Source organism: Nyctibius grandis, chromosome Z, assembly GCF_013368605.1.
Source record: "Nyctibius grandis isolate bNycGra1 chromosome Z, bNycGra1.pri, whole genome shotgun sequence".
Lineage (NCBI taxonomy): Eukaryota > Metazoa > Chordata > Aves > Nyctibiiformes > Nyctibiidae > Nyctibius > Nyctibius grandis.
In genome coordinates this window covers 48,388,725-48,532,903 of record NC_090695.1, presented here as the reverse complement: position 1 = coordinate 48,532,903, position 144,179 = coordinate 48,388,725, and positions in this window count along the sequence as shown.

Sequence of the window (144,179 nt, the reverse complement as noted above, 5' to 3'; positions counted from 1 at the left end):
TGGGGGAAGTGATTAGGAGAAGGAGGCTTCCAGATATGACAGATAAATATACTATAATTTGAAAGCTGCAATGAGAAATTAATTTTACTCTTATAGTGAATTGCCAGTTGACATGTACAGTAAAATTAGAAATCTTACTTATTTCTATTGACAAGTTACAGAGAAAAAAGCTTACATACATTTTACCCATCTAGTTCATAGTTTTCTTACTTTTTTCCATAAGAACAAAAACCATATATGCTGTACAGGAAATAAAAATAATATATTTATATCTCTATTCCTACATTATTACAAAGTCATGGAATATCTGGGAAGTGTTGAGTCATCCACAAGACACTGTCAGATTTGTTATTGCACTTTATTTCTATTGTTTTATTGTTATGTCAGTGGAGAAGCCACCTTCGCTCTTCCCCAAACTGAATCTCTCTGCCTGTCCTTTTTCCAAATATACCCCTGCTTATATCATATCGTCTTTCTTCTGTTTGGGTTTGTCTTTCCAGAAACAGGTCCAAAGAAAAGAAGATTAAATTATAAGTCTAGTGTTGTAATTTATTGGGAAAAAAATAAAGACACTGGATTATTTTTTGAGAATTAGAAATTATAAATTAAATCTATCAAGTAATGGTGAAATATGGCTTTTTGCTTTTGACTTTATTTCAGATGCCATTGGTCCATCACTAAATCCAAACGCATGAAGAAGAACCAGGCCTAGACACACTTCAGACTGAACCTGTTGTTATGAATGCCCAGAAGCAATGATATCACATTGTATTTCCTGCTTAGTATCAAGAGAAAATAACACAAAATGATTTTCATTTCTTTACTTTGATGTGGACAGTAAAGTTGGCTTCTGTACTTTTCTACGGCATCTCAACTAGCTGCTCTAGTTTGATCAAAACCAATAAAACTATTTGAATAATTTTTTTGCTGAGTTATATTTGACTTTACATGTTTTACTTATATGTATATATTTTAGGTTCTTCTTCCAAAAATACCAGACACTTTCCCTATAGAGCCAAATCCTGATTTTAGGAAAAAGAAACGCTATAGAACATTTTAAATATAACCCTACTAGTATTACAACATAAGAATTTGCTATTAGCATGTCTAATCCAACTGATTCTAAATGCCTGCTACATACTTTTTTCCACAGTCGAAGGGTCATCACTATTATAAAGACAGACTCTGCATACCTGTCATAGAATAAAAAAGTAATTAATCTTTAGTGTTTATTTGATAATTCCTGGTAAATTTGGTGTATGTTTTGACTTTTTTTTCCTTAAATATTAGTTACCTTTGAATATATTTTCCCGTGGTTTGGCAACATGATGTTCCTTTCCATGAAGAGACTGTACATTTCTAAATGGAACTTCAGTAAAATCTGCCTATCAACTTCATAGTGTTCTGAGTTCTGATTATCAAAGCTATAGATGAAGCCACTTTTCCTTCGATGTAGTAAAATTATGACAACATAACACATAAGAATTCATTTTGAATATTCTCATGGGGGAAATAACATTATTGTTGAACATCTGGTTCAGGGTTTTAGCAGTTCTGTTCAAATCCAGTTTTGATAATGGGGCAACATTAATTTTTCTTTTAAATGAAGGGGAAAGTTACAGTTGATAAAATAAGTAAACATAATTTTTAGTTCTAGAAAAACCTGTGTGCTTTCAGAAAGCAATCCTCAGTAGGACTGGTGAATGTAGTTTTCAGTGGTTTCCTCTTTTGTTTCCATTGATAAATTGTGAAGACAGCCAGTATATTGAAAGCTGGAGATTAAACTGTTTCTGAGAACCCTGCTATCCAGGATTTAATATCTTACCCTTTACAAATTATATTATTCCAAGACATAGATGATTGAGGTAGAGAAGTCCTATTAGAAAACTGATTCTATCAAAGTACAGGATACACTCTTTACAGAAAATATACTAAGTATTAAACTGTTACTGAATGTGATCTGAGTCTAGAAGGCAAAAAGTACTTCAAACAGGAGTTGTTAGCAGTGGAGAAAATTGTTACACATAAAGTATGTCCAATGAAGATTTCACCTCTCTTGCAGCCAGCAGCTGAAGTTTAAGAATTTGGTGAGTGACATGAAGGGTTTGGTTCTGCATCAGTTTTGTTCTGTGATGTGTTATACTTGAGATGTTACTTCAGATGTGCTTGCAAGGTAGGTGTGTTTGATACATTCCCCACCTTTTGGCACCTTGTGCATTTATAGTACCACTTAAGCAGGGAAATAATGTAATTACATATTTCTGTTATTTCTCTGTAATGATGTACTCACCATACTTTTAGCAATACGTAAAAAATACTTTTAATAAAAGTAAAAAAACTGTTAATTTCATAATTTAAGGAATGTTCTAATATAAAGCAAATAATATAAAATACAGTCGCATGGTAATAATTCTGAGTATGAAAAATTATCAAGATGCAAGATTTTTATATATTCAATACTTAGGTCACATTTTTCCTATCAGTATTTATTATTTGTGTAGTGGAGAGCCATTCAGATTAGAAGTTCATTGCCCAACAGCACCTTTGCTGACACTTTTATTCTCAACTTCTACTCCACATGTTTCAGAAAGGAGTTCAGAAGCTGAGTGATGCCACAGCTATCATTGCATCTTCTGTCTTTCTGCAATGACTTGTAAGGAAATAATCTGAAATGCTGCTGTAGGCTCATCACTACATGAAGAGTAAAAATAGAGAATAAGAGAAGAATTAGGACCGGCTCTTCCGGATACAAATACTTTCTTTCATTAAGTCTTGCATTTAAATTTTTAAGTTGACCTGATATACCACAGGGAACAAAAATATATTTGGGAACTATAAAGGAAAGAGATAAGCAAATGGACTAAATGGATTGCAGACAGGATAGTTGTGTCAAATCCCTGAGTACGTGTTGGCCTCTGTTCACTGGAATGAGAACTTCGGGTTTAGGTTGGATAAACTTAATCCTGCCTTTGATGTGGTTGTGCTGCAGTATTTAGAGATATTAGCTAAGCTAACAGACAAAAGGAGTATATGGGTCAATGTTGTACTTCAATTCCTCTAAAGAAAAAAAATATTTTGAAAAAGTGACCTTTTTGTTCAGAAGAAAACATTTCATAATGTCAGTCGTAGCTAACAAACATGTTGCAAACAAGGGGTGAGAGAGTGATTTCAACTTGACTGCAAAAGCTATGAACATTTTAATGCAGTTCCCTTACACAGGCTTTACTGCTGACATTTTCATTCCGCTTTGTTATTGCAGAATGGTTCTAGAACAATGACAAGTCTATTACCTATAGAATAAGTGACAAATTAAAATCACAAAGGTAAACAGTTATATGTAGAATATAATTCTTATGTGTGCGTATTTGTAATAAAGAACTGTATGTGATCAGCAGACAGAATGAAATTGTTTGGCATGTGTCTAATGACAAGGTAGAGTTTTTTGTAGCAAAAGAAAGAAAAACGTTGCCTATATTCTGTTTTGGTGCAGAGCTGTTTCCTCCAACTGGTTAAATTGCCTGCAGCTTAGGGGAGTTCACTGGAAATTTTGTATTGTTTGGGGTTACTTGTATACAGCACAGTTGTCTTAATCAAAATGTAAATATTTGTTATTTAAACATACTCTTCACTGTTTCCAAGGTGCTGCCATCATTTTCTTAATGACTTATAGCAACAAGTGACTAGGCAAGTTTATGTTAAGTCATCTTTGTTGTATTCATTTAATCAGGAAGGGTTTACAGGGTTGATTTCAGGTTAGAAAGTGCTAAACTCTAATTCTAATTTAGCTTGTGCTAAATTCTAGAGCCAGCATTTGATCTTGAACATGTGAATATAGTGTTTTTGCTGTGCTGAGACTGTGTATTTCAGAGGCTGCTGTTCACCCACTGTGATGACATTACATATGGTATCATAAACTATAATCTAGTAGTTTATTGGTTTTACGTTTTTCTTCAGGCACATTCAATCTATTGCTGAATATATGAAATTTAATCCCTTTGGATATTCAATAGCAAATAGTGCCACAGATCATTTGATTTGTCTGACTTTATATAAAAGCTGATGCTAATCAAGGGAAGTAGGAAAAAGAACATTAGAAGACTCTTCCCTCTGCCTTTGGCAATTGAAAAGTTCAGGGCTTATATTTGAATATTGCACAAAATGCCATTTTGGCAGTCTGTCATAACACTATTTTGTGTTCTTCATAAGAACTTGTTAAAAGTGATATTCCTATAAGATTTAAATTTTGTTTTTCACACAGCAGTAAATATCACTTTGAATAATGTGAGCAGTTATATCTTTCTTTAAAATTATTAGATTATAATTAATTATTATTAGATACTTTGTTGGTATTATAGTTTAGGAGAAGAGTTACTAACTAAACTGTTCTAATAAGGTATTTAATTTCTGATGTTATTTCTTTGCAGATAACTTGGATTTAGATAAAGGACGAATTTTACATGGTAGTATTTTTGGAACTGAGACAAACAGACAATAAGAATTTGCCATGCTGGAGGTTTTGTACCTGGTAATTTGCCATTGAAGTATACATAGACCTATATGTATGTGTAAGTAGATGTATAAATATAAAAATAATTTTACATTAATTGAAGAAATGTAAAAATGTATACATTTTAAACAATATTGTCTTAACTCTTCCATTTCTTCTGTATTCAGTAGTCTTCTACTTCATTTTGTGGCCACATACATTTTCAAACAATGTAAAATGTCGTAAGATAGATGCTTGAGATTTTTCTTTCTAGGTATATATTGCATCATTATTTAGTCTGTATTCTTTCTTTGTATTAATTTTCCTATTGTATTGCTTCAGCCTAGATTTTCTTTTGTTTGTTTGGAAAAAATGAAATCTGTGTCATGTAAGGCAGAAGACCATTTCTTTATGGAATCTCCAGGTTTTGAGCTGTCCCTATGCAGCTGGCCAGGTCCCATGATTACAGACCTCCAACAGCTCTGCCTTGGCACTGCTCTGCCATGCTCAGGTCCAAAGGGCTCTGCAGGGTCACCCTCTAATGTGCACCACATTTTTTTAGACTTGCTTCCCCAAGGGACTGATCTAGTAAAATTTACAAATAATGCTTGGGAGTTTTTGCAATTTAAACTGCTTCCATGAGATCATGATCACCTGGGAAGGTAGGAAAGACTAGAAGGCTGTCCTGAACTTCCCTGTGGCAGACAGCAGACAGTTGTGATGATGGAGCATTAAAGACATTGATGGAAAGGGACTTTTCTCTGTTGTTCTCAGTTCCAACATGGTGCCACGGAAATAGGATCTCTCACTGATGACTCCTTCGGGGACTTTGTGAGAGTATAGGAGGCATTAACTAGATCTCTGGCTTGCATGCCAAGATATTTAACTGGGACAACAGAAAACACTTAACAGGTGTCAAGAAGACATATAATATGTAATCTTTATATGATTAACAAAAAAAGCCTTATATAAAAAGGACAAAGACTTCTAGGAGAGTATTCAGCTTCAATGGAGTTGATAGAAGATGCAGGAGAAGTAATTGAAGTCCGTGAGGAGTAACAGTGAGTGAATTAATTTGTCACAGAAACTACCACAGTCAGGAAGGAAGAAAGCAGTAAATGAAAAATCACAACTCCCTTTGGTTGGCTGTTTATTACTGTTTATTACACATTTACTGCTGTAGAAAAGTAAGAGGCCCCTTGATACACACTCTGTTGTTTTATGTCCGGATGCAAGAGAACGTGTCTGTGTTTGGCATCTCCACACTGAATAAGAATAAATACTTATTTATTTATTACTTATTTCTTCAAAAAATGTGTCCAAAATGAAGGACATTTTCCAAGGAAAACAGCAGTCACGGAGCTGTAAATTAAGCTTTTCCTAAGACTGTGTCACAGTTAAGTTGGATGTGCATTTACCTTATTTATCATACAGGAGAGTTAACCAGAGCAATAATAGAGCTTTTACTAAGTCATTCAATCTTACTGTTCTGCATAGCTCTCCTAACACTATCTTTAAATTACAGCTACCTTCTGAAATTTTTTTAAAGAATAGGGAACAAACTATTTAAAACACATTTGAACTGTTATCTTTAGAAATTATTGCCAAAGTTATATCAGCCATCTGAGACCAGCAACTTTTAACCATATTCTCAGTGTTTATAGTGACTTCAATGAAATTTATTTGATTTATGCTCCTTTCTTTTTAAGAGAATGGCTTTTTAACTACATAACTATTTTTATAATTTTAAAAAACCCACCATTTTTGAGGAAAAAGTCTGCTGAAGGCAAGCAAAAAAAATTTTATTTTGTCAACATGTTTGATATTTACACTGAATGAAGATCATTCTCCAAATACCAACCTGAGTTATCTCACTGAAGGATAATTGCGTTTCTTGATTCTCAACTAAGGGAAAACTGATGAACTTATCCTGAAATCACTGGTCACACCCTAAAATACAACATCTACATTAACATTACAAGAGAGCCAAATTAAACACACAGTAATAATAAAAAAGAAATCATAGAATACACTAAGGCAACTACCCAGAAAAGTTTCTGTTATCCCTCTGCACTTCCACCCTTCCTAAAACCCTTGCTGTTGCCAGTAACTGTTTTCCTTAGTGGTTATGGGCAGCCAAGGCCATCAGCTCCAATAATCTCTTCCCAAAGAAGCCAAGTCATGGATTTTGTCCTGATGCAAAGGGAATAAGAACAAGAATCCCAAAACTAAGCAAACGAAAACCCAGACTGACTATAGGTCAGACTTACTTTAAAAAAAAAAAAAAAATCCAGGAAAGAGAAAAAGGGCAGATCTGTAAGGATAAAAAGAAAATTTACATGGGTTGGTCTTATTAAGGGTTGGTTGATCCAGACCTGAATAATGGCAATAATGTTTCAGTCTCTATTAATATTAAGCCAATTTGTTCCAGAAGACTATATAAAGGAAATTACTCTGATAATGCTGAGATGTGACAAATTTGGAAGAATCTTCACATCACTCTATGAAAAATCACCTAAAATTCTTATATTAAAGTTTTGATGCTCTCCCTCTCTTGTCCATGTCTGTTGTCAGTAAAAGTACCATATCTATACACCAATGTATTGCTTTATTTTCCTCTATTCTAGAGGATGCTGTATTTTATGAGTAAGAAGGAACTCACTTCTCTCGCATGCCTATGTCTTTGCCTTAAAGAAGTTTCTTACTCAGCAAGCCTCAAAAGGAAAGGAAAAAAAAAAGGAAAAAATCCCTGTCTCTCTTTAACGTCCTTTTTTAGCAGCTCAGCTACTGAGTCGTTTCCATTTACTGTTTCACCTGATGACTTCCTGAGTTTGAGTCCATTTTTACCAGGACTGGTGTGGACTTTCTCCCTCCAGCAGTGCTACCAGCTCTTAGTCTACAAAAGGCAGACATTACACTTTCATCTGTTCAGAAGGTAATCCAATGACTAAGTTTTTATGTATAAAACGTGCCTCTTACCACAGTAAGTCAGATCATAGCCACAGTACACAAGTCTATGAGGGCAGACAGGAAGACAGGACATATTTTATCTTTGTTTTCACTAAAAATCTAGTACTTTAAGTATAGTAGTGACATAATGCTATACATCATTACTTATCAGAGTAATAGGAGATGACTTATATTCAGCATCATGCCAGGGCCTTGCACTTAACTCTACTCCACTTTATACTGCCAACCAATCAATGCCAAAACAGTCGGTAAATGTTGGTCAACCAGCTACAATTACAGGTATGTAAGCTAAGTTCTTACTGCCATATTTAAGCATGAGAAAATTATCAATTGCACATAGGCAATAAGTGGCAGAGATGCCTTTAAAGGCATCTATACTTAGGAAGAGTTTGCTCTCTGATGCTTTGTCCACTCCTTCTTCCCTTGACAACCCAGACCAGGACCTATTGAAATGATCTACAGTTCCTTCCCAGCTCCTTGCCTGCACATGAAAGTTTCCTTCAAAAGGGAAAGAAATGCAACAGGACCTGACCATGATAAGGATGCACACCTAGGGCCAGGGTTTCTGACTGTCCTACAAGTGACTTACAGATTGGTAAAAGAAACACAGAAATTCTGAATAGTGTGAAACATGAAGAAATGTAAGAGTCTAAGCTGAAGTCTTCTGACATACTGGATCAGTTACCTGGAAGAAATGAGATTTGCCTCTGGGCTTCATTCTGCTATTAAAACAAAGACATTTAATTTCTTGGTGAAACTTAATGCTAACATTGATTTCAAATGACAGACAAAGACTCCAGCTAACTTTTTTTTAATCTTTGCTTACTTTGCATTTCAATACTTCTGGCAATTCTAAATATCTGAAATTTATAAGACGCGATAAATTATCTAATACTTTTTGAAGCTTTTTCTTCATATCTAAATTTAAAAATTATTTCATTTTTAAAGCATTTACTTGAAAGTGGACAAAATATATCTTACAGTAAAATCATAATGAGTGAAAAATGCATATGCTTAGTGTGACTGCTTATGTTTCTACTCCTTGTCCTGAAATGACATATGCAGATTTGTGAAAAGTATGAAAAAGTTTTACTAACCAAAGCATTGAAAGCTATATTAATATCCAGAATATGGCAGCTCATTTCCATTTTGGTAATGTAGACAGAAGCTAAGTAATGAGTCAACTGATGACCGCAGCTCAGCTCCCAAAAGCTTCCTCAACGTGAGAAGAACACAACTGTGAGCCAAATGTGGTGTTTCAATTCACCTGAAAAAATTTTCACGTTTCTGCAATGGAAACTTGCCATGGCTTTATGACCAGTGCTGTTAATGTCTTTGCAGCCCTGCAATATGCAAGGATCAGACATATCACATCTGTTCAATTTGACTCTTAATTCTGAAATCTTTGCATAAAGTTAATTGCTCTGATAAGCTGAATCTCTCATGAAACACACAATCAAGAAAAGAATATTCAGAGATAAGTCTATATGACGAGACTTTGGAGGTCTTTTCATCTTAAGGTAAAGGCTTGATGCAAGGAGGTGACCTCAGACATACCTTCCTTTACCCAGTGAACTGAGACCAGAACTGTAGCACACGCTATGGAAGCAGTTTGACCCACAGTATAGACTTAGCCTCTGCAATCTTACCAAACCTGTGCCATCCCTACCCTATCAGCATCTCCACATTGTTTTCTATCATTTCTAGCTACATCATGTTTAAAATGGGTTGCACAATATATAGTCTATTTCTTTTTATTTGTTATGTAATATATACAACATGTTTGTCAATGCTGAGCAAATAATAATATGGAATTATCTACTATAAGACTTTGTTAAACAATACCATATAATTTTTAAACTCCTAGAAACAAGTACAGGAAAGGAAAAATGCACTGATTCCTTTGTTAACTAGTTCAGCAGGAGTTTCCCAGATCTGCACATGTTGTATGTTACTGCCTTTTCCAAAACAGCAATCTCATTCTCATTTTCTGGCTGGGCGTTTTTTCCTGAGAATAGTTGGGAGTCATTTTTTTGCACCACAGTTCAGCTGGTTTTCAACATCAAGGGGGAATTTGCTTTTTTTTAATATTTATTTTTTCTTTCCAGTTAATAGCCATTTTTCTGTTTCCTCTTGCACTGATTTCTCAACAGTTCCCTTGCTATTTTCTCTCATCATGAGCAGAACACAAGGGATCTGTCTGAAATAAGTCTTAGCTGACAAGCCTTCCGGAGAGGCTCACAGGTGACCAGCAGTGATAGCAGAAAAGCAAAAGTAAAGAGTATGCCTATCTTATATATATGTATATATACACACACGAGTTCAAATATATTGCAGTTGCAGAGTTACATTCTTATGGGGATCATGGAAACGTGGTGGGATGGTTCAGATGACTGGAGTGTTGCAATGGAGGGATACAGGCTCCTTAGGTAAGACAGGAAGGGAAGATGAGGAGGGGGAGTTGCCTTTTAAGTGAAAGAGCATCGGGAGGACATGGAACTCTGCCTGGTGATGGTTGAGGAGCCGATGGAGAGTTTATGGGTTATGATTAAAGAGAGGGCAGGAAAAGGTAACGTTATAGTGGATGCCTGCTAAAGGCCACCTGACCAGGAAGGACAAATGGATCAGACCCCCTACAGACAGATAGGAGTAGCCTCAAGTTTGCAGAACCTGATCCTCATGGGTGTCTTCAACCACCCCAATATCTACTGGAGGGACAACACAGTGGGACACAGGCAGTCCAGGAGGTTTCTGGAGTACACTGATGGTAACGACCTTCTACAAGTGATAGAGAAGCCAACAAAGATGGATGCTCTGCGGGACTTCATACTCACACCAACAAGGACTATGTAAAGATCAAAGGCAGCCTTGGCTGTGGTGATCATGAGATGGTGGAACGCAGGAACTCAAGGGCAGGGAGGAGGGAGACAAGAAAGCTCACTACCCTGGAATTCAGGAGAGCAGAGTTTGGCCTCTTCAAATATCTGCTTGGAAAAGTCCTGTGGGATAGTGCTCTGAAGGGAAGGGGTGCCAAGGAAAGCTGGTTAGTATTCAAGGATCACCTCCTCCAGGCTCAAGTGCAGTCCATCCCAATGAGCAGGGAGTCAGGCAAAAACAATAGGAGGCCTGTATGCATGAACAAAGTGCTCCTACTCAAACTCAATGCCCAAACATCCAAGGATGGCATTACGAAAGCTAAGACCCAAATGAAATTTAATCTGGCCAGGGATGTCAAAGACAACGAGAAGGGCTTTTATAAGTACATATGTGACAAAAAGACGACTAGGGAAAATGTGGGCATATGACTCAACAAGATAGGGGACCTGGGTACACATGACACGGAAAAGGCTGAGGTACTGAATGTCTTCTTCACCTCAGTCTTTACTAGCAAGACCGAGCTTCAGGAATCCTAGGTCCCAGAGACCAGGGGGAAAGGCTGTAACAAGAAAGATATACACTTGGTGGAAGAGGATCAGGTCAGGGAATACTTAGACAAGTTGGATATACATAAATCCATAGGCCCTAATGTAATGCAACCACATGTGCTGAGGGAGATAGCACATGTCGTTGCAAGGCCACTCTTGATAATCTTTGACTGATCATGGTGAATCCTGTCTTCAGGAAGGGCAAGGAGGACGACCCAAGGAACTACAGGCTGGTCAGCCTCACCTTCATCCTTGGGAAGGTGTTGGAGCAGCTAATGCTGGAAATCATTTCCAGGCACATGAAGGATAAGGAAGTCATCAGGAGTAGTCAGCATAGCTTCAGCAAAGGGAAGCCATGCTTGACCAACTTGATAAACTTCTATGATGATACTAGCAGTGTACCCCAGGGGTCGGTACTTGTTCCAGTCTTGTTCAACATCATTGTTAATGATCTGGATGATGGGGAAGAATGTTCCCTCAGCAAGTCTGCAGATGACACAAAACTGGGAGGAGTAGCTGATATGCCAGAGGATTGTATTGCCACCAAGTGGGACCTCGACAGGCTGGAGAAGTGGGAGGACGGGAAAATCATGAAGTTCAATAAGGAGAAGTGCAAAGTCCTGCAGCTGTGGAGGAATAACCTCAGGCACAAGTATATGCTGGGGGTTATCCATCTGGAAAGCAACTTGGCAGAAGAGAATCTGAGGGTCCTAGTGGACACCAAGTTGAACATGAGCCAGCAATGTGCCCTTATCGCAAAGAAGGCTAATGACTTCTTGGGCTACATTTGATGAAATATTGCCAGCACTTTGAAGGAGATGATCCCTCACCTCTACTCAGCACTGGTGAGGCTACACTAGTCTATGACCAGTTCTGGGCTTCTCAATGCGAGAGAGACATGGACATACTGAACAGAGTTCAATGGACAGTTACCAAGACGATGAAGGGCCTGAAGCATCTCTCCTATAAGGAAGGGCTGAGAGATCTGGGACTGTTTCACCTAGAGAAGAGGTAGCTCAGGGGTAGACATTAATGTATATAATTACCTGAAGGGGCGGTGCAAAGAAGACGTAGCCAGGCTCTTTCTGACGGTGCCCAGGGACAGGACCAGAGGCAATGTCCACAAACTGAAACACAGGAGGCTCCCTCTGAACATCAGGAAACACTTTTTCACTGTGAGGGTGACTGAGCTTTGGCATAGGCTGTCCAGAGAGGTTGTGGAGTCTCCAGCCCTGAAGACATTCAAAAGCTGTGTGGACACAGTCCTGGGTAACTGGCTCTAGGTGGCTCTGCTGGAGTAGGGGTGATGGACCAGATTACTTCTGGAGGTCCCTCCTAACATCAACCATTCTGTGATTCTGTGACATTCAACAGAAATTTAAGCCATGCTAATATGCTTGTGTATATTAAAAATTAATTGCTTATGCAATATGGGGGTGGTGGTGTGACAGCTTCCACTTTTAAGGTACTTAACTCTTCTAGCTGCACAACTACTTTTAATTTGAATTCTGATAGTGATGATAAAGGTAGGTTTAGGCCACTCGTTGGAAAAGTTATTGAATTAGATAGATGTGAATTTAAGATATACCATATTGGAACAGCTATGGTGTTTCTAATCTATTTATGCAAGTTTTTAAGCTATCAAGAAAAGGCCGGCAAGACACAGGAGGGGGTTTTGTATTTTGTCAACACACTTTTCTCTGAACTTCTTAAGAACACAGTAACTTTTATTGTGTTAGCTACATCATCTTGACAACTCCTTTACATGAATTTGAGACAACGTGTTATAGAGGTAACCCCTGACCCAATCTAGTTCACCTTGAAGAGATATCACTCTTTATAATCCTCATCAGGCAAAATATATTGAACAATGATACAGTCCACAGGTGTGATGGACATGTGCTGTCCATCATAAAAAATTAAACAAAGCCGACCAGAGAGTTGGATCAGAAAAAAACTGATTCACTTAGACCTAAAGATAATAGTGTTATTATAGGGACGTTGCCAGGTCGTGTAGGGAGTAGATTAGAAGGGCCAAAGCTCAATTAGAGCTTGATTTGTCTGCGACGGTCAAAGATAACAAAAAAAGCTTCTACAAATGCATTAACACCAAAAAGAGGGTCAAGGACAGCCTCCAGCACTTGCTGAATGAGGAGGGTAGTGTAGTGTCAGGGGATGAGGAAAAGGCAGAGGTGCTCAGTGCCTTCTTTGCCTCGGTCTTTAATGTCAAGACCGGTTGTCCTCAGGAGACTCGGCCCCCAGAGCCTGAAGTTAGGGGCGGGGGGCTTTGTGAACCCCCTGTAATCTAGGAGGAGATGGTTAGTGACCTGCTGTGCCAGTTGGACACACACAAGGCTATGGGCCCAGATGGGATTCACCCCAGAGTAATGAAGGAACTGGCAGATGAACTTGCCAAATCACTCTCGATTATCTACCGGCAGTCCTGGTTAACTGGAGAAGTTCCAGATGACTGGAAATTAGCAAATGTAACGCCCATCTACAAGAAGGGTCAGAAGGATGATCCAGGGAACTATAGGCCTGTCAGCCTGACCTCGGTGCCAGGCAAGGTGATGGAACAGATCAGCCTGAGTGCCATTACATGGCACATGCAGGACAATCGGGGCATCGGGGCCAGCCAGCATGGATTCATGAAAGGCAGGTCCTGCTTGACCAACCTGATCTCCTTCTATGACCAAGTGACCCGCTTAGTAGATGAGGGCAGGGCTGTGGATGTAGTCTATCTAGACTTCAGTAAGGCATTCGACACTGCCTCCCACAGCATCCTCCTAAACAAACTAGCTGCCCAGGGCTTGGATGGGTGGACTCTTCGATGGGTTAAAAACTGTGTGGATGGCTGAGCCCAGAGAATGGTGGTGAATGGGGCAAAGTCCAACTGGCGGCCGGTCACTAGCGGTGTTCCCCAGGGCTCAGTTCTGGGGCTGGTGCTGTTCAATATCTTTATAGATGATAAAGATAGACGTAGGGATTGAGTGCACCCTCAGTAAATTTGCAGATGACACCAAGCTGGGTGGGAGTGTAGATCTGCTGGAGGGTAGGAAGGCCCTACAGAGGGATTTGGACAGGTTAGATAGATGGGCTGAGACCAACGGCATGAGGTTCAACAAGAACAAGTGCCGGGTCTTACACTTTGGCCACAACAACCCCATGCAGTGCTACAGGCTGGGGGAAGAGTGGTTAGAAATCGGCCCAGCAGAAAGAGAACTGGGGGTGCTGATCAACAGCCAGCTAAACATGAGCCAGCAGCATGGCCAGGTGGCCAAGAAGGCCAATGGCATCCTGGCCTCTATTAGGAATAGTGTAGCCAGCCGGTCTAGGGAAGTGATCGTCCCTCTGTACTCGGCACTGGTGAGGCCGCACCTTGAATCCTGTGTCCAGTTCTGGGCCCCGCACTTCAAGAAAGATGTTGAGGTGTTGGAGCGAGTCCAGAGGAGGGCGACCAAGCTGGTGAAGGGTCTGGAGGGTCTGACATATGAGGAACGGCTGAGGGAGCTGGGGTTGTTTAGCCTGGAGAAGAGGAGGCTCCGAGGTGACCTTATTGCAGCCTACAACTACCTGAAGGGAGGTTGCAATGAAGTGGGAGTCGGCCTCTTCTCCCAGGCAACTAGAGATAGGATAAGAGGACTCAGCCTCAAGCTTCGCCAGGGGAGGTTCAGGTTGGGCATTAGGAAGAATTTCTTTTCAGAAAGGGTTATTAGACATTGGAATGGACTACCCAGGAAGGTGGTGGAGTCACCATCTCTGGATGTGTCTAGGAAAAGACTGGACATGGCACTTCGTGCCATGGTCTAGTTGACAGGGTGGTGTCAGGGCAACGGTTGGACTCGATGATCCCAGAGTTCTCTTCCAACCTGGTTGATTCTGTATTTCTGTGAAGTACCCATTTTGGCCAATAGCTTGCATGCCTGTAGCTTTGGTGTGGGTGTTTACACTGCATGGCTCAACTGTGCTAGCAATTATTAATTTGGTTGGTTTTAACAGCTACAGTACTTGCAGAAGAACAGAGAGACAAATAGGACCAATAAAAAAAAAAAGTGCATTACAATAAGGTTTGTAAAGAAGCCGTGAAATAACAGAGTTGGGACTAACAGAAAGAGATAGATGGAAATAATGTAATTGCAGAAAATCTTGATAACACGCTAAGTCATGGAAACTCTGGTAAAAACATTTCTTCAGTCTTTCCATTTGTTCAAGTTGAACATCATTGTTTGTAACCCTGCAGCTCAGTGTTTAACCCCAGAATGTTGAGTGAAGCATCAACTTTCTGTAGAATGTTATGAGAGGATCCTTTTATTTTTCTCTTTGCCTCTTGGTAAGAAATAATGAATAGTTGAACTAGATGTCATTATTGGATGATCTACTGCTTAACCCTGTTAATTCCTTTCTCTCCACCTTGTAAGAGGTGTTTAACAAAATCATTATAGGAGCACATTTCTTACATGACTTTCTTCAGGTATCTTCCTTCTGTTCGCCGTAGCCATAGGCTTAGAATGTGTGCTCATAGATGGGAAATCCATTATATGGATTTTTTCCTATACCAGTCTTCATACGGCAATAGTACCCTTGCTATTTCTTGAGCCTTGTCCCCTTCCCAACAAACTGATAAAATATAAAGGCCGTTTGCAGGCTGTTTCAACTGTGATATGTTAACATGAAGCTAATAAACCTTATTTAGTTGTCTTACAATAAATATTGAGAGTCATATTGACAGTCTTCAAAGGAGCCATGATTTGATTTGTCTTTATACTTTCCGCATAATTTCTGCGCCTCTCTGCCAAGTCTCACTGCAGGAATGTTGAATGCTAAGGAGATGTTTTTTTTCCTATTAACCATGTCAAAAATAGCTTGTTTGAATTCTAGATACTTTTTCTGAGTATTGGTTAATATTGTAGAGCTGGAACACCTAAAATTGTCAATTATCTGATAATTATATCTCATAAATTACAGAATTTTCTTTCAGGATTTCAACTTAGAGTTTGTTTAGGAATGATAATGTGATAGAGTTCACTTGTTAGTGAGATGGTGGACAGTGAGGCCTTAGCAATCTGTGACTCCCTGCTTCTGTCCTCAGCTTGCTTCAGCAATTTTTTTAAATTCCAAACCACTGGCTCTTTATTTATTTCCTTCTATCAGAAGTCTAAGAGTAAAATATTGAAAGTATGATGTCACTGAGGTGTTGGCTTATGTAATTAGTTTTCTACTTCATACTCTTCACAAGTCTGAATCTAAAGACTCATGGCTGCAATTCGTCTTCCAAGTCTTCTAAAATACAGTTATAAGACTTACTAAAACATGCTCAAGAGCTTATAAGGACTGACAATGACACATTTGTTTGCTACTGGTCAGAGTATTCTTTTATGATCTGGTTCTTAACTGAATTTTTAACAATAATTAAAATAAATAGAAATGTAACTTCTTTCCTACCATAAAAGTCTATATTTCTAAATTTCCTCTGCCTGTTGTAAGACACATGTGCCAGGTACAAATACAGATTCTCTCTCCTATTTCACTTGCCTCAATACTCCACATCACATGGTCCTTATATTTTCAAGTGTTTTTCCTTATTAGTGAAAGTTTTCACTACACCTTTCTTACTCATGTTAGTGCTTGGACATTATTCATATGTTTGTATATCTTTTACATCTCAGTCAGCCCTTAATTTGTTTCACAAGATGCTGTGGCAAATCTGTAGATCATAAACTTGGGACAAGCCTGGAAGTGTGTCTGTATTCACTGCTCTGTTCTTACCCCACTGTAATACTCTCGTGGTCAAATGCCACTGTAATTTACGTGTAATCTTGATGTGGAGGAAGTACCATATACCAACAATTGTTTAACTTTGAATCCAATTAAAGCTTCGTCTTCTTAAATCTAAGGCAAGATTTATATAATCTTGCACTTTACATTAAGTACACATCTTATTTGTTGAGTAACAGGAACTATGTATCAATGTATTGTTCACAAATGCTGCACAAATGTGGCGTATTAGCATAATACATCAAATTGATGAAAAAGCTTTATACAAACAATTTTGGGGACTTTTTTTGGTAAAATTTAATGTTCCTTTGAAGAGACACAGAAAATACACCCTGCAGCCTGACTTATGTACTTATTTGCACATAGAAGTATTAGCTTGTTTGAGAGTAAAAAGCTTATTTATGAAAAATAGTCCAAAAGTTACTATAGTTCCCATATATTTTTTGTCTGTTCTTAAAATTCTTATATTGTCCACTTTACTACAGAACCTCGGTACCTTTGAATCAAGCTAAATAATGTATTTATTTCTATATGTGGAAACTACTAAATATTTGCTGTACTACTGAAGGCAGGATCAGAGAAGTGTGTTTCATCCAGAGAATGTATGTGATTTTTGGCAGTGACGTGATGATGTTGTTTCCATAATTTGGGCCTGGCTGCTGAGAAAGATCTCTTTGATTATTGCATGTACTTCCTATAGTTTTCACTTATCTTAATCGGTAGTAATTATGTCATTCCTAAACTACATAGGTGATTGAGGGCTCTGTTTTATTTTACTCTAATCATGTGTTCATTTAGTAGAAATTAAGTATAAGATCTTGCCTACAGCAAGGAAGAGTTTTTTTTGTCCTGCAAATGTCATTTTGAACTGCCACGTGTATTCTCGGCCCATCTTTTTAGTCTTTGGCTATACCGAAGCCAAGCAGGTAGACATTTATACCTCACTGACCATCAATGTTGTAATGTGGGTAGATGCTGAGAAGAGGCTATCTTTTCTTCACTTCAGAACAGATACAACCTTTTTTTACAGAGGGAAGTTACTAACCAGCTAGCTCCTGTTGATCTTAGTTTGATTCTGACAGATAAAGACTTAGAGAGCTAGTTTTTTAAAGAATTATATTGTACAACCCTGATGCTTATTTGTGAAGGTTGCAGAATTCGTGTCGAGTACTGAGAGACTAGAAAACTCTAGGTATATAGCTGCCTAGACATCTTTTTAAGTGCTTATATTATACATTTAATTGCAAATACCATTCTATAGCAATTCCAATTTATTTGCTCAATAGAAATATTCAGCATATTTCAGCTTTAAGCACAGCATTTTCCCAAAGGCTGGAAATGTTTTCTAGCTTATGATGTACTTGTATGTATTTAAGCTGACTGCTGTGCAAAGTCAACTTTCTTTTAAGTCTTTAGAATGAAATGATAAGATACAAAATAGGAGACTGATCTGAAATTTTAACCTACAGTCAGCTGAAAATTATATTGGAATAGAAAGGGAAGCTATTATGAGTATTTTTTTGCTTATGATATTTGTATATTTCTAATGTCAGTGTTTTTTGCTGAAGATGGGAAGTGCTGAGTGGTGCTTTCCTTGTAGCTGAGAGTGTCACTTGTCATTACATTATTTTCTGTTGTGCTGCACTCCCAAACTCTCAATCCTCAATGAGGATGGGCTCCATACCTTTATGGATAATGTGACGTGGCTGGCAATCACAGTTCTTAGTTCCTAGACAGTGTTTCAAGACAGGACACCAGAACTGCGGGTTTTGAGAAGAGAAATACAGACCTCTTTCTTTTTTTTCCAGTCAACACATTACCACTGTTCCACTTTACTTCTCTGCATTGTCTATTCATTGCACATCTGTTGTGTTGTGTCCAAGTAGTCAAGGAACAGATTTACTAGGCTTGCTGGTCTTTTAACCCCATGAATACATTTCATTGTTTCACATGCAATAGGGAGAAGTGTGTTTATTGTGTGTACATTAACAGAAAATTCCAGGGAGATCAGTTTGAAGTTAGAAAACATCAGTTGGAACACTTCTTGCTTTCTGAGCAGCATCAAATGGCATCTAGCTAGCAAGTACAAGCTCTTTCACCTCTCTGGCTATTTTCCACTTAGTCACAGAGGATCACAGATGTCAGTGAATCATTCTTTGCTTTATGTTTGATGAGTCTTTTCAGAATGTAACTTACAATGTAAGATGTCAGCCTATCTTCTACAGTGCTCAGTCACAGTTCTCTTACCTTCCCCAGAGATATCAAACAAGGTTTGACTGTGCCAGGGATCACAGGCATCAGTCCTCTTAGCATTTTTATTCACTTTCCAGGACGCAAACTTGTCTAAAGCATATTGTGCCTAATTTATTAACAGATATATATATCAAAAATGTAAAATGAAACACACCCTTACCGAAAGGTACAACTGATGTTAAGCCATCTTGTCAAACTCAGTGAACCTTTTGCTGCTTTTCCACTGATGTTTATTCTGTTGTCTCAAAAGTGGTTCCATAGTGTGTCTAAGAGAAAGTCTTTTCCACATGGTTTCATGAGAAATATGGACATAAGATATCATCAAAGATATTGTTAATCTAGAATATTCTGTTGTATATTTTCATCATTTATGCAAAAAATTTGACTGTTTATTATGAAATGCTGTGGGAAAAGGCAATAATTGTGCTAATATAGGTCAGTTAAGAAGGGGGTAAAGATGTAGCAGGGACTTTTGAGAGTACTAAAAAAAAAACCAGAGTAGGAAATTCAGCAAATTACTATCAACTTTTCTTTAGAGCCAAAGGTAGAAAATTAATATTGCAATAGATCCATATATGATCACCTGAAGTTTGTGTCTTCATCTGGCTTTGGGATCTTCATGTATTGCAGGGAAATATCCTGTCCTTAACTCTCAATCCTCTTCAACTCACAGTTAGAAATTTGTTTGAATTTACTGAGTTTTGAAGGTGCTGCAGCAGGGCAGGCAGTGGGATGGTCCAGCATCAGGTAAGCCCCATTTTTTTTAACCCACAAGGGTAAAATTGTGTGAAATTTTAAATTTCTGATGTCAATGGTGGCAGGTGGAAAAACATGCCTGTAACAAGAGAGAGGAACATGTGAATAAGGAAGACTTGTTGTTCGTCCTTGCTTTCTCCTCTTTATATACCTTTCAGGTTTAACTCTTTTTAGTTTATGGCCTTTTATTTCTTCTTTAATGTTCTCAGAACAGAAACTTTGTTTTATCTTTTTCAGTGAAAACTGTGCATATTTTTACTGTCATATGAAAATTATGTATTTACATTTACCTATACACTACTGTATACTGGGTTTATATTTCTACTTGTGATAACAGAAACATACTGTGGAGAAACATAGCTTAGAAACTGTAATTACCTATACTTCGTTATCGAGGATCTTTAGATCTCCTTAGATCTCCTTAGATCTCAAAATGAAGACAAAATATCTGTGCAATATGTGAAACTAATCAGAATTACAGTATGTACCAGCCATTCTGGAATAGCATATACTGCTACTGAGGGCATTATTATACCACTCTGGATAATATTACCTTTGCAAAGAAACAATTGGTATTTATCTATTTCAGAATTAACACAGTATTGCAAACATTTAAGCAATCTTGTTTTGATCAAGCTTTGTGTTCACATCAAGCAGTTATGTGAGGAGGTTGACAGAGATTGTAGAGTCAGTAGCAGACATGAAGAAAGGGGGAAATAAGGAAAAAATTCTTCTCTCTACCATTTCAGTACTATTTGCTTTCCACAAGCAGACCTGATATTATGAATCAATGATAAAAAATTATTCTGTGTAGCATTTTGTCTAGGAAATCTATGTGTGAACTTACTTTTGAAACAGCCACATAAGACTGTACTTCCATTTTCAGACTTGATGTTGCTAATACTATATCTGAAGTTACATGGAGCCAAATAAAATTTCCACCTTCTGGGGAAGGTTTTACAACCTTTACTGCTATATCTATGTAGCTGTATGTACTCAGGTTACTGAGGTTAAAGCTAACTCAGAGCTTATGTAACCTTCATTGTAAAAATGTAATAATGTCTCAGACTAGGAGGATTTTTAGTCCTACACACACACGATAAAAATCAAATATCTGTATGCTGTGAACAGATGTAACAAATACATGTTGTCTGTGATGCAGATACCAGTTCTAGCATGTAAATAGCATGTGTATTTCCAAAAAACACTTGTGAAATACTTCTGGTGTTGAAATGTTTTTCTGGATATAAATCATCAATGATTAATAATACCCTACAGAACAGTGATAGATTAATTTTCGTATTTTGTGTTATCTTTTATTGTACAATTGTATAGCCAGTGCCAAGAAAGTAGATTTAATTGTTAAATTTTTGTCTGATCATAAAAGCTGTAAATTTACTAACTAATCTTAAAGGGGAAAAAAATCTGTCTGTCATATAGTCTGACTGATGTCCTTCTGCTTTTGTATGATACTAAAGACATGTAAATATTCAAGTGTAGACTAAGCTTCTGTTGGCTGCAGAAACTTCTTTAACTCTATTTGTGTTTTGTCCAATAACTGACAGATGACTAATGAAACTTACATGCTTTAATTCCTTTAAGAAATATCATTCTTATAAAATATATGTTTCATGAATGTTTTGCAAAGCAGGAATTGTTTTAAAATGTACAGCAGATTATAGATGTATGCAAAAAGTGAGCTCAAATATGGAAAACTCCATTTACTTTATAATGGGAAAAATGCCTGTTGCCTTCCCCCCACACCCCCACCCCGCAGTACTATCAGGGAGGTTTGATTAATATTCAATAATGTGAAAAAATATAAATAACCCCATAAGCATGTTACGGTCTTTTGAATTTTTAAACGGCTATTTTTTCGAGGCATAAGACTGAACATTAATTTTCCTATTTCCTGCCACGTTTTTTCCTTCTTTGCATGATTTGTGTGGAGTAAGTGGTGTCAAAAACTTTCAGCTACAGTTTCATGTCAGTGTGCTGGTTTATGCCTGTGTTTTAGTCTAGGTCTTTTATAACTTCATCTTGTGATTTGTGAATGGATGAGAACTATTACGAATATTGTGTGACCTGGTCTATGGAAACCGAGAAACTTGTTTTTCTTCTCAACAGAAAGAGACCATTGGTCAAGTTCTCTATTAATATTACTTGAGAACTAAATCAACGTGATCCTGCCTTGTCTATATTACGATAGTCAGAGTCCCCATATAAATAACTGATGACTGGACTGCACAACTTCACCTCCCATTGACCTCTATTTGAATAGAAAGAAAACGTTTTCTTCCAGGTTGGAATACTTCACAAAAAAATCATGTAATTGATATCATACAGTGTGACAAGACCTTCTGCTATTTCCTTGTAGCTGACCACCTGGAAACTGTCTATTACTGTAGTACATACAGGTTAGGTTTTAAGCATAATGAATGGATCACAGATAAGAACAACCCAAGTTTTTCTTTTTATGGAGCAATCTTTATATCAAAAATGCTTTCCTAGGCAAGAAACATTCCTTAGAAAATCACAAACTGCAGAAAGATTTGCTTGTGTTTTTATTATTTGTTCAATGATATCTTGTATTACAGAATTTTCTTCACTGCAGCGCTTTTTTAGGGAGATGAGAAAAGTCTTTATTTCAATAACATTTGATTTGTATTCAGACATGTTTACTCCTACACGTTGAGTCTGTGTTTTGCATTCATAAAACTTATTAATCCTTAAGGTTAGTTATAGCGCCATCATCTGAGCTTGAGTGGGAACGTATTTTTCTTGAAAGCAGATGAATTCCTATAAATTTAAAGGAACAAATCCTATAAAATCTAGAGAATTTAATTTATTCTATGGAAAAACACATTTAAAATGTTGAAGGTTCTTCTCATGAAAACTCTAAGGACCTAAACACAGAGAAAGTGGTCAGAAAATTTCACAGTGCAAATGCAAATAACACTAACCGTGGTTTTTGTCGTAGCATTCTGTTCATCTATCACTGTCTTAACATTGAAGCACTGATCTGACAGATTTTTTCAAGGAAATACATAATTAGATAATATTCCTATGAAAACTACTTCACATTACATTCCTGAGGTAGAAAATAATATGAACATATTTCGTCAATTCATTTCAATATATGCATATAAGGCAGATTTCTTTACAGCTCAAGAATTTAATAGAGAAAAATAAAATATTTTTTTTTACAGTTACATGAATGAAATTGGTTCCTATAGCTTCACTGTCTTAAATCCACAAAATTGATGTTGTTATTGAGGAGTTGGTTGACTCTTCTGACTCTTGCTTTTCTTCTTCTCTGCAGACATGGTCTTTGCTCAGAAGCCATGCAATCCAGTCCTACAAAATGCGTTCTGTTCCTGTCAGGGGTGGGAGAAGATGTAATGGATCAGAAATGTCCCTACATTTTACTCCATTGCACCTGTAAATCTAAATGAAGTGTATATACTGATTTGTAATTATATTGTAGGAATATGAGGTTCATGATCTGCTCAAATGTAAGCTTCACTGAAAAACACAAAAAAATATCTCAATTCACTAAATGTGGTGGAGAGATGCATGGAAGGAAGCTGTTGTGTTTACTTACATCTTGAACAGTAGTAGTGTTATTTGAACACTTATAATTTAAATGAGAGGAAACTTTCATGGATAATTAGGTCTTGTCCTCCTCCCATTACGGTGAAACATGTAGCTTTCATGGAATAGTGGGAAGAAGGGCCACCTGAGTAACAGGGGAAGATCTCCACAGAGAAGCTCCTTGCAGCTTCATAAGGTTGTTGGTTTGGTTTTTTTTTCATCACCAGTTCTTGCTTTAGTGTAGTGTAAGCATTTTTACAGCTCTTGTAACATATGTCTGCTGCTAATAATTTCTTGGGGATTGCCGGAGCTTAGCGCACTCTGTCTGTCTTTTTCAAACTCTAATGTACTTCCCCCAAAAAGACCTTTTCTAGCCTGGGGTCCCACAACTTCAGTGTTCTACCAGTTGGAGACCACACAAGAGAGAGAATTTTTTTCCTTTTACTGGAAAACCACAGTTTCTCTGGTTTATGTGAGAGAGGAGTTGCCCATCTTAAAGAATAACAGAGAAAGGAGACAACAGCTTCTTCTGAGACTCAGATATTCTAGATGAAAAAAAAATTGATGCACTAATAAAAAACCCACCTGCAAAATAATCTTGCATCAGTTAGCTTCTGAATATATCATATTCATGGGAAACTATAATTTATGGAAGTTTTGTACCCCGTTGTAAATGTGGCTTACACAGTGTATGAAAATCTGTGTTTTGTTGAAAAGGATAAGTTTACCATGCTTACTTCAACTGACTTTCATGCTGTGCCTAAATATTAATTAAATCTGTGGTTTGTGGCTAAATCTTTACTGCTTTTGCTCTATACTGAATACTGTAAGTAGAAAACCCAAGGGATTTCTGTTTAAAATTTCTCTGCTTTCTACCAAACCCCTGCCCCAAATAAAATGTATTGTCAGAGCTTTTTGAGTCTTGCAGGTGCATTCTGTTGCAACTTTCGTATTCCATCTCATTTTGGGTGCATTATTTTTCTGTCATTTTATGTGGTTATTATCTAGTTTATTTGTGTTATATTTTTCAGCACCTAGGACACAAAACTGAAAAAGTAAAACTACTGTTTTAAAAAGCAGAAGGAAAGCAATAATTTTAGTTGCAAATTATGACTATAATAAATAAAAATGGTCATTCAGCTAAATCCTTCGTTTACAGCATGCAGGGTAAAGTGAGACTGATTTAATGGCATGGAATGAGGGAACAATTTTTGTGGCAGAATTTTGATTTGATTACTGTGTATTTTCTGTAATTCTTCAAGATGCTGTTAAAAAATCTATCCTTTGTGTCTGTTTGAGCAAAAACAATTTAGAATTTTTGCTGAGTTGAGAAGTGGTGAGAGAATATTTTTCAGGGTGTGTATGTAACATTTATTTAATTTCCATTTCCTTTGGAGATACAATATCTTTTTTTGCAAATCCTTATTCAGACAAAACTGCTTATACTGAAAAATAAAATCTGTCAAGGAAATAGCAATTAATGATGAACCATGTATTGCACTGCTGTGAGGAATTTTGATTTGACTTAATTATTTAATTGAAAATCTACATCTTAAGTGGATACATGAGAATTCTGCTGAATTTTCAAGAAGGGCATAGCTACATGACTAAATAAAAAAGAAAACTTGAAGGGCTAAACTCTTGAAACAATATAAAGTACATGGAGAAACACATAGGGTAAATTGCTGAATTAATTGGTAGTATAGTTAAGAATATTCTATAAAATCATAAAATATTGTGCCACAGTTAAACTGCCACTACAATGTGAAAGGAGGAGTCCTTGCAATCTTTAGAGACTAAAATTTCTTTTTCTCTCTGGCTTATGAAATGGCACCCTGCCTGACATGTTCAATGTGCTTGGGCTACTACGGCTCATTGTAAGAGGACTCGCCCACGCAGAGTGGGACTTGCTAGCTTGCTATAGCTAAAATGGTGGCTGTCTTTCTCCTGAGTACTTCTTGTTCTCACCAGGCCTGGTTATCAGTCCTGCAAACGCACCAAATAATGATCGTTGCTTCCATCAAGCACAAGCACAGAGACTGTGCCTTTCTTCTACTTGCTCTTCTTTGCATAACACACACAGGCTTAAAACAATTCAACACATAAAAACCTAAGCATTTTTTGAAAACCCAGCAAAATTATGTGATCATAAAAACCTGGACTGTGAAAAGCAATTGTGTTTGTCAATGTTAAGTTTTGTATTCTCCATGGCTGGGATTCTGAGAAACAACATTATGAATATCTGTGAAGGTATTCTATTCTACGATATCATAAATCTTCAGACAAGTACCTTTTTCTGCCATATGAAACTTCCCAAAGTCATGTTATCACTTGCTAACAATGACATGACTATCTTTAAAGAAAGGCATTCTCAGTACAGTAAAACTCGCTTGAAAGTCTTTGAGCTTGAAATGTGCTGAACATGGAGTCCTCATTGATAGAAAGTCTTCTGAATAGGAGGTGGAAAATTACATTAAAAGAAAATTAAGGATATATAAGACACAGATAATAGAAAGAATCTTGTTCAAAGGCAATGATTTGGATCCAGGTTTTCCCTGAGAGGAAAGTCTATTTAACCTGTTTCCAATGTCACAAACATTATGGGTTCAGAGCTCTGACTCAATAATGAGTAAAGTGTTTAGGAGATAGAACCATACCCCTTTAGGATTAGATTTTGCTGTACTCCAGCTTGATGTCATAGGAGCAGTAAGGGAGCAAAGATATGCCCATCCTTGTCCTCCTGTATCCTGAGTGGCTCAAATTAAAGCTTGGTTTTCTGTGAAGAGAAGGAGTGGGGAAAAGTCTGCCCACAGAAATGGACAAGGAACAGGAGAAGCCTTAGAGCAGTGGTTTTCCTAATGTACTTTCTGGAGTGACATTCTTAAACAGCATATCTGTCTGATCTTCAGTGTCACAGTCTGGTCCCTTTAAATCTACTTGGTTTATATCAAAACAGAGCACATCATCTTTACTTTTCAAGCCTACAGGTTATACAGTAATGTGCTCTCCTACCACAGCTTTGTAAAATGGGCTGTGTTCATTATGTTTTGGATTTCTGTTTTCTTTCCTTCTTTGTCTTTCTCTGTAGCATCAAAGCTGTCTGTGACTAGGAGTATATCCCCTCTGTATTATTACATAGGTTATAACTCATAATATGCAAGATGTTTTCTGAATGTAAAATACGATGTCCTATGTATTTAAGAATTGAGGAGGATAAATGGTTCATTCTGGTACAGCAAATACCATTTCATATTCTTCTGCTTTTAAGTGTGAAAAGAAAACTTGTATCTCAGAAAAAGCATACATTCACATTTTTTTGAATCTTCACTTTTTCTTTTTTTTTTTTTAAACTAAATGAAAAGCTGTGTTTCACAGTGATTATGGAAAATTTACAGTCCTGACCATTTCACAATCTTTTGCATATTCATCGCAAGTGAAATTTGCTTTTGTGTAGAGAACTGGCACAAGATCCAAGTACTCCTTAAATGTTCCTTGAAAGCATGAGTGTTCTTGACTGGTTATTGCCTACTACAATCTATTACGCCTTTAGCTCATTGCAGAAAACATTAGGGGCCCTACTACTGTTCTTGTCCCAGTGTTTATGTCAGATCAGGACTGGAGGTAGAGGAGCTTATGCAGCTGCTGTTGCAGTGTGATGCTTCAGTCAAAATCAGTGCTCAGCTGGTTCAGGCGCCATGAAGATTTTGTCAGCTGTGGCAAAGGGATTAGCATCCATCTAGGGCTCTTAAGACCTAGTGTTGTGAAATATTGCAGGAACATTTTGTCTTCTGGTATGCTGGATAAAAGATAAAGGGAAAGGCAGGTGGAAAGGCTTTTCCGAAAAAAATAGGGGTTGGAGAGCTACAAGATGGCATGAGACAGGCAGGCTACAAGGAACAAGTGGTGACACTGTATGGAACAGGAGCACATCACATTTTATTTGTCTTTTACAATACCATCTTTGTAAACAGTGAATCCACCTGCCCACTTCACTGACATGACAGAAACAATCTAAGCTCATCTGTACTCTCTGGTTCACAGTGAAAACACAAATTGGTGTTGAATATACAAAGACATTATTGTATCAAATAGAGAGTTATTTTAATATACTTATTCTTAGTTGTTTTCCTACAGTGCTCAGTCCTCGTTTCAGCCTGAGATTTTGCAATGATTTTGAAGGGCTTTACTTATGCAGCAAAAGGTAATATGGTGAACTTTTTTTTATACAAACAGAATAATGACTTTATAGGAAGATTTATTCTAAATAATGAAATGTGATGTATTGACACCAATGAAATCAGGAACTGATGTAAACTAAAGCCCTTCCTCCCTAAAGTTCAATGTACAGATAGCTATAGTACTGGTCTTGCAGAGGCTCAATAACGTGAATATAATGAGTCTTTCTTTAAAAACATTTCAGATTTCAGGACAATGTAGCATTTGTTGTTATGAAGAGATTCAACTCTTTACAGTAAAGGGAAACAAAATTACTGGAGACAGTAGGACCCAAATGTAAGCCTATTCTGATGTTCTCCTCTCCATCCCATCCCCCCCTTTTTTTCTTTCTTAGCAATCTGGTTCGTCAATGGCTTCTGCTTTTCCTGATGTTCAGCTCATACTAATGCGTTCTGTAATAACCTTATGGCTTAGTGTTCTTCTGGGTGTTCAGGAGAGCTTTAGCTGCTAGCTGTCTCTTTTCTCCAATAATTTTCCAACGGACTGGAAAGAATAGTGAATGCATAATTGCTCTAAATACTTGCCTTGATGGGGCATATGTGCTCCATAGATTGTAGATTGACAGTATATTTGCATGCATTAGACATGCACAGACTGAAACATGTTATGAGTCACTTTTCTACAGGTTTATATATGAAGTCAGTACATGATCTCCCAAAGTCTAATACGTAAATGGTTCTATAGTATTTGAGTAGTGAATTTATCATGTCTGCTAATCTGGATGCATATAATCTTCCAGATCATAGGTTAGAATAAAGAGTCTCTGTTTACCTCATTTTACCAGAAGAAGTTACGTCAGAGTAGGAACAGAGGGAACTCTACCGCCACCAATTCTTCAGCACCATGTGAAATGCATTCTGTGCATTACTCTGCTAGGTGTCTGACTCAGGAACTGTTAACCACTTCATGTACCCGCCCTTCTCCTGTATAACATGTTCTGAAACCATGTCTCACTTGCAAAGTGTACTCAGAATTGATATAGGTTCTTTCAAAGACAAAGCTAATTTTGGCTGTTGGCAAAGAAATGCTGGTTTAAATCCTAATTCAGTTTGTAGGCTTAATTATTTTTTCCTTTGTCGATCCTGATCTCGTTGTCTTGCACTATGGGAAATTCTACTTTAAACTTGGCTACCAGGGCCAAGGAGTTTCAGCCTGGTATGACATTAGTTGGTCAAGTACTTAACTGTTACTCTTGCTTTTGTTTGCCTGACTCTTCCTTGACCTTCTCGTACCTAAACGTTTTACTCCAGTAAGTTCCCAGGCAGCTACATTTCTGGAATTTTGCTGGTCTGAGCAACACAGCTTGACTTAATGCATAAAAACTGTTGCACAGCAGTCCTTTGATCCAATGGTTTATTCAGCTGCGCATCCACTCTGTTACCTGTAGACTTGTTTCTGTTGCTGCCAAAATTATGCTGATACCTGTTTCAGTTGGTTCAGACCAAAGAGAAGCACGCCATCAAAACAAAGTATACTGGTCTCATAGACATTTCCACATTGGTGAATTGGTTAGGTTAAATTTTGCCATTTCCTCGCAGATAGTTAATTTCTTGGGTTTAGCTTTATCATTTTCTCATATTGCTCCTTAACTGTAACCATTTCACTTTTGATTGGAACCCAATGTTATTCTTATTGAATTTATCTTAACAAGGATTATTAAGCAAAAGAATAATTGGAAGTTCATTTTTTCCCCTTCTCTCTGCCCCCACTTCTTTCAGTATTTATTTTTCCTGTATAAATCTCTTTTCCAACAGCCAAAGAAACGTAAGATGATAAAGTAGTCCTCTGACCTGCCTAAACCACCCTGACCACTTTGTTCTCCTTGTTTTGTGGTGTCCCACTTTTGCAGAAAAAATGATAGAGCACATAAACCAAAACTGCCAAGCTGATTGTTATCTTTTTTGTCTGGCTCTTCTGGGTGGTGCTCAACATCTTTATGCATCATTCATAGTCACTGGAGAGCACTGAAGTAGAGCTGTCTGGCTTTTCTGGCAGACTATTAAATTTCCTGCCAGCAATTAAAAAATTAGAAGATTACTCTTGTGGCCACAGTTTTAAGTGCAAGTATCAGTTTGTTAGAAATGTTCTTTTCTGTTGAACACTCCTTCATACTGTGTGAAACCATAACAACTACGTGAGATTTGTAAGACTAACACCTTGAAGTGCAATCTGGTTTGAAAATAGAAATTATTAAACAAATATTTCTGCCCTTTTTCAGTCCTGTCCTGCCTTGACTTGTGTCTCTTTGCATTAAGAGCTGTTGACAAGAAGAACTAGGGTCTAATGGAAATTAGAACTGACTAGTGCTTTTTATTCTATTTGGTTGTTATAAATGTACCTTCTGCTTTTTCTTTTGATAATGTTCTGCCTGTATAGCAAATTATTTAGTTTGTAAACAAAGAACAATATCATTATGATCAAATATTAACGTAATATTAGTACTTAATGATCATATGCAAATCTCTAGTACAAATAGCATCTTACATTAAAAGCTACGTAATCGATCTAAGAAACATGTTTTTTTCTGCTTGCAAAGCCATAATAAAAGATGACCTAATCCAAACAATGAGTTTTATTGAAATAGAAAAATACATGGGGCAGGACTGCCAAATTATTTATCTTTCATTAAGGGAGAAAATCACACATAATTATCTATGCTATATGAGCACATTTGCTGCAAATTGGCATGGAATTGAGCAGTAATAATAATAAAAAATGCAACCCACAACTAAGCTAAATTTAAGTAGCTGTTATTAAGTAAATACTAGAAAAGGGAATACTGAACAAGAAAGAATATTCACGAAATAGTACTACATTCTCCATAGCCAGAAAGGACTACTCGTCATTTTGAAGTATAGAAACTAAATTATATGCTTGGAACTTAATCAGTGAGCAGTTATAATATACATCTTTGTAGCTTCCCATAAACAAATAACATTTGAGCTGCTTTTTAACTTAAAGGAATTTGATGCTTTGAAATTAAGCAAGTCTGTGACGTTTTGTGATTTTATTCAGACATTAAATAGTAAGTATAGAAGGAAAATACAAGATGTGAATTTGCATTTCAAAACATCCTTTGCTTTTTGTTCCTATTTAAAATCTGTTCCATAGCTGATACATCTGAGCAGCGTGGGGTGACATCAAGTATCATTCCCAAGCTTACAAACTTGTAATCAGGAATACAGTTACCTTAAGGACTGTCCATTACCTATGAATAGTATACGAGGGTTTCATTTGCTTCACCATTGCCAATTCATTGGCAGCTATAAATATATACAAAGCTATATGTGTTTTGAACAGTTTCAGTAAAAGAGAAATTGCTGAGCTTTATACCCTTTCGGTGAGGGTATATGCTGTAGGATGTAATAATAGGATAAAAACCTCAGTTTGGACGCTTTACAGACCAGAATACTTGTTTCATTAGATCAATATTTCAACACACCTCTATGTTTCAAAGTGAGATTGAAGAAATTGTTTAAATCTGTTGACATATTGAGTAATAATAGGAAAACCATTCACTATGATTATCCTGATAGAAATTATAATAAGTCCTTCAGGGGCTCTGAACCATACTAATGGAAATTTAGAACCGTTTAGTCAAATATTTCAGTTAGATCAAAAGCAAGGAAACTTCAAGATCTTAAAAGACTGAGAGAGCTATAAAATATGTTCATAGAACAAAATTCTTTGTAAAATTCAGGGATGCCTGTTCTGTATAATCAGTGGCTTAGCTTTTTTTAATACAGTTATCTGAGGATGAAATTTTCTCCAGTTAATATTCTGCTCTTATTTTCTTTGTCAGGCAGATGATTACTGAAGTAATGTATGTTACCCATAGCTTCTTTGGTGATGATTGAACACCTAAAATGAGCACGGAAGAAAGAAAATTCTGTATTTTTATTTGCTTGTTCTTTGTTTTGTTCCATTATCATTTATTAAACGTATTTAATTTTATATTAGAGTTGATTTGGTCTTACATGCATAAAATCAGTTTGTTGGAACCAAATAATTTCTTCAAGTAACATCTGGCAAAAATGTTTTAATTATATTGTACTGACATTCATAATATTCTGCTTATACAACAAATATAAATTATAAACCTGCTTCATATTTTTGTCAGTTCTGTGTAATGGAAAAAATACTTTCAAGATACTCTACATAGTACTATCTAAGCAGTTAATCGGTTCTGAAAAATAGCCCTTTTCCTTGACCAAGCCCACAAGAATAAAGGTTGTGCTATCTATCTCAAATGTATTTTTTGTGCCAGTAGTCTTTTTAGAAGTAACCTCTTTTATGTTCTTGTTACTTTATATAGGTATAGTAGCTCAGAATGGAATAAGCTGGAAATAATGAAGATTTTTTAAAATTATCAAAGTATATGAGTCATATTGCAAAATCTGGAAGCTTTCAAGAACATGAGCCATTCCTACCAGTTTGTACACAGCTGCAAGTATTCATGTTAGCACTCCTGCAGGTATTAGGGATTCAAGAAGGTGGTTTGCAGGGAGGAGACACCCCATGGGGAAGGAAAAAAAAGGTGATTTTACATTGCTTTACTACTTTGCTATGACTCAGATGATTATATGATTCACCATTGTATTCCCTTGACAATTGCAGCACATACAATGAGGGTTATGAATAGCTTGTGTCACTGCAGCTGTTCTCTAAGATGACCGCTATATGCAGGGTTGCTGCTGGTGCCTTATTTGGCACAGTTTGTGTTTTGGATTCCCTAAACCTTTATGCTCTTGATCTGAATTATTCTGTTGGTGAAATCCTGCAGACCAAACTCACACATCACTGATTATGCTGGTAATCAGTGCATGAAGATGAAAATTGTGATTCCATGTATCAAATTTCATCCAAGCTTCACAGTGGTTCCTCTGAGGCAAGAAGAGTAGGTTGCAATTAATAGCGAAATCTTGCTCTCCATGGCAGAGGTGTTCCTGCAATGCTGCCAACTTCTGCTAGTACTAGGCAATACTTGAATTTGGCTACCTCTGAATTATGTGTAACTGAAGAATACCACCTTTGATTTTATGTGCTTTGGGATATTAACAATTTTCTACTGAATCCATAAAACAACATAAGCCTTTATCAGGAAACAAAATGAAACCTGTTAATCTTGACCTCTCACCATAAACAGGAAACTTCAAAGGTAATTTTTTATTGGCAGTCTATAGAAAAAGCCATTGGGAGTCTTAAACTTTTTTTTCCATCTGTCTTCCATAGGCCAGATTTTGGGAAGACTTCCCATACTTAGTTGTGCTTAGATGTAGTTTCTACAAGTTCTGTTGTTTTTTCTCAACATGTTTACGTAGTTTGCTGTATGAATGATCTTGTGTCTTGATCTGAAGACAAACTGTATTCCTTTAGCTATGTTGCTTTGGAAGAAAAGACAGGACCTATGCACTGCATATGAAGTGCTTTGTACAACAGGTTCCTTGGAGAATGCATGCCAACAGACTTTAAAATCTTTTAGAGCTGTTGATGCTATATCTATGTGCAAATTAGGGGCAGGGCATGGGGAAAAGTTGAAGGGGAGAAATCAACAGAAATGTAACTTCTTAAAGGTAAATCTAGGTACATCTGTCAGCCTACAGAACACAGCAAAGTGAGCTTGCTTGTAAAGTTACTGCTGTTGTGGCTCAGTCCTAGTTCTCTTATTCACATGTGAGGATTGTTTACTTCTGAGGATACAATAAAGCCCTCTAATACAAAACAGAGAAATAGATTCTTTCATGTGGCTCCCTGACTCCAAAAACACCACTAAAGCAGTCTTTCAGCCAGTACTTTCAGTGAACAAATTAACTTGGGCTTGTATAAATAAACACACAAAGTTCAGAACAGTTCTGGTGGTTAATAAGAACCACTTGCAGAAGGTCTTATCAAAACAAAGCTGAAAAATATCTTCACAACAAATGCTGACTAAGGTAGAATGATATCTCTTTGTAATTGCTTGTGTTCTGCGCAAGGGTAGGGGATGGGATGGGATGGATTGCTGACAGTCAGACTTTAATCTAGAGCTCCATTTTTCAGATGAAAATTTTATGCTTATTACACCACAACCAGGTTTAACATGTTTGTTATATTTGATTTATGTAATGATATATATTTTTAAGATCTTAGTTAAGCTAAAGTGTACTAGAAGATTAATGCTTATCATGGTTTTAAAGTCCTTCCTGGGAATTAGCCACAGAAAAGTGTTTTATTCCCCACATTAAACATAAGACACAGAGTCCATTTCTGATTCAGCATATAACTGTGATTCAACTGTCATAAATAGGACCAACCAATCCAAATAGGGCTTTTTGCATTCTTTTGAAGAAAGATGCACCGATGCGTGTGGAACTGGTAATTATTACATGATGCAATTTCAAGAGATGAGCTGACCTTGAACTGGGAGTGTCCCTTCTTCATGCAGTATATACTGGAGGGGGGACAAACAAGTTCTTCTGGCTTTAGTTAGTTAAGTAGTCAACGCATTTTGAACTGTCCATTGAAATGAACTGGACAGTTAAACCTCCTCCCCTCTCTTCCATCCATAACACGGCTTTCCTGAAAAACGTCTTTTAGAAAGAATAAATCCCAGTGTATTCTTCTTACTCCTTTTCCTGTAGTGAACAAGGATGTGAAGCAGGACTACCTGCTTACTTACCACAAGTCCTGGCTTCTAAGCACTGGGATAGACTGCTGATGCTTCATGTTAACTTAAGATACTGTATTACTCATTTTTGAGTATGAAAATGCAACACATACAATAGATGTTTGTTGCAACAGTAGTGAGTATTAATAACTTTTAAAATGCATATTTTGAAAAAGAACAGAGAATTCACGAACACAGTAAAGTAAAAAATCTCATAAAATCACTGTTTACTTCAGGAGGCAACGACAGGACCTTTGTGTTATTGCTAGAAAGGATCCTCTGGCAACACTACAAACATGAGATTTCTCCAGTATTCATTTGTTGCAAGAAGGAAGAGTCACACTCATACTCTTCCAGCCTACTCTTTCACTGGAGTTGCTGGAAAGAAAGCTTATGATGAAACAATTGCAAATGATAATTTCTGACAGGATGTTTGGAAGTTTGAGTATGTATATAGTAGACAAAATATCTGATAGAAGGTCAGATCATAGAATCGTAGAATCATAGAATGGTTTTGGTTGGAAGGGACCTTAAAGATCATCTAGTTCCAACCCCCCTGCCACGGGAAGGGACACCTTTCAACTAGACCAGGTTGCTCAAAGCCTCATCCAATCTGGCCTTAAACACTGCCAGGGATGGGGTGGTCATCTGCATCAAGGTGATGCTACTATAAATTAGGACATAGGTAGCTTAAGAAGTACAAAACAAGTTAAGTACACAACCTGAAAAATTAGGCCTGTTGACTTTATCTTTCTGTCTTTAACATGCAGTTTGAATGGTGGGACTTACTTGCCTGCTGCAAATCTTTACAAAGACTTGCTTGGTCTTTCTGACCCTGGAGAGGGTAAATGAAACATCTGCTAGTGTTTTATCAGGCCTGAAATACTGGATTACAATTTAATGTTGTTTAAATGGAGATAAGTTCTGAAGACTGAAGTGTTTAAGGCAAGAATACAAATTCAACTTTACTCGCTATACATGTCAACAAAGACAAGTAGATCTACCAGAGGTGTAATTTTCTTATAAATCTTTACAAAACGCAGCTAAGGCAGAGGAACGACTAGAAGCTGTACTTTGTTTCTGTGGGCTCACTGTGTATCTGTGTGTTACATCTTGGTTTACTGAAGGGGAAAAAAAATAATCTCTCTGCAGACCAAAAGAACAAGGTCTGTCCTTCTTGGAGTGTTCTTCTTAGTGAATACCAAACTAAAAATTTGCATTTTCAGTCAATTAAAAAATAATAAGATTTTGGAAATAGCCACAATAAGGAAACCAAGTCCACATTTAAATGATTCATACCAAAACATAAAATATATAGATTTAGGCTGTTTAAGCAATTTCTCTTCAATACAAATTTTAATGAGAACAGTATTGAGTAATGGTATACCAAGCTAGTTAATGCTATTCTTATGTCTGCACTATCTATATCTCCTTCCCTTGAACGCACAAGTCCAGCTTTGTTTTTATCACAAAGTTATGATGTGATGCACTGTTAAAAATAAAACTGAACTTCTTCCAAATTACCCCAGAGCACAAGTTCTCCATCTGCACTCTGTCGCACTTCTGAGAAACATGTCTACCTAAGGAAGTACTTGAATGTATTAAAGCTTAACTACATGTTTAAATGTTATTAAAATTTTGTAAATGTTAAGCATGTGACTAGGCATGTGCATGAATATTAATATTAATGGGAAACAACTTTTGTCCGCTGTTGCAGAGACCCCAATGGTACACAGCCCCATTTTATACCATTTAGGAACTGATTCATCAGACTTGAACCGAGGTTTTGAAGTGGCTTTGAATTCAAGGCTGGTAGGATTGTGTAGTCCATAGAGCAAGTGTTTCATGAGTTCAGTGTTACTGGAAAGTATGTGAATCAACCTTCTGGGCCCTAAAATGGTGTGGCCACGGTAAGGAAGCTCTCATCATGGGATGCCCTAAGAACCGTGATGGATTCATCTCACAGGCGAGTCATTCTACAATTGTCAACTTTACTTCTTCATATGCTCCAGTTTGCTTTCTTCAGCAGGTGCTGAAGCCTTGGCTTTGATTTTAATATGTTTGAGAACAACAAAAGCTTACCAAAAGACCAGCTCAGAAGATGCTTTACTGTGAGTGTAACATGACAAGGCTTTCTATGCTCAATGAAATACATACATAAACATTATGATACAGCCCTGTGGATTTACACTCAAGGCATTGCAAAATTATCTCTCAAGAGGCGAACTCATATAATTTCTCAGTAATATTTGGACTTTACTTCTGTCACAAGACCCTCGCTGATCTATGAAGGTGTCCTGTTGACACTAATATAGTCTGTCACATCTCTGGCTTTGCATGGATGTAGTTTGAGTCTATTGTGATGCTGTTTATTTCCATTAAAGTGAGCAGAAAATTACAGAGATGCACAAGGCTAACTAGGGTTAACTATAAATGCTCATGATACTAAATTTTTCCACTTTATACATTTTAACTTCTTCAGATGGCAGCATTTCAAAATGCCAGGGAAGAAATTCATGTTAATACAATTTGGGAATGAATAAATTCCTAAGCCTAATGATCTTTTCTCTCTCTAGTTTTGTGTTTGCAAGAATTCTAAAATTGCACCCGTTGCAGGCTTTAGCTTTTCTTAAATGAAAAACAACAACCTTTTCAAAACCTCTCCCAATAATTTCTCTTCAAAATAGAAGAACCACTACACACATCTGGTCTGACATACCAGATTCCAATTTAATGTCATTCAAATGGAGATAAGTGTTGAAGACAAAAGTGTTTAGAGCAAGAATACAAATTCAACTTTTTACTATATATACATTCCACTTCTGTTCAAAAAAACCTGGAACACGTAATTTATTATAGCCCTTGACTATTCAGAATTAAGTGACACCTTTATTTGTAGTAGATTTAACCTCATTGAGAATAAACATTTTGGAAATTAGAGACTAATATAGATCTTGCCCTGCTATGCTGTTCTTACATTTATTTAAACTGACATTGCAGCTGAAGCACTCTCATTCTTAATCAAGCAGGGGTTTACTGTGACATTGTTTCTGGCATTTGCTAATACTCCAGCCTTTGATGGCATGTTAAGGATTTTGAACAGAAAAAAGACACAGCATGTTTGATACAGAATTTTCTAATAAAAATATGTAACACCTCTTACTTTGATGATTTGGAAAATTATTATAGTATGCTCAGGAAAACTGAAAATTTACACAGCTTCAATCCTCCCCTTGAAAGTTTATGTATTATATTCGATAGACCAGTGACCTTGTCTGAATGTCCTTTTAGGTTTCTGTAGGAAAGTACAGAATGTGAACACAATACCATCTCTGGTTTCTTTCCATTCGGTCAATAAAAAATATGTATGAAGAAGTTCTGTTTGATCTGACTAACATGATTTTCTTCAATGGTGGCTACTCATCAGACTCCTCATTTTGCTGAAGAGGAACGTGGCCTGAAATTTGATAGATTGTATAATAAATGACATCTTGTTTCTCCTCTTTTCTGGAATCGGTTTTGCTTCTGATTCATAGTAAAGGAGAAATACAAAATTCGAAGAGGTATTTGAACTCACGGCTTTGGGTTACATGTCTTCCTGAAATGTACTGCAGGTTAATGCAATGCAGTACTAACCTGGTGTTACAATGTGGACAGCCAGCCCTGGTTTTCCTGACTCTTAGTCTGACTTAGGCAGCAATAACCCCAGGTGACACTGGGCACGCGTGTGGACGTGTGTCTGAAAGTGAACAGTTTGCAAAGAACTCTACTAGAACTTAAAGTTATTGTTATGACTTATTAAGTAAGACTTTCTAGACACAGACTTTTCAATTACCACAAAGGAGCATTTTAAAGAAGAAGGTGGCACCCTTATTTTAATTCTTAGCTCGGATCTGCTGCTTTACAGAGCATAAGAATGATAAAATATGATTCAGATTTCTCATGGCAGTTTAACTGTACTTGTAGGATTGTCTTTGACAAATGATTGGTATCTCAGAAAAAAACCTAGGACCTAAATCATAGGTCACTGAAGCCAAGGAGAGTTTTGGGGTTTTTTTTGAGAATGAAGTTTTCTACTTTCTTCCAGATTTATAGCACAAAAATAAGTTAATTTTGGTTAAAAACATATCAATATTCCATGTGAACAGAAACAAGTGAGTTCCTAAATACTAGCATCTGACCTAGACCCTTGGTTAACTTTCACAGCATATCCATTTAGACATTGAACCTCTGTATAGTGTCTGAAATGACTGTCTGAACCAGGATTTTGGAAGAAATCTATGTGAAAAATTAAGTGTACAGAAAACTTTGGAATCATTCACTGCTACTTGAAATATCCTATGATACACATTTGTTAAATATACTTCATCAGCATTTCATATTTAAAGCAGTTTCATGCCAGTGTTCATGGAGGAAAGTATTTTGATTTTTTAACACTCTGCAAGGCATTAAACCAATTTTTTTGAGGAAAAAGACGAAGAAGTTATGTTATTAAGATATCTTCAAACATTTCAAGAAGCAGTGCTGAAAGCTGCAATGCCAGCTCAGTCAAACCTCTGATATTTGCTGTTATCTCCATGCATGTTTACAGCAGTTGACATATGAAAAAGCTTGGAAATAATTTGAGCTTGCAGGTTATGAAACAAGCCCATTTTGGATCTGAATCTGGCTGTCAAGTCACTTCATTGGGTTAATCTGACACAAAATGAAAGCACAAAAATGAAAGAAAATTTTGGCAAGCCCAAAAAGATGGGCACACGTCTGCAAGGCAAGAGATTAGCTAAATGATGTCCTTTCAAAAATCACCCAGGAACCCCTTCCCCCACCCATACAGAAACTAGTCCTTTTTGTTCTTCAAATGTTTGTTTATAGGATTATAATGGGAAAATGGAGAAGAGAAGGCTTGGGACTTTGATGATAGGGAAAGTCTGTACACCCCAAGGTGGTAAAGCAGATAAGCACTAGAGGATTAAAAGGGTATGACAAATTTGTGTTTCAATTGGGCACACCATTTCAGCCTGAGATTTCCCTTTGGCTGTCAAAGTAGAAGATTTAACTAACATATTCTACTAAGGAAAAAATCAGGAGAGGTGGGAGGTTTTTTGCTGACACATGATTGATTGCCTTTGGAAAACAAAAGAAGGAGCCGTATACTAGGGGGTGGTACTGCTCCTCTGCAAATGTCTTGTGGTCTTACATTTTACCCTATCATTTCCTTTTACATAGTACCTCTCAGGCAAGGGTGCCCAGAATAATATATATCAAGAAGCAGATGAAAACATTTTTTGGGTTTTGGTCCTAGGATCTGTACAAAGTTTCTTGCCAGCAGTAAAATGTACTTTCTGCACAATATCTTGTTTACTCTTTGAAAAGAGCAGAGAAAACAGAAGAGGCGAAAAAATGACAGGTGAAAACCTATAGTGGGACACACAACAGGTCCAGGAAGTTAAAAAAATGAAGGTTGTAAATATCAGTTTAGTAACCTTGGTTATTCTCAAACATTGGTCTTTCGTTTCATGGTGACTACAAATGGCCACAGGAGTGGTCAATTACTCCTGTTTCTTTAGAGCAGAACAATGTCTTTCTCCTGAGTTAAGGGCACCGAACATCCGTCTCACTGGATGTTGTGTTCATGTCACAGCTACTGAAGCCAGAAGCTGTTGAGTTAGAGCAGTGTTCGTGAACAAACCTGCCTGTGTTTGACAAGGTGAATTATTGCATATAAGCTGTGACCGGGCTTTTTTTAAAAAAAGGACACACAAGAAATATCCTGTCTTATATGTTCTCTATTTCCAATACCTACTAGGAAAGAAGGCACGTATTTTGGGCTATAACAGTTTTGAATGGACTCAGTGGACAGTATAAGCTGAGTGGGGACTTACCTTGCCCATCTTAGGGCTGACTTGAGCTGGGCTAGTTGCCCTTCAGTATCACGGACAGAGACAATGGGAACAAGCAAGCCAGCAGCGTAGACTCAGTCTGCACCCTGAAGATGCTTGTCTAGCTTGCATAGAAATGCAGTCAGACAACTTCTGGACATTGCTCTCCCAAGTTCTAGTTTCACAACAGAAACAAGTGTTTTTTACCCCTTACACAATTTATGTTGTTAGCCACAAGAAAGGGGGAGGCAGATTCTGGGAAAGGGCTTAAAAAAATTTAAAAGTCAATGAATTTGTTTTACTCAGAATCATGGCAAGCTCACATGCAACTAACAGTTAATTAAAAATGAAAGTATTAAGCGGAGTCTTTCGGCTTACCCTCGGAAAAAACCCCTATGTTTTGTTCCACATTGAACAGAATATTTCATGTTGGTATTAAATTCTACAATTATTTTTCAGACTTTCAGTTTATAAGGGTAGTGGAAAAGGAAATAGGCTTAGTAGATTTTCTTGATCAGTCACTGATCCTACCTAAAAATTAAGTGAGCTTTTATTTGTACAGATTTAGTTATGATCACGTGTTAATTCACTGTACTATCACAGAGTCCATTGCAGGCCATCCTCCATTCTGTGGTTTGTGTGGCACAGGTTCATTTTGCTTACAAGGACATACTGCAGCCCAGATTCACTTGAGGATGGATTCCTAGTCATTGGATGTAGTACAGCTGAAATAATGATCGGTAAAAACAAATAGCAATGTGTCCATAGTTACAGTGCTTACAGCATGAAATCATACCTAAAATATTAAATACAAATGAATATACCTCCCTGAACACAATAGATAGAAGTAATTGGACAGAGATATTTCAGGAGAGGTATGTTATTTTTTTATCAGGTCTTCCTTCAGATGTTTCTCTGCTTGCTTTTCTTTGTTCTCTGCACTGGGTGTCTTGCTCTCTCTGTCTTCTGTTTCATTTCACTTGTTTTTACTGGGTGAAATGGGGCGAGGAAAGATAGGAGGATAAAATAAGCGGTTTTACTTTCCATGGGTGTTGCTTTGTGTCTTAGCAGAGGGTCTCACTGGCATTTTGCAGAGTGTTTAAGCTCCTCTTAATATTATCCTTTAGAGAAAAAGCGTGTGCATGAACTATTACAGACAACAACAAGGAAAAAGGCATTTCAAACACAATATCTTGACTGTGAATTTAACTTTGCTCATGAATGCTCTATATGAAACCTTCCTGAGGAGATTTAATAGTGGTTGTTTGGGACTTCTTTGTTTTGGAGGAGCAGAGTGAAATATTTGGAATGGGAGCCCTAACGCATAGTTGATATCTTCTGAAATTTCTATGCCTATGTGTCAGTCAAGAGTTCTGATATTTTTGAGAGTTTTACTAGTAGCAAAGAGGCTATCAGAATAAATATCAGGCAGGCCTGTGAACACAGAAGTGAAGGAGAAATGGAGACAAGTAATGGCAGGATAAATCTATAACAAAAGGTGAACTGGTTGCACCTAAGACCCTGAGAGAAGAGCTTAACTTCCATCTTATGGTTTTAAAAATAGAAAAGTCCATGCTTTACCTACTTTGTTTTTAATGGAAAGGTTGATATTTGGTTTTATGGTCGATGATGATATAAAAAACTAAGTATTTTAAATTACACTTTCTATTGCATTTCTCAGAAAACTTGTTATTTTAGCTAATTTAGAAAATATTTTATAAAATTACCTATGGGGTTCACAAACTTCAAGCACCAGGGAGTCAACTTGCTTTTTTATCAAAACTAGTGGTTTGATAAAAGGAGTCTGAAACTCCTTTTTTGCAAGAAACAGGGTTTAGTAAATGCCAGTCTGGCTACTGCTTTTGGAACAAGAGTGTACAAATCATCCAGTCCCTGTTCTGCATTTAACAAGAGAGTTGGAGATACTGATCTGTAAGTCAAGTTGACATGGATGGCTCCATATCAAAATTCAGTAACTAACTGGCTGTAGCGTGTTTTCAGTTCTCAACCTGAGACAGCACCAAGAAGCTGTGTGCAGCTTTGCATGTGAGTAGGATAAATAAATTAATGCACTAAAGCATACCTGTCAGCTCTTTGAAAGCTGTGTTGTAAACAGAAGAACATGTCGAGGAAGAATACATTTTTAAATGCTCTTAGAAGCTGCTGAACTGGAAAGGCTTCACAGAGTAAGAGAATGGGCAGCCTTGAAGGCGGTAATACAAACAGGTGTCACGTTCATATGTCTTCAAATTCACACTTCAGTAACCTTGTTTTTCTGATAAGCTTGTGACCTTAATGCAAATAAAAACCTAGGCTCAGAGTCAAATTTTTCACTAATGTCTTAGTTACAACAGTTAATTTTACCTTCTTTAGTGACAAAATAAATTAATATCTTTGAAACAAGTACATATTCAATCCAGCAATTTATTCTTTTGACTGACTCTGAAGCTAATTCTGGCAACATATATCAACTTACTACCAGCAAAGGAGGGTGCTAAAAAAACAGTACTGTAAGGAAAAAATACACAATCAGAAAACAAAACTGCAGCAACAGACATGCACTCTTGCTAACTCACAAAAAAACAGGATTAAAATGACTTCACTATCTGCAACTATACACAGTTAAGGAATTTCAACAAATCAGCTATGGTTGTAGAAAGATGTCAGCCTCTTTGTCAAACACCCTCTCGTATTCCACCTATATTGACTTTGCTTCACCGGGTCAAAAACTGACTGGATGGCCGGTCCCAAAGAGTTGTGGTGGATGGAGTTAAATCCAGTTGGCGTCTGGTCACAAGTGGAGTTCCCCAGGGCTCAGTATTGGGCCCAGTTCTTTTTAATATCTTTATCAATGATCTGGATGAGGGGTTTGATTGCACCTTCAGTAAGTTCACAGGCAACACCAAGTTGGGTGGGAATATTGATCTGCTTGAGGGTAGGAAGGGTCTGCAGAAGGATCTGGGCAGGCTGATCGATGGGCTGAGGCCAACCACATGAGGCTCAACAAGGCCAAGTGTCATGTTCTGCACTTGGGTCGCAACAACCCCATTCAATGCTACAGACTTGGGGAAGAGTGGCTGGAAAGATGCCTGGTGGAAAAGGACCTGGGAGTGTTGATTGACAGCCACCACAATGTGAGCCCATAGTGTGCCCAGGTGACCAAGAAGGTCAACAGCATCTTGGATTGTATCAGAAATGGTGTGGCCAGCAGGGGCAGTGATCATCCGGCTGTATTTGGCACTGGTGAGGCCGCACCTCGGATACTGCGTTCAGTTTTGGGCCCCTCACTACAAGACATATACTGAGGTGCTGCGAGTCCGAAGAAGGGCAACAAAGCTAGTGAAGGGCCTAGAGCACAAATCTTACAAGGAGCAATTGGGGGAACTAGGCTTATTAAGTCTGGAAAAAAGGAGGCTCAGAGGGGATCTTATTGCTCTCTACAACCTGAAAGGAGGTTGTAGCAAGGTCAGTGTTGGTGTCTTCTCCCAAACAGTAAGTAATGGGACGAGAGGAAATGGCCTCAAATTACACCAGGGAAGGTTTAGATTGGATATCAGGAAAAATTTCTTCACTGAAAGGGTTGCCAAGCATTGGAACAGGCTGCCCAGGGACGTGGTAGAGTCACCATCCCTGGAGGTATTTAAAACATGTGTAGATGTGGTGTTTAGGGACACGGTTTAGTGGTGGGCTTAGCAGAGCTAGGTTCACAGATGGACTTGATGATCTTAAAGGTCCTTTCCAACCAAAATGATTCTAGGATTCTATGTTTCTTGTCGAAGTCGTAACACTGTGTCCTGCACAAAGGAAGCATGCATGTACATTCAGGGCCTTCTTGTGTTCTGATACACAGATTTTGCCATCTGCCCTGGGGCGAAGGAGTCCTGTGAAGTCTCTGTTTCTCTAAAGAATCTCTCCACCGGACACTTCCAAAAGCAAAACTTCACTGGCTCCTGGATGCCAGAGCAAAATGCAGCAATGAAAGAATGGAGCCTAGAGAAATACATATGGTTTAGGATTTAAATGGACTGAACATCTATCATATATATGCAATTTGTTCAGAGCCCTGTGGTTGTTATTATAGCTCGAAGTCTTATACCAGCTATAGCAGGAATGAAGGAAAAAGGGAAGGTATGGCTTAGGGCAACATTTAGGGTATGCTGGAGAATGCAGATTTATGCCTTGGACACCCCCCACTTCACAGGCACACAGTCAAAACACCAAGGACTTTCATCCACAAGGGTAGGAGAAGGGAAAAAAGTGACTTAAAGTTCACTTTGTAGTCAATTTAGTAAATATCTCTTCTTATATGGAATACATAAACAAGGCTAGATCAAGGCATTCATGCCATGAGAGAAAAGACAGTTTAGGTCTCATTATCCCTGCAGAGATTGAATGGTTAAAAGACACTTATGTTTTTTTTCCATCTCCTTGTTCTCTTCCCAGGCCTCCACTGGATGAACTAAAGCATGTTAGAGCACTTAAATTTACACTTCGTGTCTCTGCTGCCTCAGGGCTGAATCCCTCTTCTGATCTACCTTCTACTTGTTTTACCATGAGAATATGACAACTTCAGCTAGCAAGGATATGACATGAGTTTGCAAGTCCTAGAATAACTGACAGAATGTTTTAAATTTTAATATTATTTTGGACTCTGCAAGCAAGAGTTTCTAAGTGAAACTAACAGGGTAACAGTAAGCGTTTTATTTTTTGTTCTATGGGGCAGAGAAAGAATATCACTAAAATGTATGTATGGTATATATACAAAGATTTTTCTATTGATTTTAACTTACCTGTTCATGTGGAATATGATGTAATACCCTTGAACAGGAAACACGACAAGTAATGCTAGAAATCTACTTTAAAGAGGACAAAATGTAACATTTCAGATTTTCTTCTTACTGTATATCTGATTTGTATTGAAGTTAATATGAGACAGTCTTGCTGTTGCCAGACCAGTGAACATCATTGTATGAAAATCTAATACTATATAATGCCAGTTAATAGGATGCGAACATTGCATTGTGTTAGAATTTCTCCCAGGGAAAGTCACATCTCTTCTTATTAATGTCTAAGAGGATGTTGCATGACCATGTAGCTGCACAATCTCTTCCATACCCAGGTCGCGCTTTGCCTCCCACAAACACGTACCTTCAGACCAACCTGCTTGCACAATGTGTGCTAGTTAGCACCAATTCAACCACCACAGCAAGAAAGCAGAAGTGCATGTAATTTGCTCAGTGCAGACTCCAAATAAAAAGGTCAGTCAGATTACACAAGAAATACAGTACAGAGAGAACTACTTCAGAGGAAAACTTCTGTCCCAGTCAGCAGGGAAACTTTATCTACCATCAATTTTGTGTTCTCTGTACATTATTTAGGCTTATTTATTATACTTAATGTCAAGTAAATACATTCCTTTTCCATCAGAACTGTCTCATAGGAGACATTGCAGTCTGGATAGTGTTCCCTGATAGTGCAAAGTGTTTGGTATTGACTAGGTATATATGTTGCAGACAGAGAGTAAGTACCATTAAAAGTGCAAAAGGCAGTGTATGAAAAGCTAACATCTGTATCCTAGATTATGACAGAAGCCACAGAGACGTCTTTTTACTCAAAAAGTCTCTAAACACATACACACGTACACGAACTATAGCAAGATCTTCCAAATATTCTATTCAAGGGAAGCTTGATTTTCAGGTTGAATTTTTGGAGCAGTAGATCAGATTCTCCTTGTAGCTTTGATTTGATGCGGCAAGAGCATGTCCTGGCTTTCTGGTCTTTATGTCATCCAGATGAGGGATGTGGTGGAAAAATACTGACCTCTGTCCTGTGGGCTTGGATCTGGAGACACTGTGGAGAAGGAAGGGAGGGGAGTGGTGTAGCTCATATCAGGATCCAGAAACGTAGACACAGTGCTGCGTACAGATATCAGATATTAGATTAGTAACTGCATTGTCCCTCATGTCCCTGTCCAGTGCTTTTTCTTCTGTCCTGTCTATTCTGGTTGTGGTGTCCATCATATTCGACGTTTTCTCTTTTCATACACATAGGTATGAAAGGTATAGGCAGGAGGTTTTCAAGCCCAATGCATTTTCTATAGCACAGTGAATATTGGAGTTGTCAGTATGGAAATGTGCATATGTGCTGGCAGTTCCCATTCCTAAGTTAAAGCAGTTGTTCTAGAGCAGATGCCCTGGGAATCAGAGATTTTATATATCTAGAGAGATATTTTTTACTACTACTTCAGAAAGGAAGTAGTTCTGGAAATTTTTTTCAGGGAGATGTGTCCATACTTGACTGCAGAGTACAGCTACTCAACTTTCTCTATGGAAAGACCTCTCAGCAGACTCTTAAGATATATAGCACTATTAGGATGTGACCTGGTGGGAGACAACACACTGAGTGTAGAGGACATAGCTCTGACGGGGACAGAGTCTGGTCATTACATCTTGTATCCACTGTTTCATGAAGAATATGAACATCTGCTTAATTTACTGCATCCTAAGTTTAGGGTTTTAATGTTTTTAACATTAAAAAATAAAAAATCCCCTTTGATGGATTCCGTTTCTGTAAGCAGAGACTCCTTCCCGGGGAGAAATCTTGAATGCAGGCTTCGTCTGGAGAAAAATTGTATCTCATAGTTGCAAGTGTTTCAAAATAAAGCCTCCTAACAGTAAGTTTGACAGGCCTTTAACTACATCACAGCAGTGCTGTCAAATGCAAGTAACACACATTGCTGCTTCCCTGTGGCAGTAAAATTGATGCTGTAAATGAGTCTTACAACAGGATTTCTCTGCTAATTGCAGGAATAGATAACATGTGCCTTGAGCAGCCATTATTCATTTGGCAGTAATTTTTCTTAAACTGTAAGTGGCATTCTGTTTCAATAGTTCTTGAGTGCCTAATATTCCCACAAGAAATGTTAAAACTCTTCCATTAAGGAAATCACTGGCTTGTGGATTCTGGTTTTTAGAATTGAAATTACCTGAGGTGATGTGTTTGTCTTCTTTTAATCAACAGGTTTCATATGCAGATATCCTTTTTTTTTCCTCCTTTCAGAATATTTCTTATCCTATTAGCATATGGTGTTATTTAGCCTGGACAAAGTATTTCACATATAGGAAGCAAAACATTCATGTCAATTTTTTAAAAAGAGAATTTTGTCAAAGAAAGCAAGGTGATACCTTGCTGAAAAATAAACATAAATGTTACTCTGCAGATGTTTTTTTTTTTACTGAGCTGTTGGATCCCAGGATTAGGAAGACCAGCTATCTTGGCTTCTCAAGGCTTCCTCAGAGGTAGGAGGACCCTACACGATGCGGGCTGCTACCGCAGCTCTCAAGAAAAATCTCAAGTTTTCTGCCTTTGATTTCCAGGCCTTTGAATCACTCTTGCCAAAAAGAGATCTGTCAAACCAAAGTGATGTAGATCACATTTTGCATCCCACATCCTTTCAACTATTTTGCTCCATCGTTTGTGTGACTTGAGCTGTTACTTAATATATGTTAAGAATATGAAATTTTGGTTCACTGTAGATTGCTTGCTCAGCTTGGGAGAGCTTGAATTTCTAAGCAATTAAGCGAGCAGATAGAACATTAAAAGCTTTAATGTGCATTGAAATCCAGCTAACAGAAAGTTTTTTTAAATTTTGTCTCCCCAATAAAAAAAGGACAGGACTTAATTTCAGAAAAGCATAAAGCTGAGTACAAACTGTTAATGATTCTGTGAAATACTGAACTGCTCTTCTATCAAGAGCATGAGATATGTGTAATAAAATTAAGATTAATCATAAATGACAGTTCAGTAGAATAGGGGAGAGAAAACTTGCATAAGAAAGCACTACAAGGGAATTAAAAGTTACATAAAAGAAAAAGAATTTGAGACAGCAATCACAATCTCTCCATAAAAAATGCTTTATTGGTTGATCTGCTAGCCAATTTTAAATATAAGCTTATATTAACCCTTGAACCATTGCTTAAGATGTCAAAGGGGAAAAACTCTTATGTACAATAATTAATATCATTAACATGAAGAATGATTAAATTGTCTTCAATACAGCTCTAGAGAGAAATTTAAACAGTTTAGGGTTTTGAATAGTGAATAGTGAAATGCTGCGTTTCAGGGCTTCTAGTGAAAATGTTATTAACTGAAAATTTAACCATAGGATTTCATGTGGCAATGTCTCCTGACTGAAATGAAGACTAATTAAATTATGATTACTTACATGAAAAACAGGTGATTAAAAGTAGATGAAATTTTTTTTGCTACATCACATCAGACAAAAACTTTGTGTTGGAAAGTCTCTAGCAATGTCAGTTAAACTTTAGCATTAGAAGTTTGAGAAACAAACATGGTATGAAACCTTTAAAATAGGTTTTATCTTAAAGTAGTATTTCTATGAAAGAAAACTGGCTGTTAAGGTGAATAACAATTCCTTTGACTGGTTGAAGATGCTTAGATAAAATGATACAAACTAATGAATGTGGCAAGAAGTAAATATTTATACTTGATTTATAAGAGAATGAGTTGCTAAATTCAAATTTGTATAGATCCATGCAAGGATGATGAGGAGAAAGAGGCAGGGAAACCTGAGGAAAAAGACTACCCTCTTATGCTCCAAATTCTGAGCTTTCATCTGACAAGAAAAATTTAGAATATGTATCTCAGAAATCTCAGTACAAGAAAGAAATTACGGAAAAATGTATTTTCAAACCTGAATTAGCAGATCGGTTTCTAGATGTGTCCTGCATCTGTTTAATTTGCCTTTCACACTGACACCTGGTATTTGAACCTGAAGTTCTCTGTGCAAGGTGCCATACAACATGAATAGAAGGAAGGTTCCTTGTCCTGTACAGCTGAGACAATGACTGGGGCTCTGAAGTTTATGGAGTAGGAAATGCTCTTCACTAAAGAGTCCATGTCCTCAGAAAACAAACTTTCTTACAGCCTTCAAAGCCTCTCAATGTTTCATTGGTTGCTTGCCCCTAACAGGATGTGTAAAAGTAGTATGGAAAATAATTTATGTAAGGACAGAGTAACATCACGCCAAAAATGTTTTGGTGGGATTTGCTCTTATGCAGTCTCTGAAGGTTATTCTGTCTAACACATCTTCGTAATTTGATTCTGGTGCTGAGGCTGGGAGTGTAGGTAGTCTGGGAAGTCGGATGGAGAAAATCCCCAATTTATCACATAATAAATGAATGTTGTTATAAATGCTGAAATATTGGATAAAAGCATGTTACAATCTGATTATATTTTGTGGGCCTCATAGGCTTTCCTGGGACTATGCAATTATTTTTGGGGAAGAAGACAAAGCAACATATAATTTTTATGGTTCCATAAAAGTTAAAAATAGCGTAACTATTTAGTTGCTAAGCATTACCAAACCTGATGAGGTTCTAGATGGGCTAAGAAAGAAAATGCCTTATCCAAGTTATTGCAGAATAGATATCCAATGTTGATCTTGCATGTCATTTCAAACACTATGTGTGACTCACCTACTATCTATATGCTTTTGTTCTCCATCTGAGAGGGATTAGTAAGGATATATAAACAGACAAAGTGGTGCTCGAATGTTGTGACATTATGATATGCTGTCTAACATAGAATAACAGAGTGTTCAAACCAAGTCTAAACTTTACCATAGCAGGGAGATGATTTTCAAAATGTGTATTTGCAGATACTAGATGCCACATAGTTCCATGAAAATGTCAGATTAATGATCAAAACCACTCTGAGATCAAAAGCAAATGAAAGGATGGAAATTGTTAGGGAAGAACTAGAGAGTGAAAGAGAGGACTTCATTTTACCAGCTGTCTCTTCAGTGATGTGTGCAGTTCTGATCTCTTCATTTTAAAAACAAACAAACAATAGAAGATATAATAGAACTCGGAAAACTTCAGAAAGGGACAACAAGGAAGATCAAAGGTACCAAGCAGCTGCTGTATTGGGTCTGGCTGAGTAAACCAGGACTCTCCAACTGGGATTAGAAGAATTTCAGGAGGCAGATCCACAAATCATCATGTCATGGAGAAAGTGAATTGATTTTCTCACCATCTCCAGGACATGATAGTAGGAGGCCAGTTCAAAACAACCAAAGAAGGTGGCTCCTAATCGAACAGAGCAAGCTGTGCTCTCTGTCAAAGTTTGTTGTGGGAGCTTAAAGTTCATGTGAAGGAAAGAAAAGGCAGACTGGACAAGTTCTTGGAAGAGAAATCCATTTACAGTTTTGGGATCCACATTTGGTTACAAAATATATGTACTCCTAATGATTGAGGCAGTCCTCCGTTATGAATATTGTTGAAATTGGAAGCAATTTGAGTTAGGAAGAAGAATCAGATGGTTTATCCTTTCTCATTCTTTCTAAACCATTTTCTCATAGATGCAGCTGGAGGCAGGAAACTGGGCGATATGCACCTTTGTACTGACATAATACAGCTGTTGTTTTATAAAACTACAGCTAAAATTACTACAAATAAAATAAAAATTGCATCATATGATTGAAAAGAGGTAATACCATTTTACCTATCTGAAATGAACTTTGAAAAATCCAGTGCCTCCCTTCAGCACTATTGATTCCTTTTCATGCCTGTATTTCACTAATTCAGGAAAGAAAGCCCTAACATCAGCCGTCAAATACTTCCGTAGGACCCCAAGTGAAATGCAAATATTAGGAAAATTTGTACACGACAACCGAGAGATGTGCAAACTACTGTTGTATGTGACTGGACTTTTCAATTTTCCATTATTTTATGTGTAAGCAGGTGAACAATGATAAAATTAAGCATATTACTAAAGTTTTCTTTCCCTATGATAAAAGGGCAACAACTTGAAAAATCACATGGATGCTCATAAACCATTTGAGTCCTTAATTCTGATTGACAAATGGAACAGTTTCATCCATATACTCTCCCTTAGTGGAACCTAAGAATACACAAAATTATTTCACTCATCTCCATCATGGCATTTGCTATAATGAATAAAGCAAAAATGTTTTATTCTCCTCTATTTTTTGTTCATAAGTTCATTTTTTTTAAATCAATATTTTAAAAAAAGAAAAATTTTATAGCATCATTAGGTGTTGTAGTATTGACATCTATACTTCATTTCCAGCTATATTGTCCTTACGTTTTTTATTGTAGCATTCTGATAAACTCCTTTTTTGGAAACTGTAGCATCAGCTTAACCTGTTTCTGTTTGGTGTGTGTTCTATGGATAACTCAAACATGTAAAACTTTTCTTATGCCCAATGTGCTATCACATATTTTTTCTTCTTCCCCAAATGAAACAGAAATAGCTTGAATTTTGAAGCCCCATCTTTCAGATGTCCTGTGTGTTAAAAGCATATGCTGACGTTAATTTTGATTAAATATGACTTCTGAACCCTCATCTTTCTATTGTTCTTAGCAAGGCAGCTCCCACCTGCACTTTTTCTGAAAGACATCAGCACGTGCACATTAAAGTTTTACGTTGCTTTAGTTCCCATCTACACAGCGAGCCACTTTCCAAGTGGAGGTTAGGAATCTGTTTATGTTTAATCTTGAATTCATCCCTTTGATTTATCCCCTTGGCCCTCTAAGTGAGAGAACATTCATTTTTTGATGCAAACAACCAGAGAACAGAGCATGGTGAGGGGCTTTTTAATGTGAACTTTTGAGTAAAAAAATGAACAAATAAATCTGTGTTATTCTGCCTTCAGATTTATATGCCTTCCATTTTGAATCACTAAACATAAAGGAAATTAATATTTACAATTCATTCCATCAGCTCAGAATGGGGAAAATTCTCCCTTCTGCAATATTTCTCTAGCACTTCAGTTTATGTATATTGATTTGTACCAGTGAAACAACACTGAAATTTCTTATACCCCAGACTCCTGGATATTTTTCCCCCTCATCACATAGATAGCAGACTACATCCAGAAACCAGCAATGAATTCTGCGTCAAGATAAACTGAACAACCCACATGCATTCCTCTGCTATGTGGTATGGAAAGGAGCATAATGTGCTAGAAAAGCCCTGAAATTTTGGAAAGAGAAATGCAGAAGTTATTATGCATATTGCTTCCAGTAGGCCCTCCTGCACAGTCCCAGGTGCATGGGACTGAAGTGTGACTGGAATATGGAAGGCCATCTTAGCAAAGAAAATAAACCCACATTTCTTCTGTGCTAAGGAAAACCAATTAAAAGTCACTGCCATTCATCCCTATTAATTTTTAATTCCCTTTGAAATGTTATAAACCCAAAGTCCAAGCTAAATGTGCATAGTTCCCAACAGAACAACCAGAGACTGTTCTTAAAGGAAGATAAAAAGTGGGTGAATAACAAAGATGTCACTCTGCCCTCTGTATGGAGGATCTATACTCTTCCCAAAATGCTTCTCTTGCTTTCTTGCCCCACAAAATGTACTTAATCTTACTGATCTTCTCAATACAAAAAAAAGACAAAGCAGAGAAAAATACCGCAGAATTACAGAAACACATAATCACAGAATGTTAGGGATTGGAAGGGACCTCGAAAGATCATCTAGTCCAATCCCCCTGACGGAGCAGGATCACCTAGATGATATCACACAGGAATGTGTCCAGGCAGGTTTTGAATGTCTCCAGAGAAGGAGACTCCACAACCTCTCTGGGCAGCCTGTTCCAGTGTTCAGTTACCCTCACTGTAAAGAAGTTTTTCCTCATATTTATGTGGAACCTCCTGTGTTCCAGCTTGCACCCATTGCCCCTTGTCCTGTCAAGGGATGTCACTGAGAAGAGCCTGGCTCCATCCTCATGACACTTGCCCTTTACATATTTATAAACATTAATGAGGTCACCCCTCATTCTCCTTTTCTCCAAGCTAAAGACACCCAGCTCCCTCAGCCTCTCCTCATAAGGGACATGTTCCACTCCCTTCATCATCTTCGTGGCTCTGCGCTGGACTCTCTCTAGCAGTTTCCTGTCCTTCTTGAACTGAGGGGCCCAGAACTGGACACAATATTCCAGATGCGGCCTCACCAGGGCAGAGTAGAGGAGGAGGAGAACCTCTCGTGACCTACTAACCACACCCCTTCTAATACACCCCACGATGCCATTGGCCTTCTTGGCCACAAGGGCACATTGCTGGCTCATGCTCATCCTGCTGTCCACTAGGACCCCCACGTCCCTTTCCCCTACGCTGCTCTCCAACAGGTTTGTCCCCAACTTGTACTCATCCATGGGGTTGTTCTTGCCCAGATGCAGGACTCTACACTTGCCCTTCTAATATTTCATTAAGTTTCTCCCCGCTCAACTCTCCAGCCTGTCTAGGTCTCTCTGAAGGGCAGAACAGCCTCCTGGTGTGTCAGCCTCTCCTCCCAGTTTTGTGTCATCAGCGAACTTGCTGACAGTGCACTCTGTTCCCTCATCCAAGTCATTAATGAATATATTGAATAGTACTGGTCCCAGTACTGACCCTTGAGGGACTCCACTAGATACAGGCCTCCAACTGGACTCTGTCCCATTGACCACCACTCTCTGGCTTCTTTCCTTCAGCCAGTTCACAAACCACCTCACTACCCGATCATCCAGACCACACTTCCTCAGTTTAGCTGCAAGGATGCTGTGGGAGACCGTGTCAAGCACTTTACTGAAATCGAGATAGACCACATCCACAGCTTTACCATCATCTATCCACCGGGTTATGCCCTCATAAAAGGCTATCAAGTTGGTTAAGCGTGACTTCCCCTTGGTGAAGCCGTGTTGACTGCCCCTAATGATCCTCCTATCCTTGATGTGCCTAGAGATAACACCAAGGACAAGTTGTTCCATCACCTTTCCGGGGATGGAGGTGAGGCTGACCGGTCTATAGTTACCCGGGTCCTCCTTCTTGCCCTTTTTGAAGACTGGACTGACATTCGCTTTCCTCCAGCCCTCAGGCACCTCTCCCATTCCCCACGACTTAGTAAAGATGATGGAGAGTGGCCTAGCAATGCCTTACACCAGCTCCCTCAGCACCCCACGGGTGCATCCCATCAGGGCCCATGGATTTATGGACATCCAGATTGCTTAATTAGTCCCTGACCCAGCCCTCATCTACCAAGACAGACTCCTCCTCTATCTTGACTTCCTCTGTGGCCTCAGGGGTCCGGGGCTCCTCAGGACAGCCTCCAGCAATATAGACAGAGGCAAAGAAGGCATTCAGTAACTCTGCCTTCTTTTTATCCTCTGTCTCCAGGGCACTCACCTCGTTCATCAGAGGGTCTGCATTGCCTGTGTTGGTTTTACTTGCAATGTATTTGAAGAAGCCCTTTCTGTTGTCCTTGACCTCTCTTGCAAGGTTTAATTCCAAGGAGGCCTTAGCTTTCCTAGTTGCCTCCCTACATCCTCTGACAACAGACTTATATTCCTCCCAAGTGGCCAGCCCCTCCTTCCATGATCTGTACACTCTCTTCTTCCACTTGAGTTTGCCCAGCAGTTCCCTGTTTAACCGTGCAAGTCTCCTGCTGCCCTTTCTTGACTTCCTACCTGTTGGGATGCTCTGATCTTGAGCTTGGAAGAAGCAGTCCTTGAATGTTAACCTACTATCTTGGGCCTCCTTACCTTCTAGTACCCTGTCCCATGGGATTTCCCCTAGCAATTGCTTGAAAAGGCCAAAGTTGGCCCTCCTGAAGTCCAGGGTTGCAATTCTGCTAGCTATTCTGTTCCTGCCACATGAGATCCTGAACTCCACCATCTCATGGTCACTACAACCAAGGCTGCCCTCAACCTTCACCTCTTCAACCAGACCCTCCTTGTTAGTGAGAATAAGATCCAGCAATGCTCCTCTCCTAGTTGGCTCATCCACCACTTGCATCAGAAAGTTATCATCAATGCACTGGAGGAACCTCCTGGACTGAGGATGGCTGGCTGAGTAGGTCTTCCAGCAAATATCAGGGTAGTTGAAATCCCCCATGACAACCAGGCCCTGTAATTGCGAGACTGCTCTCAGTTGCCTGTAGAAGGCCTCATGAACCTCCTCGTCCTGATCCAGTGGCCTGTAATAGACACCCACAGCAGTATCATCCATGCCAGCCTGCCCCTTAATTCGCACCCACAAACTCTCAACTCGCTCCTGATCCGCCCCTGGACAGAACTCAATACATTCTAGTTGCTCACTCACATAAAGAGCAACTCCACCACCTCTCCTTAGTGGCCTGTCTTTCCTGAACAGGACAAAGCCATCCATGACCACATTCCAGTCATGCGAGTTGTCCCACCAAGTCTCTGTAATTGCCACTAAATCATAGCCCCCCGACCGAACACGGATTTCTAACTCCTCCTGTTTATTCCCCGTGCTGCGTGCATTGGTGTACAGGCATTTCAGGGAGCGAGATGAGCACACCGATAATACCAAAATGAATAGGGATGCTTGCTACGTTATGTCAGAGAAATTTGTTTCTTGAATGTCTTTTCTTTCAAGGGCCTATTTAAAAGTTTGGAGTAGCTGGAAAACAATGGCCATGAATCGTCATTTCCAGTGTACAGTGGATATTGAGAAGGGCATAGCCTGGAACTGCTCAGTTTCTGAGCCAGGTGGGTAGCCCAGCAGCAAAGCCTTAGAAGACTGTGGTAGCCCAGGAGCTTGCTACAGCAATTCCAAAAATCCCCATAGCATATCTGAGAATAAGCCTATTTTCACTATCTTGATATCAAGATACTGCTGCACTTGGAGATCCTGATATGTTGTGAGATTTTTTGTGCATGCTTCAAAGACATTCTGTGTAATGTGACTGTGGAAATGCCATTGCCTATTGATTATAATGTGATTTCCGTATAAAAAGAGAAGAAGAATAAGACAGAGAGAAGTAAACTAGTGAGAAACAGAGAATATTTTATTTTCGTAATGTGTAAACCAGTATGAATATAAGCAAATCACAAGTTGTCTGCCTGAAGGTGACTTTCTCACAGCACATATATATTGCAGAAAAGTTAATAAAGGCTTCCATCACAGTCATGGCCTCTGAAATGTTCACTTAGGTTTAACTTGCAGATATAAATTCATTTTCCTTTCTCAGAATTTTAAAATTGGTAAGCAGCTGCAATTTTGCTTGTTAGAGACGAGGAGAGAAAATCTGGTGTAATGATAGCAGCACTACGGTAGGAATCCAGCTGTTTCTCTATGGTGTTCTCATTCGTCTCTCTCTCTCTTTCTGCTCTGGCTTGGAATAAATCACCTGGCAAAGAAATTGGTAGCCTAAAGGACAACAACTTAATGTAGCTTTTGCTCTCATGATGAAAACAGGGTTTGTTTTGAAAGTATGTATCGCTGAGTGGTGCTAGTAACTTTTACCTCTCAAGAGAGTGGATTACATAGAGAAAAACATAGCATTAAGTACCTAACTTTGTGCTACAGTGTATAGTGTGTTTATTCTTAAACCTTGCTAAAGCAGTTCAATATTTTAGATGATGATACCTACTTATCTGCCTTGTAAATGGGCAGTCAAAGGTCAGTGGCATAATGCTTGTGAAACATGGAGAGTATTAGTTATTTAATGTTATTATTTTGGCTTCCCATAAAATTGAAGCAAACCAAGATATCAGAAAGTCTTTTTCAAAGTGATTTTAATCTTTTTTTATTTGTATGTTCACTCAGGATCATTCAAAGACAAGACATTTAATCAAATCTGTAGTGGCAGGTTAAGTAAATCATTTGTTCATGTGCTTAACTTCGGCAACGGAGACCACTTAATGAACTCAGTATTAAGCACTCTCTCACCGTTATGGATCATCCCTGCTCACAAAAAACTTAGGTTGAAATATTACTAGCTCCAGGCTTGGAGTGCACAGGAAGAGATAGGTCAGAATCTGCATTATACAAGATAAATGTGTGTGTGTATTTGTATATGTATATATAGGGAGTGACTCTGTGATTTCAGAATCTATTCTCATGGGCACTATAAAGTCAAGTCTGTCTTTCTGTCCTTGATGCTGAGGGCAAGCCTTCTGTTGTAACTGCCTTAACGAGTTCAAAATAGTACAGGAAAAAAAAATGTAACATTTGTACTACCAGCAAGAGGTATGGCTATCTAACTAATGTATCTGGCCTTGAAAAAGCCCTGCCCAGTACATATTGCACAAAACAGATGAGAGCATCAAAAGACGGATCAGAGGGTGCAGAATAGCAAGTTTGCAAAAGAATGTTACACAGGGAACCTAACTATTGTGTGCAGGACAGTAAAGATTGCTTTCTCGAAGCCATTAATGCATATGTTTCTGCACATCGCAATAGAAAAGAGGTAAAATGGTTTATTACGTGAAACATGAAAACATCCTGAAATGCAGAGGTTCTGGGAAAGATATTTCAGGGTTTGTCCCTACTTCATATCTTAGAAAGTGCTTATGTAAAAAAAAAAAAAAAGTATATATTTTTATGAGGGTTAAGTTCACAATAAGCAAATTGTAGCAAGTCAGATATGCTGTCTTTTCATATCCAGCTATCCTTATATTTTGAAGAAATCCACCCCAATTCATATCACTTTGTTTTGTGTATTCTGTGTATGTAATCGTGGTTTTCTTTTCTTTACCTAGGTAGGTAGTTACTATGAAGCACTAAGCTTTTGTTTATTTGTTTGTGGTTTTGGTTTTTTTTTAACATGAGTCTTAAGCAGCTAGGTAATTATTGACCTTGTTCAGTATCTCTTACTGCTTTGTTGTTTTTTGCTGTAACACACTGGAAATTATTATGATGCTTAACAGTTTAACTGAAGTCTTGATTTCGTATTGTTGCTGTGAATTGTTCAAACCGAACATGGCCTTTTAATTATGCATTGCTGTGTTCTTTAAGTTATAACTTTAATCTGGTTTGGTATTCATGATGATTGAGGGTGGAATTGTCTGGAAGTCTGAAAGATGCAGTTAAAATTAATTTATTATGACTAAAGAGTAACTGGATTACTAAAAGTTTAGCAACACCTAAAAGGCTTCATAGCTTCTTTGAACTCTTGAATCTCGTAGCCATATGAAAGTTGAAGTCATGATGTAATTTTGAAAAAAGGTATGACTTTGTTAATCATGAATATACTTTTTGATAGCAAGGCCTCATTTGACTAACTGAAATTGCTGGCCGTGGATCCTTGATAATTTTATGTGTGAGAAAAAGGAAGCTTATGATTACATGACCAAATTAGGTGGTCTTTTGCACATAAATGATTAGTTGCCTGGGTTTGACCCTAAATTTTTGAAAAACAGGGAAACTTATAGCCTGTTTTGGCTAAGTCCCTGAAGAAGAAATTCAGAGTTATTATAAACCTATGGATACAGTCACATCTGCCTCAGCAGAAAAATGTAGGTGGATACCTGCAAAATGCCTTTGAGGTAATGATCTCAGTGGTGACTTCACACAGCAGTGAAAATGCACCAAAACTTCTCTTTTCTTGATATACTTGGTGAACTTGTATTTTCTGTTTCAATATTTATCCTAGCATGTAGACGTGTACCAGGCAAGGCAATGTCTGAGAGAAAATTATATCTCCTAACATGTGAAAGAACATGTCTGAATTAGGTTGCCTAACACAAACCTCACCTAAGTCATTGGTGATATTTCCCCATAGCTTTGGGTGGGATTTAGATGACTTCCTAAAACAGTGGTCAGCACTGACAGATGAGTAGTGCAGGTCTTTTTATTTACAACTAAGTGGTTAACGTTCTACTGCTGACCTAACTGAAATGTAACCATCTGCCCCGCTGCTCCTAAATCAGGATTAAATGCTTTGCTCCTGATATATAATCCATAGGACCCTTGCCAGACCTCTCTTTACTTGCAGCTCAAGGGAGCAGGGATGCTCATGTCACAGGGAACAGTCTGTCACCATTGGGCAGATATAAAATGTCTCTAAGGCAACTCTAACCCAGTGTTAAGGCTCTGCAGACTCCTCCACCTCAAAGGTATCACAAGAGTAAGAGGAAGGTTAAAAGGAAAGAAAGTGGATAAACGACAGGAAAGAGAGAGAGAGAGATACTCCACAAAGTGGTCATGAGGTTGGGCATTTCCCAAAGGAAGAATTTCAGACAAGGATGATGTGTTAAGGAGAGGAGGAACCTGAGAAAGAGATGTGAAATCCATCTGATTGTGCTTTGCTTTCCAGCTTCCTCTATTCTTTTCAGTCAAGGTCACCCCACATCCACTTCTGTCTAGACATGAAGGCATCTACTTTTCAGGGGTGAGAGAAGAGCAGAGGAAGTATCTGTTCTGTATATACTGTCTTCCTATTCCATCAGAGTTATTCCTTTCTCTTTTTACACTGCCTCACCTCCGCCCCCCTTTTTTTCCTAACCTAAGAATGCAAATTCAGCAAACGGCAAGGCTGGGATTAGCTTTGATTTTAGACTATTCAAATGGGATTTTAATTAAGCAGAGGTAGCTCTGTATAGATTTCATTTCGCTATGTATATCAATAATAATCATATGATGATACTGCACTACTGACCCCATGAGAGCAAATTTCTTTGTAGGAAATTTCTTGAGTGTTTGATCTCCACAGGATACCGTCACCTGTAGTGAGTCCAATTGCTTCATTCTACATGTTGAACATTTCCTATGCTATTTCAGCCTGGGTTTTTTTTTTTCCCTCATCTGTAATCAAAGTTGGAGGAGGATGAACAGTAATAGAGAGCTGAAACACTGCAACTTGTCTTTAATGACCATCGTATCTGTTTTCACATCTCCTAGAATAGAAAAGTATGGTTGCTGCACAATCCCAAACTTGGTTATTCTGCTATTTATCACATTTATAACACTTTGTGTGCATCTAGTCTTAATAAAGATGGTAAATGTAGAGACAGGTACTAGTCTAAAAACACCACTCAACTAAGCCAAGTGAGAGAAGATTACTCTGATATCCTTTACTGAATCCTTTTCTACAGAGGAATATTATCTTTCTAGTAAAGATAACCAAGAAAACAGGGCTACACAGCTTTGAGGCAAGCAATTGTAAGGTCAGCAACAGGCTCAGGGTTCCTGAGTCTTTAAGAATGTTCCTGTTAGAGCAGTATTGAGGTAATCTTTTTACTATCGTCTACTTTTATATGCATAGCTCATGTTTCAGTCCTCTTCAAAGCTCTGAGTGGCCTTGCTCTAGTCACTGCATTGTACAAACCCAGTAGCTCCAGCACCAACAATTCTTGCTAAGAGTTGAAAGATTTTACCACCACCACAGTGCTACTCCTGGCCAGAACTGGCTAACATCCAGCTAATAGCATCAGTAGGGAAAATGCATCTCTTCCTGCAACCTTCTGTGTGGATGTAACCTTATTAGCAATCTTCTCTTTCCCTAATGTCTGGCTTAAAATAGAATGGTTTGAGTTGCTTCACATAAATTGTATTTAGAAGGTTGTTCTATTAACGTTTATTTTAGACTCTAATGACTTCAGGGAGGGGAATGCCATTTGCTATCTGTTTAAATAGTGCTTAGCAGAACGGGGCTCTGACCTGCTGTGCTCCTTACAGCTGCCATATATAGATAAACAAGCATGTCCTGGTTTAACAAATGTCTATAAATCAGCATTTTCAAGCACAAATAGAAGTTAAAAAAATATTAATATGCTCTTTCAATGAAAAGAACTGTACAGTCACCCTTTTCCCCTTTAAATGGCCTTTTCAATTTAGGGAAAAGTGTAATGCTTCTGTCCTTGCCTCTGCCAAATGGGTTCACTCTTCCTCTGTGCACATTACTTTCCATGGTCGTCCCTAGTTATAATTCATGGTGGAACATGAATAACTCAGAGAATTCCGTTTTAGGGTGAAAAAGGAAACTTTTTCTTTCCTCAGTGATATGCCTGCATATCACAAGGCAGCACATTAACACTGTGTTCTGCCTGGGTTAGTGTACTCTGCATCTCAGTAGGGCTAATTAAACAGAAAGCAAGGGGCAAAAGCCAGTATCTGCAGAAATCTTCATTCAGCGTAGTTCCAGCATCTTGAAAGGTTTTCATAAATTTTTTTGTACAGGTCCAGCTGTTTGCCATGCAGCCTGAGGGGAAGTCCTTATTTATGAGGAGAACTCTCCACCACCGCTGATTGTAATCATGTGCAAAATGGTCTTTTCATCCCATGCTCATGAATATGTCTTTGTTAGAATAAACGAGAGCTGCCGACTAAACATCTGCCCGTAATGCGTGCAACTCACCTTTTGATCTCAGCATCCATTTGGATGGGTAAAAGGAGTCTGTGCTTTGAGGGGACACTTTCATGAATTATTAAGACTATTCTTTGTTCTTTTTCTAAAACAGGAAGACAATTTCTGACAAAAATGTTTCCCTTTGATATCCATGTAAGGCACACCACTTAATATGTTCTTTCGTAGAGTTACACCTTCTGTAACTTATTAAGGGCTTTGTGTTACAAGTTTTATATGTGGAAGGCAATGAAGGGTGAGAAAAACATTCAAAACTGTAGAGAAAGCAATAATTTATTATATCCTGTGGGACTTAACAGCTTGTTATAAGTTCATTTTCCATATAAATGGGCTTAAAAAAAAGATAAACTTGGTGCTGTAATTGTTATTCACATGAACTTCAAATGAATTTCATTCTTTAACTACCTTTTAATGCTAATGTCCAGAAAAATCAATTTTTGTTTTTTCATTCTTGCATTTGAAATAATCCTAAACTTATTGCAGTTAAGGGATTTGGATTATTATCATGCCTGACAAAGCACATTTTGTACACAGAGATTTAAAGAGATGACCTCCATTTAACTAGCAGTTAGGACTCAATAGTCTGCTAATGCATCTGAGTATTTCAGGTGATTTAAATCACACAGAAATTAAAGAAGATACATTGAACGTTTATTCTAATCTTATTCTTCCATCTGTGATCCAGAAAACTTTTAGAGAAGCCCTTCAGTGTGTTGCATGCTCTGACCCTGCTCTGTGGGCACATCAGCTGTCAACTCCATCCTGTGATCCAGGATGCAAATCTGGGTGTAAAAGTGATACTGGGCTCAATGGTCAGCGAAGATGAGTTAAAAGCAATTTTCCAAAGCTGCTCTTTCCAGTATCTTAGTGAGTTTGGAAAATAATTTTTGTCATCAGCAAAGGTAATAATACATTAACTTGGATTATTTAGGAGAGATAACAGGGTCAGTGGCAGTGAGATTTAGGAAGTCAGATTTGGAAGTGAAGAAACATTAGGATCAGGGTATAGGCTTGCTCATAAGCAGCAAACTTTTAGATACTTTCACTGCCCTGTAAATTAGCTGTAGTGTGTTGTAAAAGAAAAACTATGGGAAAAGACTGGAGCCTGCTTTTTTTGTGAAATTGTCAAGAGTTTGAACTTAATGTTTTGGCTTTTTTTAAGGGAATGCTAAAATTCCAGAATTGTTTACATCTAGAAAAGTGTGATCAGAAAATAAGCGATGCTCACACTAGAAGTTTCTCAAAGCCTTGCATATGTCCCCCTGAAAGAGAGTATTCCCATAGGTTTTTTTACTTTAAAACAGAATACTCAAAAGGCTATGATTTTTAACAAGTTAAAAGTTGTCTTTAGTCCAGCTGTTCTTGCATAGTATTTTTTCCAGTGTATTTCTGTTCACTTGCAAGCTTTCTGGTTCTAATGAGGCATTTTAGAGGTCATGGAAAAATGGCTGAGATGATTCATCTCCACGTCTCGATCTGTGTGGTTGCTTGAAAAACCATGGGTGTTCAGTTACCATGCTGTTGTTATGCTTAATTCATGAATTATTAGCTATATGTTCTCAGTTCCCAGATGTTGGAATGGACAGTCAATTTCAAACTACTGCCATGCAACAATGAGAAGGTTAATTGCATGCACAAAATAAAAGTTTTTTCAGGTGTCAGAGCTGAAGCCATTAATGATCAAGCTCCCTACCTCCACACACTTCTAAGGGTACTTCACAAAGGAATTCGGCAAATTAAAGAAGGATATGCCTAGATGGTTAAGGACACTGATGCCATCTTCATTTATTTCACTGGCTAGATTATGTTGGCTTTTTGGACAGCAAAATATAAGTTATATACTGAAGATAACTGGGAATGAATGCCAGCTGTGTGCAATCTCTACCAAGGTAGACTCCATAAGCTAACGCTTAAATTGTTTTGAGTGGAGAAGATATTTATATAAAACCTGTTGAGATTTACATGTATTCACTCCATATTTATACATTACTGATTACTGACAATTTTGTTACAGCATAGTACCTTCTCAAGATCCTATAATTCTTGTCCATTACAGAGAAGGGAATGATTTAACAATGAGCCTTCTCTGTCTTCCTACACAAGTAAAGGTTCACAATCAAAGTTGCCCTTATCCTTTAGAGACAGCATAGCATATCTTTTATGTGTGGTAGTCATCTTTCATGGGATTTAAGTAGCAATGTTAACAGGATTGAGTCTCATGATATTACTAGATTAAAGCCTCTCAGGTTAGGTCAAAGATCCTCCCAGCTGTCAAAGTTTTCTAGAAAATACTTGGCAGAGTTTTACGGTTCCTATAGAGAAAATACCAAAGGTGTAGTCTGCCTGGGTTCAAAAGTCCATGAACATCACGAATTTATGGAAGTCCCTTTGCAGCTCAGTTAGCTCTGAGAGGAAGTCCTTGGTCAAATGCTTGCGTAGGTCTGCAGAACATTGTGGTTTCTGTATCTTAACTGGGATTCTTGTACTAAGGGTATACACTTGAATGATTTTTTTTTTCCTGGAACAGGCTTTTATTATATATGAGGTCAGATTCAAAATGTACGGCCGCTCTTCCTCCTGTGCCTCGTCTAGGCTCATGTATCATTGAGTGACCAGCTGGAAATAGCTGTGCAAGCACTGAACTAGCTGAACCATTCAATCAGGATTCAAGGACATAGGCAAGGGCAAGAATTCATCTGATTAGGTCATGAGTGATGAGAGCCAAGGTTAGGTGCTCTCACATTTCTTTCCTTCATCACTAGATTACTATTGCCCTATTGCTAACATATATTAAAATTGTGTGAAACATTTGTTTAGTCAAGAAATATAGCCCTTTTGATCTGGTCTTTCCACAGCAAGGCAATCTTTTGCTCTTGCCTTTATGTAGATATGCATCTGATTTAAGCAAAAGAAAATATTCTTTCCTCTCTTTAGGTATCTTCTTACAAGGGTTTTCATAGATGGACACATTACTTAAAGAATATGCTAACGGTTAGGTCCCCAGCCTGTAAGTGTAGGAACGAGAGCAGTTTCTTTCTGTAAGATGTGAGGGAGCACTGCAGTTAGCCTGCTCCCTGTAAAATGAGTCACGTTCTGCTAAAATTAGGTCAAGGCTGAAAACTACAGAAAAGCATGATAGCAATCAGCTTTATATGAATTGAAGGTCTGAGCTCTTGTGAATCACTAAAGTTAGAAAAATTCTTTCAAGTGTTGTTTAGTCACTTTCATCTATATCTAGGGATTTACAATACATCTTACCTTACAATAATCATTTTCGCTCAGACCTGACAAAAATTTAGGGCATTTTTCAGATAAGCCAGAAGCTTTTTTACCTCCCAAAGACTCTTAACCATTCCAGACATGGTGGTGAAAAATGACTCACAGGGAATGACTTGGTAGGTTTCTAACAATGCCTCATGAGACTCAGACACTATGAAGTTAGATGATGCTTGGGTAGTTAACCTACAGTAATATGGTTCTACTGGACATCATAAACTATGCAAATTGAATTAGACAGTTTTCTGGTAACTTGACATCCTCCTTGTTTTAAAACCATATATTTTTTTGAAAAGGCCAGAGGCTATATGTGGTGAACAGTTCCTTCTGTAAAGTATTTATTTTAATAATAGGGAATCAAACCCACACACAATCCAGCCATATAAACTGAAATCTGTCATCTGTAAAAATTATGTTAACTCTTTCTGGCTTATTCAGCTCTCATCTTATCCAGCCGTATTTGTTATAAATAGCAAGTAGCACAAATGTGTTGGTGCATGCGGGTGTAGCAAACTAATACAAAAAAGAGGAACGGGCGTGATGTTTGTATCAGTGGTTGTGGTTATCAACTCCTTGGTTGTGGTAACTTTTAATTAATGTGTATGTACCTTCACATGACCTCAGCTGGAAGACAAAACTCAATAATATGAGAAAAATGATTTCTACAGAGTCTGACTAGCCTTATTTTCCCCACTACTTGTTTCATCCTGCAGGATGAAAGAAATTTCAACTGATTTGTTGAAAAATCATAAATCAAAACCACTGAAAGTCTATTTTATAGACCTACAAGATCCAGAGAATTCTGCAGTGCTAGATAAGCTTGCTTTTTGTTTTAGTGTTCTTTTTTTTATTATACTAGTTATTGACTGAAGTGCTTTCCCATAGCATTCTCTAAGCAACAGACAGCCATATTGTTTTCATAATTTAAAGTGTAATGCAATGGGTGCTTATAAAATCTTTAAGCCAGCTGCTGATCAAAGCATCTTTTCTGCTTTTCCTTTTTTTTTTTTTTTTTATATTGCAAGTTAAAATGCCTGTATTTGTAAACTGTATTCACTGAAACTTCAGGCTGATTTTTATCTTGAAAAGCCCTCAATGCTTTGTCTTGCCTATATTTAGCAGTGTCTGGCACTTCTCAGATTCAATTAACTTCAGCTCTGGTGGAATCACGTTATAAGAAAAATTTGCCCTCGTAAACCTATTTTATATGAGCTATATTTTTAAAGAACTGTTTCAATAATGATAGAGAGCTCTTTGGAACAACTCTGTGACACAGAAGATCTTTATTTTATGAGCAATATCTTGCCCTCATGTTATTCCTTTTTTTTTTTTTTTTCTTGTGATATAAAATTACTACAAAGGCTAAATAGATCTGTAACTAACAGGAACCCTGCAGATTGATCTTCTCAGTTAATCCATATTTCCCAGCATCATGACAGGTGTTTAGGAACAGGTGACAGATTATAATTACATATATTGGACCAATTCTTGGTCTTATTTATATCTGTTGAACTCCATGAGTCCCATACAGTTTGTATGAGCATAAATTGAAAGTAGAAATAGCTGAATATGGTTAATTTTAACTTGCTTTCTTTATTTCAATTGAACATCATGGGCTGAATTTTGCTGTCGTATATGACTGCTCAACTTCGTAATTCTGTCATGCAATTAAAAATAAAAAATCATTATGCCAGTAGGAATTAAAGAGTAAAGTTTATTGAAACATTTCTGCAAAATTTTAGATTGACTGTAAGAAATAACTTTTTCATAAAGCTTAAAAAACTCAATTTTCATAAAAACATTAAAATAACTTTCTGAAATTCTGAAGTGAAGGTTGAAATCATATATATAAGTCTAAACAAAAGCAAAGGGGACTGGAGTAGTTCCTACTTACTTTTCTATTTTCTGCTTAAAAAATTATATAATTTTTGCTCTAAATACAGGGTACTCAAATTAGAAAGCAGAGTGAAGCACAGAAAAATCTCCCACCTCTTTGCCATTCTCCTAATTTTCTGCAAATGTGTTGTGTTTGAGCAAAAGATGAGATCAGATTGATGCATACATAGAGAAGGGTAACAGTAGAAGGTACATACAGAAGCATTATCATCAGATGTGGTAAAAGAAAAAAAAGAGGTTGAGGAAATCCTGTAATCAGAGTGGAAGAAGCTGAATAGAATATTAAAGGTCTTACACTATTTGCATGACAGGGATAAGAGCAAATGTTATAGGCAAGACAAGGGTCTAGAGAAGAAGTCCTATGAGGAGCTGCTGAGGAAACCGAGATTTTTTAGTTTGGAGAAAAGGAGGATCAGTGGAGACCTTATTGCCCTCTACAACTACCTGAAAGGAGGTTGTAGTGAGGTGGATGTCAGCCTCTTTTCCAAGTAACAAGTGACACGATGAGAGGAAACGGCCTCAAGTTGCATCAGGGGAGGTTTAGATTGGATATTAAGAAAAATTTATTCACTGAAAGGTTTATCATAGAATCATAGAATGGTTTGGGTTGGAAGGGACCTTAAAGATCATCTAGTTCCAACCCCCCTGCCATGGGCAGGGACACCTTTCCACTAGACCAGGTTGCTCAAAGCCCCATCCAGCCTGGCCTTGAACACTTCCAGGGAGGGGGCATCCACAACTTCTCTGGGCAACCTGTTCCAGTGTCTCACCACCCTTACGGTAAAGAATTTCTTCCTAATATCTAATCTAAATCTACCTTCTCTCAGTTTAAAACTACTACTCCTCATCCTATCACTACATGCCCTTGTAAAAAGTCCTTCTCCAGCTTTCCTGTAGGCCCCTTCAGGTACTGGAAGGCTGCTATGAGTTCTGCCTGGAGCTTTCTCTTCTCCAGGCTGAACAGCCCCAACTCTCTCAGCCTTTCTTCATAGAAGAGGTGCTCCAGTCCTCTGATCATCTTCGTGGCCCTCCTCTGGACTCATTCTAACAGCTCCATGTCCTTCTTATATTGGGAGCCCCAGAACTTAATGCAGTACACCCAGTGGGGTCTCCTGAGAGCAGAGCAGAGGGGCAGAATCACCTCCCTTGACCTGCTGGCCATGCTTCTGTTGATGAAGCCCAGGATACGGTTGGCCTTCTGGGCTGCAAGCGCACATTGCCAGCTCATGTTGAGCTTCTTATCAACCATCACCCCCAAGTCCTTCTCCTCAGGGCTGCTCTCAATCCATTCTCTTCCCAGCCTGTATTTGTGCTTGGGATTGCCCCAACCCACATGCAGGATTTTGCAAAAAAAATAGACACTTTGTTATGATTTCCTTCTTTTCTAATACAGGTACCTAGTTGTTAATTTATATAGTAGCCTGATGCACTTTTCCAATGCAAAAAGCTATTCCAATGCTTTCATCTTTGTGAGCGTTATCCAACATCTTCTGAAATCAAACAGAATCCTTTTGCATATTGGTCAAATAGATTTTGAAGAAGGAAAGGTCCAACTGTAATAAAATCTTACAAGTCCAGTGCTGCAATTGGCCTTTCCTATTGTAACCTTGGATTAGATATCCCTCACTCTTATATCCAGAGGCTGCTGGACAACTCTAAGACTAGAGATGTTCAGGGGGAAGAAAAGTAAGTTTGAGTGTACACTGGATCCACCCTAGGTTGTTTTAAGCAGGATCTAGCAGCTGGAGAGGAAACAAGATCTGGTGCTTGCTGGGACCATGGAAGCTCAGGGTAGATGAAAGGTTGGGAAAAGATGCCTATTCTGATGATTAATATTGAACACGTTGGTGTAAACTAGGGAGACATAAGATCGAATCCTCAAGGAATGAAAAGGAACCGCTAACAACTTTTTTAAAACATCCTGTGTCTTAACCCCAGACATGGGGAACAGTCTGAGCTCCATCTAGACTTCTGGTGAAGTGGCTAATACAGGCTGAATGAGTCCTTTGACACCAGGGATTACCCAGCTGAGGTTCTGGGTTGGGAACACAACCCTAAAGAAGCAATTCAGATAAGTATTCTATAGCATTCCTTTTCTTCATGAGGAGGTTCTCTAGAACGGCTAGTCTGCTGAAGCGCCCATTTATCACTGAAGTGATGTACTATTTGAGGTTATCTATATAATAGAATTACGATTCTGCTGTGCATTGGGACTCTTTATTGGGCTTTCTGGTTAAAAGAGTGACTATACGAAATATAAACTTTAATATATGAGCTGTAAAAGTTGTGAATGTCCTTTCCTCTCCTTGAATTCATTAAGCCTCCAGAGAAACTTTCAAAGCTTGTTAGTTTGTTTCAGCTAGGGTTTCTCATCTCAATCTCAAACAGCAAGAAATGAGATTTAATGACTTCAGAGGTCGTGACACCTTTGTCACATACAGTGTCTTGATTTGGTGACCTACTTCATTATGACCTGAACTTTACTACTTGTTTATTCCCCAAACACTCAAACATAATATATTCTCTTTCTCACTTTCATCCTTATAAATACAGCATTTTTTATTAATCACTATGAAATGAAAGCATAAGCTATTTAAATAGTTTGATGAAGTTCACAGTATTGAAGTCATGTTATACCACGGGGTCTGGTTTATAGTTCAGAGCTATCTTTGTTTCACAATCAAAACTATACTCACTTTGCTCACAGTCCTTTCTATTGGAAAAGTGCATCAAGCTAGTATATAATCTGACAACCAGGTACCTGTATTAGAAAAGTAGGAAATCATAACAAAGTGTCTATTTTTTCAAGTACTTAAAAACAAACAGAGAAAAAACCTTCTAGAAATTCCTTGGTGAGGGAGGTCTATCAAAAGCTAGCCTTTTGTCAGTAATTAGTGCAGATACATTGCATAATTACCCCCCACTCCTTTCTTTAGGTTTTGGTAAAGTGCACATCAGCAAAAGATTGGTGTTCAAAAGTGGTTATAATATTAATAAGCAAAAGGTATTTTACCTGTTTCCAGCTGTTCTGGAGAGAGCTGTATTTGGTAGTGCCTCATGTCTCACAGAGACTCTACTTCAGCCCCATAACTAGTGAAAGCAAATAAATTCAAGTCTACTTTAATGACTACCCAGAGTTTTATGTACATTGGATTCCCCTGTGTGCCCTTCCCCCACACTACGGTGTAACATCTCTGGGGTGGATCCTACCTACAGTGATGAGCTGTCTTATATCCTGATCATCAGGAGCAAGTCTTTGCTCAAACTCTGTGGTTAGAGTACTGAGTTGTAATGTACGTCATGTACACATTTTACCATTGAGTCAATAGCACCACAGAAAAAATTCATTTGAAAGGGGACTCTGGAGGTCAGATAATCTATCTCAAAAGCAAGATTAACATCACAGTTATATCAGGCTTCTCAGGGCTGTGTTCCATCGAGTTTTGGAAGTCTCCATGGAGGGAGATGCTACAGGTTCTCTGGGCAAACTCTCCTTTGCTTAACTACTTTCATTGTGCATGGATTTTCCTTAAATACATTTAGAATTTCCCCTGCTGTAAATCATGTCTGTTGCCTCTGGTCCTTTTGCTGCACAGTTCTGAGAAGAATCTGGCTCCGTCTTCTCTGTAAACCCCACTTGCCTCAACCTTGTGTAGAGGAAGGCAGTAATCAGGTTGCTTTTGGCATTTTTCTTTCCGGGCCAACAAAATCCTGCTCCCTTACCTTCTCCTCAAATATCATCTGCCCCAGACTCCTAACCAACTCTGTGGTCCTTCAGTGGACTTAATCCAGTCTATCTGCACCGGGAAGTCTAAAACTGGACACAAATATTCCAGAAGCAACCTCGTCAATATCAAATAGAGAGGAATAAAGTTTTCCCCAACCTGTCCAGCATGTGGGCTTGTTCCATCCCAGGTCTGGAATTTCACTATGATCATGAACTTTATATGTTTCCTGTTTGCCCATTCCTCTGACATACTGTGGTCTCACAGGTAAGTTGCTTTTATGTCCAGTGTTATCAACACTTCCCCCCTCCCACAATTTGGCATCAAATTGATGAGAACACATTCCTGTTAAGGTCATTGAAGAAGACACTCAACAGTTTGAAACCATGAGCAACATTGCTCACAAACAGCTGCCAGTTACACTAGTCTCTAGGCTCAAATGTTCAGCCACTTTTTGCTCACTTAGAACACTGTATCTCTTTGAAGTGACTGTCATAATACTGTACTGAAACTCTTGGTGAAGTCAAGGTAAATGACATTCTTTGCTCTTTGCTTTTTCATAAAGCTGTAGCCAATTCTTCTTCAGAACTAGGTTGATCAAGCACTGTGTGTCCTCGGTAAATTCAGTCTAGTTCTCTTCTTGTCCTTTTGTGTTTGGAGATGGTTTCTGTGAGGGCTTATTACCTGATTGTCCTAGGGACAGAGGTTAAACTGAGACTGACTGGCCTGTGTTTTCCCAGATACTTCTCTAACACTTCCCTTTTTCCACTCATTTGAGAATTCTGCTGATCAAATAACTCTTCAAAGACAATAGAGAGTAACCTTACAGTAAATGGGTCAGCTCTGTCAACACCACTGGATGCATCCTGCCGGTGCATCTATTTGTAAATACAAGCCTAAAAAACCAAGAAAACGTATGTTCTGTTTACTTTCCTCTGAAAGGCAAAAACATTAGCCATTAATGTCAAAGCTTACTAAACTTAGCTATAGACAAGAAAGACTGTGTCTTTCAGTACAGCTTTCCCTACTATCATCCATCTGTGCAGGACAAACAAGTCAGATGCTTCCTTTTCCACTGCCAGCCATTGCTCTATTTGCATAATTCTGTATACATTCCAAGGGACATATGCTGAAAAAATTTCTGTCTCGTAATATTCTTACTTTATTAGTCCACTAATAGTTTAGGTTTCAACTTCTTGTTATTTTTTAACTTTGACTATTCATGGGAAGGTCTTACAGTGCTATTAATTTATCCTCCTTTTTGTCAGTGAAGCAAGTCTCATAAGGTTGTGAAACTTGTCCATGTCCAATTATACAGGCTAACAGCAGCAGCTAACACATATGTATGTGTTTTGGACCCCAGATCCCACAGGCTGGATTTTTTTGTTTGTTTAGTGAGAAGAGCTGTTCAGGCTTTACACACCTTTGGACAAAAGAATGAGAACACTGTTTCAAATGGCCAGGAATATCTCCTGAAGGAGAAAAAGTGTAACTGTCTGTGTTCATTACAATTGACTAGTTCCCTTATAACCAAGATATTTTTGATTTACTTGAATTGCAGTTGAAACTCTCAAGAGAAAGAAAGATTATAATGAGGACTACATTTTATTTTAAAATAAGCTAATTAATGCAATATCTTCCTGGACTTTCCAACAGCTGGAAAATGACATTTTAAAAACAGTGTGATTCCTAAAAGGATAAAATGCTTATGAGTAAAACTTTTTGGTAATATAGTCTTCCAGGGGCTTTTTTAATATGTGGATAAACCTCTAGCTGGGTCTTTAGTCTTTGAAAATTGACTGAAAGACAACTTATTAAAATATATAAGGTAGTGAGGGATATTGTTTTAATTAAGGTTCAAAAATTGTCAGAGTTTTTGGAATCTCACACTGAGCTTCGCGCAGAAATAAGTTTTACGTTAAAGTGTTTTGTAAATTGTTTTCATATTTCCATAGGTAAGTGTGCTGTCTAATTTTTTTTAACTGAATATATTGAATTATTATCTCCCTAAAAATTGTATAAGCTGTCTGGAGTTGAACTAGACAGTGTTACTTTGTCTAGACCACTATTATTAGTAGCTTCTCCTGCGTAACAGTCAGTAGAACAAGTCAAGAGTCCCAAATATTTCACTTGAGCTAACTATCTGCTACTGTTTCAAAATCCTCACTTTTCTTCACATTCAATATTTGAAAGTGGGTGCCAATTTGCTGGTAACTGTGGATAAACACTACCTTTATTTTCCTAACAGATAATAAAACAACTTGCTCTGCTTCTGCTGACTCTACAATCAGGCTTGCAACCACTCAGAAGCATCATCATCTTAGGGTTAAAGATCATGGTAGAAACCCTGTACTGCTACCACAGCTCGATTTCACCTTCTTAAAAGGAACATTCCACACTTTCATACCAAAATATGAAGGTAGCTTTTTTTAAAAAAAACAGATGTATATACAGATGTACAGATGTTGAGGCACAACAAAGTAGTGGTATTAGAATCCAGGACCTCTGAAGTTCAGAGTGGTGACAGCTAAGCAGTGTAATTCCCTTGTTTAAAAACAACAAAAAAAAATCCCAGAAGTTGGTTAGACAAGTAAGTTTGCTAATCTGCAGATGTTTCATCATACCCAACACTCTTGGTCTAAGTAAACAAAACTATTTTATTTAGGTCACCTAAAAATGTTTTATTCTTCTTTGTTTCTTTTTTTTTTTTTTTTAAGCTTGACTTAATCAGAAAGCATTTCAATTAGAAAGTGAAACCAAAAAAAAGGCCCCCTCAAAGCAAATACTCTTTCACAAATTATTGGGATTTGTCAAATTCCCAATATAATTCAGGATCTGTGGTCATGGCAAAGTTAAGTGAATATCTTGGAAAAAAAACCCCAATATCCTCAAAATTTTAAGGATATTACATGCAACAATGGGCTCATCTCTTATGATAAACTAATAGAATAACTCAGAAAATAAAATCTTATCCATTTAAATGTTAAATTTTTCCACTGGAACATTTACATATGGAAAATAATATTTATTCTTTTGAGACTCAGCTGAAATGAGATTAAATACTTTATTTAAAAAAATTTATTTTTGATCTGTCTATCAAAGTAAAGTCCTCATCCCTTCTACTTCGTCAGTGATGAAGATTTTTTCTCTGCTTTGCCCAGAAGACCATAACAACTTTAGTCATTGCATAAACGCAATCTCTATGAGATTTGCATAAACGCAATCTCTATGAGATTTTCAAATGTAGATTATAGATAAGGGCATGCTATTTCATAATATAACAGGGTTCCTGCATATTAGCTTCATAACCAGGCATTAAACATCCTATGCAATTAACACTGAGGAAAGTTGCACACTATATATAATCTCAGTAAGATCAGTAATTATTAAGTTTTATCTCTCCATATAATTAAGGCATATTCCTGAAGAATATCCATATACATATATGCATGTATTTCAATGCAGCATCTTTTAAGCAAGATGTCACAACTCCTCTGCCCCTTACTTTTCTGCCTTATATTTTTTTTCTTTCAACAACCTGGTGGCAGCCAAAGAGATTGTGTTTGGCTGCTAAGTGATTGGCCCCATGGCCGTGATCAGTACAACGGAACCCTGACAGAGCTTTTGATCCTCTCTTGATGTGGGTCCCCTTCCCTTGACTGCTCTCTCGTACATGGTTTCCATGATTCCTACCAAATCTCATGTCATGCAGAGACCTGCAACCTTCACAGGTACTCCACAGGGGTACCTGCAAGGACGTAGCCTTTTCATCCATTAGATAAAGGTCTATAGCACAGTTGAAGTGGGTTTGCTGTGTGATACTGCCCTTTTGACCTGGGATCATCATTGCTTGGACTAAAGCTCCTCAAAGGCAGTTTGAGGTTTTATCACTAGGCCACTGCAACAGTATGCTTAAAATTTCAAATTTCAATTTTTAACTGACTTGCAAATCTTCACAAACCGTGTTTCAACCCAAATTAAATTTCATGGCTGTTATAATCCCCAGGCAAACAGGACTGATGTAACTGTGTCAGCATCTCCTTTTCCCTTAACTGTAAGGCTGCTTCACTAACAGATAGTGGGATTTTATTTAATCCTTACCAATCATTTCAGATGTTTGTTGTTTGATATATAAACTAGAAACAACTCTAAAAATTTGTTCTTATTTTTCTGTATGCCTATTTTTGGGAAATAAAATACAAATATAAGTAATACTGAAGTACTTAAGGTTTGGTTCATTCAGGCATTAAATGCTCTAAAAAGTAAGTGACGTTCAACGCTTCTTATGTAGGAAAATTACTCTTTGTGCACAAGCATCATGAGAAAATTAGTTGCTAATCTAGACTTCCTGGCATAATCATCCACATCAAATATCTGGTAATGCTTTTTGGGTGATAGTTCTTCTACTTCCATTATTGAATGGCCAAATAATGTGACTTGTAGTGAAAGTGAGAAAAACGTACCGTTTCCTCAGCTGCTGGAAATTAGTTTGGATTCAGTAAAAAAATGCGTATACACTCACATACACCAATCAGAATGGTCGCCTAGTACCAGAGGAAGGAGGGAATAACATAATTTAACAGACCCATTTACTAAATCATATTTTGGAGTGGCTGTTCAATTAACATCAATACCTACTTTATTGGTAGGACAGAAATTATTCAAAAGATTTGAAATGAATAAGAAATTTTGAGAAGGCAAAATTCTCTTATTGGAAGGCGGGAGCAAGGAACACCTTGCTATCTAGAGAACAATGAAAAATAAATCAGCCAAAATTTTTCTTGTCTAGCAATATTCGAGCATACTGTCATTGTTTTTCTCACCTCTTGGAAATATTTCTGCTGTGCAAGTGTTTTGCTTTCAAAGAAGAAAATTATCTTTCACCGTGTTTGTGTGTTGTGCAGATGACGACCAAGTTAGCTAAGATGCTCTTACATTCTATACATGTATATGAAGCCAAACAGATTGCATGTACTTCTCTGAGGGAATTAATTTAATCAAATGAGTGGATGTTAGTAGTGCTTCATATTTTTTGTGGATGCAGCCATAGAAAGCATAGATGATGGCAGTGCCTACAGTGCCTTTCTCTCTCTTTTCCTTTCCCTGCTTCCCTTTTATAGGTAGTACACTTGTCTGCAACCATACTGAAAGAGAGCATTGTGGACCTGCTAGAAGGTCTGTTTAATGTTCAGAGCACCCAAATGCTTCTCACAAGCATGGCAGGACAATAGCAGCTTTGTAACCAGAGCACTAGGGATTTCTTCTCTTTATTTGTTTCCTCACATGCTATAATAACCTGATAATGTGTGGTCTTCATGATAATGTCGATAAGGTGATGACAAGGTTAGCTGTTGTCCTGGTTTGGCCTAAACTAGGCCAATTTTCCTTTCAGTGATTTTTACTTTCAGCTAAGTCTCTTCTAAGTAACTGCACTTTCTGAAACTAACTGCATGTTGTGCAGACAGTGTCTGCTTCCAGGACTGATAACGCTCGAAGTTTGTAGTTATCGCTGAGGCACCAGTAGGGATATTGTGCAGAAAGGCTCTTGCTGTACTTGTTCTTAGAGAAAACCAAGGTCACTGCTGAATTCCTCACTGCTTACGAGTGAAGAGCCAAAGGGGGATCGCAGCTGCAGGGGTGGGCGGACAGAGCAGGTGACCCAAAATTGACCAACGAGGTATTCCATCCCATACACTTCTTTCTTGGTATAAAGCGGGGGGATCACGAGGGTCTCGCTCTCTTTCTGCTATGGCCGGTGTCCAAGGAGGACTCCGTCTGTTTTCCTGCTGCCCCCAATCCCGATCGGTGCATCCCTGAATCCAGCTCTCGACCGTCGCTAGGCCCAGCCTGGGCCTTCCCGGAGCCTGCCCTGCAGTGCCGGTGGTGACGTGGCTGACTTCAGGGGAGCTCAGTCTTGGTTTTGTATATATATTTGTATATATTTGATTATTTCTATTATTGTTATTATACTCTTTTTCATTATTATAGTTTATTAAAACTGTTTTAACTTTCCAACCTGGAAGTCTCTCTCCCTTTTCGCTTTCCCTTTCCCTTTGGGGGGAGCGGGGGGATAACAGAGAGCATCTGCCACAGGTTTAATAGCTGGCCCAGCTTTAAACCGTGACAGCTGTATAAAGCAAGATTTGTACCATTTTTTACTACTTGCTGAAAGTACTCAAAGGAGCATAAATAGAAAGAATGTTCTTCTGCTTTACCAGGTCAGTCAAGATTTACAAATCATATATGCATTGCTATTAATTTTACTGCTTAGTGAAGTCACATTTCTGAAATGTATCATCACATACACTCATATTTTGACAAAGAGATGAAGAATCATTTATAAATAGAGTTATAAACATCTTATTGAATAGAACAAGTAATTGTGATAAAGTAACTATTTCCATTTATATTTCAATCTATTTATATTATCTACTAAAATAGTTCAAACTAGTCACTCAAAAATATACACATATATTTAAAAATCAAAATTAAGATAAGCAAAATGTCAACTGTATTCATTTCTGAGTAAGATGACAATGGTAAATATGCCTCACTCTGAGCCTAACTGCAGATGACATGGGTTCATCATGATGAACTACCTAAGATGAAGGTGGTTGTCATCACTGTCATCCATGTAGTATCTTTCCTGGAAAATCTGATAAACTTTTAAAGGCACATAGGCAACCTCCTCCCCTCCACTGCCCCAAAATGAAAACCAAAACAACCAAGAAAACCAAGACTACATGCTTTATCATATGCTTTAAAAAGGCAGAATATACTAGATATAGACTTAAGATAGACTCTGAATTCCCATAACTTAAACAGACTCAAGCTTTTACAATATACTAGATGTGTTAGTAAAGCGACGTATTCTTTGGTTGTTCTGTCCCCAGCCTCTGTGGTTACAGAAATGTTGAGCTTCGTCAGAAATACTCTTCCTTTGATTAATTTTGATCATATGCACTTTGGTCTATATTGTCCTGGTTAAAAATGGATTGGAATATGATAAATAGAAAACCATTTTTCCCTCATCTTACCAGGAAACAAAAATCAGAGGGCAATTAAAAAAATACAGGTTTATCCAAAACTTTCAGGGAAGCTCATAGGACACCAGCTCCTCAGGGTCCCATGCTGAAGACTGAGCAAACTGAAGGCTTGGATACCAGGCAAAGTTGGGAATAATTGTTTTACACACATGGACTGCTTACTGTAGAGTAACAAACTACTGCATCTTGGTTGATCCACAGAAATTGTCCATGTACTTACTCTAAGCTTTTAATAAACACTAGACAAATCAAGTTGAGTTAATCGTGCTGGTTTGCAGGGCTCTGCTGGATGAGCTCTGGAAAATCCCTTGCATTAAAATCACAAAGCTGACTCTTCCCTTTGTTGTGTTTAAGGTGTGTTGCAGGAGGGCTAATTTGGCAGAAGCTGAACCCCCTTGCATTCCAGCCTGTCCTCAGATATCAGAGGGGCTGGAAGCGGCTGAGCTTAGCCTCTGAGTGATGCCCAGTTTGACAGCTTGGATTTTGGTTGAAATACACCAAAATCAGCACTATCTGTCTGGCTGCGTTCAACAGCTGATACGTTGAACTAACACAAGTCCAGATGCACCCGTAGTGCGGGGCCCAGTCACGGTCAATGAACTAACACGGTTTCAGATTATGCCATAAATCTGCGCGCATCCACCGAAATAAAAGCCTAGTGACCAGTTCCCCAATTAAGGTAATTTATTTGAGCAACAGATACAGATTCTTTTAGATTGCTGGTGATGAATACACTGTCTGCAAAGCATGCTTAGGTACTTATGAACATACATATGTTGCAAGACGACTATATAGCGCTATTAATACGATTACAAATACAAGCTTGATTTCTAAGTTTCCTGGGGAAACACCTGGTATAACCAAGTGTATGAATCTTACCCAAAGGTGTCCTTATGGGTGGGTGTCCTGGTTTGGCCTAAACCAGGCCGATTTTCCTTTCAGTGATTTTTACTTTCAGCTAAGTCTCCTCTAAATAACTGCACTTTCTGAAACTAACTGCATGGTTTTGCAGACAGTGTCTGCTTCCAGGACTGATAACGCTCGAAGTTTGTAGTTATCGCTGAGGCACCGGTAGGGATGTTGTGCAGTAAGGCTCTTGCTGTACTTTTTTCTTAGAGAAACCAAGGTCACCGCTGAATTCCTCACTGCTTACAAGTGAAAAGCCGAAGGGGGGTCGCAGCTGCAGCGGGGAGCAGACAGGGCAGGTGACCCAAAATTGACCAACGAGGGTATTCCATCCCATACACGTCATTCTCGGTATAAAGCGGGGGGATCACGAGGGTCTCGCTCCTCTTGCTCGCTCTTGCTCTTTCTGCTATGGCCGGTGTCCAAGGAGGACTCTGTCTGTTTTCCTGCTGCCCCCGATCCTGATCTGTGCATCCCTGAATCCAGCTCTCGACCGTCGCTAGGCTCAGCCTGGGCCTTCCCGGAGCCTGCCCTGCAGTGCTGGTGGTGACGTTGCCGACATCAGGGGAGCTCGATCTTGGTTTTGTATATATATTTGTATATATTTGATTATTCCAATATTATTATTATACTCTTTTTCATTATTATAGGTTTATTAAAACTGTTTTAACTTTCCAACCCGTAAGTCTCTCTCCCTTTTCCCTTTCCCTTTCCCTTCGGGTGGCGGGGGAGGGTTAACAGAGAGCGTCTGCTGCAGGTTTAATCGCCAGCCCAGCTTTAAACCGTGACAGATTTATTGGCGCCCAACGTGGGGCACGAGAGAAGCTCCAACAGGTTCCTCTGATAAGTCGAATCCCGGCTCCGGCGGGAGGAGACCCGGAGAGCTCAGCTGAGAGAATATCAGATTTCTTCCTTTGAGATTTACGAGGGGTTGGAAATTAAAACAGATAGTGAAGATCCTGATGTCATTTTTGAGTACTGTGTTATCTCGTCTTTTTATAGAGTTTCTTTCACAGTTGAGTATTGCAATGATGCCTTACCTGCCGTGGGCACTGTGTTATTGTTTGCTTCTTATGAATGTTTACATGCAGTTTAGCAGTGGGCGCTGGTCAAAATGTATTGTTTTGGTATGGGGTTTGATACTGATTTATGCTGTGATAAACTGGGCAGTTACTATTCCGATCTCTTATCTCTATAACACAATGATGGGCAGTTTTAATCGCGAATCAGTAGCAGCGACTTCATCTGCACGCTCCAGGTGTCCTTTAGCTGATTCTGTTAATGATTACACTTCCAGTTTTACTGCAGGAAATAGTACCTTCTCCTTTTCTGCCAAGCTGATTCCTCTAGATTTTGTGAAATTAGGATGGTGCTGTCTAGGTGGCATGTTTTTATTTTCGGTTGTCCTGAATGTGTTTCTGATGTGGGATAAGATTAAATATCGGTGCAGGGACAGTTGTAGATGTTGTGCAGCCACCTCAGATCCTACAGCGTGTGCTGCCGCTACAGCCACTAAATCCACTGAAACCTCGGCAGCCTGTACCACAGCTGCTACACCCCCCAAGATGGCCACTGCAGCTACTCAGACTCTAACGAGTCTCAGCACTCCCACGACAGCCACTGCATCTACTCAGACCCCAGCATCTAATGAATCTGTACCAATTGCTCCTGTAACCAGGAAGAAATACCAAAAGAAATCAGCTCGTGAAGAGGAGGATGATGACTCAGAGCCTTCTAAGGCAGAGCCATCACAGGACCCAGGTGAGGGCCCTTCTCAGGCAGAGTCAGGGCCTGACACAGATGGGGGTTCCCTTGATCATCATTTTAAAGCAGACCCATTACAGAAGAAAGGTCGTTCTAAAGCAGAACTATCACAGGAGGAGGACTCGGATGTAGAGATAACCTACCACTCCTTATCCCTGAAGGACCTGAGAAATATAAGGAAAGATTTCAGCCATTATGATGGTGAGCCAATTATTACCTGGCTGCTCCGATGCTGGGATAATGGGGCGGATAGCATGCAATTAGACGGCAGAGAAGCCAGACAGTTGGGATCCCTGTCCAGAGATGGTGGTATTGATAAGGCGCTTGCAAGAAAGTCAAACACTATCAGTCTCTGGAGGCGACTCTTGTCAGCTGTAAAGAGCAGGTATCCCTATAAAGATGATGTTATGAGCCACCTGAACAAATGGACCACTATAGAAAAAGGTATTAACTACCTTAGACAACTAGCTGTGCAAGAGATCATTTATAGACACCCACGGGAAATTGTAGATCCTGTAGATCCTGATGAAGTGGAATGCAACCGATCCATGTTCCGGAAGGTTGTGAAGAATGCTCCACCGACATATACCCATACATTGTCAATATTAGTCTGGGGAGAAAATGCTATGGCACGACCTAGTGTGGATGAAATGGCTAACTGCATGCGACAGTATGAAGATAGTATTTCTTCCCCACTGCAGGCCCGTGTCTCGGCTGTGGAAAAACTGACAAAGGAAAACAAGGACTCATTTAAACAACTGTCAGACAAACTGTCCAGGATCGAGAATAAACTTGACTCTCTACCTACACAGGCACGCGTTGCAGCTGTTAAGAGAAAACGCCCTCCTACAGGACCAGCTCAAAGGAAACGGAACACATCACGAGGTATCCTGTGGTTTGCCCTGCGTGGTTATGGGGAAGACATGAACAGATGGCATGGACAACCTACCAGTACCCTACAGGCACGAGTACGTGAGTTGCAAGCTAAAAGAAATACCAGAGAGAATTTTTCTAGGAGGATGGCTGCTCCAGTTACCAGTGAGCAGGACCCCAGTCAGGGTAGATGGGCCTCAAATTCCTTTTTCCAAAGTGTGAATAGGAGAAATGAAGGTCCAGTCCCTGTGAGCAGCACAAATCCATTTCTTGATTAGGGGGGCCCTGCCTCCAGCCAGGTGGAGGAAAGGGACAACCGAGTTTATTGGACTGTGTGGATTCGATGGCCTGGCACATCAAAACCACAAAGGTATCGAGCCTTGGTAGACACTGGTGCACAGTGCACCCTAATGCCATCGGATCATAAAGGGGCAGAACCTATCAGTATTTCAGGAGTAACAGGAGGATCTCAAGTGTTATCTGTATTGGAGGCCGAAGTGAGCCTAACTAAAAATGAATGGAAAAAGCACCCCATTTTGACTGGCCCAGATGCTCCGTGCATCCTTGGCATAGACTACCTCAAGAGAGGGTATTTTAAGGACCCAAAAGGGTATAGATGGGCCTTTGGTATAGCAGCTGTAGAGACTGAGGACATTAAACAGCTGTCTACCTTGCCTGGCCTCTCAGAGGATCCTTCTGTTGTGGGGTTGCTGAAGGTGGAAGAACAACAGGTGCCAATTGCTACTACCACGGTGCACCGACGACAATATCGCACCAATCAAGACTCCCTGATCCCCATTCATAAACTGATTAGACAATTAGAAAATCAAGGAGTGATTAGTAAGACTCGCTCACCCTTTAATAGTCCTATATGGCCAGTGCGAAAGTCTGATGGAGAATGGAGATTAACTGTGGACTATCGTGGCCTAAATGAAGTTACGCCACCGCTGAGTGCTGCTGTGCCAGACATGCTAGAACTTCAATACGAACTGGAGTCAAAGGCAGCCAAGTGGTATGCCACCATAGACATTGCTAATGCATTTTTCTCTATTCCTTTGGCACCAAAGTGCAGGCCACAGTTTGCTTTTACCTGGAGAGGTATCCAGTACACCTGGAATCGACTGCCCCAGGGGTGGAAACACAGTCCTACTATTTGCCATGGACTGATCCAGACTGCACTAGAAAAGGGTGGAGCTCCAGAACATTTGCAATACATTGATGACATCATTGTGTGGGGTGATACAGCAGCAGAAGTTTTTGACAAAGGGGAGAAAATCATCCAAATTCTTCTGAAAGCTGGTTTTGCCATAAAAAGAGGCAAGGTCAAGGGACCTGCCCGGGAGATCCAATTTTTAGGGATTAAATGGCAAGATGGGCGTCGCCAGATCCCGATAGAGGTGATCAACAAAATAACAGCTATGTCCCCACCAACTAACAAAAAGGAAACACGAGCCTTCTTAGGCGTTGTGGGTTTCTGGAGAATGCATATTCCAGATTACAGCCAGATTGTACGCCCTCTTTATCAGGTGACCAGAAAGAAGAATGATTTTCAGTGGGGTCCTGAACAACGACAGGCTTTTGAACAGATTAAACAAGAGATTGTGCATGCAGTAGCCCTTGGACCAGTCCGTACGGGACAAGATGTTAAAAATGTGCTCTACACCTCAGCTGGGGACAATGGTCCTACCTGGAGCCTCTGGCAGAAAGTACCAGGGGAGACTCGAGGTCGACCCCTAGGATTTTGGAGTCGAGGATACAAGGGTTCCGAGGCCAATTACACCCCAACTGAAAAAGAGATACTGGCAGCATATGAAGGAGTTAGAGCTGCTTCAGAGGTAATTGGTACTGAAGCACAACTTCTCCTGGCACCTCGATTACCAGTACTAGGCTGGATGTTCAAGGGTAAGGTTCCCACTACCCATCATGCAGCTGATGCTACATGGAGTAAATGGATTGCATTAATTACACAGAGGGCTCGAATAGGAAACCCTAATCGCCCAGGAATCTTAGAAGTGATCATGGACTGGCCAGAAGGCAAAGACTTCGGAATGCCACCAGAAAAGGAGGTGACACGTGCTGAAGAAGCCCCACCATATAATGAACTACCAGAGGATGAGAAGCAGTATGCCCTGTTCACCGATGGATCCTGCCGTCTTGTAGGAAAGCATCGGAAGTGGAAAGCTGCTGTATGGAGTCCTATACGACGAATCACAGAAGCCACAGAAGGACAAGGTGAATCAAGTCAATTTGCAGAAGTAAAAGCCATCCAGCTGGCTTTAGACATTGCTAAACGAGAAAAGTGGCCAAGGCTGTATCTTTATACTGACTCATGGATGGTGGCAAATGCCTTGTGGGGGTGGCTAAAGCAGTGGAAGCGAAGCAACTGGCAGCGTAAAGGTAAACCTATTTGGGCTGCTGAACTGTGGCAAGATATTGCTACTCGGCTAGAGAAACTAGTCGTGAAGGTACGTCATGTAGATGCCCACGTACCTAAAAGTCGGGCAACTGAGGAACATCGAAACAACCAACAAGCAGATCAGGCTGCTAAAGTGTTCCAAATAGATTTGGACTGGGAACATAAAGGTGAACTATTTTTAGCTCGGTGGGCTCATGACACTTCAGGTCATCAAGGAAGAGATGCAACATACAGATGGGCTCGTGACCGAGGGGTGGACTTAACTATGGACTCTATTGCACAGGTTATCCATGATTGTGAAACATGCGCCGTAATTAAGCAAGCCAAACGGTTAAAACCTTTGTGGTATGGGGGGCGGTGGTTGAAATATAAATATGGGGAGGCCTGGCAAATTGACTATATCACACTCCCTCAAACCCGCCAGGGTAAACGCTATGTGCTTACCATGGTGGAGGCAACCACCGGATGGCTGGAAACATACTCTGTGCCCCATGCCACTGCCCGGAACACTATTCTGGGCCTTGAAAAGCAAATCTTGTGGCGACATGGCACGCCAGAGAGAATTGAGTCGGACAATGGGACTCATTTCAAAAACAGTCTCATAGATAACTGGGCCAAAGAGCATGGCATCGAGTGGGTATATCACATCCCCTATCATGCACCAGCCTCTGGGAAAATTGAACGATACAATGGGCTGTTAAAAACTACCCTAAAAGCAATGGGGGGTGGAACCTTTAAAAACTGGGATAAGCATTTGGCACAAGCTACCTGGCTAGTTAACACCAGAGGATCCATCAACCGAGCTGGCCCTGCTCAGTCAGACCTTTTACATACAGTAGAAGGAGATAAAGTCCCAGTGGTGCATGAAAGGAATCTATTGGGAAAAACTGTCTGGGTTCTTCCTGCTACAGGCAAAGGTAAACCCATTCATGGGATTGCTTTTGCTCAAGGACCTGGATGTACTTGGTGGGTGATGCTGCAGGATGGTGGAGTCCGATGTGTCCCTGAAAGTGATCTGATCTTGGGTGAGAATACTTAATTCTGAACTGTATGATGTTAATTGCTGCATAATACTAACAGTGTTCATAAGTGTCTTTCAGGTTGAAGCAGTGGTGATGGGAATAGAGCTAGCTGCAAGTGGTGTCCAGTAACCTCCTCGAGTCTGACATCTTTAACCTGCAACCCGTGGGCACGAACTGTGACAAAGCTCATACCATCTCTCCTACCCTGGGAGACTCCTAGCCAGATGGAAACCCACAATCCTGAACTAAATGAACTTGATGAACTTTTTTTTTCTGTATAGAGATGAATCATAAATTAATGTTATCTGTATATATTTTAAAATGAAAAGTTAGTGGTGATCTGAGTATGACGTGAATGGTATGGAATAAGGGGTGGAATGTCCTGGTTTGGCCTAAACCAGGCCGATTTTCCTTTCAGTGATTTTTACTTTCAGCTAAGTCTCCTCTAAATAACTGCACTTTCTGAAACTAACTGCATGGTTTTGCAGACAGTGTCTGCTTCCAGGACTGATAACGCTCGAAGTTTGTAGTTATCGCTGAGGCACCGGTAGGGATGTTGTGCAGTAAGGCTCTTGCTGTACTTTTTTCTTAGAGAAACCAAGGTCACCGCTGAATTCCTCACTGCTTACAAGTGAAAAGCCGAAGGGGGGTCGCAGCTGCAGCGGGGAGCAGACAGGGCAGGTGACCCAAAATTGACCAACGAGGGTATTCCATCCCATACACGTCATTCTCGGTATAAAGCGGGGGGATCACGAGGGTCTCGCTCCTCTTGCTCGCTCTTGCTCTTTCTGCTATGGCCGGTGTCCAAGGAGGACTCTGTCTGTTTTCCTGCTGCCCCCGATCCTGATCTGTGCATCCCTGAATCCAGCTCTCGACCGTCGCTAGGCTCAGCCTGGGCCTTCCCGGAGCCTGCCCTGCAGTGCTGGTGGTGACGTTGCCGACATCAGGGGAGCTCGATCTTGGTTTTGTATATATATTTGTATATATTTGATTATTCCAATATTATTATTATACTCTTTTTCATTATTATAGGTTTATTAAAACTGTTTTAACTTTCCAACCCGTAAGTCTCTCTCCCTTTTCCCTTTCCCTTTCCCTTCGGGTGGCGGGGGAGGGTTAACAGAGAGCGTCTGCTGCAGGTTTAATCGCCAGCCCAGCTTTAAACCGTGACAGTGGGGAAGAGAGGTTCAGCCTGTTGACTGATCCCAGAAGTCCCTAGTGATATCTCCCTGACTTTTCAGAGGTGGTATCTCCAGCCCTTGCCTCTTTCTTAAGGGTTTTTTATACTATTTTTCTATGTTTAGGTGGAGCTTGAGTGACTCTAGTCATACATAAATTTATTTTTGATTGGCGTAAAATTCTCTCGCTTTGATTTAAAGGTACAGGCTAAGAAAAATTCAGAGAGCATGCTCAGTGGGTAGATGGAGGCGGGTAGCTTTTGGGATGAAGGTGTGTTTTGGTATTTCACCATACTCGCTGGCTCAGTGACCAGTGTTCTGGGTGGAACAGGGTATAATTTCTTGCTGGACAATGGCTATGTGATTTGTTGGCTACAAGGTACCATGGAGTTCTCATACCTACTTCGTTAACAGAGCCTGGTCATGGTTATCTCCATACTGTTCCACCCTCCATTGTCTCAGAGTTGGCATGCCAAGCTCCCTTGGTGTGCAAACATCTAAGAATGCAGGTCAGGTTGCCTGGGGAACTGTTATGGTAAATGCTAACCACATCCCACCCTAGACGCTTTCTTAGTTCTGTAAAATGTGGATACAACTTTACTCTCAAGAAGCGTACTGCCAATAGTTTCAATAAGTTGCCCCTCAATAGTTAATTCCACACCCTTAAAAGGTTGTCAAGGCAGAGACAACTTGGCAAATCATGCTACGTTTTAGTGGAATGGGGCAGCAATTGCTACAAACACCTGGTTTTGTTCTGCAGAGTATCATGGCCAGAACTTGGAGACATTGGAAGCTGAATGGGAATGCTTGAGACATGATTTTTCAGTATCACAGAATCACAGAATCACAGAATGTTAGGGATTGGAAGGGACCTCGAAAGATCATCTAGTCCAATCCCCCTGCCGGAGCAGGATTGCCTAGACCTTATCACACAGGAACGCGTCCAGGCGGGTTTTGAATGTCTCCAGAGAAGGAGACTCCACAACCTCTCTGGGCAGCCTGTTCCAGTGTTCGGTCACCCTCACCGTAAAGAAGTTTTTCCTCATATTTATGTGGAACCTCCTGTGTTCCAGCTTGCACCCATTGCCCCTTGTCCTGTCAAGGGATGTCACTGAGAAGAGCCTGGCTCCATCCTCATGACACTTGCCCTTTACATATTTATAAACATTAATGAGGTCACCCCTCAGTCTCCTCTTCTCTAAGCTAAAGACACCCAGCTCCCTCAGCCTCTCCTCAGAAGGGAGATGTTCCACTCCCTTAATCATCTTTGTGGCTCTGCGCTGGACTCTCTCTAGCAGTTTCCTGTCCTTCTTGAACTGAGGGGCCCAGAACTGGACACAATATTCCAGACGCAGCCTCAGCAGGGCAGAGTAGAGGAGGAGGAGAACCTCTCTCGACCTACTAACCACACCCCTTCTAATACAGCCCAGGATGCCATTGGCCTTCTTGGCCACAAGGGCACTCAGCTGGCTCATGGTCATCCTGTTGTCCACTAGGACCCCCAGGTCCCTTTCCCCTACGCTGGTCTCCAACAGGTCTGCCCCCAACTTGTACTGGTACATGGGGTTGTTCTTGCCCAGATGCAGGACTCTACACTTGCCCTTGTTATATTTCATTAAATTTCTCCCCGCCCAACTCTCCAGCCTGTCCAGGTCTCTCTGAATGGCTGTGCAGCCTTCCGTTGTGTCAGCCACTCCTCCCAGTTTTGTGTCATCAGCGAACTTGCTGACAGTGCACTCTATTCCCTCATCCAAGTCATTAATGAATATATTGAATAGTACTGGTCCCAGTACTGACCCTTGAGGGACTCCGCTAGACACAGGCCTCCAACTGGACTCTGTCCCATTGACCACCACTCTCTGGCTTCTTTCCTTCAGCCAGTTCACAATCCACCTCACTACCCGATCATCCAGACCACACTTCCTCAGTTTAGCTGCGAGGATGCTGTGGGAGACCTTGTCAAACGTTTTACTGAAATCGAGATAGACCACATCCACAGCTTTACCATCATCTATCCACCGGGTTACGTCCTCATAAAAGGCTATCAAGTTGGTTAAGCGTGACTTCCTGTTGGTGAAGCCATGCTGAGTGCCCCTAATGATCCCCCTATCCTTGATGTGCCTAGAGACAGATAAGAACAAGTTGTTCCATCACCTTTCCAGGGATGGAGGTGAGGCTGACCGGTCTATAGTTAACCGGGTCCTCCTTCTTGCCCTTTTTGAAGACTGGAGTGACATTCGCTTTCCTCCAGTCCTCAGGCACCTCTCCCGTTGCCCACAACTTAGCAAAGATGATGGAGAGTGACTGCCTAGCAATGACTTCCACCAGCTCCCTCAGCACCCGCGGGTGCATCCCATCAGGGCCCATGGTTTTATGGACGTCCAGGTTGCTTAATTGGTCCCTGACCCAGCCCTCATCAACCAAGACAGATTCCTCCTCTATCCTGACTTCTTCTGAGGCCTCAGGGGTGCGGGGCTCCTCAGGACAGCCTCCAACAGTATAGACAGAGGCAAAGAAGGCATTCAGTAACTCTGCCTTCTTTTTATCCTCTGTCTCCAGGACCCCCACCTCATTCATCAGTGGGCCTACATTGCCTCTAGTGTTGGCTTTACCTGCAATGTATTTGAAGAAGCCCTTTCTGTTGTCCTTGACCTCTCTTGCAAGGTTTAATTCCAAGGAGGCCTTAGCTTTCCTAGTTGCCTCCCTACATCCTCTGACAACAGACTTATATTCCTCCCAAGTGGCCAGCCCCTCCTTCCATGATCTGTACACTCTCTTCTTCCACTTGAATTTGCCCAGCAGTTCCCTGTTTAACCATGCAGGTCTCCTGCTACCCTTTCTGGACTTCCTACCTGCTGGGATGCTCTGATCTTGAGCTCGGAAGAAGCAGTCCTTGAATGCTAACCAACTATCTTGAGCCCCCTTACCTTCTAGTACCCTGTCCCATGGGATTTCCCCTAGCAATTGCTTGAAAAGGCCAAAGTTGGCCCTCCTGAAGTCCAGGGTTGTGATTCTGCTAGCTATTCTGTTCCTGCCACATGAGATCCTGACCTCTACCATCTCATGGTCACTACAACCAAGGCTGCCCTCAACCTTCACCTCTTCAACCAGACCCTCCTTGTTAGTGAGAATAAGATCCAGCAACGCTCCTCTCCTAGTTGGCTCATCCACCACTTGCATCAGAAAGTTATCATCAATGCACTGGAGGAACCTCCTGGACTGAGGATGGCTGGCTGAGTAGGCCTCCCAGCAAATATCAGGGTAGTTGAAATCCCCCACGACAACCAGGCCCTGTAATTGCGAGACTGCTCTCAGCTGCCTGTAGAAGGCCTCATCACCCTCCTCATCCTGATCCGGTGGCCTGTAATAGACACCCACAACAGTATCACCCCTGCCAGCCTGCCCCTTAATTCGCACCCACAAACTCTCAACTCGCTCCTGATCCGCCCCTGGATAGAACTCAATACATTCTAGCTGCTCACTCACATAAAGAGCAACTCCACCACCTCTCCTTAGTGGCCTGTCTTTCCTGAACAAGACATAGCCATCCATGACCACATTCCAGTCATGCGAGGCATCCCACCAAGTCTCTGTAATTGCCACTAAATCATAGCCCCCCGACCGAACACGGATTTCCAGCTCCTCCTGTTTATTCCCCATGCTGCGTGCATTGGTGTACAGGCATTTCAGGGAGCGAGCTGAGCACACCGATTTCACCCCAGGGGGATGGGAGGCCTCCTGGTCTACCTCAACACTAGAGCGTTGCCCCAGTGGTGCAAGCCCAGCTACTACCCCATCCCCCTTCAAATCTAGTTTAAAGCTCTCTAGTTTTAAGTTAGTAAAGTTTGCAGAGAAGGTGATAAACTCCAGCAGGAGTGAAGAAGAAAACATCTGAGATGTGCTTTAAACTCGGTAGCTATTATTTTCAACAGATAGAAACACCAATATGTTGTCTTTCACTAAGACATGATATGTGAACGCAATCAGTTGCCTATAGCTCTTTCATGAACCAGGAGAGGCTCTGATGAAATTATTGGATTTTTGGATCATGCCTCCTTTAAGGTTTTTCCCTACAATTTCTGATGACCGCCCAGAACATAGAAGTACAGGAGGCCTGTGTATTGGGGAGTAAATGCTATCATTTACTTTAGATTCAAGTTCTTTACGAAGTCTGCTTAAAGGTCCAGGTTCACATGAAGTAAGGGAATAGTTTTTCTCAGTGTTTGATGCTCATTTGCAAAGCAGTCTATGGACAGGCTGTTGAGCAGACTGCTGACCAGCCTCCTGATTGCCAGAGCCTGCCCAGGTGGGAGCTAATGACAAATTCCTATGCTGCAATACACCTGCAGCATATACTGTGAGGTATCTCTTCTTTGTCACATAATTTATTACTTTTTCTGCCTGTCCTTCATGGACACTTGAATCACTACTTCCTCTTTGTCTGATTTAAATACTAGAAAAAATTATCCCTGGGCCAAATGGGAGGAAGGAGCATTTGAAATCTACTGTGTCAATGGCCAGAGCTGGGATGCAGAAAAAAAACTTGCAAGACACTTCATTCTTCATCCTTTAGCATGGTTTCAACTCAGATAAGTGTAATTAGTCTTTGTGGTCTGTGTCCTCATTGGCTATTCAGTGTAGAGTAGTAAAGTGGTTTTGAAACAAATTTCCTAATGTTTCAACCTACCGTGTATAGGTTTAGTGAGGAGAAGAAACTGGACTCCACACAATGCAATGTGAATCAAAGTGAAGACACTTTATTAAGCATAGGCTGTCCCTTTTATACATTTGTAATTTCCCAAGCTGCAAGCATGTGCATTGCTATTGGTTAATATTACTGTCCACGCTTCAAGCACACTCTTCTTTGATGTGTTGATTGGTTACTGCTCTGCCGCTGGTCCTTTGTTGATTGGCTCCATCAGTTCCTGTTTCTTCTCCTCCGTGTTTGGCTCCCCTTGGCTACTCCTTTAATTCTTGTTTGCTCAGCTGCTGTTTTTCCCCATTTCTTCTCTCCAAGGTCAGCTTATTGACACTAACTACATGACTCTTGTTACGCAGCTAGGCCCTCACTCCATACTCTCATACTTCTGGCTCATTACATGACCATTCTCCTCCAGAAACCCCTCTACAATTCCCCCTTTCTTTTCTTGAGCCAGAAAGGCCATGTTTATCATCCACTGCAGGGCCTTTTGCAAGCAGGAGAATAAACATGGTAATACAAACATGATAATACAAATCACGAACATTCCCATTAATAGCATTTTAATCAATCCGACCAACCACCCTCTAATTCCCAGATTACCCAACCAGTCATCCAGAAACCCTTGCTGTTCCCGTATTTTCTGTGTGGGGTCCATGAGCTCTTTGGTCTGCTTATGAATAGACTTGGAGCGATCATTCAGATCCATGCAACACATCCCACCAAAATCCTGACATCCATGACCATGTGCTAATAATAAAAAGTCTATAGCAGCTCTATTTTGTAAGGTAGCATGTTGGATACATCATTGGCTAATGCTTCTAAAATTCTAGAAGTTTTGTTAGCTCTTTTTGCAACCTAGCAAGCTAAACTTCGCAGTTGCGTCAACCCTTGGGCAGCATCGTTACGTTCTATCCCAATGTTAGTGACACTTCTTTTTTACCTGGCCTTATGTAGGTTAGTATGGTTAGTATGACTTTTCGCGTAGGCATTAGTAGACTTAATCTGCTTATGGTATACGAACCTCCCACTTTCTTACTGGGCAACCTTGGCCAAGCCCTATCCCCACAAATTAGGAATAAACCCTTTCATAATTTTTGCTTTCAGATCCCTTTAAGGGGACCCCCACTAGACATGTATAAAAGGGTTGTTCAGGCTGAGCTAAGGAGACACAAAACTGCATCTGGTTCAGGCTCCGCATCAGAGTCACCCAAACGTTGTGACTCCCCTCCCAAGGTGTTGGTGGAAGGACTGTCGGCTGGTGTCCTCTTGTCAGCTCCAGGATCCAAAGCAGGCTTAACACACCTGATGGGAAACCACCGTGGCCCTGCATCTGTGGAGACACAAGCATACCCACGTCCCCAGGTAATTAAATCCCACGGGCCTGTCCACTTTCCCGTTTGCAGGTCTCGTGCTAAAACCTTTGCCCTGACAAGAGGATTGCCTCCCTGCAAAGACAAAAAATGAGAGATAATTACAGGACACTCTTTCCCGGTTGGCACAGTTAAATGAGAGATAATTACAGGACACTCTTTCCCAGTTGGCACAGTTAAATGATTCAATGTGTACACAACCTTTCATAGGTGAGCATGTGGGGTCTCAGAGCTCATTACCCCTTTTTGTTTTTCGAGAAGTTGCTTCATATTGTGGTGCACTCGTTCCACAATGGCCTGGCCGGTTGGGGAATGAGGAATGCCAGTAACATGTTCCACCCCCCAGGAGGCGAGAAATTGGGCTATGCATGTAGATACATATGTCGGCCTGTTGTCCATCTTTAACATGTTTCGGAATCCCAAGGGCAGCCCAGGCTTGTCGAAGATGTGAGATGGCGTCGATTGCTTTCTCACCGGCATGGGCCGATGCCCACACAACCTTAGAAAAAGTATCCACAGAGACGTGAACATATTGTAGTATGTGTATTACATCCGTTTGTCACAGGTCCAAGGCTTGGCAGCCGCGCAGGTTAAGCCTGCATGGAAACACCCATCCGGGTCCTAGGTGTTGACAGTCCGGACAAGGGGCAGTGATAGATTTTTGCGTCTGCAAAAGAGATTTTGAATTGACGGACTAACACCCGAGCCCCTTGGTGAAAAAACTGGTGAGACAGAAACACTTGATGAACTAGGTCTGGCACTGGAGAGGTCTAAGCAGGGGCTGCGAGAGCGTCGGCACGCGCGTTGCCTTCACATATGAATCCTGGCAGACCGGTGTGGCTGCGAATATGCAAGATATAATACATATGCATACGTCAGTGCACTACAGTCGATAGCATTTTTAGCAACGAAAATAATGGTTCTGAGTTTACCTCTTTGAGTAGCGCACGATCAACACACTGCAATATCTGCTACATAAGCAGAGTCCGTAACAATATTTACAGCACAATGCGAAAATGTTTTAAAAGCAGCAATGGCAACACTAAGTTCAACCAATTGAGGTGATCCCTGTACTAAATGCACCAATTCCTGCCATTGCCTTCCATCATACCAGGTAACTACTGGTTTTCCCAATTTTTCAGAGCCGTCAGTAAAGACCGTGGGGCCTTGTACTGGGCTATCCGCTGTCAGCGGCTTTTGAATCACTTGTAACTCTGAATGAGCTTGTAATAATTTGTGACTGGGAAGATGATAAGATACCTGCCCTTCAAATCCTTCCAGGGCCAATTGAAATGGTAAACTGTTTGCCATACACCAGCTTACATAATCGTGTTCAATGGGAATTATCAGTTGACTGGGGTCTTGGCCCATGAGTTGAACGCATCGTGTGTGTCTTTTCGTGATTGTTTTCGATATCAGTTCAATCTGAGTGCTCACTGTTTTTATTGGTTGAACAGATAAAAACAGCCACTCTAGAACATGTAGCGGATCCTGCCAGCGCTCATTCCACTGGCCCAGTAATCCCATGGGATGATAGTTGGCAATGGCTACATATAAATTTACTGATGTCTCTAAATCCACACGATGTACCTTTTTCTGCCGCATACCATTGACATATTGTGGGACTGTTTTTCATGCCTTGCGGTAATACCATCCACTGATATTGTTGACAAGGCACCATGTTGTTCCTACTAGGTATTGAAAAAGCAAATTTACATTTGTCAGTTTCATGTAAAGGGATAGTGAAAAAAAACAATCTTTCAGATCAATAACCAAAATGTATAGTCTGCATCAATAACTCCTGGTAAAACAAATCGGCCTTGCAAGGTTACACTAGGACGTCCGAGTAAAACCCCTCTACAGTTTAGCACACACAGACTAGACTCCTTCCACAGGAAATTTTTTAGAGAAAGCTTAACATCACTGTGATTCTCCTGTCTAAATATTGATGCTAAGCCCTCTCTGAAAAATTAAAAGCTGTTACTTTCTGTCAAAGGAGCATGAAACAGAAGAAAGTTGTGGTGGACACAACAGCGTGTATTCACAACCTGGAGATTATTAACAAAAACAGTTGATGTTGGACTTTAAAGGCAGTTTACCTGTAGCAACTCTCAAAACATGTGTGAGATAGATGTTTGTGTCAGGAGAATGCAACCGTAATCAGTCACATGGACCGACTTTGATAACTTTTACTTCAACTAGGATGGTTCTAGATGGTATTTACTGACATTATCTGCTGAATCTCAGCCCACTTAAAAGAGAGACTCTAACCTTGTTTGACTTAGGAGAGAAGAAGGCCTGTGGTGTGAAAATAGAGAATATATAAAAGCTTTGTTTCCTTTCCAAAGAGCAAACTAATAGGTCAATGTGGTAGATGTTTAGAAGGTAATCTCTTACATAACTCTTCTTGCCATAACAACATTGCTTTGCCCTAGAAAAGAAGTCTAGGATATAGCCTATCAAGTTTAAAAGTGATTTTACATATAACGTGATGACTCTATTAGGAATAGTGTAACCATCCGGTCTAGGGAAGTGATCGTCCCCCGTACTCAGCACTGGTGAGGCCACACCTTGAATCCTGTGTCCAGTTGTGGGCCCCGCACTTCAAGAAAGATGTTGAGGTGTTGGAGCGAGTGCAGAGGAGGGCGACCAAGCTGGTGAAGGGTCTGGAGGGTCTGACCTATGAGGAATGGCTGAGGGAGCTGGGGTTGTTTAGCCTGGAGAAGAGGAGGCTCCGAGGTGACCTTATTGCAGTCTACAACTACCTGAAGGGAGGTTGTAGTGAAGTGGGAGTCGGCCACTTCTCCCAGGCATCTAGCGATTGGACAAGAGGACACAGCCTCAAGCTTCGCCAGGGGAGGTTCAGGTTGGACATTAGGAAGCATTTCTTCTCAGAAAGGCTCATTAGACATTGGAATGGGCTGCCCAGGGAGGTGGTGGAGTCACCATCTCTGGATGTGTTTAAAAAAAGACTGGACATGGCTCTTAGTGTCATGGTCTAGTTGACGTGGTGGTGTCAGGGCAATGGTTGGACTTGATGATCCCTGAGGTCTTTTCCAATCTCTTTGATTCTGTGATTCTGTGATTCTGTGACAGCGCATACTAGCATTATAATTGCTTCAGGGCTTTCAGAAATGCTAGGAAAAATACTCTTTCACTGTATGAATATTTCAATGAAAATCTCCCTTCTAGTGAAGTAGGTCCACTGGCACAAAACAAATGCAGATATTCTGCAGACATGCATGGGATATACAGGAACATTAGCAAAGGTGCACTTTCAGTTGCTATCAGAATCTTGTCAACTACTTGGAATAAAAAAGACACCCAGCTACATGGTGATCTACTTTCCTTTTCCACCTTATAAAATTATCAACTGTCATTTTTCCTTGTTAAAACATACGCTGTATGAGAGAGATATAAGATAATTTACCTGAAAAGAATTTGCAGCCAATATGTAAAGATGTAACACATAACTGGTTACCACATTGACAGAATTGTACCAAATTTGCCCCATGATGTTAGTTCAAAATATATCCCATTTTTTGACATATAGGACTTCTTTTTCAGTTGAGGTTGAATCCCAAGAACCTGAGCCAAAGACAGGGTGATTTCTTGGCTTTGAATGGGAACTCTGTTGAAATGCATTTACTTTTTACTCATCTATGATTGATTATAAAGAGTTCTTTTAGGTGCAATGTTAAGACAAGGAAAGTGCAGGGGGCTAGGAGATTATTTTTGCAATAAACTGTTTGATGAACTGCTTGATTTTAAAGGATAAAGTGTATTCTAACTCAACATATAGCTACTTACCCACATTTACCACTTTATATATGTCCTTTTGAGGGCTTGCATATTCCTATAAATCACTCAAGGCAGCATTACCATCTTTGTAGAGAAAAATCAAATATTAATAACACAGCTGATGGGATACTCATACTCCCTTAGGAGTCTCACAGGATCCAGGGGAAACTTGCAGGATCCAAATGAGTCACCATCTATAAAGGTTCCCTACTGCAAAGCTATTTAAGTAACTACAAAATTAACAAAATTAAAACAAAATAATATTCATCCCTCGAATAATGGAAAACATTAAGGTCTGCACGGTGCACAGGTCTGCTTAGATCCATGGCCCACATTCTCACAATATGTTTGTGGCAATTAGAATACCTTATTAAAAATAATTCCCCTCCAGATCTCTCACAGAAATCCTCCAAGCAATTACTGTAGTCTTGCCAAAGCAAATTCCTAAATTATATCGTTCTCTGTTGGGCAAGCCCCTACAGATGTTTTTTGAACAGTGTTGAAGAATTCTATAAATTAAATGGAGATGTGTTAATACATTAAAGCTCACTGGGTTCAGAAATCAGTCACTTCAGTTTCCCACTTGTTTCTCAAACACTCCCTTCAGACTCTGGCATATTTTCTCAACATTACTTATCTGCCATGATGTATTGAGGTTTACGTGTTTCCGTTCATAATTGCCAGCTTTTCTGTATTTATTTTATTAATTCTTTCTTGTACATAGACCTTTCATTTTGGTTCATTTCACTTTTGTGTAATGGATATTTTACTGCTGCTCCAGTGCCTCTTGTGTTTCTTTCCTGACAGTGTAACATAGAGGTGAGTTTTCAGATACCCGTGTACCCTAGTTACAAGCTTGAACAGCTGTTTACCATTGTCGGGTCAGCCAGGAAGGCAGTCATGGGGGTCTGCTGATGCATGCCCGTCCTGCTGCACCTTGTTGGCCTGGGGAGAGGGTGCACTGTGGTTCATGGATGCCCTGGCAGGGATTGGCCTCTCAACAGTCCCAGCCCCAGCTGACTGGACAGGACCACAGTAATACCTCAGGCCTTGCCCAGATGCTGTCTGGAGAGCTCATTAAAGTATCAGTCTCTGTTGTACTTTCCAAGACAAAATCTATTAAAACGAGCCACATAAATGAGTGATATGAATACAACCCCCACTCACAAGTCCTGTACTACTAGGATAACAGAACATCCCAGCAATGCTCACCAAAGATCAGCCCATGCCCAGAGGGTGTCTTCCAAGTGTTCTTAAGTGGTCTTCATTCTCTACTCTTCCTAAAAGTGCAGTCTTACAAGGGGAAGGAAAGAGCATTTTTAAGCCTTAAATGTATATTTTCCTCCCATCCACCTCTTTTTCTGGTTCTCTAACATACTGAAATCTTTCTAACATACATTTAGTTCACTTCCACTCAGCCTCACAGGTTTGTCCTCCAATAGAATGTCTTTCCCACCAGTACCAATGACTGTCACCACCAATACACTGGATTGTGTCCAGATTAAAATTAATAAATGTCCCTTTTTTTTTCAGACTGTCTGTCTGATTTCCTTTGCTTGTAATCTTTTCCAAAGGTTCATAGAGAACCCATCACACCTGACTGCTGCACATACCCTCTCTGTCTGTGCTTTGCCAGCTGCAGCAAATGCTTGCAAATTGCCCTAATCCCTCAGAACTCCTCCTTTTTTTTTTTTTTCCCAAGGAGATGGAAATTGTTTTGGAATTATACTGCTTTATATCTTTTTTCCCATCTAAAACTCGACCTCAAACTCTGCCTGTGTGCTGTCCTCAGCCAGTTTCCACTCTTGTGGCATTTTTGGAAGTTATCTTAATCAATGTCACAATACAGTCACCTTCCAGATACTTCTGTTCACGCTGACTGACTTTTCATTGGAAAACTAACTGTTTTGTTGAGGTTTAATTCTGCAGGAGTCAGTATTTGAAACTGTGTTGATTAATTTTTAAGATTATTCTGAAATCAGATCAAGTTTAAAGATTTGTTTCTCTCCTGCCTCTTCCCACCTTCTCTGCACCTCCTAACTTGCGGATTCCTTGTCTAAGGAATCAGCCCCCAGCTTTGATTACCTAAACCAGTGATCAAATACTACCACAGTCATGACAGTGGATATTTCTCCCTGTCCACGGAGGCACTGCGACTACCTTGGTTAGATTTTTTTGGGAAGATGCAGTCAATGCCTCCTACAACTATAGCTTAGTACACGCACAGAAAGCAAAACCACGAGCTCCAAGGATGACTGAGGCAGCAAACCCAGTAGGTATGATTCCATTCACACTCCAAGAAATGGAAGTTAAGTGTACCTTCAGTTGTTCACTGGAATCTCCAGGGTGTAAACTCAAGAAGATTCTTTGTAAAACAAACTGTAACTGTACTTACAGATTTCTTAAAAGAATTAGAATGATGAGCATCCATTTTGTGTGTTTTAGTGTATTTGGAGGCCACAGAAGATCAATAGCAGCACTATAATAGCAAATATAATTTTGCACCTTAGGTTGATTTAAATATCATTTGACTGGATATTCAGAAGTTCATTTGTTTGGCCTAATGTTTATTCATTGTTTATATCACTTTTTGAGGCAGAGAATAGAAGTTGTATTCACACAGAATTACAGAATCAATCAGGTTGGAAATTTGTAGCACAGAATCCTATTTTGGCCAGATAGTGTGAACAGTGAAAACTACACTTTGCTCCAAATGACTCTTATCATCATATGAGACAATAACTTGATAGACCCTGACGAGAAGCACTGATCTTGGTGAGCAGGCAACTGTTTCAGTGCAATAAGCCTGTATCAATTGAAACAAGCTGCTTGCACTTTGAAACTCAGAAAATTGGGCTGGGAAATCCCATAAGATTAATTTTGTTCATTAAGTCTGATTTTTCAGGCACTTGAAGTGGAATGGAAAGACATTGCTAGCCATTGTTCTCTTGGGGGACTTCATCTTGCCAGATGTATGCAGGAAATACAGCACAGCAGAGAAGAAACAGTCTCAGAGGTTCCTGGAGTGTGTGGAAGACAACTTCCTAACACAGCTAGTGAGTGAGCTAACTAGTGAAGGCATCTCACTGGACCTGTTGTTTGTGAACAGAGAAGGACTTGTGGGTGATGTGATGGTTGGAGGCCATTTTGGGTATAGTGATCACAAAATGATAGGGTTTTCAGTTCTTGGAAAAGCAAGGAGGGTGATCAGCAGAACTGCTACCTTGGATTTCTGGAGGACAGACTTTGGCCTGTTTAGGAGCCTGGTTGTCTGAGTCCTTTGGGAGGCAGTCCTGAAGGGAAAAGGAGTCCAGAACGGTTGGACACTCTTCAAGAAAGAAATCTTAAAGGAGCAGGAGCAGGCCGTCCCCATGTACCAAAAGATGAGCTGGCATGGAAGAAGAGCAGCCTGGCTGAACAGAGAGTTTTGGCTGGAACTCAGGGAAAAAAAAAAGAGAGTTTATAACCTTTGGAAGAAGGGGCAGGTGACTCAAGAGGACTACAAGGATGTCGTTAGGTTATGGAGAGAGAAATTGGAAGGGTCAAAGCCCAACTAGAACTTAATTTGGCCACTGCTGTAAAAGACAATAAAAAAAGCTTCTATAAATACATTAGCCACAAGAGGACGGCCAAGGAGAATCTCCATCCTTATTGGATGAAGGGGAAACACAGTGACAAAGGATGAGGAAAAGACTGAGGTGCTTAATGCCTTCTTTGCCTCAGTCTTTAGTAGTAAGACCAGTTGTTCTCTGGTTACTCAGCCTCCTGAGCTGGAAGACAGGGACAGGGAGCAGAATGAAGCCCACATAATCCAAGGGGAAAAGATTAGTGACCTGATATACCACTTAGACACACACAAGTCTATGGGGCTGGATGGGATCCACCCAAGGGTACTGAGAGAGCTGGCGGAAATGCTCAACAAGCCACTTTCCATCATTTATCAGCACTCCTGGCTAAGTGGTGAGGTACCGCTTGACTGGAGGTTAGCAAATGTAATGCCCATCTAGAAGAAGGGCTGAAAGGAGGATCCAGGGAACTACAGGCCTGTCAGTCTGACCTCTGTGCCAGGGAAGGTAATATAAAACAGATCATCTTGAGTGCCATCACATGACATGTACAGGACAACCATGTGATAAGGCTCAGTTAGCATGAGTTTATGAAAAGCAGGTCCTGCTTGACAAACCTGATCTCCTTCTATGGCAAGGTGACCTGCTTGGTGGATGAGGGAAAGGCTGTGGATGTTGCCTACCCTAGACTTTAGTAAAGCCTTTGACACCATTTCCCACAGAATTTTCCTGGAGAAACTGACTGCACATGGCTTGGATGGGCATTCTCATTGCTGAGTCAAAAACTGGCTGGATGACTGGGCCCAAACTGTTGTGGTGAATGAAGTTAAATCTAGTTGGTAGCCAGTCACAAGTGGAGTTCCCCAGGGCTCAGTATTGGAGCCAGTTCTCTTTAATATCTTTATCAATGATCTGGATGAAGAAATTGAGTGCACCCTCAGTAAGTTCGCGTATAACACCAAGTTGGGCAGGAGTGTTGATCTACTTGAGGAAGGCTGTACAGAGAGATCTGGACAGGCTGGATCAACAGGCTGAGGCCAATTGTATGAGGTTCAACAAGCCTAAGTGTCAGGTCCTGCACTCGGGTCACAACAACCCTATGCACCGCTACAGGCTTGGGGAAGAGTGGCTGGAAAGCTGCCTGGCGGAAAAGGAACTCAGAGTGTTGGTTGGCAGCCAGCTGAATATGAGCCAGCAGTGTGCCCAGGTGGTCAAGAAAGCCAACAGCATCCTGGCTTGTATCAGAAATAGTGTGGCCAGAAGGACAAGGGAAGTGATTGTCCCCCTGTACTCGGCACTGGTGAGGCTGCATGTGGAATACTGTGTTCAGTTTTGGGCTCCTCACTGCAAGAAAGATATTGAGGTGCTGGAGAGAGTCCAAAGAAGGACAATGAAGCTGGTGAAGGGTCTAGAGAACAAGTCTTATGAGTAGTGGCTGAAGGAACTGGAGTTTTTTAGCCTGGAGAAAAGGAGACTAAGGGGAGACCTTATCACTCTCTACAACTACCTGAAAGGAGGTTGTAGCAAGGCAGGTGTCCATCTCTTCTCCCAAATAACAACTGATAGGGCAAGAGGAAATGACCTCAAGTTGTTGCCAGGGGAGGTTTAGATTGAATGGTAGGGAAAATATCTTCACTAAAAGAGTTATCAAGCATTGGAACAGGCTGCCCAGGGAAGTGGTTGAGTCACCATCCCTGGAGGTATTTAAAAAACATATAGATGTGGTGCTTAGGGACATGGTTTAGTGGTCGACTCGGTAGCGTTAGGTTAACAGTTGAACTTGATGATCTTAATGTTTTTTTCCATCCAAAATGACTTCATGATTCTATGATTCTATGAAAATAGACTGCCCTAACGTGCTTTAACACTTTCAGATTCATGCTTTCAAAAGGAAAAAAAAGGGCAAAAAAAGACTTTGAAAGTTACTGACTACAATGAGATCCAGGGATAAGCCTCCTGCTAGGACCAAACTGGTTTCCTATTCTTATCTGCTGTATAATGTTAGTTTTCTGTAAACACTTGCTATTTATCCTTTTTCCCTTCTGATTCTGACTGCAGCCATGTTATTTGCCAGCTCCCTGTCCATGGATTTCACATAAACAGAAAGATAACATCACAGTGGGGAAAGGGAAATCCAGCATCACCTGAGCACCTCTCACCTCTTGCTTTTTTCAGTGATATGACTGAAGTCATTGACTGCCCTATTTGCCTGCAGTACAGCAACATCCAGTTCCTAGAAAAGTCCCTTAATGGGTCAGACCATCATAGTGCACAACTCAGTGCACTCAAGCATGTGTCTCTCATACTAATTGTGTCCAATCAAATAACAAGGTCAGTACAGACTCTAAATCATTTAGGCTTGTTAAAATGTCACTGCTAAGGCTCTGTGCCATTTTCTGGGTCTAGCTGCTTCATGCTGTGATAAAACAAGGATGAGGAAAAATATAAATTTTCCTTTGCATGTTTGTAGATAAATTTCATCTTTTGTTTCATTAGCAATTTGTTAGATTTCATCCCTGTCATATGCCCTAATATTTTTTTTTTTTGTTAAAGTGAACAGTGGTGGTCTAGGTTTTTGGTTTTGTTTTTTTGTTTGTTTGCTTCTTTCTGTTGTTCTATTCAGAGAGCTGCAGCACTGACTAGCTGCTAAGGGAGGTGTCTACGCACATATGAAGCACACATTGTGCTCTTTGCATGTGTTGTGCAGGCACAGGAATCTGACCTGTTCTCTTCCTCTAAACCACCTTAACTTCACGTAAAGATCAGGTTTATAAACCTGTAACATAATAGCAGTTCGATGTGTTTAAATCCTTTAATGATTAAATTCAAATGTATAATATTATCTTCACAGCTTAGTTTTTCAGCAATAACTGCTCCTCTGGTGAATAAATGCATCTCATCCTCATCTTGCCTTCTACAGCCATATGCCTGCACCTCTGCAACACCAGGTCATGTCAGGTAGCACAAGTACTGAGCAGTGACCTTGAGCAGAGAGAAACTCCATTACCTTCTCAGCAGGCTTTCTGCGATTACTGCAGGCTAGGGTTCAAGTGCATTAGCAGAGAATAGAGAGAAGCTAACAGTTCAATGGTAAAATGCTTCTAGCACTCTTCCCTCTTTTTTCTGCTAATTCAAATAGCTGAAGGGGTAGACACAGTTATACTGCCATTAGACAGGCTGAAGTTGATTAAAATGTTGCATATGCTGGGTATTATCCATTACGTTACTTTAAAAAGTGCTATCTACATAGCCTTTGTGAATCACTTCTAACATACTATGAAACATAATCACTGTCAGACGATAACCAGGCATTAAAGGACCTAAAAGGTCAAAATGTGAATTTAAATTTCTTAAAATTGAAAAGGTGGCTTACCTCTCTGATTCTTTCTATGTAGCCAAAGTCACTCTGCTGGTAGTAAAACATTCAACTCTATGTTTTGTAAATATGTATTAGTAATAATACCCTGGAAAACAGAATTCAAGGGGAAAATCTATATCCCTGCTGTTTAAAATGCAATGTTTGGAAAATATTTTTCTTAAATCCGTATTTGATCCCCGATATTTCTGCAATGGCTTTTTAGCGTAGGAGTAGAAAGAGTATCTATGGTACAGGTCTGACTAAGGTCTTGTCTTAGGTAAAATGTGAGTAAAATTCTACTTGTACAAGAGAATATTTATCTAGTTCTATCTATAATGAGAATTTATGTAAATGTTCATGTGTTTTTTTTTAAAATGTCATATTTTTTGTGGGTATATTTCAGCACAAATAGTATGAAAAATAAATTTTAAATGCCCCAAACACAGCAGCCTTCATAAAAGATGAACCCACCCATCTACCAAATGTGTAAAGTGAAAACTCAGAGTTTAGAAACAGACTTTAGTTTCAAGCCTCTCAGGCACTATTAGCAGGGAGAAGCTGACTCTGTCAACCAGAATGAGAACTTGTTTCAGTCTTGCGTACAAGCTGTAAATCAAGCAGAGGTCTTTATTGTGAGCATACCCGCCTCTCTGCAAAGTTGTAAGAGCACCGGGCGCCCTTCTGCCAGCCTGGTGCTGGTGCAAGGGCCATTTGCAATAAATAATGTTGGACTGTGTGAAACACAGATGTGGGGGTGGGAACAAGAAAGTACCAGTTTTCCAAAGGACAAAAAATCTCACTGCCCCAAACAGGAACTATAGAAAGGAAATCAATGTATTTAAGAGAAGGCAAAACCACCGATGTATTAGCTGCCTGGGAGCCCAGCTGAGGGCTCCTCCTGGGTGTTAGATGCTGTCTTTAGTGAGCGCTGAACATGTCTTTATATCCCTGCTTCTGTGTTGTTGCTTCTTCCCTCCGCTTCTTACCTTTTTCATCACAGCCAGGCTTCCTCCCTCTTTATTAAATTGCAAGGGGGGGGGCAAATCTAGTTCCCATGAGTTGGTAAAGGCACCAAATTGTTCAGCTAATGCAAATAATGTATAATAATGACAAATTGACTTATAGTTCTTAGATTAATAAACATAAGCTGTGAAGAATCTTTCTCCATTTAAGTTTTCTTTAATGGCCGCCTTGCTGCAAGGTTCAGTCATTGCTGCTGCGGACCCTCAAGCCAGAGGGAGCTGACAGCACTCCCTCTGAAGCCCAGCAGCCCTGACACTGACACAAAGTGCATCGACAGCTGTAAAGGACGGCTAGAGGCAGACAGCCTTTTTGGGCAGTGTGGTTGCTATGTCTCTTCCTTGCTGAGATCTCACGCTGAGCCTGCCTTGAAAATGCTGCCATAGCAAAGGTGATTTACTTTTTGGGATACATGTGTATAGAAAAAAACACCCTCCTCAAAAAAACAACAAGCTCCCACTGTGACTCCACGGCGTCATCCAGGATTTGTTTGGCACAGAGGGTTCATTTGTAATAACCATAATAATTGTGATTTAGTCTTCATTTTAGGTTCTGAAATGACTTAGCATACACCAAATAAATCTTGCATTGCTGTGTTCAGGTATATCATGCTTTTACAGCTGAGTAAGCTAAAACACAGCTAAAATAGTATCTTTTTCTTTTTTTCAAATTCAGAAATTTTAATACCAGAAAGGATCATTATACTGTCTGTCAGCTTGTCCATTACATTTCCTCTGATTCCCACTCAAATGAAGCCATTAAAGTTTTGTGTAACTAAGAGTATGCTCACATTGTTACAAATGTTGGAGTTAGCTCATTTGAAAAACCATCTTTCCCAACAATTAAAATATGATCTAGGATCTATGATCCTAGTCCATTGCAACACCTTAATTTAGCCATTTTATAGCACATTTGCAACAAATTGGTCTGAATGAAGGATTAGTTTCTGTGTCAGTATACCTTCCAGCTAAATGCTCATAATTTCTCTAAATGTCCTGCATCTCACACCTGCAATCATATGCATAAACCCAACACCACATTTTCCCGAAAAGAATCACTCCTCACTCAAATATAGAGAACCCATCACTTTTATTGGTAGATTATTTTACCGGATAATCAGCATCATTTAAAAATGTGCAATATTAGTCATTTAGTTTCAGGTATTTTGTCCCCCTGAAGCACTTACACACCATAATCAAGATGTCTCTTCATTGACGTGTTGAAGTAAGTGGATTAAGCTCTGTATGTTCTTTGCCAAAAAACAACTTCCCTAGCTCTGGAGTGTTGTTTATTTGCCGTCTCTGATTTTCCACTTATTTTTAAAGCTATGGGGAAAAGCCTTCATATAATATTCATGGACTGTATTGCCATATGGCACACAAAGAGGTCTATGTGCCTTCTTTATCTTAGTATTTTGTTTTCCTTAGTTTTTTATTTCCCTACTTATACATCTAAATATCACCTCAGACTTTAAGTCATAGTAGTTCATGCAAAGTTGTTTGTCTCTTATGATATTTAAATCCTTTCAGATCACTGATTTCAAGAATATAGATGCCGATTCTGTATGACATAGTGGTGTTTTTTTTTCCCCTAGGTTAATGTCTTTTCCTGGATTTTGTCAAAATTATTTTTGTTCTACTATCCATCCCTCTTAAATCGTGTATGGCTGTTGATCAATGTTTGTATGTGTTGATATGGTGTATTTTATCAGAATTTCATGCAGTTTTAAGGCTGACACTTGAAGTCTAAGACTATTAACTCTACAGAACTACTTTTGTCAGCCAAGCTTTATAAATAATATAAAATGAGCAAAATTCAGTGGCTGAATTAGGAATCACATGAAAACTCTGGTGGGGAGGGAGCTTGGGAGGTGTCTAGTGCAAGGAGTTGCTCACAGCAAAGCCAGGAGTGGAGGCTGCTCTTCAGTGCCCCCTTGAGCCACTCCTTCTCCAGGTTCAATCAGCCCTGGTCCTCCAGCCTCCCCTCATCAGGTGAGGACTCCAGCCCTGACCACCTCAGTGGACCTCTGACGAGCTTGCTTGGGTTTATTGATGTCCTTGCTGTACTTGGGGTCACAAACTGATGCAGTATCTCGGTGTAGCCTGATGAGTGCCAAACCAATCGGGACAATCCTGTCCCTTAACTGACTGGCTAGTTCATACAGCCCAGGATGCAATTGGCCTTCATAGCTGCTAGAGCACACTGCTGGCTTCTGCTCAGCTGCCTGCCCACAAGGATCCACAAGTCTTTCCTCCAGATCTACTCCCAAACAAGCAGTGCAAAGCCTGTATTTCTGGGAGGGTTATCCCTCTCAGGGGCAAGACTTTCATTTGTCCTTGTTCAATTTCAGATGATTTCCACTGTCCTGGTCCTCGTGCCTGTGCAGGTCCCTCTGGATGGCAGCCTGTTATGACCTGGTTGCAGTAAATTAAGGTGAAACGACACCAAATAACTGGTATGAAATTAAGAACAATTTATTAATACAGGGAAAGAGGCATGGTTGTAAGTGTCTTGGGTTTCTAAAGGCATTGAGAAAAGAGAGAAAAGGAAAAAGAAAAAGAGAAAGAGGATAGAGAGTATGAGAGAGGGGAAAAGAGAGATCGCCACCCTTGGATCCAGTGATGTAAGTTGTTTGTAGAGTTGGTAAATTGCTTGCAGAGTTGCTCCTCTGGTAAGTTGCTTGCAGGATCGGTCCTCAGGTGGCGGGTGGGAGAGCGCACCAGCATCCCAAGTGAGAAGGTCTAAATACTTTAGGTCATTTGCATGAGAGATAGGAGAGGGTGGTAACATCCTTTCTTGTCTCCCCCTCTCTGCTCGCTTCTCATGCTAATTGGGACTCCTGCACTTTCTAATCTTAGATTGTTCTCAAAATGAGTCGGTGGTCCCCCAAGGGGTATCTGGTGGTCGTGATCCCCCCTAGTTGTGGTGTCTGCTGTATGACCCCACTTCTGCACAAGCGTGGTTGATGCCTTGCAAAGTTGTTGCATATGTAGGCTGGCCCCAAGGAAAAGATACCATCCGGCCTCCACAGGACTTATCTCTTTCACCAGCCAGAGTTGTAAATCACAACAATTAAGGCACATCAGGGGTATTGTTCTGTTCCCAAGGCCCTTATCTCTTGCCAGACTTGCAGGCCTTTGTAGTACACATACCTTCCTCCAGCCAGAGTTGTCAAACAAGTTGTTTAAGGCATACAAAATCTGTCCGTCACATAGCCCTGACCTCAAGAGTACCCACCAGTCCCACCAATTTGGTGTCAACTGCAAGTTTGACATGAGTGTAATCTCACTCCTCCTCCTCCTTCAGGTCACATAATCACAATCAGGATATAACCTGGTACAGATCCCTGCAGTAATCCCCTTGATACTAGTGTTAACCACTACCCTCTGAGTCCAATCATCCAGCCAGTGTTTCATCCGTCTGGTTGTCCACCCATGTAGACGGTAACAGCCTGCCTTGGATTCAAGAGTGTTGTGTGAGGCATGGTCAGAAACTTTGTTAAAACTGAGGAAAAATTACATCCACTGCTCTCCCCTCATCCACAAATCCTGTTGCATTATAACACAAACAATTATGTTGGTGAGAGGTATGATTGGCTGTTGACAAATCCATGCCAACTGTTCCCAAACCGTCCTCATATCTATGTGGCTAGAACTGTGTTTGAATTAACATTAGACTAATTCCAACGTCTTCCTTAATGATGTTCTCATTTTAATATCTTCATTAAGGGACAATGGGACCAACTGTACCCTCAACAAATTTGCAGACAAAAAGCTGGGAGGAGTGGCAGAAACATGAGAGGGTTGTGCTGTCATTCAGATAAACCTGAACAGGCTGGAGAATTGGGAGGACAGGAACCTCATGAAATTCAACAAGGAGACATGAAAAGTTCTGCATCTGGGGAAGAATAACCTGGGCACCAGTAAATGCAAGGAGCTGATGCGCCGGAAGGCAGCTCTGCAGGGAAGGACCTGGGGTCCTAGTGGACAACAGGTCGACCATGAGACAGCAATGCTCCCTCACAGTAAAGCAAGTCAACAACTCCCTCCTAGGCTGCTTTAGGCAGAGCATTGCCAGCAGGTCCAGGGAGGTGATCTATCTTCTCTACCCAGCATCTAAAGTGCTGGGCTTAGTTCTGGGCTCCCCAGCACAAGAAAGACATGGAGCAAGACCTGTGCAGGGCCACAAAGATTATTTAAGGGACTAGAGCATCTTTCCCATGAGGAGAGGCAAAGAGAGCTGGGATTCTTCATCCTGGAGAAGAGAAGGCTCAAGAGGATCTCATTCATGTGTATAAACACCTGATGGGAGGGACTGAAGAAAAAGGGGCTAGACTCTTCTCAGCAGTGCCCACTAACAGGGCAGTGAGCACAGTTAAAACACATGAAACTCTATCTGAACACAAGAAAACGCTTTTACTGTGCAGGTGGTCAAACACTGACACAATTTGCTCAGAGTGGTTGTGGAGTCTTCATCGTTGGAGATACTCAAAACCCATCTGGATTTGGTCCTGCACAACCTGCTCTAGCTGACTCTGCTTGAGCAGGGGAATTGGACTGGAAGGTTTCAAGATGTCCCTTCCATTCTAAACCATTCTGTAATTCATTAATTTCAGCTTCAGGTTCTATCTGTTAACTTAAATAAATGATGTCTTTTTAATTTATAAATATATTCTTATCAAGATTGTCATATAGTGTCTACCTGTATCTTTTAAATTGACCGTACTCAAAGCTGTGAGTTTATTGATAGGAGTTTATTCGTGTTCAGAAGCATAGTGGCATTGCTCAGGTGTTAAAAGGCTTGGGGATAAGCACCTTCAGCCTGTGAAGACTGGCTGTGGCATTTCTAGCTCTTCCTAGGTTATGGTATTTTTGACATCATACTAATGTCCTAAGCATATCTAACCTCGTGGTTGTTTTCCAAAAGTGATTTATATTCATGTGGGATACTCCTAACACACACAGCAATGGAGACTCATTTTATTAGTGGGAGGGTTTTTTTTGTCTCTATGTGTGTCTGTTTTTTCTAATGTGGTTTTGGAGCCAGGGTTAATTTTTCAGGAATGAAGTTGTTATATTGCAGTTTTTATTAGATATAGTCATGACTACCTGAACACATTACTTCTCCACAGGGGAACACTGGCAGAAATACATATTCTTCCTATGGGGCAGTAACACACACAAGTGATCATGACTATGCAGTTGTACTTATTTAGTTATTTAGATTTATTTCAGCTCCCCACTGTATCCTCTAGACCCATGTTTGAAAGACAAAAGGAAGACTAAACATTAAGGTTGAAGCTCTCAAAGCCAGTGAGTCAAGTTATATACTGAATTTAAAAGGAATCTGAGTGGAAAAGTTTTTTTGATTTTTAAAAAAAACCATGGACACATTTACTTTCAACGTACCTCCAGGTATGTTTGCCTGACTTTCTCCTTTCCTTTTGGCCTCAAAATACTCTCCGTAAACATCAGGGCAAAAGTTGACCTTACGACCTTTTCCCTAAGTGCTCACTCTAACAGCTTGTTTTTTTTCTAGATCTGTTTGATAACCCAAGGTAATACAACATGTGTAACCCCAAGTGAAGCCAACCGACCTTGTATTCTTTTCTTTCCATAGGGGAGCAAGGCAGTGCCTGTGATTTACAGCACCACCTTCCCTGTTCTTGCTGCTGAGTTCACCATGTGTCCTCCTCCTCCTTTCCTTATACCTAATGCCAGGCTCCCCCATCACTCACTCCCCAGCCCTGCATCTGGAAAGTCCTCCACCCACTTAATTGACTTAGTAGCTCTCTTCATTTCCCATCAGAGGAACTATCTTTTCTCCCTGTCTTATAATCCCTAACCTTCTCTCTAATAAAACAAATCCTACTTCCCATTTTCCAAGTGCTCAGTCTCCCTTGCCCTTTGCCAGCCTCTTCACCCTTGCCCCACAGTCTGCAGATACCATTCCTGTTATATATCATAATGAATGCCTGTGAATGTTTATGAAATCTATATAAAAGGTAGCGGTTAAGGGGTAATTTTCTGCCTACTGTAGAGGGAAGAATGACAAATCTGTTTTGTCTGCTTGCAGGATAAAAGACTGATAAAAAAAGGTTTGGTAAAAAAAAGACCTCAGTATTGAACATACATTATTAAATGTGCACATGTGTGTATCTTTCCATCTATATATGCTTTTTCTGTTTAATTCCTGTATTGATGGGCACAGAGTTGATTCAAGCTCAGAAAAAAACCAGGAAATACTGATGTTTCTGAAAGTGTTCATCCTGTCTTTGCTCTTCTACAGAGCAACTGCAGTGCAGAAACCTTTTGTTTGGTGCACGTTATTTCTGCCTTTGCCTATGGCCTGATGCACTCCTTTGCATCCTAAATGACATGCTCTTTAGAGAAGGATTTATGTTGAGGCATGCCTATGTTTGAAATAGGACCTACAGGCTTGGTAAGGGGTTGATGGGGCTTTATTCACTATATATAACTCACGAGAAAAGCAATACACTACATATCTCAATGAATGGAGAAGAGAGTGTTTAAGGGGAACTTCTTCTACCTTTTAATTTTGTGGGCAAAATTAGAAAAGGTCCTTTCATTTTCCAACTTTCCATTTTATCCATCTTGAAATGGCTTGCTATCAATAGAATTAAAAGCTTTGCAGACCACTGGTGATTTTTTGACCATAGACTGAGAGACATTAGCAGGGCTGATACCAGACATCTCATCTATAAATATACAAGCATATTTAAGAGTACTTTTTCTTTTCCATTTTAATTAATTTTCAGGCCTTTTCTTCTGCAAATGTCACAACAATTTGACTTTATTTATTACCCCAGTAGCTTTTTAATATATAAAATATTTTAATATTTCCTAAAAGCAAGAAGAAAATTATTAATTTGCTGTTCTTATTGCTCCATTTATGTACTGCAGCCAAGGAGCAGAAAGAGTGCCAAATAATAACTATATGTAGTAGGCATGTGCAATGATTGTGGATTATATGGCCCTGACAATTTTACTGAAGAAATTCACTAATAAAGGTGGTAGATCCCTCAAAGGATATTTGTGCCTGGAAGTCCAACTTTTGAGTGCCCAGTTCCCTGAAGTGACATCATCGACCAAGGTGATTTGTCCAGACTTCCTGTAGAAAGTGGGCTCCAACATGTAGGTTACCTCTCCTTGTCTTCTGACGTTCCTCAGCAGAAGGTATAGTACCTCCTTCTCTGGAAGTAAGGCACCTTTATCTATCCCAAATCTAGACCCCTGTCCTTTCTTGAGGGAAGGGGTCACACATTCCTCAGGGGAGGTCAGTACTGCTTCATCTTTCCTGAAAAGAAAGACATCAGCAGTATGACTGCTGCTAGTGACAGATCTCTCTGTCACATAACATCTGGGTTCAAAGTGGGTTAGCAATTCTCACAAATCCTTTGGCTCCGTACAAAGCAATAAACCCAACAGACTTTAGATTAAATAATAAATGTCATCTGATTATGACAGCACAGAAAATCATAAAACTAGTGGTGTTGCAAGAATGTGTCTCATGTCCTTGTCTTTTAAATAGAACATCAGCTGAGCTGTTTTAACACACTTATGAATAAAAAGATATTTTAAAATTTGAATAAAAGCACTATCAGTGTTCTTAAAACAGAAAGCAGAATTAGACTTCTAGGACTCCCATTTACAACTCAGAAGATTGTTCCTTTTTCTGCTATAATATTTCTGAAAACTATCATCTAAAGATAGTGCTTTGTACATTTTTCATTCATTTACTTTGCTGCTTATAAAGTCATAATCCCTTTCCTTTTTGTATCTTAATTAGTAGATCAGAAAAACAAACAAACAAACAAACAAAAATAAATTACAAGTTTTGGGGTTTTTTTACATTTCTCTGGAATACAGTGAATAGCAGTGGATTTTTTTTTCTTTTTTAGTTAACATTGATTGCTAGAAGAGAACTGAAAATCTCCTAGCATAGAAATGTCTGTTATATAGCACCACAGAAATCTGTAAAGCTAGATCAATTTCTGCAGAGTGACAGTGGGAAGAAATTAATAAACAAACCACTTTGAGAATGAGTAAGCAAAAATATGTTCACAAGGCACCTTTATTATAACACAGGCTTAAAAAACCCCTGTAATACCACAATCAGAAGGGGAGAGCTGTTCACTACGCAGGCTGTAGCCAAACAGATGGAAGACTCCACTGAGTCCTTTACCAGACACCTGCCAGTCTCTAACTGACAGCACGAACTCTGGCATGTCCCTTAATAGGACATCTGTGTCTCTGAATTTATAACTGACACACTGCAAGATCGCACACACTGGAATACCCCAAGCTTCTGCTTGGACACATACCTGATCATCGTTACTGTATTATTCACATGTGCCAGAGCTTTAAAGGGAAATGGTTAAATGACATTATACATCCACCACTAACTGCTCATGGCAGGATGAGGGATTTTTGAGTGGATGGCAGAATATGACTGTAGTCTAAGTGAAACAGATTTGGTAGAATGGTTTCAATTATGTACCTAAAGAAAGGTTCTGGACTGAATACAGCCTTATCAAGTGCAGTTCACTGAGTCTGAAAGCAGCTGTAAATTCAGCGGAACTAGGAGCTGCAAACCATGTAATTTGAAAATGTTCGTCATTCAGTACACCCAGTAGATTATAGACAAGGCCATTTTAGTTAAACAAGTAACTCAGAAATGTCTCAAAATGATAGTTAATCACAAAGGAGTGAAACAATTGTTGTTGTTACCTATTGCTTTAAAAGCCCCACACTTTAGTGCAAACACTTGCAGCAATGTGAGGTTGAACAGTTGTATTTACTCCCAGGCCCCATAAATTTTTGCTGTTGTATAAGTGGTGTAAAGACAGAATAGACATGATGAAACACAAAAATGTACAAAACCTGCCAAGCTCTCACCCTTGCTCACGGTCTTTCTTGTCTTATTCTGAAACACATGCCATTGCAAAACTGTTAGGAGCCCCTTAGGATCCCTGAGTCCAGTAAATTAGCAGCTTGCACCACTCCCTGAATATAGGAAGATATAAGAGAGTCCTGCAAGAAACCCAGAAGGAGTGTGGGAGGTAACGAGGAGGACAGAAGGAGAAGAAATCTTCTCCTGAGGTTTGAAAATTGGAAGTTTTCTACTAAAATCTGTGTATTCATCTGGTAGAAAAAAGGGCCCTAGAGATCTTCTACTGATGTCTCCCAAATGCTGCCTTTGTTTTAATTCCAGCAGGGAAGCTAATTTGCTGATGATGCTTAGGGCACATGTGAACTAAGGTTTTTTGGCTCCATAAATGGAGGGAAGCCCAAAGAGACTGCATACCTCAACAGCACTTTCTTTGAGGCCTAAATGAGGATCGAAAGTTTTGAAAGCTACCAGTTCAGCTGAAATGCTGGGGAACACATATGTGTTGCATTTAGAAATATAGTCAATTCATTCAGCTCCTCACCTTCAGTTATGCTTGAAAGGCTGTAAATCATTTTATAATGACATAGAAGTGGTTTCTTCACAGATGTACTTCCAAATTTGTTAAGTATTCTGAAGAAATGCTATGATTGCAGAAGAGAAATCTACATGAGGAATTTACTTGCTGCAAATTTTTGCATCTCACCATGAAGACAGCCTGCTTTGCAGGTTAAAGAAGAACAGAAAAAGGAGTAATAGAAACTTCTCTTTAAACTTCCCTCTTGAGACTCTTGAGTTTTATACTCCTGCCATTGCTGCTTTAAAAGTCTTTGCTTCCAGATGTGGCAATCCCAAAGTTCCTTTTGGGAATGGAAGTACAGAGAAGGCAGAACAGGTTGCTGGACTCTACAGTAAATTAACCCACAGTCTGTGTTTATGAAAAATAAAAACATGTGCCTCCTGCTCATAACATTCAGTGTAATCATAGGTAATTAGACTTAATCAGCTGTCCACATTAAAATAAAAAAGAAACCTCTTTCTTCTTTCTTCATGAGAATACTGTAAATCACCTGAAGAGTTCATGCACTAGCTACATTTTACTGACTGCCTTATTTTTAAATTCTTTTCTTTAAGCAAGTACAAACCAGAATTGTTAAGTATTCCTAGAAAAAAAAAATCTCTTTGGCCCTAAATTTCTCATTATACCTCCTGCTAGGGTATTCCACGTACTGGTTTGTGAGTTAGACTAGCAAAGGCATAACATGATACAATCAGACAGACTTGCACAGGTTCACGCTACATATAAGATTGTGTTTAAAAGTGAAGATAATCAAGCTTTGGGACATTTTACACAGGTCTTTATGGGGCAGGTCCATAAAAAGATGTAAAATGTCAAAGGATCAAAGCAATCCCAGGGCTGTCTGAACAGTTTAGTAGTATCTATTCCTGGACACTGTTTGCTTTGTAAGTGTGGGTGTAGTTTCAGAGTCAGGAGTCCAAAAGATCTTCTCAGGGGACATCTCAGAGCTGGCATTAAATACTTCAGCAACCTAAGTGTGAAACTTCATGGTGGAGAAAGCTTGGTGGTCCTGCCGTAGAGAAGACCATAGGTACTGCAACAATTCATCTTTAGGTTTTTGTGCATCTTGTCCTCCAAGTGGCAGATACCATCTTAGCTTACTGTGTAGAGCACTGGGTGATCTGCTTTTAACTTCTTTCTTCTGTCAGAAGAATATTCTCACATGAAGCTCTAGACTACTTGGTAAGTAGAGATAAGCAATGGTGAAGCAATAGGGCTGTAAAAAAGTATTCAGAATAACTGTAGAGCACAAGTAACCATGTGACACATTATTAGCATCTAAAATAAAAACAACTGGGTGTTGACGCGGAGGTTACAGGACACTGCTACACAACCAATGTGATCAAGAAAATGCTGTTTATTAGCCGTTACGCACAGATTAATATAGCAATTCTATCTCCTTATCACGCTCCTACTCGTATATGATTGGTAATTAGTAGCTATCACGCTCCCTTAGCATGCTTATGATTTGTTAAAGCCCTTTGTCCACGCTCCTTGATGTCTCCTCGTACATCCTCTTTTGTGTTCTGCTCCAAGTCATGTACACAGTTTTTTCTTCCTCTTATACCAGTTCTTTCCAGTCGACTCAGCCGCAAACAACTTTCACGTTACTTCTTCAAGGTCAGTCCATAGGCCCCTGCTACATGATTCTTGTCATGCAGCCAGGTCCTCATTTCCTGCAGCCTTTTACATCTGGCTCAGGAGGTGACCATTCTCTTCCAGAAACTCCTCCACAGTTGGGGAACGTAAGGTCTCTTGAAAACATCAGTCAGGAGTTTCAGTCTGCCATTTAAGTAGCTTTCTTATTATAGCCAGCATATCTGGCCCTGATGAATTTTCCATTGCTTGAAATCTTATATCAGGCTAGGAAGGTAGCAATTTAAAAGTCTTCAAGAAAACAGATGATACAGGGAATGACAGAATGGCAGTTAATGAAATTAACATAATGGACACAGATAGAGAAAAGTTAATTTTGCTAGCTAGTTTAAGTGCAGTGATAAGTTCAGGAAAAGAAATTTATAAATTCTGATACTAAGAGATCAAATCAATAGAAAGTACCTAAAACGCAGAATGTTTCTGATTCAGACAACACAGCTGCAGAAGTCATAGTTCCTCACTTAATTCTTTGTATAATGTGTGTGTTCAGGTCAGGACTGTTGTATTGTGATCCCTTCAATCCACCAAAAGATTTCAGAAGTCATTATGATACAGAGCTCACTTACGTAACTCACAGCAGATTAAATTAATATGTACAGTGGCCAAGATCCATTTCTGCAGAAGAACAATGGTATTAAACAGAACTAAATGGACTTGATGATGGTTGAGTCTTGCTAACAATGTGTTTTTTCATGACTTGAAGGACCGTAGAAAGACTGAATGCATCATCTCACTTGTAGTATTGCACACTAAGTCAGTGAGTGTGATGCCAGTGTGATAAATCTACTCCTTCTTGCTAATGCGAGATAGCTCAATGAATCTTCTAGACCAGAAATGAGATGGTATTCATCATTGTCTCTCCAAGTAAATCAGTTTCTCAAATCAGCTCATATTACCTGATAAAAACAGATTAAAATTGCAAATCCCAGTCCAATATGGCACTTATGTACAGAAATGGTTAGAAAAAAACTCTGTTATAACAAAATTTGGATGAGAATGCTGGTTCACCACCAAGCTACCAGACATTTTATTTAAAAGAATGGAGATTTGCACTTCAGCCAAATTCAAGACAGAATTTTGGAGCAGCAGCAGCTGTGCCTTGGGGCTTGAGATGTTGGAAACTGGTACCACTGGCTTCGGTGCAAATGTGGACTTATTTTGCAAATAAATAATTTAACTGAGGATTGAGGTCGAGGGAGGTTATCCTCCTCCTCTGCACTGCCCTAGTGAGGCCACATCTGGAGTACTGTGTCCAGTTCTGAGCCCCCCAGTTCAAGAAAAATAAGCAACTACTGGAGACAGTCCAGTGGAGGGCAACAAAGATGATCAGAGGACTGAGGCATCTCTTTTGTGAGGAAAGGCTGGGAGAGCTGGGTCTGTTTAGCCTGGAGAAGAGAAGACTGTGAGGGGATCTTACTAATACTTACAAATACCTTAAGGGTGGGTGTCAAGAGGATGGGGCCAGACTCTTCTCAGTGGTGCCCAGCAACAGGACAAGGGGCAATGGGCACAAACTAAACCACAGGAAATTCCATCTAAATATGAGGAAAAACTTCTTTATTTTGAGGGTGATAGACACTGGAACAGGCTGCCCAGGGAGGCTGTGAAGTCTCCTTCTCTGGAGATATACAAAACTTGCCTGGAAGCAACTCTGTGCAATGTGCTCTAGGTGAACCTGCTTTGGCAGGGGGTTGGACTAGATGATCTCCAGAGGTCCCTTCCAACCCTAACCATTCTGTGATTCGGTGACAGTATCTAGTGTTATAAAATAGGAGGATTTTGCTAATGTCTCCACTTGATTAGGTATTTTTGCATTTCATAAGGTTTGTCTCTGGAGAGCATGTACCTGGAGCAATTTCTTTTCCTGGCCAGGGAACCTTCAAGGATACAATAAAAGACTTTTTTCTGTTTGTTTTTTTTTGGGGGGGGGGCTGCTTAGTTGCCAACTGGGATTAACCCCACAGCATAAGGTAACCACATTCTTTGTTTGGATAAATCATAAAATCATAGAATCACAGAGTCATTTTTGTTGGAAAGGACCTTTATGATCATCAAGTCCAACCATTAACCTAAGACTACCAAGTCCACGACTAAAACATGTCCCTAAGCACCACATACACTTGTGACTCCACCACTTCCCCCGGCAGCTTGTTCTACTGCTTGATAACACTTTCAGTGAAGAAATTTTTCCTGATATTCAATCTATACCTGGTGCAACTTGAGGCCATTTCCTCTTGTCTTATTGCTTGTTACTTGAGAGAAGAGACTAACACCCACCTCGCTACAACCTTCTTTCAGGTAGTTGTAGAGAGCGATAAGGTCTCCCCTCAGCCTACGTTTCTCTAGACTAAACACCCCCAGTTCCCTCAGCTCCTTCTCATAAGCCTTGTTCTCCAGACCCTTCACCAGCTTCGTTGCCCTTCTTTGGACTTGCTTCAGCACCTCAATGTCTTTCTTGTTGTAAGGGGCCCAAAACTGAACATAGTATTCAAGGTGCGGCCTCACCAGTGCCGCGTACAGGGGGACAATCACTTCCCTTGCCCTGCTGGCCACACTAGTTCTGATACAGGCTAGGTTGCTGTTGGCCTTCCTGGCCACCTTGGCACACTTGTAAGTCCCAGGAAAGAGGGACAGTAGTGTGAAGTGATGTATAGTTGAACTTAAAAAATAGTCATATATTACTGATCTGTATCTGCTATAAAAAAGAGATAGAAAGAAAAAGAGCACTGTTGCAAGGACTGTACTATGTAAATAAGGCTTCTCTGCAATAGAGCTGACAGAAGATATGCTTTAAATTTTATGCCATAAGAATCAGGAATGTTTTTTGACTTCTGGAGCACAATGAAAGTAGATTAAAATGTTGTCTTTCTGTACAAGCCTTGGCTGAGATTAGGAAGATCCAGCCTGGAAATATGTGTTGTCATTTCTCTGAAGTACAATAGGGGATTTTAAACGTCATTTGGAAAGAGGAACAGTTAAACTACTTCACAACACAAGCCTAAAAAGTGCTCTAGAGGTTTAGATAATTGCCAGGGAGACTCCATTGATTGCATAATGATTACATCAGTCATCAGATACACAGAGGTGTGACAGCCTGAACAGTACGGACATATGGTTTGAATGACAAACAGCAAGGAAACAATAGTACTCAAATTAATAAATGTTGCTGGTTAAAAGTTCTTCTTTGCTTTTTAACTAGGATCACAATTTTTTTTTCTAGCAAAAATAATAAATACATTCAGTTATTCCCCAACAAGTTTAGAAAGAGGGAAAAATGCATTCTGGCAGGAAAATTAAATAGTTTTGTTTTGTTTACATTTAAATACTGTGGCTGTCCTAAAGCTATACAGATAAATGTAAACACTGCCTGCACTTGCATAATTTCATGTTACTGCAGGCAGTACATTCCCGATAAAAGTAATGTGTGACTGTACGTTTCAGAGATCTGAGGTTAAAGTATAATGTGATATTGATAGCTTGTAAAACCCGACACATCTTCTGAATGCTGCCTGCCTACTGAGAGCCTTCACAGAAGGCTGCTGTTGTTACCCAGCCAAGCTGGCCACACTGTCACCCCTCTCTTTTTCTATGTGCATGTCTGAAATATTTGCCAAATCATTGTCCAGCGTTGCCCTGCCATTGCAAAGAAGGCCACGGTTAGAGCATTCCCACCGAGTGTGTTAGGTAGCACATAAAAATCACACGTGGTAGTAGTGAAGGTTTACGTAAAGGCTTATAGTAGGCATATGCCACTTTCATTAGTTTCAACCTCTCTATGTCTAATGCATAATGTCTGGTATTACCATTTGCACATACCATGTGCAACTTTGAAGTAAAATAAAGCTAAAAAACAAAAACCCTGAACTTGCTTTTACAGAAGCTTCTAATAACTGAAAAAGTAATAAAATATTACTACAGGATTAGATTGCTCACAGATATTTTAATCTTTTCAAAGAAGCTGGAGGAAAACAAAAAAAAATGTGCTTGCTGTATACACTATAATATGGTGATGTCTACAGAGGTAGAGAAAAGGGTACTGGGTGTTAGTCTATGAAACATTTACTGAATTCTGACAACTTAATACAGATGAAGTAGTACAAACACAGTTTATTTCAAATGAAAGGTTTAGTATTTGGTTTCCAAAAAGAGTGGGAAATACTGCTGAAAAGCACAGGACAATAGATGTTGGATTAGTATACACTCAGAAGATACTGTCAGGCTTCTGGTCAGATTCTTTCCAAGTGAATCACCTGGGCAACTTCTTATAGTTAATTACATGCACAGATGAGCTCAGTATAAGCACAAACCTTGACTGCTTTAATAGATTTTTCCATTTCCAACCTTAGACTTTCCTCAGTGGAGAAAGGGTGACTCACCTCAGAGACACCTGCATAACATAGAATTGTGTTTTGACTCTTTCTGTCTTTAATTTTAGCAGTGAATCTCAGTTCTGAATCTTTTCACTGGGGCAGAAAATCTGATTCTGTACAGTAGACATCATTTCTTCTGTATTACCTCCAAGGACTGTTCTGATTTTAGAAACTTGTGCAGCAGGTCTGCCAAACTTGTTAGACAGAAGTGCAGATGCTATATAACACTTGCTTCTTATGTAGGTTTTTCACCTTTAGAATTCATATGAAAGAATGTTAGCTCAGGTTTTAGAATTTAAAGAATTCTGATCTCAAAAGGAGAACAATAGCTTGCTGAAATGACATGGTAGTTACTGCTGAAAATAAAATGTAGTCCAGACTGGTAGTTCTCGGGTACAAATTACTCCTGGGGAGATTCTGATTGGACAAAATAGGAAAATTTTTCACAAGGAGAACAATCAGCCATTGGAATAATCTCCCCAGGGAACTAGTGGATTACCCAGCACTGGACACTTTTAAGATTCAGCTGGATAAGGTGCTGGGCCGTCTTGTCTAGACTGTGCTTTTGCCAAGAAAGGTTGGATCAGGTGGTCATTCCAACCTGGTATTCTATGATTCTCATTCTAGCCAAATACTGAAAGATTAGTCCATCTTGACTGGATCTGTATTTAGATCCACTGCATTAGCCATGAGTGAAAACAAATATCTTCTTTTCTTTCTCTCTTCAACCTCCCATGTAGTAAGATCATAGCTCATTGAAAAATGTGCAGAGTGCATGGTATAATGATTTTATTGTTAATATTTTCATAAATGAGCTGTGTCCTAAATATTCTTTTTTTTTTCCTGTTCTGATGTGAAGTTTTCAGTGGCTTAGAACATAGGTACTTTCATGACTATTCTGGCAAGAAAAGTCTCCAGAGAGGATTCCATTGTGATCCTGAGGGAAACTAAGCATTGTTGATTTGTTGTTTTTTTACTAAAAGAAAAAAGACAAAAAAGAGCATTACTTAATCCAGTGTAGCTCATTGTGCTTGCTTAAAACAGTGCACACACATAAGACCATATCTACGATTATGAAGAATTATTTTAAAATAAGACGTCAGGTAATTTCGATCAGAAATCTAATAAATAACTTGAGCTTTTAATTCTGCTGTGTTATTAGCCAATCACATAACTAAAAACAATCCTAAAGTGGATAAAGAAAGTTATGTTTTACTGACAACATGATCAAAACTTACAACTACTACTGTTATTACATTGATGTATGGTAAATGTTCTCAGAATCATAAATTTTTAACAATAAGACTTGAGATGTACAACAAATATCTGTATACAGTGTTGCGACTACTACTGTGCTTAAGTTCCTGGTTTGCTTGTGTTATTTCTGATCTCTTGCTGGTTTTTTTCTTTATCATGGGCTATGGGCACCCTTTGCTCAGAACTATAACTCTCTATGTTATGAAACTGCATGAAATAGTTTCAGTCAAAAGGTTATAGCATAAAATCCTATCTCATGGTACCTGTTAATGTCACAAAAGCTCCTTAGTATTCTGTAGTGTAAGTTACTTCTAAAAATCCCATTTGAAGAGAAAAAACAATTTTAGGTAAATAATGAAGGATAGTATCTTTTTTATCCTTCCTTCCCATCCACCACTTTGTTTTTAGCTGTTCACTTGGATGTTTAGTATTAAATGCATTGTAGAATTCTGCCTACGTCCATAGGATATGAGCTGGTATTTTGTTCAAGGACAAGTGAAAAAGCCCTTCACTATTCAAAAACCAAGAGACAGTGAGCAGCATGTATAGAAAGTACTATTTAATTTTTCCTTTATAATGTGAGGACAGGTATAGTACCCTTTGTACTGAGTTACGATATCAATAACTTCCATGGTCTAGTCTTTTCTGCATCCACTTATCGATGAGTGAATTTTCAATTGCCAGTAGAAGTATGTAGAATTTTCTTGAAGAAATTAGTACCGAGTTTGGACACTAGTTTCAAAATTAAATGACCTGACATCCAGAATGATGGAAATTCCACAGTCTTTTTGGGGAAACTAAGCCAGATTTCAAGGCAACAGGTGAAGTATTTCTACACACTCCATTCTCTGATGTTTTCTTGTCATCGTTTGGGGCACTAAGTCTCACAAGATAGAGGTGCAGACTGAATATGCTTTTCATTTTTTCCCTTCTGTTACAATTGGCGGTTTCCTACACTTGTATAACGAAGGCCAAGCCTATACAGGGAAAGGGGGGTTATGTGAAACCCTGTTAACAAGCCCTGGGCAGGCTCTACATAAGGCTAGGCTGCACACAAGTGGGACTTGCATGGGCAGCTGAGCCCACGTGCCAGCTTCAGGTTCTGCATGTGGGTCAGCCAGATGCTGAAGAGAATGGACTGTTTTGGTCAGCAAGCAGTTCAATAATAAGTTTCAGAGCCAGGCTTTAAGCAAGCCCCACTGCAAATGAAGATTTGAGTGACTGAGCCAGTGCTTGAGGAAACAAGAAGCACAGTCCCTAGTATGTTCTCCCAAAGGATCTGTACTTCCTGTCCTTGACATTTAAATCATCTGAATGGTAGCAGAAGTGCTCCAGGGGATTTCAATTGCAGCTTATATGTAAGGAAAGAAAAAATATCTCTTAGGCATAAGGCATAAAAGAGCGTTCAGTGGACTGTACGAGTCTGGGACAGGGATGGAGCATTATGGGGGTACAGCTGATCGAGGAAGGTTATCTGCTTAGGAATAAGGAGTGTACATCAGATTTGTAAGATGGAGCATTGTGTGCTTTTTTGGATGCTAAACTGGTGCTTTAGCATATGACCAACTGCATGTGAACTCTGGAGGCAGTGCTGTAGCTAAGACTGTGAATACAGTTCTTGATTATGAAATCTGTTATGGTTCAGGGCTATACTTTGTCAGAAAGGCTGCTGACAAAACACTTTGTCCTGTTCTGGTATATTCAGTTCAGTAATGCTACTTAAAAAATGGAATGTCTCAAAAAAGAACTATTCACATAATTAGAGCTGTACATGTGATCTTAAAAGCACCCTTACAGTTATGGTTGAATGATGTTCAGTCCGAGAAGCTTAGAAATAAGTCATACCTCTTTATGACCATGTCTTCTAAGCACAGACAGCTCTTTAATCTAGCAGAAATTGTCATGAGAGACACAGTGGCTAGAAGGTAAAGCTGGACTAGGTCACACATTTTTTAAAATATGGATAATTAAGTATTGATAGAGTCTACCTGGGGACATGGTGGTCTTTTCATCACTTGCAGTCTCTAAGTGAGGGCAGGATTTCTTTCAAAAATGTATTCTGTAGTTACAGTTTTGATGAAGATATTACTTTGTGACTTTCTACTGTCCATGTTATGAGCCTATATGATCATAATGGTCCCTTCTGGCCTTAAAATCCATTACGCTATTCTTGATTAACTAACTTTGTCAAATGCCACAAAGGGATGAAGGAAGATTTACAGATCCCAAATCACTGTGGATTCCATATGGCAATTTTATAGATACCTTAGCAAAGATTTAACATCACAGAATCATGTGGTCACGGAATAGCTGAGACTGGAAGGGGTGTCCAGCGATCAAGTGGTCCAACCCCCTTGCTGAAGCAGGGCCACATATAGCCAGTTGCCCAGGACCGTGTCCAGATGGCTTCTGAATATCTCCAAGGATGGAGACTCCCCAATCTCTCTGATCAACCTGTGCCAGTGCTCAGTCACCCTCACAGTGAAAAAGTGTTTCCTAATGTTCAGAGGGAACCTCCTGTGTTTTAGTTTGTGTCCATTGCCTCTGGTCCTGTCACCGGAGCCACTGAAAAGATCTTGGCTCCATCCTCTTTGCACCCTTCCTTCAGGTATACGCTTCAGGTATACGTTAATAAGATTCACTCTGAGCCTTCTCTTCTACAAGCAAAACAGTCTCAGATTTCTCAGCATTTCCTCGTAGTAGAGATGTTCCAGTCCCTTAATCATTGTGGCTTTTTGTTGGACTCTCGCCAGTACGTCCATATCTTTCTTGTACTGAGGACCCCACAATCGAAAACAGTACTCCAGGTGTGGCCTCACCAGTGCTGAGTAGAGGTGGAAGGATCATCTCCTTCGACCTGCTGGCAATACTTTTTCTAATGCATCCCTGTATATCACTAGTCTTCTTCATAGCAAGGGCATATTGCTGGCTCATGTTCAACTTGCTGTCCACTAGAACTCTCAGGTACTGTTCTGATAAGTTTCTTTCCAGCTGGGTGACACTCAGCATATACTTGTGCCTGGGGTTGTTCCTTCCCAGCTGCAGGACTTTGAACTTCCCCTTGTTGAACTTGATGATATTCCTGTCAGCCCATTTCTCCAGCCTGTCAAGGTTCCTCTGGATGGCAGCATGACCCTTTGGTCGTTTGGTCACCCTATCAGCCATTCATCCCAGTTTTGTGTCATCTGTAAACTTGCTGAGGGTATACTCTGCCCATCATCCAGATCATTAATAAAGATGGTAAACAGGACTGGAACCAGTATTGACCTGACCCTCTTCCACCAAGCGTATATCTTACCTGATCCAGACTTTCCTGCTGGTCTCTGGGACCTGTGATTCCTGAAACCCAATCTTGCTAGTAAAGACTGAAGCAAAAGAGACATTCAGTACCACAGCCTTTTCCATGTCATGTGCAGCCAGGTCCCCCATCTCATTAAGCAATGGGTCCACTTTTTCCCTAGTCTTCTGTTTGTTGCTTGTGTACTTACAGAAGCCCTTCTTGTTGTCTTAGGCATCCTTGGCCAGATTCAATTCCATTTGGGTCTTAGCTTTTCTAATATCATCTCTGGATGTTTGGACACTGGGTAGGAGCTCTTTGTTTATCCGTGCAGGCCTCCTGTTGTTTTTGCCTGACTTCCTGTTCATTGGGATGGACTGCACTTGAGCTTGGAGGAGATGATCCTTGAATACTAACCAACTTTCTTGGGCTCACTTTGTCCTGCTGTGTTGTCTCTCCAGCAGATGATGGTTGAAGACACCCATAAGGACCGAGGCCTGAGAACTTGAGGCTACTCCTACCTGTTTGTAGAGGGTCTGTTTCACTTGTTCTTCCTGGTCATGTGGCCTGTAACAAACAGCAACTAATATGCCACCTTAGATATTTAGGTATATGTACCAACAACCTTTGGGGGATGTAACAACAACTGTGTATTCCAGTGCAGAGCAACTTCCTGAACATCCTTACAATGACAGCATACTTAGATATTTTCAGATAACCGTTAATATACTTTTAGCATGATGGTACCTGAGAATGTTGAGGTGTCCTAATTATATTAAGATGCTTAATATTTCACAATAATCTTAGTTTCAGACAAAGCTGAATCTTTGGTTATATATTTAGCTGAAATCTATCTATCATTACGGAACACCCAGCAGGTATGTAGGCACTGACCTAATGTAGTGTACACACAACAGCAATAGCTGTCGAAGTGTATCAAATAAAGTGTATCTAGAAGCAGGGCTCTCAAGCATTTTTTTGCAAGTCAGGATACAGATGACCTCAAAGACATTAATAAGTTAAAAAGAGTGTTTTGTGATGTTGTGATTTACCTTGGATGTGAAAACACACACTTTCAATGAAGTAATTTTGTTTCACTTCATAATTGAACAACATCTAGTCCATCAGTTAAGAAATTAAGTCATTCTGAGACAGGAAATAAACACTGAGGACTTACCTGAAAATGCCTCAGGCAACAGATTCTTTTTCACTTAATAGGTACAGACTGACTTTCCTGATGTACGTTAGAGCAAAATGCAACCTTGGAATAAGGAGGCTAATTGGGGTCTATCACAGCAGGAATCTAAGATGGAAAATGTCTCACCTGAGAGGAAATAATAGGCCACAGATCAGCAACAGTGCACTTTCCCCCACGTGCTGGGGCAGTGCTGGGGGTGGCAAGCATTGCACAGAGCCTGAGGAGCTGCGCCTCGCACCTCATGCCAGCCCCAAGCAGCCACCCCACAGACAAAGGCACCTGAGCATGCTACAGGCTATCATGGCCCCTGGATTTCCTAATGTCGCTGGTTTGTTGACTGCCCTACCCGTGTTTGCAAGCAAATAAAAAAGGAATTCTGTTTTTTAATGGCACTTTAATTTGCTGATACGTTTCCACATTTATACTAGTCCTGTCTTTGGTAGAATTACACTCTTGAGGGAATTAATGTTCCTATGGTAAACCTGCTGTGTTTTGCATACAGTTAAAAATGTACTCTTATCCTCCCACAAGAGAAATATTTGCTCCCAGTAATAATGTGTTTTGGCAGTCTCCTGTCAGAAACAAATGATCACTGTCCCAGGAATGTGCTGTCATGAGGCAGCTGTCGCATCTCTAAGCCCATTGTAACTGTCTGGTCACCTAGAACACAAGTAAAGTGGCTACTGAAGATGTACACAAGTGTTTCTTTGATATTACAAAGTGAAGTAAGGCTGACAATACAGCCGTTACTTCTGTTTCCCTCCTCTTTTTGTTCCCTTTGGGGTTTCTACATTTTTTTTGTTTGTTTTTGTTTATTATGTGTTTTTTTTTCTTCCTTTTTTTTTTTAATTTGGCCAGGCAACCTGGCAGACCCATTCTTTCTCCCCACAAAGAATTGGTTACAGATTCTTTCTTAACACAACCAGACAGCAGAATGGTCCTTAACTAGTAATTTCCAAAATATATATAATGCTGCTCAATTCTGAGTTTCTTAGCTTGCATTTCTTACTGCTGTCTTACTTGCCATCTGCTTTTTCATGCCACTACTAGTTTCCATTAGTGTTTTTTAAGTAGTCTTGAGGCAGTTGTTTTATGTCTTAATACAAAATACTTCCTTATTTTCTTTTGTCTCTTAAGGTCTCTCAATACTGGATACCTCCAGAACGTTTGCACATTCACTTTTAGAGTTATGGCCACCCAAGAGCAGCAAATAGTATGAGGCAAGGTCTTAGTATATGTTTTATTTGGAAAAGTCTCATTTTGATATTTTTAAAAATTATTTTAAATTATTTTAATGACAAGGCATTTTCCCTGATAAGACTAGGATTTTGGGAAGACAGTTATCTTTGGTGGCTAAAGGATTACTGTATGCTCTGCTTCTGGTATTAAATATGAAGGTGACCACTCTTTCTGTGTTGTAAAAATGGTTAGGAGAAAAAATGATCTACAGATCTAAATAGACCCCCACAACACACCAGCTTCAACTGAATTAACCTCCTCTTGAATTCTTCAAATTAAGTTTCCTTGGAAGTTGTTTAGAAAAAAACCATACTTCAACTACTTGATTTCATTACTGGACAGTCTCAAATTTGTCATGTATTACAGAAAATAGAACAAAATTGTCAATGTTAGTTTTATGGACAGAATTGTACCTAGGACATACTAGCATAATCCATTTTTAATATTTTAATATTTAATATTTCCCACGTCTTAAAATTGCAGAATGATTCAGATGGGAAGGGTTAGACTCTTGTCTAACCTACTGCTCACAGCAATGTCAATATTGAATTTAGACCACATTGTTCAGGACAACTCTTCAAGGATGGAGGTTGGACAGCCTTTCTGGGCAACCTGTAACAATGTGCAATTATCATCACAGCAAAAAATATTTTCATTACTTCCAGATTTCTAACTGTTATGACTTTTTCTATATTCCAATCACACACATCCTAGAAAGGCTTCAGCTGTAAAGCTGTAAACTGTAAAGTTTTGTGAACTCATTCTTGTCACATGGATTCACTTTAATAATACAGAACAAGTGTATCTACAGATTTAGGCAACATTGAATACCACATTAAAGAATTCAGCTTTTTAAATCAAATATCCTGTAGATACTGTTCTGTGATTCTATTAACTGTAATTTAATGTCATGAAAATAACATCATAAGGTACTATATTCCATGAAGGAGGCTAATAGGAACTGGTCAGATTAAAAAAAAAAACTAGAAAAAAAATTTAAAGAATTTTCTATGATTCTTTTTATTTACATCAGCAAAATCTGACAATATGCTTTGGAAAAAAATTATAATTGGGTTTATTTCCCATAACTTTCCTGTTTTGACATTTTTCTATAACAGAAGAGCTCTGATTGGAACAGAATTTTCTTTGGCATAAGATGTCATTGGTAGTGTACACAGAACAGTATGAAGCAAAAAAGGTCAAAATAAAACAGACATTCAAATAAAGAATATGAATTGACTGACTCAATCCAAAATTCTTCTTTTAACATTTAATCTGTGGAAATGTGTGAAATTTAAACTTATTTATGAGAAATCAAGAGAAGATAAGATTGAAAGCCATTCATAGATTATTTCTTGCTCACGTTAAGGCTAATCAACAATATGCAAGATTTAAGAGAGAAGTCTGTCTACCCATCTTTCTTTGTCTCCCATTCATAACTCATTTTCTTTCAACTGAATCTCTCTTTATTGACAGCTGAAATAGTATGGACAATAGTACTGAAAGGACACATATAAAATACAGTACAGATCGAACAGTACTTCTTACATGTTAACAATCAGGCATAGGTGAATGCTAACACACTACAGAATAGTTGCTGTAGTGGTGGCACAGAGTGTTTGGCCAAGTCTGGATCCTGCATACTTATCATTCTCTTTTGCACATATAACATAAGAAACCACACAATGCTTCACTGTTTTGAAAAATAAGCAGCAAAATAACAGAACCCGTGATATTAAAAATATAAAATCAGATGGATGCAAACCTTGCCTCCAAGAAAAAGGCAAAGAGGATGGATTCTATGTTTAGAATCCAGTCCTGGGAAAGAATTTGTTGCAGGAACCAAAGAGATTAGAACATTGTGTAGTCAAGCTAAACAAGCTGACTTTGCTCTGGAATGATCCAGAGATAGAAAATTCTTTTAGAACATAACTTAAGTAAGTTTGGGGTTTTTTTTCTTTAGGTTGCTTCAACATGCTAGATCTCCTGTTTTGTTCATCTAGTCGGTTTCCAGGAAGTGTCTTTCCTCTTTGATTTGGAGCCCGCTCATGCTCATGTTCAGGAATCAGAACAAAAGAGAAGAAATGGGATCACTCAAAATGATCATAGAAGCTCACATGTATGTCTGAGGCACGAGGAGTATGTTGATTACATCTAAATAGGCCTAAACCACTTTGGAAAATCAGGCTGGAAATCTCATTTTGGTTTGGTTAATGGACCCTTGGAGAATCCTCTCCATATACAAACTCCTTACAGTCACTTTCAGCTGAAAATCAGATGTACAAAGTAAGCTGAAAGTGTAAATGAGCACAGCATATTCTCTGAAAATTTCCAAATAAGAGTTAAAACTGGCTCAATGTTCTATGTTCATCTTTATTTATTTTGTATTTATTCATGGTCTAAAGAAAAGACTTGACCTCCCAGATAATGCAAAATTCCTAAAAATATTTACTGCATACATAACATAACATAACTTTATAAAAGTACAGATCAAATGCATGGTTGTCTCCACATAATGAAATGAGAGAAAATAGTCTTGGTAAGAGCTGGAGTTTCTTCAGATTTCATGTTGATAAAATATAGTATAAATATATATATGAAAGATAAACATATAGAATATATAATTATATATAATATATTTAGTATAAATATATAAAAAAATAAATATAATAAAAATTTAAATTCAGATTTTAGCCCATTGAGTCCGTGTTTCTGAACAATCACAAATAACTATGTGCCTGATACTTTTCTGCACAGGCAGACATACAGTGACTGTATGAGAAGCACTGAGTCAAAGAATGGGTAGAAGCTTTCTTAGGGTTACAAAAGCAAGCAATACAATGGCTTCAGCAGTAGCAAAATGTACAGACCTACAAAAAGAGAGAAGTAATGAATTAGGGTTTATGTACAAAAAACAGTCATAAACAGAAGGATCTAGTCAGTACTCAGTGCTGAGGCATCAGAAGAAGCATCATTACCCAGATAAAGCCCACTGATGAGATTACTTATACACTAATCAAGCCTTCTAAAATTCATCTGGATAATACATGGAACAGATCAGTCATTCCTGTTTAGTGGAAGTCTAACATCTGGTATACTTTCATGTAATAGAGCCCAAATCAATATAGGCTCAAATCCGTAGTTGGATGGGCAGTCCACACTGCAGTACTTTGAAAAGACAACAAAAAGACTTGTAAAGTCATTGCTTTCATGAGGTACCGAGTGGATGTCATAAGAAAGAACTGAACCATTTCTGAGATACTTGTTTCCTAAGCAATCCGTGTCCTGTGAATCAATGCAGTCTAGCTGTGCTAAGCCATGAGCATGGCATGAACCTGACTGTGATGAGGCACTTATACATATCCATATTCACACACTCTGAATCCAGCCCTTTGTGTACTCTCTCCACAGTACTTCCATTAATTTGTCATATACTTCATAAGGAGAGAGACACTGCAAGTCAATACTTCCTGCTCCCCTGCGGGGCCATGGGGCATGGGGAAGTGTGAGGGGGGCTCCTCCCACCAGTCCAGCCACAGGTCCCTGCTTCCAGCTTCACATGAATGCATCAGAGCCCAAAGTCCTGGCAAGGATGGCAAAGCAAAACAGCAATTGCAGGAGCACCAAACAGGTTGGATGATGCATTGAAGGTCCACACTGTCATTTCATCAAATAAACTCCTTGAAAACTAACTTAAATTTTGTTTTGGACTTAGATCAGAGTTAACAAGGTCAAGGTCTAGCACACTAGTACATATATGAATACTCTGCAGTTTTTAACCCAGAGAGAGTTTATTGCATCAATTTATGCAAGAGGAAACAATACACTGTGAAATCTACAGTGAAAAACAAAAACAATCTTCTTCACAAATAACAGTTTGAAAGGAAAGGTAATTTAATTTTCTTAGTCCAAATAATATGGGTAGAAAAACAGAACAAGTCTTGGGGCACAAACATTCTTTTTCACATCTGAACCAGAAGCTGGGTAAAATATTATTATAACATAAGAAAAAGTCTCTATGTTCAAAAAGTCACCCTGTTTGTGTAACAGAGGTACTTAGTTCTCTCTGTAAATCTTTTCTGCTCATATCAGCCCAAACTATGCTGCTACTGTGTCTTAACACGAACAGTTTAAAAACCAAACCAAACCAACCAACCAAAAGCCAGTCCTCAGATATGATGGTGATAAGATCATTTAGAAAAGTAATAGGAAGGAGGTATCTCCTTGCTATAGGAATACCCTATACATATATGTAATAACCCATTACATATATGTATATATGGGTATACCCATATAATATTATATATACTCTCTCTCTATATATATATAGGAATATATATATATTATAGGAATACCTGTTAAAAGAAATACCTTTTATATTATATTACATACCCTATATGTAATGGGTTATTACATATATGTATAGGGTATTTTATATATATATATATAATATATAATAGGGTATATATAATATAATAGTATATATATTATATATATATTATATAATATATATAAATATATACCCATATAATAGGGTATATATAATATGGGTAATATATAATAGGGTATTATATACCTATATGTAATATAAAATTACAATATGTAATTTTATATTACATATAGGCAAAAGTCCCTTTTGCCTTTTTGTTATAAACACTTTCCATAAAACTTGTTGTTCTAAAAATGCTATGAAAAACGATTCTTAGCACTGCAAACATTTCAGGATTCTTTCTTTTAAAGAACATGATAATTCATAGAGTCCGGCAAAGCTACAGGCTCTGCTTTTTTCACTACATTTTCTGCTTTGTTGTTGCATTAAAAATTAAGCATACTTCACATAATCATCTTGAATTTAGATTTGGACTGCAAAGTTAATGCCATATGTGAATATGAGTATCTGTGAAGGAGCTAGAATAACCACTTACAGGCAGTTAGTGATTTAGAGAAGTGATTCTTCTAGCTATAATGCCAGGGGCTTGAAGGCTTATTTTCAGCACTTAACTCTGTGTCTTAATCTAGCCAAAATAATCTCTTCTTGCCACTAGCTAAATATCAGAACAAAGATAAAATAAGTCAGTGAAAAACAGCCCTATTACTAAAACAATAAGGAATTTTAAAGCTTCTTATTAAAAGCATATTTTAAAATTAAATCATGAAAAATATAAAATGCTCTTTAAAATGTAAGAAATAATTCCTTTTGACAGTTTAATAATAATTTTCTTTTTCATTAGACTTTCAGATGGTCTGACAAATATGCCAAGCACTTCCTGCTCTCCTTTGATCTCCAATCATGGTTTTAGAAACATTGATTAGTATGAACCTTGAGTGTAAGGTTCTTGATTTCTGTCTGATCTTAAAGAACAGAAATTAGGTGCATGAATGCATATAAACACAGCACACAAAAAACCCCAATTCCTCCATAGTTGTATATGTACAAAGTGGCAGAAAGGATGTGTAAAAAATACATGGTGGTATAATAAGTCATCTAATTCTGTTTCTGTGGGTTTGGGGTAGATGGACTGGCCCAGGCTGACAGAGAGTACTGAAAAAGCCCTCAGGTCTTGCCTCTCATGCTTTTGATGTATGTTGCATATGCTATAAAAATGTTTTTAAGAACGTTCTTGGTGGTTCTCAGATTATTCTCCCTCTCTGCCTCCCTGGCATAGCTCCCCTTTATCCATCAAGACAGCAGTGATTAGCTTTAGGGGACACGGCCTAGAAACTAAAACTGCTTTCATAGAAGAATCATGCATTCAGAATTATAAAGGGAGAACCACAGCTATAGAATAAATCCTCTGATCTGATATCTCATGAACACAATTTTTATAAAAACTACATACTGATAGAATACAGTTATTTGGATGGAAAAGAGCATGCAGTTGCATTCCCCATTGTTAGAGGTGGTTATAGATGACCTAAAGATATCTCATACAAATTGATCCAGTTACAGGAAAGATACCAAGTTTCATTTGAATTAGAAAAGCATCTTTTCATTGTTGTTTCCTAGCCTGAGCCATTTGTAAAAGGCTGTAGTAATCTGCAAAAGGAAAGGACAACAAAAGCACGAGATAGTGGCATCAAGGAAAGAAGTTGAAACAAGAGTTTTGAAACCTACTGGAGAAAATACACTATCTTGATTAGTTGTTAAAGGCTGGCTTTGTTATGTTTTTCAGTGTTGTTTTGGTATGCATCCCCCAGCACTGTAGCTGCATTCCTTATTTGAAGTCCTCTGCTATTTTACTACCTGCTCACTCCCTTGGCACAGCTGGAAATGGCAAGAGTAAGATTAAAGTGTTGCTGCACCAGAAGGATCTTGCATCCATCCTGTACCAGCTCAGAGTCTAGATTTCTTTTTTGAGAATGAATTGTATTTATTTCCTCAGCTACTACCCCCGTAAAGAACCTGATAGCAATCTGTAGGGACACCCTCCTTGTGCACCACACCAATGAAGGGAAACTCCCAGACCAAATGACTCCGAAAGACGAAAAACCCACAGGGAATGAAGCAGTGGCAGTCCTCGCCCGGGCAGCTGTTCCACTGCTGGGGATAACAGAACAGGGTGTGAAGACAACTCTAGGAAATGCAAGTAGAGAAATATCAGACTTTAGGAGCTAGCGAGTTCAATTTACCTGTATAATTTTAACAAAGGGATAGATATTTGGGAAAAAACCCAACCTTTTCTGCTTCTGAACTTTCAAATTTTGGAACAGGTTTCAAAGTGAACTGCAACACACTCTGAAATCCTATACAGCAGCAAATGTAAGTGTATTTGTATAAGTGTACTGGATGTAGGTTGCAGAGCTGGCCTCTGTGGGAAGATGTCAGGGGCTGCCCTGTGCCAAACACAATCATTCCATCTGGCTCCAACAGACCTATCATGGGACATAGCTGAGCCCATCAGCCAAGCTAGCGACACCTCTATGAAAACGTATTTAAGGAAGATCAGAAAACACCAGACAGGCAGAGAGGAGGAAAAAAGAAGAGGGGGGAAAAAAAGAAAGAGACAATGAAAAAAAGTAGAGAGAACACCAAGGTCAGATGAGTAGGTGGAGATGCTCCATGATGAAGCAGACATGCACGCTGTAGCCTGTGGAGGACCCCCACAATGGAGCAGGTGGGTATTTCTTGAAGGAATTGCGGTCTGTGAAGAGCCCATGCCAGAACAGGGGAAAAGTGTGAAGAAGAAGGGGTGACACGGAGAAACAGTCATGTACTGATCATAATCCTCCATTCTCCGTTCCCTGTGGACCTTTAGAGGTGGGTAGAGGAGTTGGGACTGCAGGAACGAAGTTGAACCTGGGAAATGGAGGGACGCAATGTATTATTTAATGCCTGTCTTTTCATATTCAATTATTTGAATCTATTTTAATTAGAAATAAATTAAATCTAATTTTCCTCAAGTTGAGTCTGTTTTGCCCAAGACAGTAATTTGTAAGTGATCTTCTGTCTTTATCTCAACCCACAAGCTTTCTCATCCTGTTTTCTCCCCCTGTCCTACTGAAGAGCAGGAGTGAGTGAGCAGCCAAGTGGGCATTTGGCTGTTAGCCGAGGCTAACCCATCACAGTGTGCTATATACATACATATCATGAATACATATCCACTGGTAAATCCTAATCACTAGAACAGAAACATGTTTGTTTTCTTCTGATGGTGAGAAGAAAATAGATTTTATTCTTTATCTATGAAGCTCTTCCAAGGTCATGATGTCTTGGCGTGCCACGATTTTCTCACCAACTACGTATGTCATAAACTCTCAGTTACATTAATTTGTCAGATTAATCACATCAATATTTAGTTTTGACTTTATTATCCTTGTTGTTAGACTAACATGATAGTAGAAATCTACTACTTTTACTGTCTTGAATAGCTGAATTAGGTTTTTAAAGGCTAAAAATAGGAAGCTACATGATGTTACACGACTCATGAGTAAGAAGTACCTTAGGGATAGGTTAATATTTAATATTGCTTGAAGTTAATGTTTGGATTCCAATTATAGTTTGAGTTATTAAAAACATGGGTTCAGACAAGTACCAGCAACTGTACAATCTTTCTCAGCATTCAGGCTGGTGAGAAAGGGATTGAAAAGGGTTTTGTTTTAAATACTTTGTACACAGGAACTGGAGAGTGCTGCATAGGAGTGGTCATAATTTTGGCTATTACAGTTCTATGCTAGTTGGAAATTGGGAACTGGTTAATTAAGGCAGTGTTATAGTCCTGGATGTTCACAGTGGCAGTCCAAGAGACGTAAATTTATTCCAGGTGAGCATGCTGTGTACAGAAAATGTAGTCTTGGTCATCTTTTCAGTGATTTTAAGTTTCTGTTTTGTTTGGCAGAGTTTAAGGCTAGAATTGCAACAGCAATGTCGCCTTTCTTATGCAGAGGTGAGGCAGTCATAATATCCTAGGAATCTGCCCTTCCTGACCTGGTGGATGAGGATGAAATGTTCCTATCGATGTCCTACTGAGAGCTGCAGTTATTAACACCTGATGAAGCAGCAGCACTGAAACACTATAACTCCTGATAGCCTAATGACTTATTACATTTGCACAGCATCGAGCTAATGTGGACTTTGTGTTCTAAGTTAAATTAATCCTTTGTGCAACTGATATACAGAAACTACAAGCTACTGCTTGTGATCTGAGGGTTGGAAAACAAACTCTGCAGGCTTCTGGGTATTTTTGGTACATTCCAATATGTACTTAACAGTAAGACACTACTACCAGCAACGTCAAATTATTCTACAGTATTTCTTGCTCATCTGTTCACTACTATATTTTGGAGACATGCATTATGTAGGATTTGTTCACAATTTAATGTAAACAAATCCATGTAAAATAGATGTTAGACTGCCAATAAGGAAAGACTGACCAAAATGAAATCCTGTTTAAGAGAAGAACACTTGGGTTTCACTATCTCGTTTCACCAAAAATAATACAAAAAAATCCCCCACATTCCATTCCTGATGGGCAGTATCAGGTGTATTATAAATTATCTACTTCTTTTTATTAATCAATCCTGACAATTTCTTCAGACTCATATGCCAACCACTGCTGTCATTAAACTACTTCAGATCTGAAGTTTTGTTAAGTAACTTTGCTAGACTTAGAAAGTTACCTGAAAGTAAAAACTAAAAGAATGAAATAAAAGCTCAGTGAATAAAATAATGTCCATGTGAAACAGCACTGTTCTGCTTCAGCTTAAAAATACCTATAGGACTTAAAATTGTACTGTCAAGTAAATCAGAAGAAAAATGACTCACCTAGAAACGTAGGACTGAAAAGATGAAGATTCTGTATAGATTATCACATGAACGATAATATAACTGTGGAAAGAACATGAGCAAATGATGCATTTACCAGCAAAGTCCAAGTTTCAGAATAGCGCAAGAGATTTTAGGGTTGAATACAAACTGTTCTTTCACTACTATTTTCAGTCTTCTGTCTTAATTCTATTTTTTCAGCTTTATGCTTGCTATATAAAATAAGAAAATAAAAATTATTTAACTGTTTCATTAAATACTGTAATTTTTCTACTGCTACAGACGAACAGACAGTAAAGTGTCATACATTACTGACAAATCTCATTATTTGGGCTACAGTGACAATACTGATAACATTTTCATCTTAAGTGGAATGTGAAATTACAATGCCAAACCTTTTTTCATTGTTGGAAGATCATGAGATTATGGTGATAGTAACTGCATTTTTATGCAGACATTAAAATCTGTGAGAAAGGAAAAATTATTGAAGTTATTTCTTTGGAATAACCCAGTCTGGCATCTGTGGAAAGAAAATGTTGCTGATAAGCAGGTTCTAGATCTCTATTGGTGGTAGGGCAGATCGGATCAGCTGGAGAAGCTACAGATAATCAGTCATGGTTTGTTCATTCTGCAGGTATTGCAAGGAAATAGTATCAACACCACCTTGCTTTCCAAACACACCAGTCTAATGAACAGCTAAGTCCATCTAATTTACATTATCGTATTGAGTCTTCAGTGCAAATTCCTATGCCTTCTTTCTGTATGACACAATCCCTCTCTTTGTTAGAATGAAAGACGGTACTTATTCTGTACTCACGAGTGCCTCACTCTATGTTGTGAAGCACTATTAACAGCACTAGGCTTCATAGAACTGAAAAGCTTTTGTATTGTGTTGGGTGCAGAACTGGGCATATATTGTTATAAATATGACTCTTTTACCATAAAATACAGCAACTATCATGATCACGCATATTGGTTCAATCTTCTAGGTCCATGGAATCACTGACTTCTCTGTTGGAAGTGCCACCAGGGATGTCCATCAGCTCCAGTTATGCAGATGATTTTTATGAAGTGGACATCTGTCTATTAAAAGTTGGACTAAAACAAAAAACATGTTTTGCTTTCGGTCATTAATCACTACTTGTTACCCTGCCTCAAGTTCATATTAGTGATAAGCCCTCCAAAACCTTGTTCTCTTGCCACATTAATGGTTAAATTTCATCCTGTCCTGAATATATGGAACTAGGTGGGGTGCCTGCCTCTGGCTACTGACCAAAAACTACTGACTTTGCTGACTTGAGTCCTACAATACCAACAGTAAGGATCAGTTTTGCTTTGTTGCCAGTTAAAGCTATTTAATTTTTCTTCCTTTGTTCTTGATAAGGCCAAAGTGACCTGCGTGGAAGTGGCTTGTAGGGATACCAGGCTTTCGCACAACCTGTCACAATTTTATAGCACACCCCTTGCAGTGGTACCTCAATCACAGACTACTGACCTATGTACCAAGACTGACTTGCATATGAACAATATGTTTAGGAGAAGACTAGATGTGGCACTTAGTGCTGTAGTCTAGTTAACACAGTGGTGTTAGGTCAAAGGTTGGACTTGATGATCCCAGAGGTCTCTTCCAACCTAGTTGATTCTGTGATTCTGAGATGGAAGATTTTGTGGAAAATTTGGGTAAACACTTACAGAAAACATTCCATAGGAAACTGCAGTTCTGGAAATTAAAAAGAAAACCAACCAAACAAACAAACCTGAAAGTAATTAAAATGAGCCCTTTGATTTAAGATATTTTAGAAAAAAAAATAATGTCTGCGGGACATATTAGTTTATAATGACATTTTAAATGGAAAATGAAGTTTTTTCCATCAGGTTTAATTTTGTTTTTATTTTAAAGCTATAATTTTTTGGAACCTCTTGTCCAATAATTCTTGTGAAATAGCTGTGTTACATGAAGTCCTGTAATTTTTCATTCATCTTTAAGCATCATTTCAGTATATCTTGTTGGCCTCAAATAAGGGTATAATGCAGGCCTGAAGTAATTTATTGGCTGTGCGTTTGGTAATACCCCACCCACTTTCCACTTCATGATTCATATGATCCATAGATTAAAATTTTATTAAAAGTCAACAAAATAACAATCATTCAGAAATATGACTCTCAGTGAGAAAGTCATTGCAGATACGCTTGAGTAAACAAAGTGAAATCTGCACATGAATTTGCAGGAAATTTTCACTGGAGGTTTCATTTGAAGTCAGGTCATAAATTCAGACTTTTTTTCTTTTAATGGTTTTTGTCCATTTTTTCTATTACTGAATGTTACTTTTCATGAGTGTGTAATATAAAATAAAAGACTATAAAATGGCTTCTTCATCCTAAAATACCATACAGGCCTGTAAGTGATGTGAGGAGTCCCAGATAATACGATGGTGAGAGTAGTTACCCTTGCTTCTCCTTTTTTCTCTATCTGAAAGGATCAATCAACCCTAGACTGGGAGGCAGAAGAGGTGTTATCATAGTGCTTTTTCCAGGTGCAGCTATTCTGATGCTATAAGGCAGGACACTGAACTGGAAAGTCTTGAAGACTCAGGTGTTAGATCCCACCTCTGGCTTTTATATGCAGTTTGGAGCATTAATTGACATATTCTAGTGCCTGCTCTGTTAATGAGGTGTGTGCAGAGGTGCCGATGTGTACACAGGAATGTCACTCATGGACCTCAGCCTAATAGTTACGAAGAAAATCTCTTGAGTAATGTTAAGCTGTTTCAGAAGAACACTGTTTTGTAATTTACTGGCTGAGAGTAAAATCGTATATTACTGTAACTGTGACAGAAGAAAATAACGTGTGATTTCCTTTCTGGAAATGCCAAGGTGAACCAAAAAAGAAGCCCTGAAACCAAACCTTTAAACTTTGTTAGGTATGACTCAATTAAAGGAAATACTCTGGATACTAACAGACTAGCTAAAGAAAAAGTGATTTGAGCTTTGAGGAAAAAATTATTCAACAAAATATATCTATTCAGTTCCTTTGCAGGTGCTTTGTCAAAAATCAGTGTTAGCATCTGAGAGTTAGTAGCTGAGAATATATTGCGTGTTCAAGATAAATTAAATGGAGGGCAGCATCCATGAATATTTGGCAGAAGGAGGCATCTGCAAAAGAAGTTAGCACTTTACAACAGTGTTTCTTATTTCTCTTAGATCTACCCTTTCCTTCAAAAACTTATAATACAAAAGATAAGTTTTTTAAATTAAACATTGATAATACTTAATCAATATAAAATGTACAACAAGTGAAATGATGGAGCAAGTTCATCCGTAGCTTATTCTTTTAACAACCACACAGACTTCAGAGAGTTACACATATTTTACTACACTATATATTTTATTTTAACAGTCTGAATAGAAACAGGAGTCATGGATTAGTTTGAAATATATGTGGGTTCTTGCTCCTGAGGAGCAGTCTGGCTTTACTCCAGCAAAGCTCTCAACCTCCAGCACTAGACGAGTCCTAGAGATTGAGTACAGAGGTCCTTGAAATGTCAGGCCCTACAGATTTACAAGGCAGGATTTTGCAGGTGTGTAAACCCATGTAACTTCACTGACTTGGTGGAATTAGTCTGATTTATACAAGCTGAGGATCTGTCTCAGTACAGCCTTTAACAGGAGATTTCCCAGATCTTCCCTACCAAAGGCGAGTAATAATTGTTCAGAACAAGAGCTGCAAGAGGAAGCTTGTTAAAGAGAGTACTGGAGCTGAAATGTGGTTTAACATCATGTGAGAATCAGAGAGGAGTTAATTTTAGCTGAGTTTGACATCTCCAAGAATTGTTTGTGGAAATCAAGATTGTAGTAAATACTCAACCTTGCTAAGGACTGTTAGAAGGAGGTCAAAAGACAATCATGCTGCAACTACAGTGCTTCTAATTTTGTGATTCACACAAATATACCAAATATCTTTTCCCAGGCACAACTGTTACAAATGTTTCCTATAATACTGTGCATCCATAGATGATAACATCACAAGAATTATGCAATTCTAAATATGCATGGTTTTCTTCTCTTTTGTACATGCTTTTCCACTATTTCGTAACAAGAATTTATCCCAAAATTTTTTGTGCAGCTATGTTTTCTTAAACAGAACAAGTGATTTAGAAAGGTCACTAAATAAAATATTAATACAGACACGGTTATTTAGTAGGTACAAACAGAGATTTCTTGGCAATTTGTTACTCATTTAGACAGGACTTACAAACGCATACACATGTATAAACATATAAAGATTCTCTGAAGGTGTAATGTGATAATAATAGAAATATTGACACACTACATAATGTGCTTGACCAGAGCCATCAGAGACTCTTACAGAAAACAAGATCTCCACCGAAAATGTTACAGAGCCAAGCATCTTATTACCCCTAAGTGCTGGCATAAATAGTTTTCTGCAACATTCGAGGAGCATAGAAACCTATGAACTGCTGAAGTGTTTAAAATTGGTTGCAATTGTTCAACTAACAGGTTATTTCAAGTCATTCCAAAGTTGAGATGTCATGGACAGATTCAAACAGTTTGCATATAAACTTGGAAACAAGACAAAACCAATGTGTTAGAAGAGGAAAAATCGAGTGTATTTTCTTTAATGAAATGAGCGGACATTCTTCCAGTTTATTATCAGTGATGCTGGACATTAAAAACACATTAAGGAAAACACAAGAAAAAATTAAGAACATTATACTTTATTAGTTTTAAATAAACATTTGGGAAAGTCTGTCAATTTTTGGAGCAGTGCCGAGTAAGAGTGATTCTTACTCTGCACTTAGGTTAGACACTGGAGGCAGGCTGTGTCAGGCACCATTTTTGAATTACAGTCCTCCCTCCTTACCCACGGAGGTTTTTAATTTACTGGTCTCCTGTTCTAATAGCAAATTGCTGCCTTTTCTTCTCCAAGCTATCCTGTATGACGTGGCCCACAAACAGGCACAGAGTTACCACCTGCTCTGTTCTGCCTCTCTGCCTCCTTGGGCTTCATGCTCCCTGGAAGAAAATGGAGCAAAAAGCCACATTTCCCTCCATGCTACCTTTATCTGAAGACTAGTTAGCCAGAACAGAGATATTAGGTATATGCCAAGTCACAATATCATTCTTCATTAGTTCTAGTTAGTTCTAGAAGCTTCTCATCATGGCTCCTGCTTTCTGAAAAGATCAGTAATTAACTGAGTGACATTGGGTGAAAGAGACCTTGATGTGATACCCTCTGTGATTATGGGACCAGGAGTGAGACAATGACCACTACTGATCTGCTTGATAATTATTTACAAAATAGTCATTCCTTGTAACTCCCAGTTATCACAATTTCTGTGTTGCTCTGAATGAAAAAATAAAACAACTTTGGCTGAATGTGAAAAGGTTAGTTGTCATGATGAGCAAATTCCCAAATGCTTATCTTCTTGCCTATTACTTTACCTTGTACAGTTATTAGTAATTTAATCTGATCAATAAATATGGTAAATTGCTCTGATAACAGAGTTAAGAAACACTTTTGAGCATCTATAGATTAATTTCCATAAACAGGAAAGTGTCTATATCCCAGAAGTTTCCTCTACAAGGGCCACAAGCCCACAAAATCCTTTTCAGCACTCTAAAATCGCTTTAAAATTTTTGCAGAAAAAAAACCCAAAGCAACAGAAGCCACCAAACCCATATGTTGCGGGAAGAGAACGGGGAATATGAAGGACATTGCTAGTACTTTCAGTCCCTCCAATAACAACAGCAAATGATTTGTAAGGTTTAAATGCACAGAGACAGTACCATTCAAAGAAGCAGTTAAATTTAGCAATTGCATGCTAAATTGATCATCAGACTCATAATCTCTCCAAAAATATAATTATGGCTCTATATTCTTAATCTAGACAGTTTTGGGGTGGTTTTTTTTGGTGGTTTTTTTTTTTTTTTTTCAGGGTCTGCTGAACTTTCAAAACTGGAAGTGATAGAATGCTGCAGTTTGGCTTCATTGATGACAGCCTGTATTCATTTTGCAAAAGAAGCACAATTTTGAAAGACCTTATTTGAATGAAGCATAAAGACCTAATTCACATCTCTTGGCATACTGTGAGCACTATTTAAAGCTTTACAGTCAAGTACATTCAAAAGCAGGAAGGCCAAATGTCACCTTTTTTTTTTTTCCTGATTAAACTGTGAAGTGCTAAGAGAAATGCTTGCAATAGCCCATGCAAAACATCACAAAAAGGCTTTTCAATACACCTGAAACATGGAACATCTTCAAGGCTAAATGGTATTGGCAGTTGTTTCATTCAATGAAAGCTATGAACTGGAGATTTGAACATGGAGGGCATGGATTCAACAAAATTCAGAGTCTGTGATAAACACAAAATGTCAAGGGAGAGGGGGAGGATTTTTGTTTTGGAGCATTGAGCCCAGCACAACTCTGATTCAGCAGCATCATTACTCAATCTATTCCTCATGTGGGGAAAATATTTATTCTGGCAAGGTCCTCTCACAAGAGCTTACTGCAGAGGAAACAGTGCTTGGCAGAAAAGTATTTCTTACTGTTTTTCTCCATTCAAGCCGTTCTCATTTGTTGGCTTCTCTTTTTAGCACACAGAGCATTCAACAAATGTGTCAATTAATTGCTTAAACATTCTAAAGAAAATTTTACCGTGACTGATTCTTTAGAAATGAGGCAGTCTCTTGTTATGGTATCAGCAAGTTTGATGAGTAGTGAAAATAATAATTTAAACTGCACAGATCAAATTAAATTCTACTAACTTTTTCACATTTAATAGTTTGATCACACTGGGCTGACAAATGTCTTTGTTGTACATTAGTGAAAAGTACCTCTCTGATTATCTTTAAATGAAAGGTTTGATATTAATTAGTTTTAGAATTTTCTTAAAGGTTTTATACCATAATGAGGAAAGAATTCTGTTATTTTTTTTCATTAAAGAAACCCGTAATAAGAATACTAGTGAGAAAGTGTTGATTTGTTCTTGTCGTCTACAAGGAATTAAGTCTTTATACTATTACTACCTGAATCATAAAGTAAACTCGGCTTGCAGGTCAGATAAAACAGGTTTCTGGGAAGTGAAAAGACATCTGTGCAAATTGATGTAAAAAGCAGCTATAGACATGTTGGCAATGGAATAACAGAAGGAACATGCAAGCAACTTTATCCATGAGTATGTGTTCATATAGTGTTTCTTTATTCTCCAGACATAACACTGAATAAAGAATAGGCGGAGTTCTTCTAGAGTTAATAAATACTGTAACAACTGCAGTAGCTGCATGTATTATTAAGTTACTAACATCTTTCATCATTGTGGCAGTGCATGTGCCACTTCTACCATCTTTCAGTACAGCCAAGTACATTTAGGACAGGGAAGGACAAGTATGACTTTTGTTTTTATTTTTTGCCAGATTAGACTTCTCAGTGCTAACAGAAATTAGCATCTTCATGGACCTCTGTCAAACTGTACTCAAATCGATGGTAAATCACTGTGTTGTCAGGGTAAGTCAGCCCCTCCCGGGAGGACCGCAATCTCACCTAGTTTAGTGTGTTGTTGCCTTACATGTGTGACCTGATCAAGCATCTCACAGGCTTGGAAATATCACAGATTCTGCAAGATAATGAGGAGCAATGTTAAGTAGCCTCCTTCCAGTTAGCAGACTTAAAAGAGGGTTTTGTTCAAATTAGAATGTATCGTTAAATTGAACAGTTCTGTTCCATGTCACATAGTATTAACATATTCAGTGCCAACTGAAGGCGCAAGCATGGCAGAAAGACTGAATGAGACACTAAGGATGACCTGGCTTTAAGCAGACCTGTAGCTGCTCTTGTTAAGGGTGGTGATTTAAGGAAGAAGCATTACTCTGCAACTGGAAAAAAATTACAGGTTTCTGACGTACAAGATTCTCAACCTGAATTGCATAAAAATTTCGCATTCTATTTTTGAAGCATATACAGGCTTGAAAATAATCAATATGTTACCATCATCAGACACCTATTCAGAAAGATGGAAAAAACCTCTAGAACTGGCAAAACAAATTTATAACCCTCTTCACTCTGCTGCTATTAATTCAGGTGACAGGTTACTAATCTTGTAAACTTAATGTTACAACCCAAGCAGAGATGTAAGTGGAGTTTTTAAAAACAAGTCCTAGAGCATTTTAACATTTTTACTAATGTCAAAATCTGAGTTTTTCAACTGAAATAGTGTTATGGGTTCCTCCATAGCATGCAAACTGCCTGTACTTTCTGTTTAATCAAAATCTGGTGGCTTGTGAGCAACAGACCTTGTACAGATGCCTCACCTGAAAGTACAGAAACAGAAAGAATAATCACTTCATAAGACCATAAGCATAGGGCTTTAATTTCATAGAAGAACAGAATCAACTAGGTTTGAAGAGACCTCTGGGATCATTGAGTCCAACCTTTGACCTAACGCTACTGTGTCAACTAGGCCATGACACTAAGTGCCACATCTAGTATTTTCTTAAACACTGCCAGGGATGATGACTCTACCACCTCCCTGGTAGCCCATTTCAATGCCTAATAACCCTTTCTGTGAAGAAATTTTTCCTAATGTCTAACCTGAACCTCCCCTGGCACAGCTTGAGGCTATGCCCTCAAGCTATGTTCTGTTGCTATGTTCTGTTGCTAGTTACCTGGGAGAAGAGGTCGACCCCCTCCCTGCTACAAACTCCTTTCAGGTAGTTGTAGACAACGATAAGGTCTCCCTTCAGCCTCCTTTTCTCCAGGCTAAACAATCCCAGCTCCCCCAGCCCCTCCTCACAGGACATACCCTCCAGACCCTTCACCAGCTTTGTTGCCCTCTTCTGGACTTGCTCCAGCACCTCAATGTCTTTCTTGAAGTGGGGGGCCCAGAACTAGACACAGTACTTGAGGTGTGGCCTCATCATTGCCGAGTACAGGGGGACAATTACTTCCCTAGTCCTGCTGGCCACACTATTCCTGATACAAGCCAGGATGCTGTTGGCCTTCTTGGCCACCTGGGCATACTGCTAGCTCATGTTCAGCCGACTGTCCACCAATACCCCCAAGTCCTTTTCCACCGGGCCATATTCCAACCACTCTTCCCCTAGCCTGTAATGCTGTATGAGGTTGTCATAAGTGTAAGACCCCACACTTGACCTTGTTGAAATTCATGCCATGAGTCTTGGCCCATCTGTCTAACCTGTCCAGATCCCTCTGCAGAGCCTTCCTACCCTCAGGCAGATCAACACTCCCACCGAGCTTAGTGTCAGCTGCGAATTTACTGAGGGTGCAATCAACACCCTCATCCAGATCATCAATAAAGATATTAAACAGGACTGGGCCC